We start from the raw sequence: 144,179 nt of genomic DNA, 5'->3' as shown, positions 1-144,179 counted from the left end.
TAACGGATCGTACAGCCACGTCTCGATCCCTGATGCAACATATGGGGACGTTTTCTAGACAAAAACCATCTGTACCAACAGCAGCATGGACTATGACCATGGCTTCGGTTACAGTTGATGCTGCATCACAGACAGGAGCGCCTGCGATGGTGTAATCTACGACTAGGACAGGTGCACGAATGGCAAAACGTCATTTTTTCGGATGAATCCAGGTTGTCTTTACAGCATCATGATGGTCGCATCCGTGTTTGGCGACATCGTGGTGAACGCACATTGGAAGCGTGTATTCGTCATCGCCATGCTGGCGTATCACCCGGCGTGATGGTATTATGGGGTGCGACTGGTTAAACGTCTCGGTCACCTCTTGTTCTCTTTTAAGGTACTTTGAACAGTGGACATTACACTTCTGATGTGTTACGGCTCGTGGCTCTACCCTTCATTCGATCTCTGCGAAAACGTACATTTCACCAGGATAATGCACGACCGCATGTTGCAGGTCCTGCACGGGCCTTTCTGAATACAGAAAATGTTCGACTGCTACGCTGGCCAGCACATTCTCCAGATCTCTCACCAATTGAAAACGTCTGGTCAATGGTGGCATAGCAAATGGCTCGTCGCAATACGCCAGTCACTACAATTGATGAATTGTGGTATGCTGTTGAACCTGCATGGTCAGTTGTACCTGTACACGCCATCCAAGCTCTGTTTGACTCAATGCCCAGGCGTATCAAGACCGTTATTATGGGCCGAGGTGGTTGGTTGTTCTGGTTACTGATTTCTTAGCATCTATGCATCCAAATTGCGTGAAAATGTAATCACATGTGAGTTCTAGTATAATATATTTGTCCAATGAATACCCGTTTAACATCTGCATTTCTTCTTGGTGCAGCAGTTTTAATGGCCAGTAGTGTATCTTATTCTAGTATCCTTCGAACCACCTTGCCTGTTTCGTGACAACAGATAAAGCTTTCATAAAACAACAGAGCGACCATTAATTAAATGTATTGATTTACCTTCTTAGAAATTTGAACCGATTTGCACGTGGCGCAAGAAAAATACACTATAATTCGTATGTACTACATTTTTAAGAGAGTTTTAAATTTTATCGTAATAAGCAATTTTTTATTAATTTTATTCACTTCAAGCCGTTTCCAGGCATTTAATTTACGTAAGAATGAATATACGTGATACATTTAGCTCGACGTTAAGCCATCGTATCTCGACAACGGATACAGACTATAGGATGAAATCCATACGAAGCAAGATTTTATCAAACAGTCAAGAGTTGTCTTAGGCAAGGTTCCGATACACCGGTAGACCAAGCATGAACCATTAGTCTTTCCCTGTTCGTAGTTATTTTAGAGCGACTGCTTTGCACCTCAAATCTGAACTAGGGCAACTCTTTCTGCACGTAACATCCGAACGGTGTTCATACAAGTGGTGTCATCCGCTGAGCGTTACTTTCAGTCCAATTGAAATGTATTGCAAAATGAAATAATTGATAAGAACAGTTTGCCTGTGCGGCAATTTCGGTTAATCGCTCAAACCTTGTTCAATAAACTGTGGCATAATACAGTAAGACTAACATACAAATGGCCTTTGGTTCGGGATGAACCAAAAACTTTCAACCCAATGTTGGTAGCTGAAATAGAAATCGTGCACCTGATTCCGCGATTCTGCACGCGACCTTTTCAGACATGTTTGTTACAGCATTTCCTCTCTGTAACGATTAATAGAAGTCACACGTTAATCATTGAGACACCATCAGTGACATGAAACATACTAATACATCTTGTGTGTGAAACTGTGTGATGCATTTTTATTCATCTATGCATAAACTACAGTATAAATTTAAACAATCAGTCATTGGACAATAATCATCCATAAATCCTTGACAGACGAAGAGTCTATTACTGTTGTGTGTGAAACCGCTTGAAGTAAAAGACGTATATGTATTTACGTTTTTCGCACCGAGTTCTGCTTCAGCTATTAAATGAAATTAATCTGTTCATTCGAGGAGACTGGAGAATAATCATAACGTTCTAAGCCCTTGTCACTGCGAGGAATAGTAGCAAAACTATTGCTATATTTGGATGTTTTTCGTGCCTGAGGCTCATTATGATCATCATGTTTGTCCGCCTCAGATCGTTTCGGTATGGAAGTTGCTATCTCCACCCAAAATTTCACCAAATCATTAATAACTTACGATGGAATTTCATTTTGTATTCCAGCCGGCTGTTCACTGAATTAAGACACAAGGGATTTCAATCAATGCCCACTTCAATCCAAAGTCTGTAATTTCCTTTTGTCCTATTTCTTCTTCGTAAACAAAGTGTGGTAATACTCCATTTGTTTACTTAAGATGTTCACCTGTCTATTAAGTGGTTACATCTGTGTACGACAGAGGAACTTTATATATAAAATCTTTAGGATCAGTACTCCACCTTGGGTCACGGTGAATACCAGAACATGCAGATGTCATCACAATCCTATTTCTATCATTCCATTGTACCAAAACTACCTTGTCGTCACTTCGAAAAGGCTGTAATGACTCTCAGATCATGCCAGTTACTGATGCCATGATTCAGTGCATCATAATTCGTAGGTCATCATTTACCACTTCTTGCTATTGATTTACATGTCTCACGTAAAAAATTCGTAAAAATAATGGTGACAGTTTTGCAAAGTACTTTTCAATATCACTAGGACATAAAAGATAAATGCATATTACCAGTAAATGGTGTACAGTAAAATGTTGAAATCTATGGAATGAATTAAGATGTATTTCATATCTGTATTGGAACTATTTGAAAAAAGGAAATGCCTTTCAACAATATCCTTCTTTTTCCATAACGGTCTTCGCTGTGTCATCCTTGATGTAAAAGGCTGGTCATTCTTTTCTTAGGACTATTTTGGTACTATGCAGTGCCTTAAATATACATCAAAACATTGGTTCGTTGGCGACTATTTTGGGCACGGCAGCAAACGTTTTACATTCATTATTGCTTTTGAGACAACCTTCTTCATCACTGTTTCCATCTGAAGATATTTATTTTATACAGCTCACTTGCGTTTATAATTCCTTAGCACAGAATTAATCGTCGCACGTCTGTGCGCGTGAATGATACAATCTAAAAAGATACTAACCGGTATGACTGTTATAGTTGTTATTTGGTCCAGTGTAAATATCGTAATTTCAATCGCTGACGTGGTTGTCTGTTGACCGAAATGCCATCTTGCGTGCAAAACACGATCATACGGACATCTAGTGACAGTTTGTATGACTATACCGTAAATTAGTCATAAGATGAGCAAATACCGACTTGTTGCTTAACTTCTGGACACCAGTGTATGTCATATGGAGAAACTGGCGAATGCAATGAATAGACCGAATAAAGAAAGTGGAAGAAAGATGTCTATGGAATATTACTGTCGAATAGTTACAACAAGCTTATAAGATAATGGTGAAAGGAATAATAACTGGCTACTACTTTAATAAGGGTGAGCAATGAAACTGCAATTTGTCGTTAAGGACAAGGTCAGGACTCTCTGAGTGGTGTTTATTGATGGTCAGAATTTCTAGCAATGTTAGTTTTTCCCTTCAGTTCCTTTACGGAGAACATCATATGAATGACACTCATTCAGAGCATGTTCAGCAAAGTTGGAATTTCTTTTTTCTATCTCCTACTCCTTTCACACTCATTCAGTCCAGTGACTATAGTCCTACCTGACTGACCTACATATAATTTGCAAGACAGATTACAGAAAATTCTATAAATTCCACTCTGTTCTAAGGTGGGATCTTATCTTTACTATTGAACAGAGGTGCACAGCAGTATTCCTAACGTAAAAAGCCGGTGCATATTTGCTGGCAAGAACCTGTGAAGTCCATTTGCTATCAACATGGTTTTGGGCTGTCTATGGTGGATGAGGGAAAGCTGTTATCCTCTGTCTTTTCCTCTTGCTGAATATATTGTCAATCAGTGTAGGAGTATGATCATTAATATACGACATTTCTTTAATTATTTTTAATTCATTTTCAAAATCGTGTTTTGTTTGTAGTACATATAGCTGGTGGTGCACCATGGAGTGGAATGCAGCATGTTTATGTGTTACGGGATAATGTAAACTGTTTGGTATTAGTATGTCTGTTCAGATTATTTTCCCAAATATTTTTAACGAATACTGTTGGTTATGGATGTCAATAGTGCCACCTAAAAAACTGACAGATATTCGTCTCCAATCCATTGTAATCTTGGTTTTACAGTGGTATGAATTAAAATGCTGAAAAAAATTTGTTTAATTGTCTGATGGTATCTGTCTAATGGCACACAACATCATCCACATAACTACTACCATATTCCATTTCAGACTTTAGGGGCACTTTTGTTGTTAGTAGCTTATTTTCTAATATTCCTGTTGCAGAGGCCCTGGAAATTTTAGCACAATGCCTACATAAAACTAGAACAAATTCAGTGGAGGCAGAAGATATCTGGATGGCAACTGAAACATGCTTAAAGCCCAACTATATCCAATTCAAACAGTCTCTGTACAGTCAATAAGGGAGTCCATACTCTTATTGTATGAAATGCTTGTGGATAATTTTGAGCACACATTTTTAGATAAAGATCCTCTAAGTTCTAAAATAGGATATTGGACTATATATGTGGTGATGTACTGTGCTACTAGACATATACAGTACCACCAGACAATAAAGCATTTTTTATCAACATGTGATTTCACACCTCAGTAAAATCCAGTTTACAATAGACTTGGGAAGAGACTCTACAATTTTTAGACCTCACCATTGACATCAGTAACCAGCAGTATTAGTTTAAAATACATTGGGAATGTAACCTCAACAGACACCGTAATACCAGCCAGTTACTAACATCCCATAACACATAAACATGAAGCCTTCCACTCCATGCTGCACTACCTCCTATCTATACCACAAACCAAACCATCCACTCCACCATCGAAGCCTTCCACTCCATGGTGCACTGCCTACTATCTGTACTACAAACCAAACTGTATTTTGAAAATGAATTTGAAATAATTAAGCAAAAGCATACAGTAATGATTGTAGTCATTCACTGATTGAAAATATTCTCAGCATAAAGAAGAGATATAGGATAAAAGGTCTCCTTTATCCACGTAATACAGCACGAAACTACACTGATAGCAAGTGGGCCCTGATGATATACCACATGTAGGCAGGACTTCACAGGTTCTTGCCAGGAAACTAAAGTCCAGGAAATATACACTAACTTTTTCCACTAAGAATGTTGTTGCCTACCTTCTGTTCAACATTAAAGATAAGATTCCACCTCTAAACCAGAGTGGAATTTATAGAATTTCCTGCACTCTGTGTGGAAAATTATATGTACGTCAATCAGGTAGAGTTGTAACCATTACACTGACTCGGCATGAAAGGAGATGGAGACTGATAAAGGAAGACTCCACCTTTGCTGTGATGATCTAAATGGATGCCGTTCGTGTGATGTTAAATGTGATGTTCTCCAAAAAGGTACTGAAGAGAAAAAGTAACATTATTTGAAATTCTGGTCGTTGATAAACACCAATAAAAGAATCCTGACATTGTCCTTATTAACACTCGGACGCCCAGACTTTGTCTGCCCCCTCGAATGCCCAGAGGGATCATTTTGACCGCCAGCATCTAAAAAAAATTCTGAACTATTACTTCTAAATTTTAAACATTTATTATATTGCAGTGTTTACAAGATTTGTAGCCACTTGAGACACAGAGTTGTGAATAAAAACAACAGACACAAATTATATCATTTGCTAACGTATAAACAAATTTCACTGAACCTGGTAACCCCCAAACAAGTGTAAGCAAGTGACTGGCTTTTCTTTGTTCTAAATTAATAAAAATTTAACTTTTCATGTCTACAGAAATTTCAGCTACTTCATTGTTATAAACAACTGACACTTCTGTATTCAGTTTGATTTGAAATAGTTTTATTACATTTACAGAATTCAAATAATTCATTTCGTCTTCATCTTCATCTTCGTTTTCATTCTTTTCATACTTGTCTGTGGTCATCTGAGGAAAGCCACTCTCTGCATACTCAGAGTGTAGTTCATCTGAAATCTGTTGAATAAAAGTCTTCTTTTGGTCTTCTTACCAGTAACAGCCCTAAATACTACATAAGCTTTTATTCCTACTAGATCAAGGATATTTGTAGAAGCTGTGCGCTGGCCATCATCTTGAGGAAGCCTTCAGTGAATACTTCCTCTCCATTTTGTCTGCTATGTCAACCCTAAATATTGTTATGTTCTAATAACATAGAGTTCCTGGAGTTTTTTCCTCAATTGCATTTATAGTAACTCTAGGATGAAGGGAAGACATTACTAGCCCATTTTTTGCGTTCTTTCCTTGATAGACTATCAAGGAAATATCATCATGTTTTAAAACTTTTAGGGAATACAGAGGACTCTTCAAGGACTTCAGAACTTGTGGTACTTCTCTTCTTGCTATATTTGCTATTCCTACAATGGAGGTTGACTTTTCATTCAATTTTTTGGCTAGTCTGAGTGAAATGAAGTACTTATCTGTTGTGACATTTCTGCCTTTGATCAGAAGTGGTTCCATAAGATACATCACTACATAATCTGAAACCCCATTCGTCTTGGGATCGTGCAATATCCTTATCAAGATAAGGGAAAAAATTGAGTATATACCTGCTTTCAAAATCTACAGCTAACGAGTATTTTTGCACATACTTGTCAGGCTTTGAAGCTGTGAATTGTGTGAATAGGCACCTAGTCTTACTTGGAAAGATAGCAGGCTTCCTACTTTATTTTGCAATAAAGACGTTAATAAAAAAAAGCCAAAGATAACGTTAATCAGAACACAGGGAGGAGTTGTAATCTAAATAACAATACATTTATTCATTCTTAACATCACAAGACAAAAAAAGGTTAAAAAAAAGGTCACACAAACATTTTCATTTGACCAACGTTTTCACTACTATGGGATCTATGGTGGACAAAGTGGTCAGCTGGTGACCTACACACTACACTAACCAGAACACTAAAATCACTTTATCTGACTTCATACACGTGAATCAGGGTTAGGCACAAACACTGCGCCACCACCAAGCATCTGTACTCTACTATTCCAAAAAGAAAAATATGATTCGATAGAACACAGTCCTAAGAAACATGTACTGGAGCCCTACGCCGTAGTAGCGGATACTTTACCCTTCTGCTGGTCAGAGCGCATACCACGATGCGTTTAGCGACGGAAGTCATTGACGGCAGCAATCTGATATTAGTGGTGCACGCCCGAAAAATTCAAGTAAGCGGTCTCGCGTTCGGCTAATTCGGAACACAGGTACTTCCCTATGAACCTCTGAAAGCCTTGTGGATTCCAGTGTGCAGGTGGACCCGTTTGCTGGTCTTCCAAAACAATCTGACTCCACCCCACGACCATGCGTGATGGAATATGTCAAATGTGTACACGGCTGACTCAATAAAAGTAAGTACACCCACACATCAGTAATTGTGTGTGTGTGAGTCTAGAAGCAGTACCTCTAACGGTTCAGAACGTGAGTGGCACAGGCTCTAAGTGGCACAGTAGTAAAGGACAAAAGGACAAATGTCTCACCTTTTAGATAGAGAGGTACAGTTATTTACTAGCAAAGTGCCAGTACAAGAGTGACCTCCTCTTTTTCTCGCAGCTTCACTCGCAGCTCGGTAGCAAAGCACATTTGAATCTTAGACTGATCCCACTTTATCGCAAGCCAATCAGGAGCTGGAGCGCCACATTCGAAGATGGGAGGCTGCATCTTGCTCTGCATACAGAGATTTCACCAATCAAAGCCTTTAAAGTTAATCAGGAGAAAAGTAAAAAACAGATTCAGCTTCACTGCCTCTTTCCATTGCGTTTATGCTGTGTCTTTTGCTAACAGTATGATCAGGACGGAACCACATCCTTCCATAAACATATTGTTATCTCCCGTGTAGCGTCCATTTAGAAGTTTCCAAAGAATGGCCATAAACTTGATAAAAGCCTCGTGCCTCCACAAATATGTTTTGTAACAGAGTCTGGACGTTTGGGCGCCAGTGACCTGTCCCACGGAAATTCTCAGAAAGCTCTCAGTTGTCTCATCAACTTCCTGCCTAATGAGAAACCATCGTCTGCTTTATTGCCGGTTTTGAACGCGCTGCCCTTTGCAGAGGCGACTTCTCGGAGCTAGTCACTCTATCTGGACGCTGCTGCCGACCGACCGGCGCAGTCCAACGTTTCTGCACAATGAGTTCGTAGAACTCGTCGGTCTGCAAATGTTCTCACCCTGGTTCCTCAGAAAAAACGCTCCCGTCGGTCCTTAGTCACCGTATGCTTTTACTGAAGTCGTTTCAATCGGCACCCGCGTCCTTTGTACGCACGTATAGCTTACAGCTATTCCTTCACTAGAGCACACAAGCAAGATCCTTAAGTACTGCCCAACATTTCATCATGCAATAGAAAGTCGGATCGTAATGAATATCGTCTTCCCTAAGAAAATTAAGCAGCAGGACACTGAATTAGAAGTGAGAGTGCCCTGCAATCTCTCAGGATCTGATTGTCTATTGTTATGGCACTTCCAGGTTTGGAACACATTGTACAGTTTTCTATGAATTTGTTCTAGACAGCAGAAACCAATGCACACTTATCATTCTGTGCTCATACAGAGTGTGTATACTTCTCATTGAACCTCAGGAATCTCATAATCTCACAGAATCTATTTTTACTCATGGTTTCCATACAAAATGTTAGGCCCCACGAATCTGACAATAAGATGTGATGGTCTGTGTTTCATGAACCACTCACTTCACGAGCACAGATATTTGCAATAAATGCTTCTAGTTCTTCCATGGTCATTGACCAGCTGTCATTTCCTAGTACTCGGTGTGCATCTGTTATAGTACTTTTCAAGATATGTTTGATTATATAAATGTCTATGAACAAGGGCCAAGCACCTGATACAAGCTCATCACTTACATTTCTTTTTGCATGATGTGTAGGTCCAGGAGATTCTTTGAAATTATTGTGATTAGGAAGATGCTCAGCTTGTGAATTATACACTGCTTCTATCCAGGCTGTTCAGTCAGAAACAGCTTCTTTATGTCTTCATCAGACAATAAAGAAGCAGTCACTTGTTCTACTCTCTGAGGAACACGATTATCTCCCCTTCTGCAACATGGTTCTTCTCTATTTACAGAGCATGAATAATAGAACAAATGTGAGAAAGCCACCAGAATATCTAAATTAAGTACACTAACATTATATGTAGATAATAATATGTTGATTATATTTTAGCAGCAATAATAATTATATACTTACCAGACTGTAAACTTCCAATATCTGTATCTGAAGAATGGGAATCATTATTATCAAGTGATACATCTTCTATCAACTTCTGCAGTAAAAACTCTTCTTCTGGATTGTTAGAAAAAAGTTAGCCACACTCTGCAAGAATCTCTTTGTGACATAAATACTGTGTCTGATTCATTTCAGTCTTCAGTTCACTATCACCTTCGTGAGACTAATTCTTACAAGGGAATGACGAACAATGGTGAACTGAGTCCATTGTTATCATTTCATACAGAAATAATATGAACGAAAGTAAATTAATACACTACAGAGTAAAGTAGCTGAAGCTTGAGAATGCGTGAGATAAACGCATGGCTTTACTATAAACAAAATTATAGCTTTTTTAAAGTGGTCAATATGACCACTCTGGCTGTAAAGATAAAATTTGAAAAAAGTGATACTCAATAAGGCGAAATGCACTCTTTTTAATATAATGAAAGTACATGCGAAGTAAATAAATGTCACGAAAGTAAACGTCGCTTGAATTATTCTTCAAAACAGTTAGAACTTAAAAACCGAAAAGGGTCATTTTGACCGCTCTGGGCGTTCGAGTGTTAAAGTTGCAGCCAGTTATTATTCCTCTCACCATTAGCTAATAAGCTTGTTGTAACTGTTTGACAGCCATATTCCATGGACATTTTTTTCCACTTCCATAATTTCATCAGTTCATTACATTCACCAGTTTTTCTATATAACGTAGTAGCCTGTGACATTACTCACTTGTAGCACATCGCTGTTTTATACCCTCACATAATTTTAGTATTCGATTTACTATAATGTAAGATTTTTCTTCAGTGTCTCTTTAGGTCTTAACGTCATGTTTTGTTTTGAATCGCTATAATGATAAAATGTGACATATCTATGTATAGCATTTTTTGTGCACCTGTAAATTCTGGTTGAAGTTGTGTGGACTATCTGTTCAACATTATATTTGGCCTAAGAGCTGAAAGCTGGTTCATAACGAACTAATAAATATTATTGCGGGCCTTACGTAAGTTGTATTCAAGTCATTAATATGTCTATGTTCCTCCAAGAGCCGATGGAATTTTCCACAGATGTTATATAAAAAAGCCTTTTTTTAACAGCATAAGGTTTCATGCAAAGGAGTTATGAACAGAAACAAATATATAAATTTACATGCACCAGGCTTACATTTATATTAATAATAGAAGGATACATTTATTGTCAGGTCATACTGAGCCAAGGACAACAGCAGGGTTAAGGAACACACACATTAAATTAGAAACGAAAATTACGAAGTATAGCAATGCAGTGTACAGAATCATGAGAAATAACTGAAAGAATTATGAAGAATTTATTGTGAATAGAAACACAATACTGGAAGTGTTGCTGTAGGTTGGTACTACAGATTAAAATTTAAAATGATGATACACATGCAAGAATGAATCTGGACACCGCAGTATTGAATTCAATAGTAGCAAAACGATTGAGATGGTGTTGGTACATACATCATTTGAACTAGGTCATATGGCCTAACAATACAATGGAACGAATTTCAACTAACTGAAGAAGAAGAAGAAGAAGAAGAAGAAGAAGAAGAAGAAGAAAGGGACAGCCGAAAACATAACGGGACACTGATGTCAGAAGAGATGTCAGCAATATAACTTGCTATGTCTCTAACCCAGAGTTGTGTTACAGTGATTTGACAAGCCTACAATGGTTTGAGGAGCATTATAGTGAACTGATAGATGTCTGAGCGACAAAATCCTCCTGATATAAATCCTATGTGTCAGCAGTATAACTATTTGAGTCTCAGAGCCATAACCATGCTACAGTTCTTTGAGGAACATAATGGTGAACTCACTGATGTCTCAGTGATAAATTCCACCTAATGTAAACCCTATAATACCCGTCTGGGATGCTACAGAGTGTCACCACAGCATATGCATATGAGCAGCCTGTCTTTAGTAGTAGGGCACTGGGGCTCCACGTGCAATTTTGACTGCAAATTAATATCGAAATTGATTGAACTGATAGATTAATTAGCTCCACCCACCACCCCCACCCCCACCCCCATGAATGACGTCATGTGTTTTCCCCCACCAGCAAGCGGGTCTCTTTCCCTTCCTGCTCACCATATCTCCCTGTCCCGCACCTACACTATGTGTGGAAATTTAGAATTTTGGTGGTACTTTCGAATTTCGTTGTACAATTCAATTGTCAATGCAGAGGATGCAACATTAATGGAAATTGTTTATAAAACGTGGACAGGTACTGTAACAGAAAAAAGTCTGAGGACGGAAAACTGGCGAGTTATGTACTGCAGAGGACATAATTAGCTTTTTGTAGGTCAGGGACACTGTTGTTTAACTTCCGACTGCATTGAATACTGGAATCACAAATTAACTGCTGGGTGCAAGTACAGCGAGAAAGCACTGCACTGGCTGCATCTGCCTAGCGCTAGTGATTGTGAGTGCATAGACTTGCTGTGGTGTGGACCCCACAAGCTGCGTGACAGCAGGACCCCTCCCACACTTCTCCCTCTCCCACTAGTGGTGTGTTTGACTCCATACCTTTCCCACGTCCTGCTCTGTGCAGCCCACCCTGTATCATGCTGAGTTTCCTTGCATGATCTTGGTGGCTGCATTTGTGATGGCTGCCATAGCTGCCCCACCTTGCATTATGTTACTGGACCTGTAAATTACCCCCACCTAGACTTCTCCCCTTCCGCTACTACATACCAACACAGGGTGTCTGGAGTGGCCGACCAGCAGTCGAAGAGAAACCAACAGATGACTGTAATGTGAGCTACCATTCCATACCTGCACATTGGTGGGCATCTAACATGACCAATAGATTTGTTTTTGAAGGTCCTTCAGCCAAATCCCAACGAACAACAACATATACTTTGGGGAATGCAGCTGTCTTTGGGAGTGTCATGATATCTGTTTGTCCAAAATGAACAAGGAGTGTTTTTCTAAAGATGGCAGATGCGTTCAATTTCCTGGCCACATGCATTCACTTTCCATCAAACAAAGGATGTTTCCAGAAGGTCACTCTATCTTTTTTTGTCCCAGAATTTTTTTCTCCTTCACAGCATCCGCCTTTGTTAAGCTTGCATCAGTCTGCTTGCAGAAAAATAAGGCAAATCATAACTACACTCCTGGAAATTGAAATAAGAACACCGTGAATTAATTGTCCCAGGAAGGGGAAACTTTATTGACACATTCCTGGGGTCAGATACATCATATGATCACACTGACAGAACCACAGGCACATAGACACAGGCAACAGAGCATGCACAATGTCGGCACTAGTACAGTGTATATCCACCTTTCGCAGCAATGCAGGCTGCTATTCTCCCATGGAGACGATCGTAGAGATGCTGGATGTAGTCCTGTGGAACGGCTTGCCATGCCATTTCCACCTGGAGCCTCAGTTAGACCAGCGTTCGTGCTGGACGTGCAGACCGCGTGAGACGACGCTTCATCCAGTCCCAAACATGCTCAATGGTGGACATATCCGGAGATCTTGCTGGCCAGGGTAGTTGACTTACACCTTCTAGAGCACGTTGGGTGGCACAGGATACATGAGGACGTGCATTGTCCTGTTCGAACAGCAAGTTCCCTTGCCGGTCTGGGAATGGTAGGACGATGGGTTCGATGACGGTTTGGATGTAATGTGCACTATTCAGTGTCCCCTCGACGATCACCAGAGGTGTACGGCCAGTGTAGGAGATCGCTCCCCACACCATGATGCCGGGTGTTGGCCCTGTGTGCCTCGGTCGTATGCAGTCCTGATTGTGGCGCTCACCTGCACGGCGCCAAACACGCATACGACCATCATTGGCACCAAGGCAGAAGCGGCTCTCAACGCTGAAGACGACACGACTCCATTCGTCCCTCCATTCACGCCTGTCGCGACACCACTGGAGGCGGGCTGCACGATGTTGGGGCGTGAGCGGAAGACGGCCAAACGGTGTGCGGGAACCGTAGCCTAGCTTCATGGAGACGGTTGCGAATGGTCCTCGCCGATACCCCAGGAGCAACAGTGTCCCTAATTTGCTGGGAAGTGGCGGTGCGGTCCCCTACGGCACTGCGTAGGATTCTACGGTCTTGGCGTGCATCCGTGCGTCGCTGCGGTCCGGCCCCAGGTCGACGGGCATGTGCACCTTCCGCCGACCACTGGCGACAACATCGATGTGCTGTGGAGACCTCACGCCCCACGTGTTGAGCAATTTGGCGGTACGTCCACACAGCCTCCCGCATGCCCACTATACGCCCTCGCTCAAAGTCCGTCAACTGCACATACGGTTCACGTCCGCGCTGTCGCGGCATGCTACCAGTGTTAAAGACTGCGATGGAGCTCCGTATGCCACGGCAAACTGGCTGACACTGACGGCGGCGGTGCACAAATGCTGCGCAGCTAGCGCCATTCGACGGCCAACACCGCGGTTCCTGGTGTGTCCGCTGTGCCGTGCGTGTGATCATTGCTTGTACAGCCCTCTCGCAGTGTCCGGAGCAAGTATGGTGGGTCTGACACACCGGTGTCAATGTGTTCTTTTTTCCATTTCCCGGAGTGTATCTGGTATGGCATTCGGAGTTTCTATTAGTAGTGTGCAAAATAGAGGATGGACTCTGCAGGTATATGAAGCCAAAAACTCACTGCAGTCACCATCAGTCTTTGACAATGTCTAGTTGTATCTGTGTGACTCTCATAAAATGAAACCTCCAGCCAGTAGCGACGCCAGCGGCACTGGTGATGGGACACGCTCAAATTTGGCAATTGCTATGTAAATGCTTATAAAAAATTGTAAGTTGAGATTGCGTCAGTTATAAAACTTTGTAGCAAAGTATACAAATTTTTCGAGCTTGTGGTAGATTTTCGTAATAAATGGCTATAAAAATTCTTTTCAATTTCTTGCTGTTACAGCATTCATTCCCAAAGTGGTAGGTGAATTAGAATGTCATCTGGAAGCTGAAAGTCGCCAGAAACATGAAGAGGTTGTGCTACAACCATGTAAGTACATCTCAAATTCTCTGTGGAATAGTTTTACATTTTTAGGAAACATCTCTAACAGTATTAAAGTTGTAACAAGTCTTTTTACATTTCTACTGTTGTTCTAGCATCAGAGCAGCAGGATCTGTAAGCTGAAAGTTGCCAGCTAGCCAATGAGGTTGTGCTACCATCATGTGAGTATATCTCCAAATTCTGCCTGGTAGTTTACATCTTCAGGAAACAGCTGTTGGTGTATCCAGATTGTAGCATGTGTTTATAAAAATGTTTTGTAGTTATATATAACCAGTATTTCGCTGCAAGTAAATTCAGCACAGATTTTTTGATGTTGTTTCTTATAATCAGTGCCTTGTTGTAGAGACTTCTGGCTAGGGTAAGATACTGGAAAGGGTGTATGAGACTTGTGGCTGTTGAAAACCAGCGCCATCTCGCCCTTTTGTATGAGGAGGAGGAAATATTTTATTCGGTGGAAGAATCAGGAGAGAGATCAAATGAAGTGCTCAATCCTGGGATCCAGAATGTAAAAGGTGATTATAATGCAACTGTCATCGTTATAGTAAATAACCATGAGTATTATTCTGGAATGCTGATGTACCTTATTGTTGTATTTGTTTACAGCATATAATTTTAATAATCTTGGGCATTGTACCTAGTTGTTTTCCTTGATTCATATGTAACAGAACTCACACCAACAATGCCACCACAGCAGCTTGCTATAGCACATGCTCCTAGAGTAGGGCAGGCACCAAACATGCACTTGAGCGATGTGCACTGCCATGCAAAGCTCTGCTCATGGATGCACAAGAGACAGTGGAAGCAGCTGTGACCACTGCAATGCCAGCCCCCACACCATCAGACACCCTCTGGTATCTGTGGGTGATTCGGTCAGAGCAATGATCTCACACACTCCTCAGCCTGGCGATGGTGAAGGCTCCAGCACGCAAAAGTATCAATGACCACCATTTCCACAGCCTTGGCGCTCGCAAAGGAGCTGACTGCCACCACCTCCTCCTAATCTGGCTCCAGCTGTTCCCCCTGGCCAGCACTGAAAGGTATATGTGCCTCAGATCATACCCCTCATCCCAGAAGGCACTCCCTCCCCAACGCCATTATCCACCAGGTGGATGCAGCCGACCCCATGTTTTACTGTTAACGATAATGAACCTATGGCTATTAGTAGTGCTCTGTCCCTTCCCCATTTTGAAGTACATGAAATTAGTGGCATCCTGAGCTCTCTAGGATACTCGTCAGTTGCTAGCACATTTGAGGGGCGTATCTCGTTCAATAGAATAGAGAATCTGGGTATCACAATTCAGTCAGGTTTATACAGGCATGCTTCCCAGTGAAAGAGACAGAACTCCTCATAGCCTTAGATAATCCGAGATATAATGCCATTAAATGCAACGCAGTACTCTTTTTGCCAGTTGTCTCACCCTCCCAAACAGCAGAGTGCTGCTGAACATAAAAACCTGTTCTAAATCTGCGGTGATAGTGGAATTACAACTCAGAGTACATCAATCGACTATCGTAAATCCACCATGGGTGCTATACTGGCCCAATTTTCCAGGATGGATGTAAGATGATCATTTAAAGCACTCAGCCAAATACCAAGCCTTGACATCCATATTCATGTATATGATCAGTTACATGGAGGGTCCTGTTACATCCATCTCGGTGAATATATTAAGAACAAGCAGTCTTGTCTTAACGTTTGAAATAAAAACGATAGCGCTTGTTTTGCATGGTCGACCCCCGCTTGTGAAAGAAAAATTAAACAGAATCCAGAGTGCATATCTCGAAACAGAATAACCCATAACATTCGTAGATTTTATAGCTTTGACGGTATAGAGTTCCCCATAAACATTCAATACACACGAAAATGTGAGGCACAAAGTCATGGAATGCTGGTCCATGTCTATGGCTTGACGAAGAAGAACAGCAATCCAGATGATACTGCAGTTGGACAACAGTGTTTTTCGAAATATGCAGGTGATCCTGATCTTCCTGCAAACATGCTACTCTTCTCTGAAGGCGATAATCAGCATTATATTTGGATCAAAGACGTGTCCCACCTCCTGAACTCCCAACTCAATAAATAAAGTGTAAAGAACACACTTGTTTCTTACGTCTAAATATCTTTTCGGGAGAAAAACGTTTCAAAAAGCTTATCAAGGACTGTGATTCCAAGGAACTGCTACGTGTTGTTGTGCCTACAGAAGGAAACCAGTCCATTAAATTCAAGAATGCTCACCACCAAAAACGCAGAATTCAAATGTCTCCTTGCCTCTATCACTCGCTGTAAAGAATGCTTTACCTCACACACCTCCTCCACGCAAAAACACAAACCGTATGTGGCATCGTAGCGAACTGCATGCTCATATGATTCAAGTCTTAACCACAATGAATCCTATGTTGGGTAAAATCCTGTGGTTTGGTTCCTCACTGAATTTGAAAAACTCTCATGCGATATTCATAGGGTTTACAGCACCAACATCCACATGACCGAATCGGAGGAGGATAAAAATTATACAATGATGTGATTAACCATCATATTTGTGGGCTGCAGTTAGATACAAAAGCTGGAATTCCTTCTGGAGATCTTTGTCAGCTACAGATAGGTTCTGTGGTGCAGCTCACAATGGATGGAACTTGAATTATACCAAGACACATACCCGTTTCGTTCCATAATTGAAATGGGTATGATACTCACTTCCCAGTTGAGCATTTGGTTAATTTCGGCTGGGAGAAAATTCTGGTCAGTGTTTGCCTGAAAGCTGTTAGAAATATATTTCAGTCTCCTAACAAACGACGCCCTAAAATTAGGCTCCTCCTCCTTGCCTCTTTACTTTTAAGGCCGGCATCACTCAAGAAACTCTTTGAGAATCTACCTAGAGAGGATATGCATTCCCTACTGAGTAAATGTTTCAGCTTGTGACTAGGCAATGAGTTTTCCCTTATGAGTATCAGGATAATAAGGCATAGCTCTACAAAACCAGGCTTCCTGACATTTATCAGTACTCTCACAGCTGATGCCTCTCACAGGTGATGCCATAAGTAGTGCAGATAATGAGCATGCTGTAAATGTCTGGCAGGAATTCAACACTCTCAGTTTGTGTGAATACGAAAGACTATACATGGACACTGACATGCGCTTGCCTGCAGATCTTTTTGAAAAGTTCTGCAGTGTATGCATGGCCACGTTAGAAATTAAAACGATAGCACTTGTTTTGCATAGTCGACCCTGGCTTGCGAAAGAAAAATTAAACAGAATCCGGAGGATATAATTCTCAAGAAAACGAAGTGTGGCCTTGAACTTTTGACTGATGCTGGTATGCTTTTTTTCTTGTGGAGGACATCGTTAATGTGTCCATGGACACGCCAAGGCAAATAACCCATGTCTGGGTATGGGATTCAATGCATCTCTTGATTCAGATTATATTCCATATTTGGATGTGAATAACTTATACTGGTACACCATGATGCAGCCACTGCCAGTTCGTGGGTTTCAGCGGGTGCCTGAAAACGAATTACATAGATTAGGAGGAAGAATAATGTGTGTGATGTAGGGTATGTGGTGGAGGCAGACCTCATATATCCTGTTAGTATCCATGAGATATGAAGAGACTTGCCCTTACGTCCAGCGCAGCAAGTTCCACAATCAAGCAGTATCACTAAAGCGATGACCACTGTTGGACACAAGCAAAGGTACATGATCCATTATGGTAATCTACAGTAGTATTTCAGCTTAGGGATGGAGCTAGGTAGAATCGTCTGGGCCGCATCCTTCAATCAGTCCCCAAGGTTGAAGCAGTGTATTGAATTAAATACCAAAAAGACGGCGAGCACGACTAGTGATTTCGAAAAAGGCTTTTATAAATTAATGAATAATTCCAATTTCTAAAAAGGCTTTTATAAATTAATGAATAATTCCAATTTCGTTAAATCCATGCATAACTTAAGAAATTAACTCGATATTTTAGTTAGGACTGAATGGGATGGGTGTTGGGCCATAAGAAAAGCCATTGCCAAACTGAAGTTTAAGTTGGTCTCTATTTCCAATAGAGTTAACGAAACTTAAATATTTTGGTACACGTATACCTGACGTCTCTAAACTCCACATGTACCGCTTCCACTATGGGTGGAACCAAAGTTATTTTATGTGAATACAGACAGCTTTATCTCTGGTGGGAAGAACTGTGATCCACATGAAGTAATTAGGTGTCATGGCATAAGAAGTCAGCCTCATTCTGCCAACGGCCTTGTCAAAGAGGGTGGAGGAGCGGATAGAGGTTCAGGGCACTCTCTTGTCCTAGGGGTGGGAAATTGCCCCTAAAGGCGGAAGAATCAGCAATGATCAAAGACATGAGGATGCAGAAGGCAATGGAAACCACTGCATTAAAGACACGCAACATGTTTCCACAGGACATGTGGCCTGTAGTTGAAGAAGTGTCATAATGATCTCTCCACTGGCAAAAGATTCCGGAATAGTCCCCTTTCGGATCTCCGAGAGGGGACTGCCAAGGGGGAGGTTACCATGAGAAAAAGATTGAATAATCAACGAAAGGATAAAGTTCTACGAGTCGGGGCGTGGGACGTCAGAAGCTTGAACGTAGTAGGGAAACTAGAAAATCTGAAAAGGGAAATTGAAAGGCTCAATCTAGATATAGTAGGGGTCAGTGAAGTGAAGTGGAAGTAAGACAAGGATTTCTGGTCAGATGAGTATTGGGTAATATCAACAGCAGCAGAAAATGGTATAACAGGTGTAGGATTCGTTATGAATAGGAAGGTAGGGCAGAGGGTGTGTTACTGTGAACAGTTCAGTGAGCGGGTTGTTCTAATCAGAATCGACAGGGGACCAACACCGACAACGATAGTTCTGGTATACATGCCGACGTCGCAAGCTAAAGATGAACAGATAGAGAAAGTGTATGAGGATACTGAAAGGGTAATGCAGTATGTAAAGGGGGACGAAAATCTAATAGTCATGGGCTACTAGAATGCAGTTGTAGGGGAAGGAGTAGAAGAAAAAGTTACAGAGAATATGGGCTTGGGGCAAGGAATGAAAGAAGAGAAAGACTAATTGAGTTCTGTAATAAGTTTCAGCTAGTAATAGCGAATACCTGTTCACGAATCACAAGAGGAGGAGGTATACTTGGAAAAGGATGGGAGATACGGGAAGATTTCAATTAGACTACACCATGGTCAGGCATAGATTCCGAAATCAGATACTGGATTGTAAGGCGTACCCAGGAGTAGATATAGACTCAGATCACAATATAGTAGTGATGAAGAGTTGGCTGAAGTTCAAGACATTAGTCAGGAAAAATCAATATGCTAAGAAGTGAGATACGGAAGTTCTAAGGAATGACGAGATACGTTTGAAGTTCTCTAAAGCTATAGATACAGCAATAAGGAATAGCGCAGTAGGCAGCACAGTTGAAGAGGAATGGACATCTCTAAAAAGGGCCATCACAGAAGTTTGGAAGGAAAACATAGGTACAAAGAAGGTAGCTGCGAAGGAACTATGTGTAACAGAAGAAATACTTCAGTTGATTGATGAAAGGAGGAAGTACAAACATGTTCCTGGAAAATAAGGAATACAGAAATATAAGTCGCTGAGGAATGAAATAAATAGGAAGTGCACGGAAACTAAGACGAAATGGCTGCAGGAAAAATGTGAAGGCATCGAAAAAGATATGATTGTTGGAAGGACAGACTCAGCATACAGGAAAGTCAAAACAACCTTTGGTGACATTAAAAGCAACGGTGGTAACATTAAAAGTGCAACGGAAATTCCACTGTTAAATGCAGAGGAGAGAGCAGATAGGTGGAAAGAGTACATTGAAAGCCTCTATGAGGGTGAAGATTTGTCTGATGTGATAGAAGAAGAAACAGGAGTCGATTTAGAAGAGATTGGGGATCCAGTATTAGAATCGGAATTTAAAAGAGCTTTGGAGGACTTAAGGTCATATAAGACAGAAGGGATAGATAACATTCCATCAGAATTTCTAAAATCATTAGGGGAAGTGGCAACAAAACGACTATTCACGTTGGTGTGTAGAATATATGAGTCTGGCGACATACCATCTGACTTTCGGAAAAGCATCATCCACACAATTCCGAAGACGGCAAGAGCTGACAAGTGCGAGAATTATCGCACAATCAGCTTAACAGCTCATGCATCGAAGCTGCTTACAAGAATAATATACAGAAAAATGGAAAAGAAAATTGAGTATGCACTAGGTGACGACCAGTTTGGCTTTAGGAAAAGTAAAGGCTAATAATGGAAGCAAGGCTAAAGAAAAATCAAGACACGTTTATAGGATTTGTCATTTACAATATGTACAACAACCAAGACGAAATAATAAAAGTGGACCATCAAGAACGAAGTGATCGTATTAAGAAGGGTGTAAGACAAGGCTGTAGCCTTTCGCCCCTACTCTTCAATCTGAACATCGAGGAAGCAATGATGGAAATAAAAGAAAGGTCCACGAGTGGAATTAAAATACACTCCTGGAAATGAAAAAAAGAACACATCGACACCGGTGTGTCAGACCCACCATACTTGCTCCGGACACTGCGAGAGGGCTGTACAAGCAATGATCACACGCACGGCACAGCGGACACACCAGTAACCGCGGTGTTGGCCGTCGGATGGCGCTAGCTGCGCAGCATTTGTGCACCGCCGCCGTCAGTGTCAGCCAGTTTGCCGTGGCATACGGAGCTCCATCGCAGTCTTTAACACTGGTAGCATGCCGCGACAGCGTGGACGTGAACCGTATGTGCAGTTGACGGACTTTGAGCGAGGGCGTATAGTGGGCATGCAGGAGGCCGGGTGGACGTACCGCCGAATTGCTCAACACGTGGGGCGTGAGGTCTCCACAGTACATCGATGTTGTCGCCAGTGGTCGGCGGAAGGTACACGTGCCCGTCGACCTGGGACCGGACCTCAGCGACGAAAGGATGCACGCCAAGACCGTAGGATCCTACGCAGTGCCGTAGGGGACCGCACCGCCACTTCCCAGCAAATTAGGGACACTGTTGCTCCTGGGGTATCGACGAGGACCATTCGCAACCGTCTCCATGAAGCTGGGCTACGGTCCTGCACACCGTTAGGAGGTCTTCCGCTCACGCCCCAACATCGTGCAGCCCGCCTCCAGTGGTGTCGCGACAGGCGTGAATGGAGGGACGAATGGAGACGTGTCGTCTTCAGCGATGAGAGCCGCTTCTGCCTTGGTGCCAATGATGGTCGTATGCGTGTTTGGCGCCGTGCAGGTGAGCGCCACAATCAGGACTGCATATGACCGAGGCACACAGGGCCAACACCCGGCATCATGGTGTGGGGAGCGATCTCCTACACTGGCCGTACACCTCTGGTGATCGTCGAGGGGACACTGAATAGAGCACGGCACACCCAAACCGTCGTCGAACCCATCGTTCTACCATTCCTAGATCGGCAAGGGAACTTGCTGTTCCAACAGAACAATGCACGTCCGCATGAATCCTGTGCCACCCAACGTGCTCTAGAAGGTGTAATTCAACTACCCTGGCCAGCAAGATATCCGGATCTGTCCACCATTGAGCATGTTTGGAACTGGATGAAGCGTCGTCTCACGCGGTCTGCACGTCCAGCACGAACGCTGGTCCAACTGAGGCGCCAGGTGGAAATGGCATGGCAAGCCGTTCCACAGGACTACATCCAGCATCTCTACGATCGTCTCCATGGGAGAATAGCAGCCTGCATTGCTGCGAAAGGTGGATATACACTGTACTAGTGCCGACATTGTGCAAGCTCTGTTGCGTGTGTCTATGTGCCTGTGGTTCTGTCAGTGTGATCATGTGATGTATCTGACCCCAGGAATGTGTCAATAAAGTTTCCCCTTCGTGGGACAATGAATTGACGGTGTTCTTATTTCAATTTCCAGGAGTGTACAAGGTGAAAGGATATTAATGATACAATTCGCTGATGACATTGCTATCCTGAGTGAAATTAAATGATCTGCTGAAGGGAATGAACAGACTAATGAGTACAAAGTATGGTTTGAGAGTAAATCGGAGAAACACAATGGTAATGAGAAGTAGTAGAAATGAGAACAGCGAGAAACTTAACATCAGGATTGATGGTCACGAAGTCAATAAAGTTAAGGAATTCTGCTACCTAGGCAGTAAAACAGCCAATGACGGCCGGAGCAAGGAGGACATCAAAAGCAGACTCGCTATGGCAAAAAAGTCATTTCTGGCTAAAAGAAGTCTACTAATATCAAATATCGGCCTTAATTTGAGGAAGAAATTTCTGAGGATGTACGTCTGGAGTACAGCATTGTATGGTAGTGAAACATGGACTGTGGGAAAACCGGAACACAAGAGAATCGAAGCATTTGAGAATGTTGAAAATTAGGTGGACTGATAAGGTAAGGAATGAGGAGGTTCTACGCAGAATCGGAAAGGAAAGGAATATGTGGAAGACACTGATAAGGAGAAGGGCAGGATAATAGGACATCCGCTAAGACATGAGGGAATGACTTCCATGGTACTAGAGGGAGTTGTAGAGGGCAAAAACTGTAGAGGAAGACAGGGATTGGAATACTTCAAGCAAATAATTGAGGACGTAGGTTGCAAGCGCTACTCTGAGATGAAGAGGTTAGCACATGAAAGGAATTCGTGGCGGGCCGCATCAAATCAGTCAGTAGAATGATCACAAAAAAAAAAAAATGTTCCTGGAAAAAAGACGGTTATTGGGCCATGCGGGATTAGCCGAGCGCTCTGAGGCGCAGCAGTGTGCGACTGGCCCCGGCTAAGGTTCGAGTCCTCCCTCGGGGATGAGTGTGTGTGTTTGTCCTTAGGATAATTTAGGGTAAGTAGTGTGTAAGCTTAGGGACTGATGACCTTAGCAGTTAAGTCCCATAAGATTTCAAACACATTTGAACGGTTATCGGCTTAACGGAAGATGAGGCGGAGGTTCTACCGATTGTGGAATTTGTGGGTCTAAAATCCAAAATGCATGCTTATCGTACAATAGATGGAGCCACCCAGAGATGGGCTAAGGATATGCGACGTTTGGCATCACTTGTCCTCATGGTGGAAGACTACTTGCAGTGCCTGTACAGTGGCGTTCGTGGTGATCTGCCGCAACCTCAGCATTTGGTACAGAAGAATAGTATTCGATCGTGAGGTGACAAGTTGTACGCTACGATGAGAACTAAAAGTCGGATTGTCAGCTCATGACAATAATATAGCCATTTGCGATGAGGGGATAGAAACTCTCCCTTATTCTCACTATTTACTCGAAGTGCAAGAGGGGATGGGGGATTCCGAAGGTGTGAATGAGAGGGTGAGTGAGTGACTGGGTGAATGAGTGAGAGCTTGTGCTGAATAGTATGGCTCATTTACCATAGTGTAAAGACTGTATGTTTGCGATATATTGTGTGCCTGCATGCGTGACTACTTAAGTGTCTATGTGTATGCTTCTGAGTACTTTGAGTGTAGACGCCTGTGTAAGTATGTAAGCAAGTGAGTAAACACTTCTGTTCATTTTTTTCTTAATAAGTATCATACTATGGGTGCATCGAAATATAATCTCCATTTTCTGGAAAAAATTACATAAATAGTTTAAAAACTGTTAAAAATTTATAATATATAGAAAGGATAGTTTAAAAATTGGACTAAAATCGTCGAAAAAGTTAAAAAATTGTAAATGAATGGAACTAATAGTTACTGTACTTCTTTCTTGTTCACTTCATGTGCATGTGTGATCGTGTGAGTGCATATGTAAATAGAATAGCTTTTAAGTTTCACATACGCTAGCTGTCCAAGTCATTCTAGTTGGGTATGAGTTCTACCCAGTTCATTTTACTGCAGTATTTTTGGGTGAACACTTTAAGGCAACTCACTTCACTGTATTATTAAATTATTTCAGCTGCTTCTGGTGGAATATTTTCAGAGCCTCCCAGTTCTACGTATAAATTAAGTTTCATCTCAGAAGAAGAGAGTTCCTAGTGCCACTCTGTAGCAATTCTGGACGTGTGGGGTGTCCTATTATTCCGCTGGAATTGCCCAAGTCCGTCGGAAGGCACAATGGACATGAATGGATGCAGGTGATAAGACAGGATGCTTACATACATGTCATCTGTCAGAGTCGTATATAGACATATCAGAGGTCCCATACCACCTCAGCTGTACATGCCCCATATCATTATACAGCTTCCATTAGCTTCAACAGACAACAGTTGACAAAAAATGGTTCAAATGGCTCTGAGCACTATGGGACTTAACTTCTGTGGTCATCAGTCCCCTAGAACTTAGAACTACTTAAAGCTAACTAACCTAAGGACATCACACAGATCCATGCCCGAAGCAGGATTCGAACCTGCGACCGTAGCGGTCGCGCGGTTCCAGACTGTAGCGTCCAGTTGACATGCAGGACCCATGGGTTCATAAGGTCGTCTCCATGACCGTACACGTCCATCCGCTTGATACAGGTTTAAACGAGACTCATCCGACCAGCAAACATGTTTCCAGTCATCAACAGTCCAATGTCAGTGTTGTTGGGCCCAGACTTGGCGTAAAGTTTTTGTCGTGCAGTCGACAAGGATAGATGAGTGGGCCTTCAGCTTCGATAGCCTATATCGATGATGTTTCATTGAATGGTTCGCACGCTGACACTTGTTGATGGCCTAGCACTGAAATCTACAGCAAAACGCGGGAAGACTGCGCTTGTGTCACGTTGAATCATTCTCTTGAGTCGTCGTTAGTCCCGTTCCTGCAGGATCTTTTTCCAGCCACAGCGATGTCGAAGATTTGATGTCTTACCGGACTCCTGATATTCACGGTACTCCCGTGAAATGGTCGTACGGGAAAATCACCACTTCATTGCTACCTCGAAGATGCTATGTCCCAACACTCGTGCGCTGACTATAACATGACATTTCAAACGCACTTAAATCTCGATAACCTGCCATTGTAGCCCTAGTAACCAATCTAACAACTGCGCCAGACACTTGTTGTCTTATATAGGCGTTGCAGACCGCAGTACCGTATTCTGCCTGTTTATATATCTCTGTAATTGAATAGGCATTCCTGTATCAGTTTCTTTGGCGCTTGAGTGTATATGTATGATTGCATCGGATTTCGTCTCTCGTGCTGAATGTTTAAGTTTCTGAGAACAGACGGCGCGTGATCGTGACCGCTTCCAAAAACATACGGCAAACATCTCTCAAATTCTATCACCTGTGCTTGAACGAAGACACAGACGTAGGATCGGTACAAAGCTACGTACAATCTGTGAAGGAGATAGATAAAAAGAAGGAGAAAAACACAGAATGTGGGGTTAAAAATTCATTTACTTTCATTAATCCAACTTAGAAGTAATTTTAAATTTTCATAAGCAGACACATCACTATTTTCACACATCTTCTTGAGCTGATCGATAGCAGGTCATTCGTAGGATTCCAGGTCTTGAATAGATGCAAACCGGAAGATTCACTGCGTCCATGTGATCTTCTCCTCGCCTTTGCGGTAGATGATGGTCTCAGGATGATCGAATATTCGAAGTGACTTCATCATACATTGCTGAGGTGTAGTCTACCACTGGGACAATGGCGTCCATGAAAGAAACATGTCAACCACTTTGCTCTCCATCGTGTTTTAGCACAATGTGCATTCTTGAAAGGCCTTGGTGATGTGTCCCCCGATTTCACACAGTGTGCACTCTTCGTACACTGTTGTAATGGATACAGTTCAAGCAGCACAGTAAATGTCCAGTGGAGAACTTCCCGGTTCACACTTGGCCCTCAACTGCAACTTGATTAGGCTTTGGCACAACACATTTCATCCCATTATATCTACGTAAATCGCACTTTAACACTTTTATTTGCATTCTCGGTCTCTATCACAACACATCAGTCTCTGTTTGCTGTTGCTTCTATACCAATACGTAAGCGCTTCGACTCACTAACGGTTAAATTACACGCTGATGTGAACAGCGGTGGTGCACAGAGCTTAACTGGTACTTTTAATCCACTAAGTCCTTACTTTGTCTATGTAGTATTAATGGAATATTCTGCAACGGCATGACAGTAAACATAGACATTAATCAAGGGGTACTTACGAGTACTCTTCCTCGGCTTCTTCACATTATGCTGCTGCTACGGCTGAGTAGCGCTGGTCGATCTCGTCTGGCGCTTCATGGTGACTGAGTGCAGAGGAGGCTGCAGAGCTGCTGGGCCCGCTTTATGTCCCCGATGTGTTCAGATGCTGCGTTCCTATTGGCCACTGCCGATTCCAAGCACCTCCGGTGGCAAAATTATGTTGGGGGAGGGGGGGGGGGGGATGTTCACCTTTGCTTTCCTTCCCGAAGGATTGGGGTTCGAGCCTCGGATATAGCATCGCCATTTTGAAATTCCTGTTAATCCCCGGGAAGGGGGGTGGGGGCGGAAGGAGTTCACCAAACCCTTTGGGCAAAAAATTTCCTGTTCAAATTCGAAACTAGGTGTGTCAACTGGCGAAAGTTAGTATAAAATTGTGCGCCTATTGAAAGAACGACCCATGATCTATACAACTTCCACCGTTATACCTTAGCAAAGCATCTTGCCGAGAACGTCAGGAAATTCTATTTTTCCTCAAAATCACATAAGCGGGCCGGGGGCCTGTATCCAGTCACTCGTCTACCAGTACGTTGTGGCAGTAGAAAATAGCAAAATAGAAACTTAAATTTAGCGTTTAAAAAAATCATTCTTGAAGGAGGATCGCACAGACGTACCATCGTTTGACCGTCGCACAGACTCCCGTATGAGGAACAAAGAAATACACATCATTGGCAAGGAGAATCAACTGAAAGAGTTGAGAACAAAACAAGTGGGCAGGTGTGGACGCAACCCCAGTTTCGTTTTACAGACATTGGTCCTCTTACTTAGCTTGCATTTATCGCAAATCTCTCGCCCGAAGCGAAGTCCCAAGCGACTATAAAGAAGGCATATGTGACTCCTCTATGCAAGGGTGACAGAACGGACGGCGCGAAGTTACAGACCCACATCTTTAACATCGGTATGCTAACCAGTTCTTGAACATACTCTTAGATCGAATATAATAATTTCCTTGAGATACAAAAGCTTCTGTCCACAAACCAGCACGGATTTAGAAAGCATTGCTTGTTCGAGGAACAGTTTACTCTTTCTCGCATGTCATCCAGGTAACCATGGATGAAGGCCAACGGGCCGATTCCATACTCCTAGATGTTGCGAAAGTATTTGAGACGGTGTTCCCCTTCAGATTGTTAACGTAGATCCGAGCGTAAGCAATACATTCCCAGAAGTGTGTGTCGCTCGAAGACTTTTTCAGTAATAGGACCCAGTAAGCTGTCCTCGACTACTTGTGTTTACCAGAGTTTGGTTATACCCAAGAGTGCCGCTGGGAAGTGAAAATGGACCGCTATTGTTCGCTAGACGAGTATACCGTCTGGTTATAACTAAGGTGCAGCTACTGACGGAGGACCATTGTGGCCATAATTATCGTATGGCAGCGAAACTTGGTGGACATGCTAATGCTTTAATGTAGAACCGACTTACGCCGGAAAACAAGAAAGTTACAGTTGTGGCCACCAGGCAAAGATATGACATGTACGCTGTCTTCTGAAAAGCCATAACGTGTGTGAACAGTGTAGCTATCGAGAAGGGAGACTGCACTATTTTATGTAAACGGCAGAAATTACAGTGCTCCATTGAGAAAGTATGGCCAACTGAAAGGTCTAAAGAGAGGCCCTATATTATTAATTGGCTCGGAGAAGATGAGAATGAAATTCGAAAACACGGATAAGTTTGGTGTGGCACCTGGAAGAGGAAGGCGTCATATCCCTTTGCAGAACTATAGACATATATCTCTAACGTCGATCAGTTGTAGAATTTTCGAACACGTATTAAGTTCTGGAGACTAGAAATCTACTCTGTAGGAATCAGCATGGGTTTCGATGAAGACGATCGTGTGAAACCCAGCTCGCTGCTATTCGTCCACGAGACTCAGAGGGTCCTAGACTCGGGTTCCAAGGTAGATGCCGTGTTTCTTGACTTCCGCAAGGCGTTTGATACAGTTCCCCACAGTCGTTTAATGAACAAAGTAAGAGCATATGGACTATCAGACCAATTGTGTGATTAGATTGAAGAGTTCCTAGCTAACAGAGAGCACCATCTCATTCTCAATGGAGAGAAGTCTTCCGAAGTAAGAGTGATTTCAGGTGTGCCGCAGAGGAGTGTGGTAGGACAGTTGCTATTCACAATGTATATAAATGACCTTGTGGATAACATCGGAAGTTCACTGAGGCTTTTTGCGGATGATGTAGTATCAGGAGAGGTTGTAACAATGGAATATTGTCCTGAATCGCTGGAAGATCTGCAACGAATTGACGCATGGTGCAGGGAATGGCATTTGAATCTCAATGTAGACAAGTGTAATGTGCTGCGAATACATAGAAAGAAAGATCCTTTAACATTTAGCTACAATATAGCCTGTCAGCAACTGGAAGCAGTTAATTCCATACATTATCTGAAATAGGCATTAGGAATGATTTAAAATGGAATGACTATATAAAGTTGATGGTCGGTAAAGCAGATGCCAGACTGAGATTCATTGGAAGAATCTTACGGAAATGCAGTCCGAAAACAAAGGAAGTAGGTTACAGTATAGTTGTTCGCCCACTGCTTGAACACTGATGACCGATGTGTGATCCGTACCAGATAGGGTTGATATAAGAGATAGAGAAGATCCAACGGAGAGCAGCGCGCTTTGTTACAGGATCATTTAGTAACCTCGAAAGCCTTACGCAGATGATGAACTCCAGTGGAAGACTCTGCAAGAGAGACGCTCAGTAGCTCGATACGGGCTTTTGTTGAAGTTTCGAGAACATACCTTCACCGAGGAGTCAAGCAGTATATTGCTCCCTCCTACGTGTATCTCGCGAAGAGACCATGAGGATAAAATCAGAGAGATCTGAGCCCACCGGGGCATACCGACAATCTTTCTTTCCACGAACAATACGAAACTGTAATAGAAGGGAGAAAAGATAGAGGTACTCAAGGTACTCTCCGCCACACATCGTCAGATGACTTGCGGAGTACGGATGTAGATGTAGATGTAGAAATTTACTGACGAAGTTGTCTGTTTGCGTAATTGACCACGCAGCACCTGTCCCATCTAGTACTAGTGCTCGTACGGTGTCACGAGAATTGTCCACCCACGGTCAGCCACAATACGGTGGGTTTTGTACTCTGTTTTACACTTGTACAGGTACCCTTACAACATCCAGACGGTTCAGCAACTGAAACCTCCAAATCGGTAGCAATATTCTGAATTCGCTCTTCGGTTTCTGGCACGGAGCGAAGTTGCTTATATGTGGCCGGACAATATTCTATGGAGTGAGGAGGGTATACGCACAACTGCCGAATTTGGGGTACTGTTAACCCCGATGTTGTGCACGAAGAGCCGTTGCACTCGGCGCATGTGGCTGTGTTGTGTGGATTCACAAACACGTTCATTCTCGGTCTGTTCTCCTTTGAAGAGAATACAGCCAGAGGGCCTGTCAGGCGTATCTGTTCGTTATCGAGACCGTCTTGTAGAGCATGTGATTCCTGCTTTGGAAGAACGCAATTTACTTGAAACCATTGTTTTGATTCCAAGATGGTGGCAAAACCTCATGTCGCTTGCCAAGCGAAAGATGTGCTTAATGCAGCCTTCCACGGACGTGTTACCTCCAGATGTTCTCCACACGTATAGCCTGTAAGATCACTTGATCTGCATCCATATGAAGGGTTTATTTCAATAGTGGTACAAGCCCATTTTTGCTCATTCTGAGATACAGAGTCCTAAAGTTAAATGAGCGCCAAAAAATATGCGGTTGATATACCAAAAATACTCAAGTGTATATACTTGAATACTTCTGGTAACTGCACTGCAGATTTTTCAGCGCTCATTTAACTTTAGGACTCCGTATCTCAGAATGAACAAAAATGGGCTTGTACCACTATTGAAATAAGCCCTTCAAATGACTTGTGGCTCTCGGTATATCTGAACAGAGACACGTTCTATCTCTGCCTAATAGGCAGACATGAACACGTTGCTCAGACACCAACTGCGATCATCTGTTGATCAAAATGTTTTACTGGTGCAGCACCTCGTCACTTGCGGTGATCGTATTCAACAAACTGTGTAAGCAGTGGTTAGTAATGAAATCAACATTATGGCATTCTCGCTTGTTTGACCTTTTCTGACCACATCACGTCCCTGATCTGTTACGTGTGGAAATATTTCTGTACGTCTTTCTAGTATTCACAGCGTCAGACTTGCAGCTGGTGGCCAAAATTGGAACTATTTTTCTTGAACCTTCATCTGTTACGCATTGACGAATTAGAATATCTACCACGTTTCGGTGCCATAAGATAATTACAACCCCTCTGAGTAGCTGCACATAATTATAACAGAGTGGAACATAAATCTGTGGACTGGGTGAGCAACACTCTGCTGCTGTCTGCAGATGACGCTGTACTATACGGGAACGTTTCGTCGGTTAGTGACTGTAGAAGGATATAGGATGAATTACACAGAATTTCTACGTGGTGTGATGAATGGCAGCTTTCTCTAAACATAAAACAAAATGTAAGTTAACGTACATGAGCAAGAAAACCAGTCCTCTAATATTTGAATACAGTATTAATGGTTTGCTGGTTGACACAGTCACGTCAATCAAATATCTGGGCGTTACGTTGCAAATCGATATGAAATGGAATGAACACTTAAGAGCGATAGTAAGGATGGTGTATGGTCGACATCGGTTTATTGGGAGAATTCTGGCAAAGCGTAACTCACCTATAAAGGAAACCGCGTGTACAGCATTCGTCCGACATATACTTCTGCCCATTGTTTCAGATCCTCAGCAGGTCGATTAATGCAAGATGTCGAAGAAGTTGAGAGCCGTCCTGCTAGATTTGTTACTGGTAAATTAGATTAAGAAGCGTGTGTTGCGGAGATGCCTTTTGAAACGAAATGGGAATCCCTTGAGGGAAACCGACGTTCTTCTCGCGAAATACTATTGATAAAATTTGGTGAATAGGTATTTGCACCTGACTAAAATGCGATTCTACTGCTGCCAACGTACATCTCGCGTAAGGGCCGCGAAAACAGCAGAAATTATTACTCGTATTGGAGGCATACAGATTCAATATTTCCCTCTCTCCATTTGTGAGTGGAACTGGAGAGGAAGTGTTTAGTAGTGGTATATGGTATCTCCAACTATACACTATAAGGTATCTTGCGTAATATGTATGTACATGTAGATGCAGGTGTATACCAGTGAGACACTTAATGCTCCATTCGTTACTGCCTGACACATAGCCTTCAGCCCTGTTGTGATGGGCGAGTGTAACTATGCAGAGCTACAGCTGCCGCGCCGGGAGAAATGGCCACAAGGCTGTTAGAAAATCAAACATCCACGTCAGTATATTCTAGGAAATGGCAGCTACAAAAGTAAATTCGCTGAAGGCAATATCAAACGCATCCATGTTCTGCCGATAATGAAAATACCGACACCCACACGTTTCTGTTTCCTTGCGGCATTGTAAACGGTAGGAATTTTTTCCTTTATTCAACATAGAGTGCAATCGCCGGAGTGTTTCGTCGGATAGTACACAGTAGTCAACGAGCCGAAAATATTCACTGTGCGCACCAGGAAGAGAAAATATGAGAACAAATTCAGGTGGTACTAACAGCAACCATTTGTACACTGTACATACGCGATGTTGGAAGTTGTCTCAGCAAAATCAGGCCACCAGTCAAAGAATAACACATTACTTTTGAGGAAAGTTATCTTCCTGAATGGCTCATAATGTGATTCACCGTTCTATTAATGGTACCATATCTATCATTTCTTCCGAATTGCGATACGCTCACCTTCTCGCCTTCGATTCATACATTTTTTTCTGATGGCATCGACTGTTCCTTCTGAGCCATCATTTTTATGTCTAGCTGTTGATAGGTATTAGAGAATGTAACTAAAATAAATCACAACGTGGCTTGCTGGTGTTAGCATATTTTCCGTTTTAATTCAAAGTAGTTTTGAGAACGCAATGTAGAAAAAAGTTCTCTATTAAGAAACCGCCACGCTCACAGTCTTAGTAGGTATCATACTCACATTAGATACTGTACAGATATATAGGGCAACTATTACAAACAAATGCATCAACAATAGTGAAATTAGTCAGAATACTAGTACATGTCCAGGTAAATATTCCGTGAGTTTCATTTCATCAATCTGTTTCCTGATATATATGGTAGAATTATACTACATTACGAAATTTGCTCTCTCCAAGGCGGGATATTCGAAGCACACCGGATAAGATCACGTGAAGACCTTGAAAAGATGCTTCACGGAGTTCTTGCCGCTTCAGATTTCTACGTCTCCAGCCGATTCAATCAGGTGATCCCATGGAGACGGCACGGAGTCACAGAATTTCCGTGTGCTAGCAGAGATTACGTCGATGTTTGTGACTAAAAAACATTCGTAGCGATTCTGATTTTGTTAGCTCGTGGATGATTCAGTTGATTTCTCTGTTGCCTATCAGCATCACGTTCCTGTTTCCATCCACCACTAATGGCATAAACACCGTCTGGGTTAAAGTTGCTATTACACAGATTTCAAGAGCTTCTCTGAAGTCAGTACCCAGATTTGTAGATTCATGGGATGATAGTTGTGTTTCATCTACTATGTTCAAGAATGTCTGTTCCCAAAATTACGTTCTCGCACTAACACCTTGTGAAACCAGATATACTTTGTAGGGAGCACATTGTGCTCAAGTTGGAGCGATCCAGATGCTTGTAAAACAATAAACTGGTAGCCAAGATCGCAGAAATTCTTTTTATTCCATGATTACCGGTTTGGGCGAAACTAAAGCCGCCATCATCGGATCTTAGGACACATACAAGTTACAACATCAAGACGAACAATAGTGATTTCCGAAGATCCGATGATGGCGGCTTTCGTTTCCCCGAAACCGGTAATCATGCAATAAAAAGAAATCCTGCTATCTTGGCTACCAGTGTACTATTTTAACACCAGATAGACATTCATAACGATTTCAGTCGGCGAGGATGAGTGTTTCCTCAGATATATCCAACTGAAGCCACTCATATGTGATTAAATCTCTTAGAGCTTAGGTGAATTAGTGGACCAGTTGTCACCGTATAGTCCCTCATTTTTTCCATTAATGTTTTGATAAGAAAATACATCCTCTTTATCTTTTTAATCTCTTCCTGTTGTGAAATGAAATAGTAAATATAGTTTATGAGAGACGCTGAAATGGTTTTGATGAAAATAAACTGACCTTCCATAGTGAGATGTTCACTCTGCAGCGGAGTGTGCGCTGATATGAAACTTCCTGGCAGATTAAAACTGTGTGCCCGACTGAGTTCGAGTCTCGGTCGGGCACACAGTTTTAATCTGCCAGGAAGTTTCAAACTGACCTTAATTATTAGATCCTCTACAATGTAACACACTCCTTATTCCTCATAAAAATTGGACTCATTGTAATAACTTGATAGTCTGTGCTGAGTCGTCTAAAATTGCTGAAAAGAACTTGACAACAATCCAGATAGGCCAAGTTCAAGAAAACCCGTAGAGTATCAATTGAAAATTGGTACAGTTGACGCCCAGTAAACACGGGTCACGAAGCTGCAATGTAAGCAAGGTAGAGACTTTAGCAGACTAGGGTCATAAGTGCCTTACAGCGGCCCGGCGGGAGGGGTATATCATCGGCTTGACATCAGTGACTAAAGTCATCTGAGCGTCCGCTACCACCTCTTACTGGCCACTGGAAAAGTCGTTGTTACGGAAGTAGGAGGGTATCGACCTTGCTTCCAGACGACCGACTTGGAATCGGTGCAGCTTCTTTCCCTGTCTCTGGGTCCGTGTTGGAAGTCAGCGGTGCAGGTGGTGGCAAGGGATCTCTGAGGGGGCAGGTCCGAAAGCTCCGACACTGGTATCCATCCTAGGATGTTCGTGAATGTGAGAACACAAACCTCTGTGAGCAGCGAGTAACGGCGGCGATGACTGAGATGGCATCAGCATGCTGTAGGCCACAAGAGGTCTCAAAGAGTCCTCATCGTTACCGCCAGGGTGCGGGTGAGTATTGGTGTAGCTCTGGGAAGTGAACAAATTCCCACAAAATTTCCCTTCCTCTCAACTTCTGCTATTTAGCTCCTCCCACACCACCCGTCAAGGTTAGCATCTGCATAAAACACCAATTTTTCCGAAATTGCTGCTGCAGATACAGTATGATGCTTCAGAACCATACGGCGAACACGATGGTTTTTCCTCTCGATAGTGCCACGATGCCGGTCTCCTTGCGACCATAGTTTTTCTTGACCACCGCCGCCAGCAATAATGTACACTAGTTACATTTCTGCCAAGTCTTTCTGCAATATAGCGGATGGAACATACAGATTTTCGAGCCGTACTACACCACCTCGCTCGAACTCAGCGACCTGTTGATAACAGCATCTTCGTCATCTTAAAGGCATTCCTCAGCAACATCTGCTCCTTATGTCCAATTTCAAGGGTAACAAACGCTCCTAACCATTACAGCACGCATTTAAGGCAAACCTAATTTACATCCTCGTAGTGCCGCTATTGCTGCAACTCTTATGTGATTGACGGGAAATCTGAATAGGCGTCATCTTTCGGAAGTAGAATCACGCCTACCAACTTTTGTTTATTTCGCACAACTCACGCTGTGTGTTGTAATTTTTCCCGTCAGTATACCACTTGTTATCAGACAGTATACATACGTTCATGCTGCGCGAGGTAACGCCGGCGAAATTCGAGTGCACTAATACTTATCCACAGAGCAACTGGCTGAATCACGATTTTTCTGTTATAGTATATACGCAAATGTATCACGAGCCACTGTTAACTAAGTTTATATACAGGTGTATCAGAGTGACTGTTCCTAATTTCCTGATATCGTAGGCGATACGAACATATAATAGGAAATTCACAGTAAGTAAGGTGGCACAGCTATGTGACAAACATATCGTCACGGTAGAACTTAAGAACGTGCAAAGTGGACTGTAGTAAGATAAACATATAGCATACACAACTTATCGGTCATTTTACGCATAAGCTCAGAGTAGTAACTCGCTATGAAAGTCTTTTTAAGACTGCATGCAACAAAAGTTGTATTTTTTGCCCCTAATACAGATGTCACTTAGCGAACCGGGTAGCAGCACCTAAGATTAACGCCTGCAACTGCTCCAGTACCTGTCATCCAGTGGTCATACGGCAGTTGTAATCTAAGGGGAAAGCTGCAGCAGTAGAAGGAAACAAGCGAAGGAAATCATGAACGGCGTAGATATCAAGAGAACGTAAAGAGGTAGATCAACTGCCAACATTCCAGATTTTCCAACAGAATTGCTTCTTCTCTATGTAGATTTCGGTGCGCAGCTGCTAACAGATGTTTTGCACGCAGTCAGTACTTTCCATGTCGACGCAAAGAGTACGATCAAAAGAAACAGATTTATCAACGCTGCTTAGACGAACCATAGCGCACTACAAGGCTCCATGAGTATAGAACTGTTATGATGTCCTAGCAAATAGTGCTTCAGCTTTTTAGAAGAATACAATGAGAGAAATTTGTTGAGAGGCAACTTGATGTAGCATGTGGAGTAGACTGTATAAGGTAATGACTGAAAAGTTTCTGGAGCTTACTGCCATGTCGACAGTTCATAGAATGGATAAACAGTAACTATTTTGTGAGAGGTGTCAGTTGAATACCTGCCAATTACCCTAATTACAGATGATAACACCAAAAATATAATTTGGTGACAGCTTTGATGAGGAAGAAGTTGCTAACAAGTTTCCACGCTCAAAACTGAAAAAGTATCAGGTCCACATGGCGTGTTTCCTGAGGTCGTGCAGATGATTTGATTACGGATAGTGATATTGGACTGCAGAAGTATTTGCTGCGTGAATGTAAAGTCTCTCTCCGGCCAGCGCTTAGAAAAGCAAAGTCAGCGGCATGAGCAACTTCTGCATTGGATCGTTAAATAAGTAAGAGAGCCTATGCTGCAAATAGCGTCGCCTGAGCGCCATGTCTGAATCGCCAATGAAGAAGTGTGACCTCATCGTGAAGGGGGCATAGCATTATACTTCCAAGCATGCATGGCGGAGTAACAACAAGTACATCATATGAAAGACCGACTTTCAGCAGGCTAATACTGCAGAAAGTAACAAGCTGAAAACGTGAAACGTAAACCTGGGATTTCGCAGATTTTAAAATCAAAACTAATAAAAGTGTAAAATGCTAATGATCTCTCCTTACCGCCCCTGGGATGGCAGTCAGGTCTCACTGCCACACTAAATGCTTCTTCATCGAGCATCCCTAGGAGCTACATCCCACCAGTCCTTACACGTTGGTGTCAGTGTTGGCTGTCACCTCAGAACTTCAGTGATAGTGGGAACAAATCTGTAGCGTCAGCAATCGTCACCTGTCTTGATTGCAAAAAATGGTTCAAATGGCTCTGAGCACTATGGGACTTAACTTCTGAGGTCATCAGTCCCCTAGAACTAAGAACTACTTAAACCTAACTAATCTAATGACATCACACACAGCGCGCTTCCAGACTGTAGCGCCTAGAACCGCTCGGCCACCTCGGCCGGCTCCGGATTGCAGCCTGAAGTAATACAGCATGGTGAGTGAACATTTTTATGTCGTCCTTCATTTTGTGTTCGTTTGGTTGTAGCAATGTCGAGTCATAGGAACATTCATAGCAGTTTAAAATGTCATTTCTTAAACCACAGCAGCTACCACATTGGTTGTGATTTCCTCTAAACTGCAGGGAAACCTACTTAACGCCAGTGAGATGTAATTTCTGTAATTTGTCAGGGCACAATTTGTCAAGGGGTAAGGCAATAACAACTACCTGTGTCAGTTTTAGACGGTTTGGTCATTTGGCTTAGAACCTTTTGAGTCCCGTTGGGCTATGAAAAAACGTAAAGACTAATATAGTTTGTTTTTGTATGTAGTGTGAATGCGTTTTTACAGCATTTGTAGGGTGCACATAGAGCCAGACACTGTGCATTTACTAAGAGTGTGCCTGTAACCAAGTTATTGGCAGTTAATTCACACTAACAAGGGTTTAGTGAGGAGTTAAATAGACAAGTGGAAGTAATTCTAGCCGTTCAGCAGCAAATGCAATAGGGATCTAGAGAACCAAATTCAATGTTGAGTGAACTCCTCTTCCTTTGGATCCAGTACCACACAACTTGACTTCGCCTTTTTCTGGGAAAATGACAGAGGAGGATGTAACTGTTTATTAACGATGTTGAAACAACCTCTATACTGAGTAATTGGAGAGACGAGAAGTGTATACATATGACTAATTTACGGTTAGTGGATGAAGCTAATTCATACGTAGTGTATCATGGAATACTTAGTACGGCAGAGATGTTCGAGCAGTTTGTTGTTGGCCTGCGCCAGCACTGCTTTAAACAGAATACTACGAAGTTCTTCAGAGACAAACTCGGTAGCCTGGTACAGAACCACAATGAATCACTGGAACCTTCTCGGATATAATATGAAAGATTAATATGCAAACATAGGAGCTGACATGGAGTGCAGTGGCTGACACTGTCATCTTTGGTGAAGATGGAAATAGGGATGTCAATGTATTTTTATGGAGTATCCGTACTGAGGAGCCAGGATGGAGAATTTGTCTGATCCGTCCATAGCTATTAGGAGCATCACGCAGTATGAGGAAATAGATATTTGCAACAAAAGGGCTTACTTAGTGTCCATCGGGTTTTCGCTTTAGAAATAAAATGTGACTTATGTGGACGTAAGGGTCATCTGCAGTAGCATTTTCGTCAGCAAGACTGCTGAGATTGCTAGAAAGATGCCCATAAATCACGGGAGTATAGGAATGAGAAACAGGGAAATAAGAATCGGCAGTAACGTTCATTGAAAGCAAACCATAATGTATCATCCATCGGAAAGAATTCCCATAGGACATAACACTGTACAGACGTGGCCAAGCGTTGCTACTACGATTCATGGATTTGTTTATTACAAATATGGCATTACCAGCAACGCCTTTTACGAAACTTCCTGTACTAACAAGTGTTAATACTGAAAGAGAGACATGCCATGTACCAAGGCATCTCTAGCCATTAAAGGATGGATTCATAGATCAGTGAAAAGCGGAGGAAAGACAGTGATAGCCCATGGGATGTGGCGATAGTCATTGTCCTGCTGAAACCACTAGATGGCACCAAAAATACAGGTCCTGTTTTGATTACCGTTACACGAACACAAAAAATGTCACGTGTCAGTGATAGTAGAATAAGATTTTCACTCTTCAGCCGAGTGTGCGCTGATATGAAACTTCCTGGCAGATTAAAACTGTGTGCCCGACCGAGACTCGAACTCGGAACCTTTGCCTTTCGCGGACAAGTGCTCTACCATCTGAGCTACCGAAACACGAGTCTCGCCCCGTACTCACAGCTTTCAGGAGTGCTAGTTCTGCAATGTTCGCAGGAGAGCTTCTGTGAAGTTTGGAAGGTAGGAGACGAGGTACTGGCTGAAGTAAAGCTGGCCGTGAGTCGTGCTTCGGTAGCTCAGATGGCAGAGCACTTGCCTGCGGAAGGCAAAGGTTCCGAGTTCGAGTCTCGGTGTAGCACACAGTTTTAATCAGTGATAGTGTTTAGCATTAGGAATAGGAAACAAGAAATATGAATCTTATGGTCAGGTCAACGAGCTTTCAAATAATAAAACCACTACAGTGTTTAGTTGTCAATGTAAAAATGTGTGTCAAGTGATTGTTACAGAAGAAGCCTGAGAAATCATTGTGGGAGAATTTGCAGAAAAAGTGTGCTCTGTTTCGTGGTAGAGAGATATCCTGGGCGAATGTCAAATTTTTGCTGTCTCTCCCTGGGCAGCGCCGAGTCAAGCCAGGAGTCGACACTGCAAATACGTGACATAGAGGCGACACCACTGCTACGCATGTTCGATAGAGGAATCTGAAACGCAAATGCAGTAGTATGACCTCCATGTGAAGGGATCACAACGTAAGTCACCCACGGTGGAGTAACAACTCGTAAATCAAAATGACTTTGAACACTCTGATACTGCAGAGAGTAACGAGTTGAAAGCCTCAAATCTAAAGTTGGGACCAGCGGCAAGGGATAACGCCATTTCCTCAGGCAAACAACTACAAATATTCTTGTTACCGAGCCCTCCTTCTGTTCAGTTCCATTGAGCCAGGTTGAATGCAGACCATGTGATGCACTCACTACCATTCACCAGATGACTACTACCTACGAGACAGTAGCCAGCCCATTCTGCTGGACTCTGGACTTAAGTGTTGTGGTTACCTTCCTCTCGTCCACTGATGAGATCACTCGCCGTTTTTCTACCAGCTGCTCGCTGGGGGCAAACGGGCAGTGTTTGACGCATTGTTGAACTGTTGGGAGAGGCATGTTAGCTGCTGCTACCCTCCGCCCCCCCCCCCCCCCCTACGCCCAGAACTTTCGTCTGGAGGGGAGGGGGGTCATCAGCGTCGACAGTCTTCCCCTACTGGACAGGCGATGATGTAACTAACTCCTGCACTCCTGCACAACCACTGCCGCCCTGTAAACAGCTGCGTTCTTACTGGGGTACTACTTTTCATGAGCACGAGATCACCCTAGTAAACTGTTCATAGTGCTATTGAGCGTCACTGCCGATGGTTAACCAGCTGGGCCAGCTTCCTTACTCAGGCCCAATCCTGCTGTGCTGGCTGCCATGACTATGCTGAAGCCGTCGAGACTGAAGAGGTAGACCCGTCAGCACGTACCTAGCTCGCTTGCTGCTTCTATTGCTCTCCCGCCGCCACCACCGTAGAGATCAGGAATTGCTGTCTCATTAGCGCCCTGGGGTGCTTGACAGGCCCTCAGCGAGGCACTCCAGCCTTCATTATCCTTCGTAGTCTCACATCCCACCAACGCCTAAAGTGCATTATTTGACGTATTGCTGAATGAGAATTTAGGAATAAGTAGGACGTGCCGATTTCAAATACAGCATGGGAATTAGTGATTAAAAATGGAAAGGATAGAAACCCAGCATTACATACTGTTACAGATCTATTTGATTACTAAGTAATTTGGTCTAGACAGAGTCGTGTCCGCTTTCTAACCTGCTCAAGGGAACTGAATTTGGACTCAGATATGGGAAGTACATAGATAACCTGGGCAAGGGAGCTCTGCAGATTGCTGAATATTTAACACTATAATATGCTGTTGCGCTCATGATTGACACTGCAGCCGCCTTCGACATTCTTTGGTCTCCAAATGTCTATACAAGAATTTTTCCTATTAGTGTAGAACATGTACGATCTATTGGGTTGTGGCACTGAGAAAGGTTATTAAAATGATTACCACGGGTTGTCTCCAAAGCTCCAAGGTTGGTCATGGTTCTGCGATCATAGTATTAAACCGTTCCCACATCTATTAGACGTATCAGACACTGATGAAGGTGTTACTGCGTCTGAATTGCCTGATCGTTTCGATGCAGCGGTGGTGTATTTATAGTAACCTGTCTATAGCCATCAATTAAACTGCTTGTATTTTTTCTCACCAGAAATACTTCCATGAGTCTTGATCGAATCTCTATAAACCGCTGCATTGTTTGTAGGTATCTGGGCAGCCTCCTAGATAAGAAAAGAAACACTCTGGAACATGTAACGGGCGGTATACGGAACTCGGTCCAAAATATGGTTAATAATGCCCCTGCTGACTCTGACGACTGTGAATTACCGTTGAATGTCCTGCGCTCATGTTACGAAGCTTTGTTGGACACTATTGTGGGTTTCTCTGCCATTGTCTAAGAGTTACCACCTTCGAGTGGAACAGCGCTGTAACAAATACAGCGGAATGTAGTCCTGATGTTCATCAGTGCCCTTCGGACTGAACCTGGCCTTACTGATTATTCTGGGGTACGTCCATTGCATATCGTGACGTATTACGTTGTACCGATTTTGGCAAGAAGAATACGATTTACTGTGCGAGATCAGAGGAGTTATATTTCTTGTAAAAGACGTGGGCGAGACTGGATATTAGACGAACGGATGTCAGACTGAGACACTAGAACCACTGTAATCCAGGTGTACTGCATATTGCGAAGTATTTTAAACAGGGTCAGTATGCGCGATATTGCCTCTACTTGAGGTATGGTGCAATTGTTAACTAGTCTTGGTCCACATCCCAAAAATTTACATCCAGTGGTACGTAGGAACGCACCAGTCTCTGAAATAGTACACAAAATTTTCTTTTTCTGCTGCCCCCGCTTCCAGATAGGTATTGAACGCAGACAGTTACATGGCAATTTGCTAACAGTTGTAAAAGACCATAATTTATGGACTACAGTCAATTTGACAGAGCATCGAATATCTAAAAAAACCTTCAAACCTTTCACGTGGACGCTATAAAAGTAAAAATGACTTCAACAAATACGAAGAGGAGAGTATAACACCAAGAAGGAGTGTAACATCCGTAACAAATAATGGTAGAGAAGACTAAATTATAACTGGAAGATAGTATAAAACAAAAAATTAAAAATGCGTTGGCTTATATGGGTATGCATAAATCTTAGGGAAGCCACGGCACACCTGTAACACCGCTAAAATAAAGAATGGTGTAATATCAATAGACCTATATCTACTTATAATTGGTCGCTATAGCCAAAGCTCCTCCAGTGTAGCCAGTAAGAGTCGTAGTAACATAGTCTGAAAATTATTCACTTAAAACTTAAATTAAATCCCATTTAATTTATATTATTATGTTTTATTATATTTTTCATCATATTGTTTTATTTCTACACCAGACTTTTCTAAGTATCTTTGCTGGTGTATGCGTTGGACACATATATTACAGACACGTCCCCACCTCTACGTGTACACCTTCTACTCCCAAATCCCATCCATATTTTCCTCTCCCTCCCTTTTGTGCTTATACTTCTCCTCCCATCTTCCTTTTCCAGCTGCCCACTATCAGACTGCACCTGCCACCTGCCTCCAGTATCTCCCTCTTCTACTCTCTCTGTCCATCTCCTCTTCATCCCAACCATCTCCTACTACCCATCTCTCCCCCAGATTGTCGTCTCCCCACCAATCTCTCTGCCTATATTATGCGACCGCCATCCACCTCTCTCCAAAACTCATCGTCCTTCACACTCTCACTGTTGGTCTTCTCCTCCCCCTCTATCTGTCTATTTGATCCTACTATCTCTGTACCTTTCATCTTCGCCTCTTTCTGTCCATCCTCTTCTCACACTCTCTCTTGTCCATCTACTCTGTCCCTCTCATTCTCTTTCACACTCTCTCCACCAATCTCCTCCTCCCCTCTGCCACTGACAATCTCCTTCTATCTCATTTCTCTGTTCACATAATGCCACTCCTCTCTCACTACGCCTCTAGTTCCCACCCTCTCTCTGCACAGAGATGCCCATCAAAATGTGTAGCCCACACAAAATAAATCTGTAAAGTAGTACAATTATTCCCACAACCCAATGTCGTGCAGGACAGCAGACACGTCAGAGGCTTTAAAATCATTTTGTGCCCCTAAAATGTATGCTGTCCTACAAGCCACATTAACAGACAAGTCAATACTATACCAACATATCTTGCCGATTGTGTAGGATAGCTTACAAGTCGAGGCTGGAAAACAATTTGTTGCTTTAGGCTGCCCCACAAAGGAGGTCGATAAGGCACGCCGATAATATCCCAACGCAAAACACTCATCACTAAGGACCGCTTACATGGCAGGGGCTAATAAATAGGGTTTTACCAGTGTCCCTGTTCGTATGGGAGCTGGGAGGTTCTAACTCCCTCTATGCTGATACTCATGAAGTGTGTTGTTTGTTGGCCAAAGTAGGGATTTTGGAGGTGATACTGTGGATGTATATAGACAATTCTGTTTTATATTTGATGTTTCAGTATAAATGTTTGCCTCTGTAACTTACAAACTAACATGTGACGGAAAAAAATATGGCAGTAGGGCACAGAAGAGATGTTACACTCTCTGCTGATCTAAAAAAATGATTCAAAGGGCTCTGAGCACTATGGGACTTAACGTCTGAGGTCATCAGTCCCCTAGAGCTTAGGACTACTTAAACCTAACTAACCTAATGACATCACACACAACCATGCCCGAGGCAAGATTCGAACCTGCGACCGTAGCGGTCGCGCGGTTCCAAACGGAATCGCTTAGAACCGCTTGGCCACACCGGCTATGAACATAATTTGTTTTGTTATTTCCCAGAGAGTCACGACAAAGGGGTACAATTTTGTAAATGGAACAGCAGTTGTTTCTATCATGCACTAGAATCAGTTAAGAGACCTGTGTACAAATCAATTTGCATTACATTACTTTCACATTTAGTTTGGGAGCTACAACCCCTTAAAGTTTCGGGGGTGAATACACACGCAGTACATAACGCAACGCGCCTTCTATACGTGTTGCCGACGATATGTAACGTCCCCAATGTCAGGGAATGACAAGCTTCCGCGATGCGCTCTTAAGACTACCGACTGTCACCGTACGTGGACATATATACGCGACAGTTCGAACCACACAAACAAATGGGGTTCAGCGTGCCACGGTCACTGGCGCCGGATGATGAAAGCATACACGTCCGACGAGTACGTTAACACATTGCTTGTCCTCGACGAATGCCTAGAAGATGCCACTGAAGCAGCCATGGCGTATCCCGTGAGATATATTATGTGAAGGGCTCCGGCAGTCATTACACTCTTACGCGTTGAAGAACGACTTTGGGAATCAGGCAGGTTGGGAAGGAGCAGCAGTAATAGACCAAGATCTGCAAGAAATGAGAGGATGTAGGTGTTTGTTTTAGCCTTCAATACACCATGATCCCCATGTCAGCGTACGAGACGTCGGTGCACTCGATGGTATCAGCCTTAGGTCTGTGTGGCGTATAGTATATGGTCACTACCTGTTACTGACCAACGAGGTGCATGGAAACGATTTCAACTGGAGAGTTACTTTCTTGAATAGGACGTGTGTAATTTCACTTTGAACTCCTTGAAAAGTGTTATGTTCTCTGATGAGTCCCCGTTTACAAATAACGGTGCAGTGAACCATCATAACAGACATTACTAGGCCACAGACAATCCTCGGTGAGTACGACCTGTCGAACATCAACATCGGTGATCTGTTAATGTATGGGGCTGAAATCATCAGTCCACACTACTTCTCATGTACACGTTCAGGTGAGATGTATCGGGCTTTCACATTCGTCAGTCCTTCAACATAAAGTCTAGACGTCAGAGACCATATGTGGATGCAGCAGGTTGGTCACATAGCCCGTTCTGCGCATGCTATTGTGGAAGAACTGAGCCACAGATTCCATCGAAGATGGCTGATGCCCTGTGGTCCTCATGAATAGACTGCATGGTCTCCTTAGTTCACACCAGTAGATTTCTTTTTCCAGGGGAATTGTGTTTGTGTTACTGAGGCCACAGGTGACCTAAAACGGGGCATCGAGGAAGCATGTAGCTCCTTGATATCGGCGAAGTTGCATCTCGTCTGCAAGTCCTTTATAAGGCACATTGCGAACATGCACACAGTAGAACACCTCACTCAAACAACATTCTGCCACAATAACATCCATCACCACACAATCACGTATTATGTACAGCGTGTGGTATCTGTCCCTGAAAATTTGAAGGGTAGTAGCTTCCAAACTAAACGTGTTAAGAATGTGTTTCAAACTGATTTGTACAGAGCTGGCTTTAATGATTCCAGTGCGTGATAGAAACTCCTGATTCAGAATTTCGTGTTAGCGCCCAAGTACTGTCTCCAGATTTGAACGCAACGACCTGCGTTACTGTGCACGCCGTTCCTTACCGCTTCCCAGTGGATTCCTAGTGCCACTTTGCCTTACAGTATAATAAGTTATCGTGCTGAAGTTTGTTGATTTTATTCCTTTCCTGTTTGCTTATGTTTACGTATTATTATTATTATTATGACTGAAGTTTTGAGCTGATTCCGAGCCTGGGACTGATATACGTCTTGAAATTCAAGTCTCACTGCATTCCATTTTCGTGAGTGATTAATTACTACTGGCCAGCAATAAGAGCTTTCTGGCTCAGCCCAAAGGAAGCTCTGTAGCCAATCTATCGCCAGTATAGGGTGTATATAAAGTCAGGGACACTTTCAATTATTTATTATACAAGAACAAAACATTGTACAGATGTCATACATATTGCGTTTTGAAGAGAAACTCTGAATTATTTTTTTTTAACACATTCGATATTTGAACCATGAGTGACCCGGCAGAAGTTAAAATTCTTGCCATACACATCCCAGCATGGCATCGTCGGCTGTGGCAGTCGCTTCCTGTAGTCACGTTGTAGATCTGTAATGTGTCCCCACAGAAAAAAGTCACACGGAGTGAGGTCTGGTGATCACGGAGGCCATTTCATGAAACAGCTGTCCCATTCTGCAGCACGGCCGGTCCATCGATGTGATAGTTCCGTGTTCAGGTACCCACAAATTTCACGATGAAAATGGGGTGGAGCCTGCAGAAAGATGAACGGAAAGTCCGATTGCATCAGCCATTGCTGCAATACGTCCAAGTAGGAATATCAAGTCGAACTCCTTCACATAGAAAGCTCGCTCCGCATTTGAGCTCTCCATGTCTGCGACTATCGCTGACTATCGCCAAATTGCCAAACTACGCTGTGGCGGTATACACGAAAGAAAACTTTCACGATTTCTCTTCAAAATGATATACGTATGATGTCTGTACAGTGTTTGGTTCTTGTGCAATAAATAATTGAATGTGTTCCTGGACTTTATTTACACCCCGTATTTATCCACGCGAGCTGAGATGTGTTCCGCTTACCTAGACATGGATTTGCTTCTGTTCCGCAACAAGGCCGTAATGTTTCAGTTTCATTAACGGTTGGCGTTCGAACTTATTACGGTCTACAGGGACCAAATGAACGGGGCACTTTACAACCTACTAAATTTGTGTCCTTGGTCTGAGAGGTTTTGCTATCAGAAATTAAGTTGTGTGCATTGCTGCCAGTTTATTTATATTAATAATAATAATAATAATTATTATTATTATTATTATTATTATTATTATTATTACTATTATTATTATTTTATTACTGTTACTGTTATTCCTGATGATGTACCGACTTCGGCCAATTTATTTATTATTATTATTCCTGATGATGTACCGAGAGTGGTGTCTTGTAATGTTTCTATGTTTGGTATACAAATCTTGCAGTTGTCATATCAGTCTCCTGATATAATTTCGTTGGATATTACGGTGCTACCTGACGCAACTTCCTTTATCTGTGCCCCTGCTTTCAAAAAAAATCTAATGGCTCTGAGTACTATTGGACTTAACATCTAAGGTCATCAGTCCCCTAGAACTTAGAACTACTTAAATCTAACTAAGCTAAGGACATCACACACATCCAAGCCTGAGGCAGGATTCGAACCTGCGAACGTAGCAGTCTCGCTGTTTCTGGCTGAAGCGTATTGAACCGCGCGGCCACTGCGGCCGGCTGATTTCAACTTGTCTAATTGTTAACTATATTGTGTATCTGCATATAGTCACGTATGTTTCCTACACATGTTGTAGAAGCCCAGTGCCAGAATTCTGAACCGTTCGATTTGTTAACTGTCCTGAGGATGGGCCACTGGCGGCAGGCACTGGGGATCAATTGGCTTCTGTTTTAAATAGATTTCAGTAAAGAACTCTAGTATTCATGTTGTTAATTCCCAAGTCTTAATGTTTGTAAGTAATTTTTTTTACTCCCTAGTGAACGTATTGAATCTCAGGTCTTGATAGTTTTCAGTGATGCTAATCTTAGCAAACCAGTTTGATGCTCTAATAAGCAATGCACAGGCTTAAAGTGTTTAGTGAAATGAACTGGCTTAAACAGCTGAATGAAATTACTTTCACCTTTTTAGTACTGGCAATTCGTTAAATTTTATTAATCTTGCCAAACCAGTCTCATGTTTTAATCAAAAATTATTTTTTTATGAAATGGCTTAAACAGTTAAGTTAAATTACTTCCACATATCATTAATGGCAAAACGTCAAAAGTTCTCCAACGTGTATAACGTTTTATTGAACAATGAAATGTTTCTTTGTAATTTAAATTTAAATATTTTACTTAAATTATTACTGAGTGTTGTGTGTTGTCCTTAGGTTAGTTAGGTTTAAGTAGTTCTAAGTTCTAGGGGACTGATGACCATGGATGTTAAGTCCCATAGTGCTTAGAGGCATTTGAACCATTTGAACTTAAATTATTTTCAGATTTCAATACTGGCAAACTTTTATCTAGCCTATTCAACCAAACAGATCGATTTGCGTTTCATTACATTTCTTTGCATGTAAATAAATGTTGTTCTAAATCTTTGAATTGTGTGCGAGATGTTCAGTTCCATCTTTTCCCAGTCCTTCCACTTGACAGCAAACGGTCGTGGGATATATCGTAATCTTTTCGATTTTAGTGACAACGATTGTCTAACCTGAGTACACTGTTATCAGTTTATTCTGCCTCTCTGCCACCTTTACCATATTTCGCACTGTCTCCCTCGCTCACTGTTTGTGTTACATTTGTAGTTTAAAACTAAAAATAAATAAAAGCCGGAGAAAGACTGAATGTACTGCTCGTCTACCCGTGTCCGACAAACGTAATATTCAGTTTTCAAAAGTAAGACAACTTCTCTCTGATTCTGCTCCAGGAGAGACAATATTTGCTATTGTCCCGCTCTCGTCATTGCCGTTCGGGCAAACAATGGAACAAAAACGCGCAAAATACGCCTGTGGCTCCAGGTCGTTGGAGATTCGAGGCAGTTGGTCTTAACGAATCCACTTGCTGCAGGATATTGTTTGCACAGCTTGTACAAGGACACGAATGAAATGTGAAATCCGGGAAACGATACCACTAGTATCTCACTGAATGAAAGGACACATGCAGAGTTTATCTCCTGCAGCACGACGGAGCAATTCTGGAAGAGAAAAGGGTATGCGTCCAGCCTCCATTGCAACTTTTAATAATTTCATAAGGCTACATTTCTTCCTGTTACCAAAGACAATGACCTAATAACCAAAGTTTTTCTGTTAATGTTTCTCGTTGTCACTGTAGCCGCCAGCGAAAATTCCTTGTTTTTGCTTTGCACCCTTTTTATTAGCCAAAGACAAATATTATTTCCCTCTCCAGGAAAGAACAAAATTTGCTGCAGCTACCGGAAGACAAAAGGAGTAAGGTTGATAGGTCACTTTCGCAGAACGAAGCTCTTTCAGGCTTTAATTTGTACAACTGGTTTATTACCCCTCCAAAATTGTTATTTCAAAGATTAATAAAATTGATGATGACCTTCTAGGTGCAAAACAACCTTAGTGCTGTCTGCAACAATAGATATTGACTGGAAGCCTTTGGCTTTTTCTTGTTAATCGATGTCACAAAAGCAGTGATAAATTCTAATTTTTGATTGCGTGTGGCATCGTGTGTGAACTTCTCTTTTTGCTTCTGACCAACATTAATCACTGTAACATACTGCTGCCTCTAACGTTGGCGAACCTACACTTGAGATCTAGTACGAGTTTCAGAGGAACGTCTGCTATTGTTGTTTCATCATGCAATACGTCCAAGTCGTTTCCACACTTCTAAGGCAGACATGTTTACGGTACGTTTATAGTCATTAAAACTATCTCTTTAAGCACCACATTCTGTAACGCCTGTTGATTCGGCATCATTTCCATGACTTGTAACGCAGGTAACCTCGGCATTGAGCGTCCATAAGCTCCATAGCTTGTACTATCCCTCATAAAATATTTTCATTGAGAATCCATTTAAATGGGTTGAAAAAATTATTACTGGTTGGAGCTTATTGGTGCTGAAATGTTTGACATAATATAAAATCACAGAATCGCCTCCTTAGCTGTGCAGTGAGCGCATCCAGTTCTACAGGGTTCAGCCCAGTATATGGAGTAGGAATACCGCTGGCTTCCATTCGTCTAGGAATGGATAAATACAGATACTGTATGGTTTTCAAGGGAATCTTGTGCTATTATTTCTCCAAAATAAATAATGACAAATTCATGTAACGATGATAGAGATGGATGGATCCCGCATCCTTCTCTGCTCAGCAGGCCACGAAGGCTGAATAATTTGAGATCTGGGAGATCTTGTGACCATGGTGGCCAAGGGGCATGTGACAGCTCACCCTCGTGTTCACGAAGCCACACGGGCGATGCGATCTGTATGATAAGAGACCCTGATGGAATACAGCAGCGTCATTGGCAACAAACATTTTACCATAGGGTAAAACTGCTCCATCCAAATGGTCACATAATCTTTGGCAGTAATGTGACTGTGCAAAATAACAATGGTGTTCATGAAATGCCACGATATGGCTTCCCAAACCACGCTTTGGTTGTAAACTCAGTCAGAAATTGGAAACAATGTTAAACACAACTCACCTAACCGAATTACTTTCTTTCGATGGTTCATAGTCCAAGTTTCGTCGAAACATCTTTTCGTCTCAGGGGCACTTCCATCAGTGCTGCAAGATTTTGGAATTGTGTCTCGGAATACAGTTCCATGAGTATGGATCTCCTTTCATGTTGTCTTGGTGCTTACAGGGTGCGCGAGTGCAAGTTTCAGTTCTGCGCTGACTTTTGCAGCTGTCGTCCTCTTACTTCTCGTCACAATTGTCGTCAATCACCGTCTGTCACGATCACTCAAGACTGACCAAACATTTCGGCTATCTTGGTCACATAATCATCCGCCATACAATCACTTTGACCACGTTCCAATCCACTTATCTCCGACATGAAGCACTTGCAGCTACACAGAACACTTCCGAACCCGACTGGAACTTGCAAAGTACTGAGGACTTTTCACAACTGATTGGAACGAGCTACGGATTAGCGTACAGACTGTGCCACGTGGTTTCAAAATCCTTAAGCGTTGGTTCACGCTGGTTCTGCCACTGACGCCGGCGTGTTCGTAGTAAACATAACAATCCCCACAGAGAGTGACGAATGCAAATTTTGCAGTACATTAAAATTTTTGATAATGCCCTAAAATGACGAAACTTTCCAGGAAACTATTTTGTCTTCACCAATCAAGCACGTTTTTCTTTCAAAATACTGCCCACCATTACTACACAAGATACGCCATGATGTGATAAGAACAGTATTTGATCGAAAACAGCAGGTCATCTAATGTACTATCAACGACACGTAGATGGATGGCACACAGATAACATTTTGGGGGTTCTGTATAAAATTAATTATGTATACAGACATTTCATCCATTCCCGGAATCGAAGAGCTCGATTATTTTGCCTGTTATCGACACTGGCCCTGAGAAGATATCGATCACAGGTTGTCCAAGACTTTCGAGGATATTTTACTTTCAAGTACAAAGTCCGATAAGGAACAACAACAAAAAATATTTCTTTTGTGATACTCCTACAATTACAGAATAACAGTTTTCTGACTTTTTTCCCTTTACTTCTACTGTGAAACCTTTCTTCTTAGCAAACTTCATGATCCAGCGTAAACGGGGAAATATCATATACGTTTTAATAAGTGGGTTTTCGAGTGTCAAAATATGTGACATGGTCGTATCTTTTGATTGCATTGACTTACAACCTTAGCGTTTTTACAACACCAAAGGATTATAGACATGTGACACAAATTTCTATTTGATATATGTACCCGTTCCTGAGTATAAGGGTTCTTGACAAACGGACGGACTGATAGATAGGTAACACATGCCAAAATAAATTTTTCTTGTGATATAATTACAAATCAATCACGTTCATATTTTTCCATTGCAGTGTAAAATCTTGCTTACTGCCATATTTTATGATTTTGTGTCACCGGTAAGTACACTGAAGTTTTTGTTGACTGAGTTCGCGAGTATCAGAATAGGTGATATAAGTGGCCATTTCGTTTCATTGTACTGACATAGAAACTTCACGTTTTCGCATCGCCAATAGACCGTAGGCCTTATATGCGACATAAATTGAGGCTTTCTCTGGAACAACAACTTAACTGAAATATATCGAAATCGAGATACAGAGCAGCAGATATTTGAAATCGCGTTTTCATTTATTTCATCCCTCGTACATGGACGAAATTTCGTCAAATAGAAACGACGCATTGTTGTTTCAGAATAAATAACGCGATAGTGTACTTTGTACGACTTACATACTGATTTGAGCTTATAATTCAGTACCACACTTAAGTTATTGTTCCATAGATCACTGTGCAACACGGACAAGAAAATGACATTTTCCGTATTCGACTATTAAACAGTCGTTAAATCTAAAAGTAGCGTACTCACACCGTAAAGCAACAAAACATATTTTTATTCGATAGACATAATTAATTTTAAAAGCAGTATTACACTGTAAAGGTGTTCCTGAAGGCATTACACCTACTAAAGAACAAAAAACATAAAAATCCTCTTTAATAACCTATTATAAACATAGACATCCGTAAAGTGAAATAAATGCATTTATTCAATTACATACATGTATAGGAGACAACACCGTCTTCAACAATGATCTGCAACAGTCTATGCGTGGTTACTACCGACCATGTTTCTGTTTCGAATCCTGATCAGTCATTGTATATTGCAGATGCATAACTGTCGACAATATTCTTCACAATTTGAGCATTGTCGTCTCGAAGGAACTTGACTTGTGCGAAGATATCTTTCTTCTTTGTATGCGTAATCCGAGGGCGAGACATCTTCGCCATCGACATGTATGTCTTCGCATTGGCAATGTATTTGCTCGTTTCTTTATTTGATAAGGACAGAATGTTCCTGCATAAGTAGACGAAAATTAAAATGTGTTTCCGTAGTAATACAAAATGACGTATTCCAGATAGTGTCTTTCTTTTGGGTTTTGTGACGTAGCATGGTGGTGAAGTTGATGCCCAGTACTAAATGATCGGGGAGCTCGTCCGGTCCCAGGTGAGTCCGGCGCTGCACAGCAAAGACACGCTACACGTAATCGTGCAGTCCATCACGGACTCTGTGACGGCCGCTGTCATGGACAAACTGAAAGAGTCTGTCGGGCGCAACATATAACATTTCAGCTCCTCAACACCAAATTAAAACGTTCCACTTAAATTTGTTTGCACTTATAGCGATCCCAGCTTCCTCAACCAAATTAAAACGTTGCATTAGGAGGTGTCTGCTTCATGCAAAAGGTCTTGAGTTCATATTGACGACAACAAGTAATTCTTCATTAAAGGCGTTTATTTACTGACAGACAGACTCAACAACCGACTCTCCGAGCTAACCGCACTGCATATCCCACTGGCCACTCACAACTCCCAGGTGTATTAATATCTTTCCAAACAATGAGAGTCTTTGACAATGTTTTGTTTACAATACGATGGCGATTCACGACTTAAAACTAAATTAGACATTACAGAATTTTAGTACAGATTAAAGTAAGTAAAAGGATCAGTACATATAAATTCTTACAAGCATAATTTCCAAATAGATTTTATAACATTTTTCTACCAGCTTCTGGATAACCTTCACCAGATTTGTACCGATGTTTCCAGAAATATCTTGACATTTGATTCTGGATATTTCTTGAGCGATTTAGAACAACTATTTATATGTAAAATGATTTAAATCGTGTTTCAAAACGTAAATAAATCTTTTTAGTAATATTTCTTCATACAAATCGTCTTTCGAAAATAGGTTATGAAACACTTTTCACAAGTATTCGTATTTTTGCGATCATAATATAGAATTTCTCCATAGAAAGTTCCAGAAGTGTGCATTAAACGTTTATTTACAGACTTTCTCTTTAGCTGGTGAGTTTTTAAAAGTATCTTGTCCATTTAGCTCAAAACTGATAATTTATACAATTAATCAGAGCTACAGCAAACAGTGAGTCTTTCTTTTACAAAATGAAATATAATTACAAAATTGAATGAAAATAGGTTACTAACACTAATATATATTTACATTAATTCTATTTTTGTTCTTTCTGTGCCAAATGTCCTAATATTGACACAGTACAATATTTAAACATCACCAAAGTTTCCCTTTACATTTTGCATATCTGTATCGACATCCACTAAAAGTCTACAGTATCCCAATATGTCCTGTAATGTTACACAACCCCCCATCAGCACTTCCACGTGAAACACGGAAGGGTTGATATCCTTACATTACAAAACAGAAAAGTTTTACACATATCTTTGGTGTCTTCTTTCTTGAAGACCGGTGATGTTCTTTCTTGAAGGTCGGTGGTCTTCTTCCTTAAAGGTCGGTATACCTCAATTCCACACACTGTATTTCAGTCTCATCTTCACAGTCCGTATGGTTTCCATATACACTGCAGGCTATCACCGGCTGCAATAGCACAGTCCGCTATGAATATACAGTGGTCAAACCCAGTTAAACATTAGCAAAAGCATTTAATAGTCGGTGGACCGGTTTTTAAGGACACAGAAATTTGAATTATCTAAAGTCTAATTATTCAAGAAAATTTACTCTAAATAATTTCTTAAAGCTAAGAGAGGATAGACTGACAGATGGAGAAAATTGATTATACAAGATCACAGAATAAGTGTAAGATGCAATGCCAGAATACGAAAATGAAATATGACAATTGCATAGCTAGGGGACCTAGTGCTCGCCAAACACTTAGCACACAAAGAATGTATGCTCCTCTGAGGAATCAGATAAATACAACATAACAAAGTATACAAAAACATCCTGGTAAGATTACATATAAAAGTCTATAAACATCTATTATCTAAAATACCTTTTTACCTTTTTATATACAATTTCAGTTCGGTCACGTTTCGTAGGCCAAACAGTCTGCCTGAATTTGGGTAGACTAGACGGTAAGCATTCAGATGCGGATTGTCCTGAATCTTGAAAGACCCAATGTATATGTAAAAAAACTTTTTTAATTCACCACTGATGGCTTTAGACTTCTCTTGTGTTTGAACATGGACCAAGTCTTCAATTTTAAATTGAGTGGGCTTCAATCTTTTGTCATGTCTACATTTCCTCTTATCACCTTGAGATTTCATGGTCTTTCTCACTATTTCCTCTCTCTCTTGAGTACTTAATGGTTTGCAGACTGGAAAATCAATGAAATCACTAATTGGATGTGGTGGTTTGCTATTATACTGTATTTCATAAGGCGAAAACCCTCTTGAGGAATGCTGTAGGCTGTTCACAACATCTTCGAATTTCTCAACATAGTCAATCCAACTAGCATGATCAGTATTGCAGTAGGTTCTAAAGAATCGCCCAATTTCCCTCATGTATCTCTCCGAAGGGTTTCCTGACGGATGATAAGCTGAAATAAGAATGTGACTTATATTTTCATCTTCAACAAAAGCTTTCCATACTCCAGAAGTAAATTGAGTCCCATCGTCTGATAAGATTTTCTGAGGTTTTCCAACCCTGCCAAAATAGTCTCCTCTGATTTTTGAAATAATGCTCTTACTGTTTGCCTTGCGAAGAGGGTATAACTTAATGAATTTTGAAAAAACATCAACCATAACAAAAATGTAGCAATAGCCTCCTCTGGCCTTCGGTAATGGTCCATGTAAGTCGACAGCGACTAACTCATGTTGTTCTTTTGATAAGATGTTTTGCATCAATCCTCGACAAGTTTGGTTGGATACTTTTACTCTTTGGCACCTGTCACAACCCGTCAAAATTTTTCTAACCCTCCTGGCTATGTTGTTAAAGTACACATTTTCTTGGATTTTCTGGATACACTTTTGAATCCCACAATGACCAAAACTTTCATGAAGGTACTTGATGAGTACATTGATGTACTGTTCAGGCCAACATAATTTCCATATATCGCTGTCTACACTGTTTCTATTGAATAGAATCCCCTTGTAGATTTTATAATAATCTCCCACTTTTTCATGTCCCTTTTTCCCTGAATAACTTTTGACCAGTTTACAGTTCTCATTGTGGTTCTGATTCCGTTGGATGTCATTACAAATGTCTCTGATTTCTTGTTCATTGTCTACCCCTCTTAAATACATAATTTTGAATTCTTTTTCACATTCCCCACTGTCATCTTCAAAGTCACCCACCACAGGTAGTCTAGATAAAGCATCAGCAACTACATTATCGGGTCCTCTAAGATATTTTATTGAGTAATTAAATTGTTGTAACAAGAGTGCCCACCTGGCAATCCTTCCATGATGCAACCTACATTTTTGAATATATATTAATGCCTTATGGTCTGTGTAGACAACTACCTGGTTTCCCAATAAATAATTTCTGAATTTAGAAAATGCCCAGTAAATGGCCAAAAGCTCTTTCTCGGTAACAGTGTATTGCCTCTCATGTTTTTTCAAGGTTCGACTAGCAAAAGCAATAGACCTGTGTTCTATTTTCCCATTTATATTTACTTCTTGGAAAAGGTGAGCACCTAGGCCATAATCACTACTATCTGCCATAATGCAAAAAGGTAAACTTAAATTAGGACGGTACAAAATTTGACTGTTACATAACTGTGTTTTTATTTCTTCAAAAGCAGCTTCACATTCCTGATCCCAAACCCACATTGCGTTTTTCTTCAGCAATCTGTTAAGACTTGGAGCATTTAGAGATTGGGTACTAATGAACTTTCTGTAGTAACCGCACATCCCGAAAAATGACTTTAGTTGTTTCTCGGTTTTTGGAATTGGGAATTTTGCAATTGCCTCGAGTTTTTTAGGATCTGGCAAAATACCTTCCTCAGAAATACTGTGCCCCAGAAACTTCAATTTTTTCATACCAAACTTACATTTAGATAATTTAAGTGACATTCTCCCTTTCCTTAATCTATTGCAAACCTCTCTCAAAGTATTAACATGTTCTTCCCAAGTTTCTCCAGTGATAAAAATGTCATCTACATACACAGTTAATTTTGATAAAAGATCTTTTCCCAAAACAAAGTCAGGTGCTCTAATGAATTCGGCTACTCAGACATTCAGCCCAAATGGGACCACACAATACTGGTAACATCTTCCCCCACACAAAAAGGCAGTATACTTTCTGGAATCCTTTTCTAATTCTACTTGGTGAAATCCTGATGTGAGATCTAAACTGGTCATGTATTTCATTCTTTCAAATTTATGAAGTAATTCGTCTATATTCTCGGGATGATCGGTCTCTCTTTCCAGAAACTTATTTAGATGTCTTGAATGTAGTACAAGCCTGACACTGCCATCACGTTTTGCAACCACTACCAAAGGATTATTGTATTGGCTCTTACTTCTCTCAATGATGCCCCACTCTTCAATCTTTTGAAGTTCCTTTTCTACATCTTTTCTCTTTGCAGTGGGTACACTATAAGGTTTTATAAAGAATGGCTCTTGTGGTTTTAATCTGAGTTTACATTGATAATTCTTTACTCTGCCAGGTCTATCATCAAAAACATCACAGTAATTCCACAATAATCTTTCTAACTCTACCTTCTGTTCTTGCTTCAAATTATCTGATTCTTGTAATTTTTCTTGAACTATATCCCCATATTCTCCATCATCATAATCCTCAGTAATTTCCTCTACACAATAACCACTGTCTTTGGAAAATGTAACATCCCTAATTTCAATTCCCTTATCAGCACAGTTTTGAACCGACATGTCAGTACTGGAACATACTCTCGTCTTAGGATCAATAAAGGCAAACAAACTCTTTTCCCAATCAAATGCTGCATTAGCTTTTAATATCCAGTCCATACCCAACAGTACATTCTCATTTAGGTCACTTATTACAAGACATCCTTGAGTAAACTGTACATCATTTATACTGAAGGACAACAACACCTGTCTATTAACAATTTTGCTCAGTTTGCCAGTAATGCCTCTAATTTTTATTCCAACAATTGGTAATTCAACAAAGTCAGGATCATGCTTAATTATATCTCTTAATTGGCTTGAAATGGCACTAATTGGACTCCCTGTGTCAATCAAACAATACCCTTCCCAACCTGCAGCTTTAATTTTTATGTATGGACTAACAATAGTGGTGTTTTCCCTTTCTTCCTGTCTTCATACAAAAGATCTTCTGCTATCTCATCATACCTCTGTTCCATATTTAGGTTTTCTTTATTAGGCAATACTTTCTTCAAACTTCTAGGTCTACTGGAATTTACTGGAATGTCTGGATTACTATTTACCTCACACACATCCTGACTAGTACCCGGTTTTATGATTTCATTAGGCTTAAAAGCAGAAACTGGTTCACAAATTTCCCATAATTTGATCTTAACATCATTGTCATCACTGTAATCTTTAAATTTGTCCCAAACAGATTTCAAAATAATCTCAGATGCATCAGCACAATCAACCCCCCTGTCTCATGATGTATTACTAAGCTGAACTGGCACAATCTGATTCTCATGTGGAATGTAGTTAGAGTTCCTGGCACAACTATTCTCAACACTATTGCTTATAACATCCTCCTTAACTTCAACATAAACTATTCCATCCAATTCACCATCAAAATCTTCTAGTGCATAAGCACCATTAGCCTTAACATCAACATTATCATCATCATTGCCTGAGCTTACACTACAAGCACTACTAGCTATCACCAACATTACTCACAACACCATCTTCACCAACCACATTCACATGAATATCAGACTTTCCAGAAACTTCAGTACGAACATCATTATACAACTTACATCTAAAACATCACCACACATAAGTTTGTACAATCCAAAATTATCAAAGTTATCCTTACTTTTCATTTCAGCATTAGGTGCTTCTTCTTGATTATATAATTTGCAATTATATCATCTTCTAAGCCTACTTCATCAAAGGTAGCCTGGTTCCTATTACAGTTGTTTCTAGTATTTTCTCTGATGACATTCCAAAATTTCCTGTCAAATTTAATTTTTTCATTACCTCTATCTGCAGATAGATCATAAGCATACTGTCTATACTGGTTAGGTCTCTGATTATAGTGCTGTCTGTTCCGGGTGAAATTAGCCTGATTTTGAAAATTCCTTGCCCCAAACTGACAGACTCCCAGTGGAGCATTTAGTCGTTTAAAGGCCTATGTCTGTCGTTTCCCTGCCTCGGGTTACCTTCTCTCATGTCATTACCCCAGGACCTGTTTCGATTTTCCCATTCTCTGTTTGAATTAAAGTGCTGATCATTCCTACCAAAATTTCTTCTGTCATTGCTATTATAATTATCCCTGTTGTTGTTAAAGTTTCTTCGTTCACTATTATTGTTATTATTTCCACGGTTCGGTTCCCACCCTCTGTGTGATGAACCTACAAAGACGTTAAATCTGTTGTTTTGTTCAAAGGCTCTATCAAGTTTGTCCACATATTTCAAGAATTGTTCTATGGACTCATCTGGACCATATACTAAACCCCATTGTACTCTTTTGGAAGTCTCCGTTTTAGTGCATCAATTTGAGTTAGCTCATCAAATGGCTTATCCAGATGCACTAATTTTTGCAACTGTTTCTCACAAAAGGCTTTCATTGACCCATCAAATTCTTTGTAACTAGGACCATTCAAGAAGTCACTTTTGATTCGAGCTTGCTCAGTTTCAGACCAAAATTTGGTTAGAAAACATTTTTCGAAATCTTTGAAGGACATTTCCGCGGAACAATTCTGATTGGCCCACGAAAGCGCCTCACCATCAAGTAATTTCTTTACAAATTTTATCTTAACACTATCTGTCATTATGGACGTGAACTGCTCCTTGCAGAATTGCATGAAGTCTTTTGGGTGTATATTTTTGTCACCGGGATAAGTTTTAATGGGAAAATTTCCCCATACCCCATTACAACTATTACTAAAACCTTTTTGCAACATAGTTTCTTGTATTTATACAAATTTTCTGTCTACAGTTTTTTCGACATTACCTACTCTACTACAGATTTCTGTGACCTTTTTGTCAGAATCAGATTTGAAAGAATCAATTTCGCTTTCAAAAAATCGTTTTGTCTGGTCAAATTCATTTCTCAATTGAGAATTTTCCTCATTTACAAAATCAACAACTTTTTAAGTTTTGACTGGTTATTTGAAATTTCGTTACTTAAATCAGTTTCAAGGACAGAAATTTTGCTCTCAACCGTGTCCACACGACAACTAAGTTCTTTTTGGTTTGACTCAAAAGTAATTCGCCATTCTTCGAGAACCTGATTAGTGTGAGCAATCTGTTCGGTATTTGAATTTATTTCTGATTTTAAATCACACACAGCCTTCGAAATCGACCTGTCCATCTGTTGTTGTGTCTGTTCAATTTGTTGACGTAATTCGGCACGAGAATCGTCCATCTTCGAGTTTGTGTTATCCAACTTCGAGTTTAACTCTGAAAACATTTGTTTTAACATTTCCAACATTCCTACACTGTCAGAAGCACTTTCCCTAATAGGTGTACTCGCTACACCGCTGTCAATACTGAAATCTGCGTCTTTTTCCATTATTTTAGGAAGCAGGTACTTATCTTAGTGTCCGTCGGCGGTCGTTGGTGTCCGTGTTTTGCGAAATTTCTTCAATTCCAGGATGGTTTCGCTCGGTTGATTCACTCCTCTTCTTGTGACCCCAGAATCGACGTATTTACTTCTGAAGAATGACTGGTCCGTCGTATATCCTCTTCTTGTGGTCCCAAAACAGACGTATTTTCTTCTTGTGATCCCAGAAGAGACGTATTTTATTTTGAAGAATCACTGGGTGGTCGTCATATCCTCTGCTTCCTCCACCAAATTATAACATCCCAGCTCCTCCACCAAATTATAACATTTCAGCTCCTCAACACCAAATTAAAACGTTCCACTTAAATTTGTTTGCACTTATAGCGATCCCAGCTTCCTCAACCAAATTAAAACGTTGCATTAGGAGGTGTCTGCTTCGTGCAAAAGGTCTTGAGTTCATATTGACGACAACAAGTAATTCTTCATTAAAGGCGTTTATTTACTGACAGACAGACTCAACAACCGACTCTCCGAGCTAACCGCACTGCATATCCGCACTGGCCACTCACAACTCCCAGGTGTATTAATATCTTTCCAAACAATGAGAGTCTTTGACAATGTTTTGTTTACAATACGATGGCGATTCACGACTTAAAACTAAATTAGACATTACAGAATTTTAGTACAGATTAAAGTAAGTAAAAGGATCAGTACATATAAATTCTTACAAGCATAATTTCCAAATAGATTTTATAACATTTTTCTACCAGCTTCTGGATAACCTTCACCAGATTTGTACCGATGTTTCCAGAAATATCTTGACATTTGATTCTGGATATTTCTTGAGCGATTTAGAACAACTATTTATATGTAAAGTGATTTAAATCGTGTTTCAAAACGTAAATAAATCTTTTTAGTAATATTTCTTCATACAAATCGTCTTTCGAAAATAGGTTATGAAACACTTTTCACAAGTATTCGTATTTTTGCGATCATAATATAGAATTTCTCCATAGAAAGTTCCAGAAGTGTGCATTAAACGTTTATTTACAGACTTTCTCTTTAGCTGGTGAGTTTTTAAAAGTATCTTGTCCATTTAGCTCAAAACTGATAATTTATACAATTAATCAGAGCTACAGCAAACAGTGAGTCTTTCTTTTACAAAATGAAATATAATTACAAAATTGAATGAAAATAGGTTACTAACACTAATATATATTTACATTAATTCTATTTTTGTTCTTTCTGTGCAAAATGTCCTAATATTGACACAGTACAATATTTAAACATCACCAAAGTTTCCCTTTACATTTTGCATATCTGTATCGACATCCCCTAAAAGTCTACAGTATCGAATACTTCAGTATGTCCCAATATGTCCTGTAATGTTACAAACAGCACCGAAATCCAGTCTCTTAGATAGTCCCTGGCCGCACAAGAGAAAAAAGCCGCCGACCTAGAGGCTACACTGTCTGCTGCCACCGATGAAATTGAGCAGTATCAGCGAAGGAACAGCTTGCGCTTGTTCGGGGTAGCTGAAAACGATCGCGAAAACACCGACGACCTGGCCATTAGCCTCGTGCGTGAGAAACTTGGCGTGCAGATCAACATGGCCGATATTGACAGAAGCCACCGTGTTGGCCGCAGGATACCAGGTGCCATGAAACCCAGGCCCATAATAATTAAATTTGTGTCTTACCGGAAAACAGCTGAAGTGTTTGCTCAGAAAAGAAAACTCGCCAAGAGTGGGGTTACCCTGAGAGAAGATCTGACGCGCGAAAGACTAAAAGTTTTGAACGCTGCGATCAAACAGTTCGGCCTTCAAAATGTATGGACCCAGGATGGCAGGATCGTAGTCAAGACGGAAGGAGGGAGGAAAACGGTGACGAACATGTTCGAACTGAAAGACTGAGCGAAATCTCGCGAGACACAGAGTCTCATATTGTAATCTGTCTAATATAAGTTAATTTTTATTCTTTCTTTTCATTTTTTTAGCTTAAATATTGCTTTGTTATTTCTATAAGTACCATAACCTGTATGTTTATACTGTTTACACTATCAACTATATCATAGCTAATGTATTATGAAATTATTCGTTTCTCTACATAACTATTTTTTTATCTCTAATTACTTTTTCTCGTGTAATTTTTGTTATTATTTGTATTATCAACTTTTCGTTTCTCCACTTTTTCTCGTGTAATTTTTGTTATTATTTGTATTATCAACTTTTCGTTTCTCCACATAACTATTTTCATCTTTAATTGTTTTTCTCATGTAATTTTGTTAATTATTACATAAGGTAGTCTCACTTTCATGCTTAATTACCAACCCACCATCATACTTTAGTTGTAATCCTCATAAGTGAAATTAATATCGCACTCTACAGTTACGTGCAGATTATTCCCTTTTTGTTTAGCGAAATTCCTTCCCCGGCCAGGCCACGGCTACTTCCAGAAGCGTTGCAGACCTCGCTGACCTTGGCCGCATTTCCCGTTGCCTCCCCGGGGACCCACCCCCTCCCCCCTCTCGGCCGCTCGCACTGCACAGAACTGGGAGGACACTCCCTCACCCCCCTCCTTCACACGCCTTCCGCATTCCTCTTGCCAGACCCTCTTGTCACCGCCAACCACGACCCGCAAACATCGGTCGGCAGCCTCCTCGGGCAATAAACACCCGAACGCACCATGTTGCATATTGCACATGCAAATGTCCACTCTCAGCCAGCTCACTTCGACGAGTTCAAATATATATTTCAAACTGCTGATATATACGTAATACTTTTGTCAGAGACTTGGCTCAAACCAAGTATTCCTACAACTTCCATAAACCTAGATGGCTATATCTTTCTCAGGCACGACAGATAAAACAGACGAGGGGGCGGAGTAGGGGCGTACATACGCTCTGATTTGTCACCTACAGTACTACACACATCCGACAACAATGTAGATAAACAAGTGGAATATATGTTCATAGAGATCAAATCGCTTAACAGAAAGTGCTTAATATGTGTCCTTTACAAACCTCCTAAAGTAGGTGGGTTCGCCTGCTTCGAAACTGCCCTCTCTAGTCTCGAATCGTCATATGAACATGTAATTATAGCAGGTGACACTAACATTAATTTTCTGTGCAGTAGTCCTTCCACTGGGAAATTTAAGAGGATGCTTTCCTCCTCAAATATGACGCTACTTCTGCTGGCACCTACTCATCACACGACTACCAGTCACACTTTCATTGATATATTCGCAACGAAATTTCCGAACAGAATAATCCGCACCTCTTAAATATCTGCGCCGGGCATGTCTGCCCATGACATCATTTCCATGACGTATTCACTAGAATGTCCTAGAAAGAAACAAAAACTGTCTACATACCGAGACCTCAAACGCATAAATTTGCCTGAACTCGAAACTGAGGCACAAGGAATAGTTTGGGGGATGACCTCTACTCCCCTCATGGACATAAACGACAAACTCCAGGATTTCACTAACAAAATTACTCGACTCTATGACAAATATGCTCCAATAAAGACCAGAAAAGTAAAAAGGCAACCTGCACCCTGGCTGACTGATGAACTAAAACAGCTCATGAATCTCAGAGATGCTGCACATCGAGCATACAAGATACACCCTACACCTGAAAATTATGCTGTATACAAGCAGAAACGAAACAAAGTCAGTCAAGCGGTGAGAAACGCTAAGCTCAGACATGCCCGTACATTAGCTGACAATAGATGTAGACCAGCTATCCTGTGGAAAAATCTTCGTAGTCTCGGTTTAGGCAAAATAAAAGTTGCAGAAAATCACATGGTCCCAGCTGAAGAACTATACCGATTCTTCACGTTACCTACAACCAAAATTGTACAGCAAAAAAAAATAGAGAATCATTGATTACTTCATGGGGTTGAACGACTGTAGCAAAGAAAAATTCTATCTACAGCACGTCACTTGCAGTACTGTCAAGAAAGCCATAATGCGGATTAGATCAGCATCTACTGGACATGATGGTATCACTATCCAGATGGTAAAACTTATTATTGACCAACTACTGCCCTCTATAACAGACATTTTCAACGATTCATTAATCACGTTTTCCCAGAGGCCTGGAAACTGGGACTAATTAAGCGACTGCCTAAAAAGGACATAGCCACAGCACCCTCTGACTACCGCCCCATCTGCCTTCTTCCTGCACTATCAAAGGCCTTAGAATATATAGTTCATGACCAGCTCACCAACTACCTCACTACTAACAACCTACTAGACGAATACCAATCAGGTTTCCGTAACATCGAAGCACAACATATGCTCTGATAAAGGTGACACATGACTTGAAACTTGTCATGGACAGACAAGAAGCGACTATCATTTGCTTCTTAGATTTCAGCAAAGCATTTGATACTGTCGACTTCGACATCTTACTGGCCAAACTTAGCGGTCTAAATTTCTCACCAAGTGCAGTGCAATGGTTTCGCTCATACATGACGTCTCGTCAGCAACGCGTCCTATCTGGGAATATAAAATCACAATGGCGGCAGGTAGTGTCAGGCGTTCCCCAAGGCTCAGTATTAGGTCCTATACTCTTCTCTCTGTGTGTCAACGATGTGTCATCGGTTCTGACCTATTGCAAATACCATATGTATGCTGATGACCTTCAGTTGTATCTAAGTGCGAAACCAAGAAATCTCAAGAAAGCTATTGAAAATTTCAATACTGACCTCGATGCACTGTCAAAATGGGCACAGGACATAGGTCTAAAACTAAACCCATCTAAAACACAAGCGGTACCTGTTGGTCACTCTAAGCTCATTAGCCCAAAACATCGGGAAGCCTTACCACCTCTTATCCTAAATGGAACAAATATTAACTTCTCTCCCTCAGCAAAGAGTTTGGGAGTAATAATAGATGAAAATCTAAATTGGACATAGCACGTAACTGCAGTGTGCAAAAAAGCATCAGCATCCCTTCATGTCCTACAAAAATATAAAAAACTCTTCCCTTTCGATCTGAAAAAGAAATTAGTACAAACGCTTATACTCCCAATCATTGACTACAGCGATATTATCCTACAAAGCCTCTCTCAGGAAAATTCCCGACGTCTAGAACTGGTCATGAATGCCTGCGCCCGATATATCTGTGACGTTCGACTTTTTGATCACATTTCACCAGCATATGCAAAATTGTCCTGGCTGCGTGCAGACAAACGCAGAGATTTCCGTACACTCTGTCTCATCTACTGCCTTATAAATGTAAACTGTCCCTCATATCTCTCCTCGTCCCTAACGCTCATGTCGGAACAACATGACAGAAACACACGTTCCCATTATAATAAAATCCTCTCTGTTCCACTGCATCGCTCAGTCACCTTCTCCAAGTCCTTTACAGTAGCGGGAACTCGACTCTGGAATAACCTCCCTCGTTATGTTAGAGAACTTAAAAACATGTCCAGCTTCAAAAAACAGTTAATGACGTATCTACTTAAGCAACAATAATGCCTTCCTCTGTACATGAATGCACTTCACCTCATTACTTCCCTCTTTCCCTCTCCTTAAATCCCCATTCCCCAAAACACGCTAAACTAGTAAACATCTACTTTACACACCAAGATATTATGTACATTGGCACAAACCTTCGTTACTATTGCCAATCCTTCTCATGTTTGTCATTATTATTTGATTTTTTTTACTGTTATTATTATTGCTTATTATTGCTTTTATCATAATCTGTATGTATAGCACCTGCTGTAAAAATACTGCCAGCATTTAATTTATTAAGTCTTAGTCATGTTTATCATTACATTTTATTATTGCTTTTATCATAATCTGTATGTATAGCACCTGTTGTAAAAATACTGCCGCATTTACTTAATTAGGTCTTAGTCACTACTCTTTATTCATATTGTCACTAGAGTAAGCTAACATTCTCATTTAAACTATTGTCATGATGTAACTCTGATGTGTGAAATGCTGCATGTGTGGAACACTGGTCCGATGTAAGAGAGGGCCTGATGGCCCTAATCTGATCAGGTTAAATAAATAAATAAATAAAATAAATAAATAATGTCCACTCCTTTTACCACCTCAAAGGGTACTGGATTCTTTCTGCAGCTCTGAAGTACTGAAACATATTGGCGTACATTCTCAATGTTTTTCAATATTCCCAATGTTGCGTACTCCCCACAGCACGCCCTTTTTTACTTTATATGCAGTTTATATGGCATAATATTTTAATTAATTTTATATCGCTTTTTGTTGCGAGCACGACAGATAAAATACGAGTTTCACTATTAGTTTCTGCAGTTGAAAATATTTTAACTTCATGGACGTTGACCTATTGTGTGGGGATACGCACAGCACTGAAAGATTTGCTGCTGTGGACGCACGATCTTTAATTTGCAAACTACTTCTATATAACATTGATCTGGCTTGTTAGATATGGAACATTGTACCATTACTGTAACTAAGAGAAAAAAATGCTCTTCGCTACTTTCATCTCTTGAACGCACTGAAAATTACTTCTATTACCTCTACGTAAGTTACAGTATTTTATGTTCACTAAGCGTAAAAGCTGCAGTGGAATTTTTTAAAAATATATGAAGACTATTAACTGCCACGACTAATATAAGACCATGAAACTAAAGAAAATTTAATTTCATTTTTATGTTATCAGCAAGAATAGGTTTTGCACAGCAGCCTTCGATCACACACAAGGAAAATTTTTATCACTTATGAATTATTTACGTAACTGATAACATAATAGCAGCTGCCCATGTCCACCTGTAAATGACATAATAAAATCCACAATTTCAGTCTGAAGTCTCCAAGAAGCAGAAGGAGATAATTTTAATGTACCGTTACCTGTCCGCTACATTGCGGGAAAACTGCTTTCATTCAGTTTGGTTTGAATTTGCCGCAGCAGCGGCTCCCGCGATCGCTGCACGGCTCTGCGTCATGAAAAATATCTAAAATGCTCCAAACTGCTAAGAATGTGGAATGAAATCTTGGTCAAGCTAGGAATAAATTACTACAGGTAATAATTGTAAGAATTTCTATATTCATAAAATCAACATAATTGAATGTACACACCTTTTACAAATATCAACCTCCAATGGCGTCTTTCTCGATCAAAGGACAAACGAAGGCTACCTACGCATTCAAGCGGGCGTCACAGGCTCTCACAACTTTAACGGCTACAGGAAGACAGATACAGCAATCTTTAAACCTCCAATATTTATAGGCAATTTAATAAACACCTTAGTAATTATTTTTCATTATCTGCTTTGATACATACATTCGCCGACTACAGACGTTATTTGTGAAATGTAGATACATAAATATTACACAAACATAAAAATGAAAAATTGTTATTTTCTTTGATACATAATCTATAACCATTCATACAGTAATGAAATAATAATAATAATAATACAGATAAACGTTTATTTTCATCATTTTTAATATATTATAACGATCCTGTAAATGTCTCGCCAGGAGACGTTACACTTACCATTTTTTCATATAGGCCGAAGCTGCATTGACTGCATGAGTGTCTCCGAACTGTAATTAAGAGTTGCATGGCTACGTTGTTTGATTCTGTTGTCATTCGTTTACAGTAAATATTTACATCCCATGTGATGTTGGCACATGTAAATTCCGCGGTACAGGTTTCCCGTCTCTAAAAAATACGTTTTAGTTCAGTGCATAAGCAGATATGATACGAGTGGGTCCGCAGCACGTAGTCGTCCGGTAGCGTTCTCGCTTCCCGCGCCTGGGTTCCCGGGTTCGATTCCCGGCGGGGCCAGGGATTTTCTCTGCCTCGTGATGACTGGGTGTTGTGTGATGTCCTTAGGTTAGTTAGGTTTAAGTAGTTCTAAGTTCTAGGGGACTGACGACCATAGATGTTAAGTCCCATAGTGCTCAGAGCCATTTGAACCATTGATACGAGTGGCATGGAAGTTGTCCACCGCCGACTGAGGCGGTCGACGGAAAAAGCACTTGGAGCATCACGGCCATGAAATGTTTCTAGAGGGCGTTGCGTTTGTCGGAGAGCAACAATAATTTGCGGGTACAAAGACTAGCTCGTACAGATGCAAGTATTGCAGGAAACGCAAAAATGACTTATTGGACGTGAAGTTGTTTTTCCAGGGAATGCCTCAATTTCAACTTGATATGTTCACCTGTTTCTGATGAAAGGTCTTTTGACCAGTTAGACAGGCAGACACGCATACAGACGAACAACCATGTGATCCTGTAAGATTTCCGTTTTTATCGGAACAAGTACACATATCAAGTTGAAACTTTTTGTGCGTACTTAAGTCTATTATCCTTTGGTGTTGGAAAAATGTTACTCTTCTAAGTCAATGAAATCAAAAGATACAGTAATTCATATCACATATTTTCAAACTAGCTAAGTCACTCGGAATCCTAAAGACGAACACTCTCGATGCTGACGGTCTGCTACACTAAATATGAGACAGTGCCCTACCTGACCTACCTCTTAAATGAATGTGATTATTCAAGCAGGATGCCGACCATTTGGAATGAGGCTGAGGTGACTATTATTAATAAACGTGGCAACCGAGAGCTCACAGTCATTATATCATTACCTTTAGTTTCCTGCTAGAAACACTGGACAAAATATAGAATACTCTTACGCCTTAGGCTACTGGCGTACAGAGAGCTGACTAGTGATAGTCGTACACAGTATGGTTTCAGGAAGGGAAATTCGTTTGGTATAACCGTAAATCAGGCGACTGCAATCGTTGGTAATAGTAATGAGGAACACGCTGTTGCTGTCTTGATTGACTCTGCATGAGCTTTTAAATATCTTTGGTCGCCATCTCTGTTACCGATGTTTAGAGATTTGAAGCAAGCCAAATGTTTGTGTCACTCCTTCGGATACTGCCGTCACGAAGAGTAGTGACATGGACATTGCTTGATACGACTGTTAAACGAGACAACAAAATTATGCTCTCACTAGTGGGATGTGGTACAGAGAGTGCATTATTTATTGAAGGCGGATCTCATGTAAACGAAGACGTGTTTGATGTTCAATCTCGCCCCATACCTTCCCCCTCTCCTCCCCCACCTCCCCCTTCTCCTCTCCCACCTCCGCCTTTCTCTAGGCTCACTGGGTGATACAACGATGGTACTAAATTCAAATAAGCGTGATCACAGCCTGCAAGGTCACCACATCTCCACACCGCTCACATGTGCTCCTAACTTATATCTGTGAAAGCGTAATTTGAGACTCTAATGTAAACAAACTTTGCCTAATGCTCTTATCAGCTATATTGTCCCAGGTGTTTACCTGCCTCAGCACATACTTTCGATATTTCACTGTTCACGGTGAAATTTGACTTTATTACACATATACCAGTACGTAGACCTTGACATGGTTTATACGCTATTTCGAAAAATTACTGATTTTATTTCTGTCTGGATGATCTGAAAATGGGTAGAAGTTACTCGAAATTAGTCATCAGTTACAGAAAAAGGAATTTGTTGTTACTATATGAAAAGGAATTTATTGTTTCATGGACGCCATTGCTGCTGTGGGTGATGGAGCTGGGGGCTTCGGTTTGTTATTTAAGCCGTAGATGCTGCTAGTGTCATCAACTAGTCAGACTCGAAGCAACAGATGTAATTTTCACAACACGTACAATGGAGTGCGTGATACAGCAGTCACAATGGCGTTACTATGTAGCATTAGGGGGTGCGGTGCTCTTCGATGTGTGCACACATGATCCATAGTGTGGTGTTTGTTTGAACAATGATGTTGCAGTTACACCTACCCCATTCCAAAAGTGGTGGTAATTGTTTGAACATTAAATACGGGTATAACTAGAGGAGGTAACGTAGTCCGGTTTGAGCATAACTTCAGTATGGTGGCTATATAAAAAAATATGCTTTACCGCTAGAGGACGGGTAGTTGCTTCTTGTAGAATAGTGGCTGCATCTAGGTAGCTAAAAGCATTGGCAATTCTATCTCTACATGGATATTTTCTTAATCATTGTGATTCTAATGCAGAATATCAAACTGATGGACGCCTTACTAATAAACTATAAGGTAAGGGTTCCAAAAACAAATGAAAAAAATTTCTAGGTGTATTATTCTATTTCTTTTCAGAAAAGAAACCTTACAAAAAAGATGCAGTCATTAGAGCTTAGGAAATTAGGGGAGGTTAATAACGACTTTACTTTAGGATAAACCTCTTCAATTACATCACTCACTGAGCCGCAATGACTGCTCCTACTTATAAAATTGTAACTCACGTCAAATGACAGAAAGCAGTACGGGAAATGAAACAGCTTTTATTATTTTTTGTTGTCTGTGTACATAAACTGCCAGTCACAATACTAAAAAAAACTGTGACTCTTTTTTCCTAAATTACTCCTAGTGCATTATTTATATCTTCGTATGCAGCCAGTTTTTACTTTTATCGTATTCAAATCAATATGTGCAGCAATATGCTTGACCGCTCTGTCTGTAAATTCTGCTTCTATGGATTTAACACTGATAGGGGCCGTAGTAGCCTACTTTGGTACTGCATGTATACAAGAATTTACACATTGTTCTAAGTCATTCATATGCCCTCTATGTTCATGCAGCTAGCTTACAAAGTCGTAGAATAATACACTCACATATAGCCACCAGTGACTCAGCCAGTCTGTATCAATCAATCATGTCATTTTAAAACACTTGGTTCATGTAAATAAATGCAAGAGTCCGCAGATTTTATGTGAATGTCACCAGGGAGTATAAGGCAGGACGTATTCAGTCATCATTTGTTTGTTGATGATGTTCTGTCATCCTACATAGACAGTCTCAATCAAACTATGTAAACTCTAGTTCAGTACCACAACAAAAATTCTCAATTTCAATTATGAAGTCGAAGTCACTATATTTCACCAAACCTAAATGCATGCATATTGATCCGTTGGCACTTACATGATGATATTGCTGAAGAGCACTATTCTGTAACCACTCTACTGCAGTTCAGTGGCTTGAGGTGGTAGTGGAAACTCGAACGGTTGGGTGTCGTACTCCGTTATATTGGCGATGTGTTGCTGCAGCTCCTACTGCCACAGTGTAGACGCCAGAAACTGGAATATCTTAATGTCCTGGTCCGATAAAGCAGGTAGGCTGTTGATAGACCACTGCAGTGGTGGTGATGTGGACAAATGCAGTTCAAAACCTGGAGACAGTTCCTCCACTGGATCATCATGTTTCCACTGCACTGTGGAACAAATAATAGCAAAAGTAAATGCACATATACACACACAACGATGATATACTTACATTCGAATGTAACAGTCAGTTTCTTCTTCTTCTTCTTATCCTTTTTAGAGGAAAATGACTGATTTTTGCTATTGCTAACGCTGCTGGTACTTCATGCTAATCGAACAACGTACAGAGCATGAATGATGAGTCCTTCTCACAACTGCTACCATGGCCCAGATGAGTGATGGACAGATGTAATGAAGGAGGTCAAATCCTCCCAACTGGACAACATTCCACCTTCCTTCGTTTTCAACTAATAGGAAAAGAGAAGTGGAGAGAGTAGGGATGGCAGAAGGAAGATGGCAGCTTAAAATCGGTCAGATGGATAAACATCAACTATAAAAGTACTGGTGCACAGTTTATTAAAATTAAAGACATAAATTGCGCTTGCATAAAGTTAACTCAATAGCACATCTGCATAATTTGTTTATGTAAGGTACGAGGCCAAATGTAATCATGGTTTACATAAGAACAATGGGCCCATTCATGTAGAACTCTCTCAGCTTCACCAGGACCCTGAGGTAACTTTATAAGGCCCTGTATTGTGAGCTTTTGTTACTAAACCACTGCTGCAAATGAAAGACGATAGTATAATGGACACATTTGATAACCAAATCCTCCGACAGAACAAAAGTATCATGCAGTAGTGTGAAGAAAACGAATTGAGTATTTTTGCAAATAAGGTTATCTACACGCTGATACTGAGAAAGCAATGAAACACGAGGAAATCTTGCTTCAGAATAGACGCTGTTCTGATTAGTGGTGAAGTGGCGATGTACTTCGATGAATGTGTTATATGAAACGTCCACATTTCACAACCGTATAAAAAATGCTTTAGTCTAAATGGAAAACGCCTAGTGTTGTAAAATAAATTTTAGGATATTTTTGTATCCCGTACGTCTTTATTATGACGCCGAACTGACCTGCATAGTCATTTTAGGTGCGTTTGTATGAGCCTTTAAACTGCAGAAACTGTGACTTGTTCTATTCCTTCGAAGATTACAGGGCACTGTCCTTGGAAGGATTAATGAAGCCTGCTAGCTAATACTGACCATAAATAGATAAAAATTGATGACTGATGATTGCTAATGAATCTGGTACACTACCAATATAAGAAGAAGTGTACAACCTTTGGCGACCCTAATTCCTTCAAATGGATTTATTCACATGTAGACGGCAAATTACTGATCCAGATGAACACTACAGGGGGCTACAAAAGTACCTTCAGAGATGGTGAGTGCGCCTTGCTCGGTGATTGTGACAGTATTGCTTCACTACAGACCCGATACCAGATGGACAGTGGGAGGAAATGATGACTAGCGGCAATAAATCTCACGGAAAGCGTGATGTTCCTTATCTGTCTTACCCAATAAGTTACTAAATAGTAAGAACGATTCTGGCTTAGTGCGAACTCCAGCAGAGGAGAGAAACTGGAAGACTGGGGCTTAATTTACCGGAATATTTCGAGGATAGGTACGGAAATTGACCGTGTCATTTCAAAGGAACCAACCTGACATTTCCTTGGAGAGATTAGATGGCCTCACAGGAACCTAAATGAGGATGGCCGGACGAGGATTGGTACTGTCGTTTTTCCGAATGATATCCATTGTGTCACCTCTTTCAGTAGTAGTAATAATAATTGTTTATTAATGAAGAAAACTATGTTATTAAAGTACTGCGGTTTGTGGTAAACATAATAATAACTGTCAAACACACCATGAAGTAGATTGTGTGGTGCAGGTCATGTGTAACAACAGCAAGTATAAATTTTAAAAAATTAGAAAAGAAATAGTAAAAAGTTTTGTGAAATGAAGGCAAAACGTTTGCTGAAACTAAATAAATAGATTACGGAAACGTTGGACACGCCTTAGAATGATGCTAAAAACCGTGTACAGCAAATAAGCTAAATCAAATATTTTTCTAAACTACTTTATTTCTTGCTTTCAGACAAAGCACTTCATAAATAATTTGACCTTCTTTGCAACAGTATGTTTTTCCTTGACACAGCAAAGACATGAAATCCTATTACGTGTAGCTTGACATCAGAGTCAGAACGTAGTGAGTTTATACACAGTTCAGCAATGAATTTCGAAATTAAATTAAATTTAGGTGAACATCAGTTCAGAAATCATTTCTTATGCAGACAGTCTTACTTCCACAGTGCAGTGTTACATTTGTGTGTGCGTTACTTAATGTTTAGAATTTGATTTACTCAGTTTTGCACGTAAATTTATAAGAGAGTTGTACAGATACATTTTGGTCATTTATTCTTTCAAAATTCGTTATGCAGTTTTAAGTAGAATTTTTATTCAGTTAATTCTTAGTACTGAAGCCCTTGATGACGTATTTTGACGTCACGCATTGTAACACTGTTCACCGAACTGCGTAATACAGAATTTTACAGTACAGCTTATTTAGTTTAGTTTTAGATCTTCAAAATAATTTGGCTGAACCTAACTGCTACACTGTTATAAGGTCTCAGACACTTTGCGATTCGTTTTGTCAGACAGCAGTTTCGTAATTACATCACTTGCACTGTTCATTATTACAAGACACAGACACACTCAGAGTTAAAGATTAGGAACCAAACACAGTTCATTTTAGTTTACAACAGCAACAATAACGAACCCAAAAACAAATTCCATGTGTGGGTGCTCGTTGACAGCTGTCCATCTTTATCTTCCATGTTCCTCGGTTCTGAGGCAACGCCATGGCCAGTGGACCATGGTCCAGAGACTACCGCGACATAATTGCCCTCACGCTGAGCGTCTGTTGTGATAAATTGAATTGCATATATATATATATATATATATATATATATATATATATATATATATATATATATATATATATATTATCAGTCTACTGACTGGTTTGATGCGGCCCGCCACGAATTCCTTTCCTGTGCTAACCTCTTCATCTCAGAGTAGCACTTGCAACCTACGTCCTCAATTATTTGCTTGACGTATTCCAATCTCTGTCTTCCTCTACAGTTTTTGCCCTCTACAGCTCCCTCTAGTACCATGGAAGTCATTCCCTCATGTCTTAGCAGATGTCCTATCATCCTGTCCCTTCTCCTTATCAGTGTTTTCCACATATTCCTTTCCTCTCCGATTCTGCGTAGAACCTCCTCATTCCTTACCTTGTCAGTCCACCTACTTTTCGACATTCGTCTATAGCACCACATCTCAAATGCTTTGATTCTCTTCTGTTCCGGTTACCCCACAGTCCATGTTTCACTACCATACAATGCTGTACTCCAGACGTACATCCTCAGAAATTTCTTCCTCAAAGTAAGGCCAGTATTTGATATTAGTAGACTTCTCTTGACCAGAAATTCCTTTTTTGCCATAGCGAGTCTGCTTTTGATGTCCTCCTTGCTCCGTCCATCATTGGTTATTTTACTGCCTAGGTAGCTGAATTCCTTAACTTCATTGATTTCGTGACCATCAATCCTGATGTTAACTTTCTCGCTGTTCTCATTTCTACTACTTCTCATTACCTTCGTCTTTTTCCGATTTACTCTCAAACCATACTGTGTACTCATTAGACTGTTCATTCCGTTCTTCTTCACTTTCACTCAGGATAACAATGTCATGAGCGAATCGTATCATTGATATCTTTTCACCTTCTATTTTAATTCCACTCCTGAACCTTTCTTTTATTTCCATCATTGCTTCCTCGGTGTACAGATTGAAGGGTAGGGGTGAAAGGCTACAGCCTTGTCTTACACCCTTCTTAATACGAGCACTTCGTTCTTGATCGTCCACTCTAATTATTCCCTCTTGGTTGTTGTACATATTGTGTATGACCCGTCTCTCCCTATAGCTTACCCCTACTTTTTTCAGAATCTCGAACAGCTTGCACCATTTTATATTGTCGAACGCTTTTTCCAGATCGACAAATCCTATGAACGTGTCTTGATTTTTCTTTACCCTTGCTTCCATTACATATAAATCACTTCACATACTCCCATAAGTAAAAATTCTCTAAATATTTATTTATAAAAATTCTTTATATTGGTCATTATGCACATTTAAATACACTTATACTGCAGTATTATTTGCTTTACTAAATGTACGTCCCCCTCTTACAAGTAAAACTTCGACTATCCTCCACTACTAAAATAAAAATAAAAAAAAACAAAAAACAGTACATAAAAAAATGAATGTGAAAAAATTTCTTCGTTTCTCTGCGCCTTCATAGTTGTTCGATCGGTATTTCATTTTTGCTTTGCTGTTAAGTAAATATTAAATTGGCGGCATCGTGGGGTGTATGTCGTTATGTTCCTGTACAGGTGGTGTCAGCATAATATTTCGAAACTGATTTCAGACAAGAAAAATTTGTCGTGTGCCCAAAGATTCAAGTATCGGATCACAAAAAAGTGCATTTTGAATGGAATGAAAGAAGTGTGTGTCACAAGGTGACAACAGACTTTGGAATTAACGGGCTGATGTGACTCAACGTCTAAAAGCTGAGTTTGCAGTCGGTTGACAAGATTCGAGAACGCTAAGTGAGAACGCTTTGTGCCAAATATCAACGAAAATCGAAAACGACTTCGGAGGCATCGATGAGTCCTCCTCTCACTTACGATGGATCATTAATGTCTGACTGTTTCTTTGACTGTCTCCTATAACTTAACAGACTGGTAAGGTAAGAAATTAAGAAGGTATCCTCAAAATCTCCAATTGACAGCACTAACAAGACGAAGGGACAGGATGGTAGGACATCCGTTAGTGCATTAGGGACTCACTTCCATCGTTCTAGAGGGATCTGCCGGGGTTAAAATCTGCAGAGGAAAATAGTGATTGGAATGCGTCCAACAAATAATTGAGGGATTAGGTTGCAAGTGGCACTCTGATACTGAGAGACGTTGCCACAGCAGAGGAGCTCATGGAGGGATAAGTCAAAAAAATCAAAAGACTAATGACTAAAAAAAAGGAAAGAAGAAAAACTCGATACTGCTTAACCACTGCTCCCATTCTTTGTATAGGTTGACCAAATTTACGATCATTTAAGCCGGAAAGAACCGGGGCGGCGGCTGTTGTGTAACATGGGCGCTACTAGGATGTTCTCACATTGTTTCATGCTGCGACACTTCAGTAATGGGCTTTTCGTGTACAGCAGTAGCTTTTATATGGAGTTTTCTCGTGAAAACCACTTGAAATCGCTTCAAGTTTTGTCTGCATATCTTAGTCGTGCAGAGGGCTGTAATCCAACAAACAAACCCTCTTCTTTGTAAGTGAACGACTGTTCGCTGTTCGGGTGTCCCTTGGCATCTGAGGCTCGACAATGGTTCTTTGATGCCAGTCTCCATCCTTCATAAAGTGAAACAAATTAAACTGTACCTGTAGGCCTGTGGGAAAGTTTGTGTCTCTCTTTCCCCTCCCTCGTCTCTGTCTGTGGCCCGAATGGGGCGTCATAAGTGCCGTCCTCTCACCGTGAACGCTTGGACGCGACGTATTGGATTTTTGTACATTTTGCATCAGCTCTATAACGGAGGCGCAGACAAACGAAGAAATTTTTTCACATTCATTTTTTGATGTACTTTTTTTTTTTTTTTTTTTTTTTTTTAGTAGTGGAGGATAGTATCTGGTCTTGACGCTCTCCTGAGAGCACGTCAATGGAATACTTTCTGTGTTACTTCACAGCACCAACGAACTCATATGACGAGAAGTCAATAATCCTGTGGCCATGATGTGGTCCTTCAAATTTGGTCTTATATCTGTGTACGTTTTCATACATACAAACGAGAACGATATTGTGCATTTAATCTCAGTGTTATGCATTTTCGGAATTTCAAAAAGCTTTATAAGCTTATTGTTTGCCCTTTATTGTGCTGTTTATGCCTTACACTGAGGTATCAGTTCGAAGATTGCATACATGTTAGAAGCCGTTATAATACAACATAAACTACGTCAGCGTTTTAAAGCCGTAGTAATATAAGTAACTGTTTTCTCCTCTAGAGAAGCGGAGGCTTTTAGTGTATGTAATAAAATAAATACTACCATTTTATTTGTTAGAACAATCCACTACAGTTATTTTGAGAATGAATAAATTGTGTTGTACTATTCTGAGAAACAGCACCCAAAGTGTCAATTCTCGAAATGTTAATGACGGACCACTTCGACTTAAAACTGTCCTTAGGTTCACCTTGCACCACACGCGCATCATTATGTACATCATCCGGGAGTCGAAAGGCTTAAAAAGCAGTAATATCGAAAAACATCAGTTTCAGCACCTACTGATTGCCTTTAAAACAAGTGTGTCGTTAAATTTGCACATCTAGAATCGATTACGAGACGCCCGGGATGTTAACGTGTGGGCAAGAGACATTTTATTCATTCTTAAGCTCACTCGAGGAATAAAAATAATTGCTAGCTAAAACAAATTAGATGTTAAAAGCACCATTTTATCACCTCAACAACCACCGCCACCACAACAACAACAACCAAACAAGAACTCTCCACTCAACATAAGGTGCCGTGCCAGCGAAGGCAGGTTTCTAACGAGAATGTCATGGGATGGACACTGGCTCATGGGAGTCTGCTTTGTACGGGTACCTTCCCGCCAGACTGTTATCTGCGGTACCATTTGTACGCCTCCTGATGGTCTGCTGACCTATAAAACACAGTGGAACAACGGTGTTTAGTGAGAGCAGCTACAGACTTGCATTGCCAAACTTACTGTGCTGTTATATCCATTGATTGTGCATGTACGGATAGAAAATTCAGTATATGTTGGTCATGCTGAAGTGGTTGTTTAAATTCTTCGTGAAACAGTGAGAGCAATGATACCGGAATCAGAGATAACACAAAAAACAACTGCCTGGTGGCACAGCACTGAGGTGCTGAAGCGCTCTTTCGCAGAAACCACACAATTGGCATCAGACGCGTAGAATGTCTCGAAGAGGGAAGCGGCAAGACGAGGACGACAGCAGTCGTAGCACGCTGTGCGAAGCCAATGAAAAGTGGTAATGCAGAGCAGCGAGCGAATCGGTAGCTGAAGCACTTGGAGAAAATTGAGGCGTTGAGATCAAAAACGGGCTATGTCACTCCGTTGATGTTCTGAGATATATTGAAAAAACTGTGTAATTCTGAATAGCGTTATTCCCAAACCTTATAGTTAGTCCCACAGACTCGTGAGGTAGAATGCAATGTTATACCAACAATCTGTAATCATGGGATGAAGGCAACTAATAGAAAATGGTAATAGAAAATGACTGACATATCCCCTTTATGATTTAAACAACAGTTATTGTACTAAAATATTGTGTAACGAAAAAAATACCACATCTACAAGCAAAATATTATTTTTAATAATTTCAACATGGTCATACGCATGTAACATGGGAGAGTTAATTCCACATGTTTTACTTATGAAACGAACCTTTTTATATTGACAGAGATGTATGTTCATAAATATGTCACTCTTGATCACTGTCCCTAACTTCACTTCCAGATTCATTGGCGTCCTCTCCACGAGTCAGTTTACTAATATCGCATTGCTTTAGAAGGCTATCAAAATACTCACGAAACTGCAAAGGGATAACGTCAATCATGCGTGCAGTATCCTTCAGTTTCTCAGGTTTCAGTGTAATGACGTCCATATATGCTCTCGACACATTATAGATATGAGGGACTGTCCCAGCCCTAAACAGATGAAAATCGTACTTCACCATTCCATTGCTATTGAGTGAAACACAGGTGCATTTTGAATGGTCAGTGTACTCAAATAGTTTGTAATAACAGCACATTTTTCTCCTTTTACAGTCACATACTTCTTAAAGAATAAATCTAGGTGTTTCTAATAGTCAAGAAATGCGTCTTGTGTGCATACTTCAATATGCATGCGTTTCCTTGCTTTCTGTAGTACTGTGAACCATTGGTGGGGAGTATACACTGTGTCCTGTTTCCTTCTCCGTAATTCTAGACTTGTAAAGTCCCTATCACAGGCATTCTAGAAATGCCCACAGGTTGGGAACATGTGGAAAACGTTGGGAAATCTACAACTATGAACTAAAGTGTGCCAAAATTGAACCATTGTGCGATTCCTATTCTGTCCCGTACAGGCATCTGAAAATCCATACAACGTTTTTACACTAAAGGCCACATGTTTAGTTATGAAATCCTTAAGGAGAGAAACCACTGCATTAGGACCCCTCTTAACGGTTACTTCATGAAACATATAAATGAAACCTTTTTTATCAGAAAATCTATGAATACCAAATATAAACATCCATGGCTGTCGCAAATAGAACATATATATCAGTTACCGGTATGTGTGAAACAGGCACGTTGTGCATGAAATCGAATGTGATCATTTCTGATTTTCCCACCTCTCCTCCTTGTACAAGTTTTTCACGACGTGCCATGTTATCATAGAACTGACGTACCTGGAGCTTATAGAGTTTCAACTCATTTTGCGCTGCAGTCTTGATAGCAGGTTTGTTCTGTCCTTCAATTTTACATGTAAGCCTTTCACATTCACCACAGACACCCACTCGAGGACGACCAAAGCCATAGTTGTAATGATTCTAGGAATAAACATAAAAATAACGATATCGTACCTTTGGTTTGAACATCCCTGGGTCAGTAGTGTTACTTTGAGACCTATAAATTATGCACATTTCGGGGTCGTATTTTTCAAGAAACATTTCTCACATGGTTTTCGCAGATAAAGAACTTGAGAGGTATCTCTTCTTCCTACCACAACGTCCATAATGTGCTACCCTTACTGGAAGCGACTCAGTGAATTTCGCTATCATGACATTGGTATTATCTGGAACGGAATAATGGTTTTGGTTTCTACCACGACTATCATGTGCGAAGTCACTCCTCCTTGACTTAAAGGGCACAGTCTCTCCACTCGGCTTTTTATTGCGCCATGGAGTGCAATAAAAGCCTTCTAGCATACCATAGCTTCCTTGAAGCCAACTTTAACCTGAAGATACAAGTGAATTAGTATGTTGTTGTTGTGGCCTTACCGAGAATAAGGTAATGTCAATAGTCACAGGATTCTTCTCATCAGTATCGACAGCAAAGCAACACCAACAAAAATAGTTCAGGTAAACATGCCGTCGTCGCAAGCAGAAGGTGAAGATACAGAGTAAGTATACGAGCATGCTGAACTTGTAATTCAGTACTTAAACGAAGAGGCAAACCTAATAGTCGCGGGGGATTGGAGTTTGCTTGTAGGTGAAGGGTTAGGCGACGATATGTGGTTTGTAGTATGAACGACAGAGCAGCAGTACCAATTAAATTCTGCTGTTAATGTCAGATGCTAATAGTGTACACTCTGTTCAAGTATCTTAAGGAGAGGTCCAGGAGGTACAGGAAGATTTCAGTTACATTACATCATAGTTAGACAGAGACACCGAAATCAGATATTACATTGTTGCGCATATTCAGAGGAAGATTTAGACTCAGATCACAATTTAGTAATTATGAAGAATAAGCTGAAGTCTAAGAGAATAGTCTGGAAGGATCAATGTGCAAAGAAATGTGTTACCGAAGCACTAAGTAATGAAGAGATACGCTTGAAGATATCTGAGACTATGGATACTGTCATAATGTAGAGCTCAATAGGGAGTTCAGTCGAAGAGTAATGGACATCTATAAAAAGGGCAGTTATGGAAGTTGGAGAGGAAAACGCACGTACAAGGAAGGTAACTACGAAAAAACAATGCTCAACAGAAGAAATACGTCAGTTCACCGAAGAAAGTAGAAAGTACAATAGCGTTCAGGGAAACTGAGGGACGCAGAAACACAAGACAGTTAGGAAATAAATAAACAGGGAATGTTGAGAAGAAAACGCGAAATGGGCACAAGAAAAATGTAAAATAATCGAAAAAGAAATGATTGTTGGAATGTCAACTTACAGAAAACTCAAAAAAACATTGGGTGAATTTAAAAGCAATGGTGGTAACGTTCAGAGTACAGTGGTAATTCCACTGTTAAATGCAGAGGTGAGAGCGGGCAGATGGGAAGAGACATTGGTCCTCGTATGAGGGTAAGAGTTATCTGATGCGATAGAAGAAGAGACAGGAGTAGATTTAGAAGAGATAGGGATCCAGTATTAGAATTTGAAAGAGCTTTGTAAGACTTAAGATCAAATAATGCAGAAGGGATAGAAAATATTCCATCGGACTTTCTAAAATCATTGGGGGAAGTGGCAATAAAACGATTATTAACGTTGATGTGTAGAATGTTTCAGGCTGGCAGTATACCGTCAGACTTTCAAATAAACATCATCCACATAATGCCCAAGGTAGCAGTCATCGCAAAGTCATCTTAACAGCTAATGGATCCAAAAAGTTGCTGTAAAGTATAATACACAGAAGTATGGGAAAGGAAATAGAGCATCTGTTAGGAAACGATCATCTTCGCTTTAGGGAAGGTAAAGGCACCAGAAGGACACTTCTCAAGTTGCAGTTCATAAAGGAAGCAAGGCTGAAGAGAAATCAAGACACGTTCATAAGTTCTGTCGACCCGGAAAATGCGTTCTATAATGTAAAATCGTGCGAGATGTTAGAAATCCTGAGAAAAGTAGGGGTAAGAATAGGGAAAGACGGATAATATACAATATGTGCAACAACCATGAGACAACAATGAGAGTGGAAGAACAAGAACAAACTGCACGCATTAAAAAGGGTATAAGACCGAGACGTAATCTTCCGGCCATCCTGTTCAATCAATACATTGTAAAAGCAGTGATGGAAATAAAAGAGAGGTTCAAGTGTGGCATTAAAATTCAAGGCGAAATGATATAAGTGTGACGATTCGTTGATAACATTGCTGTTCTCAGTGCAATTCAAGAAGAGCTACTGGACCTGTTGAATGGAGCGAACAGTTTAATGAGTACAGAATATGGACTGAGAGTAATTCTAAATCGGATGAAAGTAATGCCATTGAGAAAAGTGGGAAATCTACTATCATAACTGGTGATCGTGAGGTAGATGAAGTAATGGAATTCTGCTACCTATGGAGCAAAGTAACCCATGACGGCACATGCGCCAGTCCAACCCCCCCCCCTCCCCCCCTCTGACTCCCATTTCGTCGTTCAACCAGCAACGTATGTGGGTTCATATGGCGTTTGTTTGTGTCGCACGGTGTACGATCTCCCCTTTCTAACACAATGACGAAACAAACTTTCAGAACGTCCCTCGTAAATGCGAAAGTATATGATCTCATTTTACAGCTTTTTGTAACGCGTACATTAGAAAAACAGTTCGATGCCGATTGCATCAGCATGAGAAATAAACCAGTCATAATCAGCATCTGTGAGGCAATGGTTTGGTAAAGTTAATAAAACGGATTTCCCTTCCCTCAATACAGACTTTAATCCAGTGGAACATTTTTGGGATGAGTTAGAACGTCAACTTCGCTCCAGATCCCAATTTCGTTACCTTCTCTGGTTTCAGTTCTTATGGAAGAATGGTCTCCCATTCTTAGACAGACATTCAGAAACGTTGTTTAAAGTGTCTCCAGCAGATATGAAGTCACCAGCATACAATTGTTCATTTCGGGATTTTTAGAGTATATTCCAGTCTCGGTCTTCCCTACAGTTTTTACACTCCATAGCCCAGTCAAGTTCCAAGGCACTTGCTCCTTCATGTCTTAACACATCATCCTGTCAATGTTTCCACATGTTTCTTTCCTCGCCGATTCTGCCAAGAGGCTCCTCACTTATTATCTTAACATTTCACATAATTTTACAATCCTGCTATAATATGTGTGGTCCACAGAAAATTTTTCGGTGCCAGGGACGATATTTTGAAATTGATATAATTTTTGTACAAATGAGTGGGTGAGTTTCGAGACTACATTTTATAGGTGACACAAACGATGTATATTAGTGAACTAATTGTTGTCCACTCAATATTTTTCATACATATATTATTCTAAAGCCTAAACATAAGCATTATTTTATGATATTCTTCAAAGCGCACATTTTTATAGTGTTATAATTGTTAGGGATGTGACCATTTTTTAAGACAGTGATCTGAAATCATATCTTTCTACGACTAAATCTGACATGCAGCCAACAAAATAATCAAAAGTTGGAAAATGAAGCAGTAAACACCGTATTTCAGAAACCAGGAAAGGGTCAGTGACCCCTGCTCCATTGCAATAATACCCCCCCCCCCCCTCTTCATTTGCTGACATCTATCCTGTAGCACCATATGTCAAAAAGCGTTTCAATTCTTTCCTTTTCGATATTTCTCACAGCCCATGATTCACTTTCGTACAATGCTGTGCTTCAGTCGAAGGTAACAGAATTTCCTCACTTCGTCAGCTTCGTGTTACACATTCTACGTTACGTTCCTATCCGGTTTTCTCTTTTGTACTCCTCAATATTTTCACCTTTCTTTGGTTCAGTCTCAGACCATAGTAGGTCATCAGCAGATCATTCAGTATAACAGATAAACCGATTCTTCTTCACATGAGCTGGGGACAGCAATGTCAACAGTGAATATTATCATTGATATCCTTACACTCTGAACAGCAAACCTGGACCTTTCTTTTGTTTTCGTTCTTGTTTCTTGTATGTATAGATTGTACAACAGGAGCTAAACATTGCATGTGTATCTTGTACCTTTTCTACTCTGACTACCTTTTTTTTTTGTTTTCCACTCTTACTTTTCGTTCTTTGATTCTGTACACTTACTATTACCCCTCCTTACCTATATCGTACACATATATTCCTTATCATTTAGAACATTTAGCATGTTGTATTGTCCCGCGGTCTTTCTAGGTCGACAAGTCATGTGAGAGTTTCTTGATTTTTCTTATATGTTGCGTTGTTACCATTATCAAGCAAAGCGTCAAAATTGCCTTTCTGATGCCTTTGCCTTTTCTAAATACTAACTGATCGGCATGTAACTGATAATCAGTCTTCTTGTTGTAAGTTTATCCAGAACGACCTATCACTCTACAGCAGCGTTTATACTGCTGTCAATCTTCCTGGCCAACCGAAACTAACCAATCCATTTTTAATAAATTCTCATATATATATATATATATATATATATATATATATATATATATATATATATATATATCCTGTGAATGAAGTAACAGTAGAATTACAACATATTTCAAGGATGCATTCAAGCATCAAAGTCGATGATATAAAATGAGTTCTAGCTTGAGTTTCTCGATATCCAGTCATCTCTCCTCCAAACCATCCTTCTCTCAGAAAATTAGAACCACTGAAAGCCTGATTTAAAATCCATTACATAGCCTTTACAATTAGGATTTAAGTACACAAAACAAAATAAGTTCAAGATGCAAGTTCATAAACAAATCACACATTTGGTTTTTTGAAGACACAGCTACTCTTAGAGGAATTAAGAATCGTTTTCATTGTACACACATGTGTCGACTTGAAAGGCTCATATGTTTGTGTTCAAACCTCTGTCACTCTGAGAGCTAATGATGTGCAAGCCCCGAAATTACAGTGATATGCCAAAAGAAAATCATAATGGCCATAAAAGTATTATTAACACTGTCTGACCCGTAAAAATGCATCAAAAGTAATTATGTAGCACATACTTTCACTAAATTTGGCGCAGCAGATAATATGTACGAAAACAGATGAAAGCAATAGGTGACATTAATCTGTGCTGGCGATCCTCAGTGCAACGGGGCTGTTTCCCCAAGTATGTAGTAATCCATTCACAACAAACGCAACAACCACTAATCTGAATATGAGCCATTCTATGGCAATTCTCGCACGTAAAATGAGTATGATTAGTTGATGCAGTGTTGCTACACTTAATAGCTTATATTCACCAGCAGTAACCCACTTCTATGTACCTTATTTCATGGGTGAAAATGAATAACTACCACGCAGAGATAATGCGTCAAAATCTGTCCTCGGATTACAAGCACATAACAGAACAACTTTCTCTTTGGTTGCTCCTCGTCTAACGTTAGGTTGACCACAAGATGGTGTGTTCACTGTATTTAAGCACAACATAAAGAAAGGAAATAATCTGTCTAGAAACTATTGTGCAACTCGTGCTATTGATAACGAATATATTGCTCTTGAAGAAAAAAAATTAAAACGGACACAAATGACAAGCTTTCTATGCACATCCAGTCTCACAATACAAAATTAATCGTCAGAAACACAGTCCGATATATCTATCAAACTGACCTCCTCTTTCTCATCATACATAACATGGAGGAAGTGAATATAAAGTAGAACGAACCGAAATTAGAGATCAAGCAGTAATCACAATCTCAATACTTGATATATTCGTACAGTTTCTCAGCCTATAACTACGGGCATTAATATGCATGAATACAAACAAGTGCACGGAAGAATACAACGTCACGATCTAACTCATCGCAAACGGTACCACAGGATTCATTCGAATAAAATGACTTGGAATTGTTTTATCGGTAATTTTGTGCATTCTCCAAATTATTCAGCATCGCACTCTACATCAGGTGAAAGTAAATACATCAGAATTGCATGCTCCAACAATTTCAGCTCCAAATCCTAAGGTGCCTTAAAAAAGGTGCAAGACAGTTAATGCAACTAGCACCGCAGTGTAAAAATGATCGGTTGACTTACCTAGAACAAGGAAGACTCATGGTAACTATCGCCGAGGCACGTGACTCAAAGAGGGGCAACGGCTCACCGAGTACAGGTTTTCAAAAAAATGGCTCTGTGCACTATGGGACTTTACATCTATGGTCACCAGTCCCCTAGTACTTAGAACTACTTAAACTTAACTAACCTAAGGGCAACACACAACACCCAGCCATCACGAGGGAGAGAAAATGCCTGACCCCGCCGGGAATCGAACCCGGGAACACGGGCGCGGGAAGCGAGGACGCTACCGCAAGACGACGAGATGCGGGCAAGGTTTTCGATGCAGTGGTTACGCATAGTGTCCACAGACGTATTCGATTTTATGCAGGTGGCGGATTTAGTATCTCAAATGTAGTTGTTAAACAAACATTAAAAGAGCAATCAGTCTGAAGGCGGGACAATGAAAGAGCCTTTAACGACACCTTTCGAACATAATGAAATGTCAGTGAAGGGCTCATAGAAAAAAGAAAAACTAAAACAGCAACACACCAAATCAGAACAAGCTATTGCAATCCGAATCCTTGGAGCTAAGGACATAGCAAGTTTTAAGGAAAGTCTTAAGATTGGAAAAATTAAGCTGCCACGTACTTTCCAAAAAACACAAATTGTAAGAATACCAGCGAAGGTTACCTAAATAAATCTGTTTGAGCAATAGTGCTTGTGCTGTTTCCTCTGAGTAAACAGTCAGCAGAATAATGCACAGAGCAAAAAATAAAAACTTATTTTATTTTGTTTTACAGTGTATACTCTTCCAAACACGCATCCAGGTTTGAACGAACAGACATTATTTATGATTGACATTTACAGTAAATATTACGAAAATTATATGCTGATTGCTGCAAGCACTCCGACAGCGGGTGTATTGGATAGAGGCGTATCAACTATTTGTGACTCACGAAAATCTATACTGGACGAGGACTCTGACCTGAATTTCCAGCACATCTCGAGCGATCACCATAACGACTTCGCCTAACTGTACACGCACTCCCGACATCCCCAACCTCCATATGCCACGCCAGCTACATCCCATAATGCTCGCACCCTTACTTAGATTCCAGAAAGAGGGAGAATGAAACTATGAGGTCGTTGTTTGTTCCATCGAGGCTGGTAATACTTATTTAACATCAGTTTTTATTTAACATAACTATTTATTTTATTTAGTAACTTATATAACGTCACTACCTTTTCTGGGTTCGACTCTTCGTGGAGGATATACTGGCTTTCCACCACGGACATTATGACGCCTAATGGTCTCACCCCATGTTGTTGTTGTTGTGATCTTCAGTCCTGAGACTGGTTTTATGCAGCTCTCCATGCAACTCTATCCTGTGCAAGCTGTCTCATCTCCCGTACTGCTGCCTACATCCTTCTGAATCTGCTTAGTCTATTCATCGGTTGGTGTCCCTCTACGAATTTTACCCTCCACGCTGCCCCCGAAAACTAAATTGGTGATCCCTTGGTGCCTCAGAAAATGTCCTACCAACCGACCCCTTCTTCTAGTCAAGTTGTGCCACAAACTCCTCTTCTCCCTAATTCTATTCAATACCTCCTCATTAGTTATGTGATCTACCCATCTAATCTTCAGCATTCTTCTGCACCACCACTTTCCAAAAGCTTCTATTCTCTTCTTACCCAAACTATTTATCGTCCACGTTACACTTCCACTCGTGGCTACACTCCATACAAATACTTTCAGAAACGACTTCCTGACACTTAAATCTATACTCGATGTTAACAAATTTCTCTTCTTCAGAATCGCTTTTCTTCCCATTACCGGTCTACTTTTTAAATCCCCTCTACTTTGACTATCATCAGTTATTTTGCTCCCCAAATAGCAAAACCCGTTTGCTACTTTAAGTGCCTCATTTCGTAATCTAATTCCCTCAGCATCACCCGAATTAATTTGACTACACTCCATTATCCTCGTTTTGCTTTTGTTGATGTTCATCTTATACCCCCTTTCAAGACACTGTCCATTCCGATCAACTGCCCTTCCAAGTCCTTTGCTGTCTCTGACAGAAGTACAATGTCATCGGCTAACCTTAAAGTTTTTATTTCTTCTCCATGGATTTTAACGCCTACTCCGAATTTTTCTTTTGTTTCCTATACTAATTGCTAAATATACAGATTGAATAACATCGGGGAGAGCCAACAACCCTGTCTCACTCCCTTCCCAACCACTGCTTCCCTTTCATGTCCCTCGAGTCTTATAACTGCCATCTGGTTTCTGTACAACTTGTAAATAGCCTTTGGCTCCCTGTATTTTACACCTGCCTCCTTCAGAATCCCCCCATGAGCCATGGACCTTGTCGTTGGTGGGGAGGCTTGCGTGTCTCAGTTTTACAGATAGCCGTACCGTAGGTGCAACGACAATGGAGGGGTATCTGTTGAGAGGCCGGACAAACGTGTGGTTCCTGAAGAGGGGCAGCAGCCTTTTCAGTAGTTGCAGGGGCAACAGTCTGGATGATTGACTGATCTGGCCTAGTAACAATAACCGAAACGCCGTTGCTATGCTGGCACTGTGAACGGCTGAAAGCAAGGGGAAACTACAGCCGTAATTTTTCCCGAGGACCTGCACCTTTACTGTATGATTCAATGATGATGGCATCCTCTTGGATAAAATATACCGGAAGGAAAAATAGTCCCCCCTTCGGATCTCCAGGCGGGGACTACTCAAGGGGATGTCGTTATCAGGAGAAAGAAAACTGGCGTTCTATGGATCCGAGCGTGGAATGTCAGATCCCTTAATCGGGCATGTAGGTTAGAAAATTGAAAAAGGGAAATGGATAGGTTAAAGTTAGATATAATGGGAATTAGTGAAGTTTGGTGGCAGGAGGAACAAGACTTCTGGTCAGGTGACTACAGGGTTATAAACACAAAATCAAAGAGTCGTTATGCAGGAGTAGGTTTAATAATGAATAGGAAAATAGGAATGCGGGTAAGCTACAACAAACAGCATAGTGAACGTATTATTGTGGCCAAGATAGTGAAACGTACCCTTAGAAAATTTGTACATGACTGTGCTTAAACTGACACACAATATTTTTAGCGCAACGCAATCTGACTTTCAAAAATCCCTACAAAGGAATGGCCCTGACTAACATTAACCTATACGTTTCACAAATCGCTTACCTCACAAAAATCTTTGTTACTGGAACTACTGCAAAACAGCGAGCGCCACTACTGCCAGCTAAATAAAAATTCAAACTAAAGAAGGCATTAACTACTGATAGGGATTAGTTACCAAATGAAATATTTTAATAGAGAACAAACAATGTATTTACCGTAATATCATCAAAAGTTATAATATATATAGCAGTTCATGACATCCAGTCTTACAAATTTCAAAACTCCCCTATTTCTCTCCCCACATCCACCACAGCTGGCGGCTCCCCTCCAACTGCGCAACGCTACGCGCTGTTATCATCCAGCTGCCCAACACTACATTGGCGAGTATTACAACAATGCCAACCAGCCACTGACTGCACACAGCAGAGCCAGTGATTTACATACAGAGCACCACGTGGCGTTACCAATAAAAAAACTTAAACAGCCTAGTTACAATAGATACTAAGCTCACACCTACTACAGTAGTACAAGCTTATATGCCAACTAGCTCTGCAGATATAAAGAAATTGAAGAAATGTATGTTGAAATAAAAGAAATTATTCAGATAGTGAATGGTGACGAAAACTTAATAGTCATGGGTGAATGGAATTCGGTAGTAGGAAAAGGGAGAGAAGGAAACGTAGTAGGTGAATATAGGGTAAGAAATGAAAGAGCAAGCCGCGTGGTAGAAATTTGCACAGAGCACAACTTAATCATAGCTAACACTTGGTTCAAGAATCATAAGAGAAGGCTGTAAACATGGAAGAAGTCTGGAGACACAGACAGGCTTCAGGTAGATTATATAATGGTAAGACAAAAATTTAGGAACCAGGTTTTAAATTGTAAGACATTTCCAGTGGCAGATGTGGACTCTGACTACCATCTAGTCCTTATGTCCAGTAGATTAAAACTGAAGACCTGCAAAAAGGTGGGAATTTAAGGAGATGGGACCTGCGTCAACTAAAAGAACCAGAGGTTGTATAGAGATTCAGGGAGAGCATAAGGGAGCAACTGACAGGAATGGGGGAAAGAAGTACAGTAGAAGAACAATGGGTAACTTTGAGGGATGAAGTAGTGAAGGCAGCAGAGATTTAAGTAGGTGAAAAGACGAGCCTAGTAGAAATCCTTGGGTAACAGAAGAATTATTGAATTTAATTGACGAAAGGAGGAAATATAAAAATGCAGTAAATGAAGCAGGCAAAAAAGGAACACAGACATCGCAAAAATGAGATCGACTGGAAGTGCAAAATGGCTAAGCAGGGATGGCTAGAGGTCAACTGTAAGGATATAGAGGCTTATGTCACTGGGGGTAAGATAGATACTGCCTACAGGAAAATTAAAAAGAACTTTCGAGATAAGAGAACCACTTGCATGAACATCAAGAGGGCAGATGGAAACCCAGTTCTAAGCAAAGAAGGGAAAGCAGAAAGGTGGAGGGAGTATATAGAGGGTCTCTACAAGGGCGATGTACTTAAGGACAGTACTATAGAAATGGAAGAGGATGTAGATGAAGATGAAATGGGAGATACGATACTGCATGAAGAGTCTGACAGAGCACTGAAAGACCTGAGTCGAGACCAGGCCCCCGGAGTAGACAACATTCCGTTAGAACTACTGACTGCCTTGGCACAGGCAGTCCTGACAAAACTCTACCATCTGGTGTGCAAGATGTATGAAACAGGCGAAATACCCTCAGACTTCAAGAAGAATATAATAATTCCAATCCCAAAGAAAGCAGTTGTTGACAGATGTGATAATTACCGAACTATCAGTTTAATAAGTCACAGCTGCAAAATACTAACGCGAATTCCTTACAGACGAATGGAAAAACTAGTAGAAGCCGACCTCGGGGAAGATCAGTTTGGATTCCGTAGAAATGTTGGAACACTTGAGGCAATACTGACCCTACGGATTATCTTAGAAGCTAGATTAAGAAAGGGCAAACCTACGTTTCTAGCATTTGTAGACTTAGAGAAAGCTTTTGACAATGTTGAATGGAATACTCTCTTTCAAATTCTGAAGGTGGCAGGGGTAAAATACAGGGAGCGAAAGGCTGTTTACAATTTGTACAGAAACCAGATGGCAGTTATAAAAGTCGAGCGCCATGAAAGGGAAGAAGTGGTTGGGAAGGGAGTGAGACGGGGTTGTAGTCTCTCCCCGATGTTATTTAATCTATATATTGAGCAAGCAGTGATGGAAACAAAAGAAAAATTCGGAGCAGGTTGTAAGGTGTCAGGCAAATCCAGCACCTTCCATGAAAACCCTGACATGATAAGCAAATCCAGTAGCATGTCATATAGCTCCGAATAAATCGTGACATTAAAGTAACCAAAGTAATACGAGTAATGAGTGAGCAAATGGAATACCACTGACTAACACAAGAATGCCTTAATGCATGTCAACAAATAGTGAGACATTGTAGCAGAGCCAGTGGCATAATTAAGTTATGAATTTTAATATTGTTAGAATTAATTTTTGTCTCCAATGCAAGCGCGCAGGTTGCCGATGCATTGTTGACAAGTTGGTTCTGACCCAACAAGTAAGTGAATGGTTTGTCAAGTCGTGTGAACAAAACGTTTATGAAACGCGTGAGATCGTATGAGCGCATGTTGACGCGAAGTAGGGCGCGTGAATTGCTTTTAAAACAGAAAATAAGGGATTCAGAGAGATTAGCAATGGCAGATCGAGACCTTGACCGAATTCAGGTAGAAACCCAGCATGAAAATGGACAGAGAATAGAGGACACTACAACAGACGATGCATTATCGCGAGAAATAGGACATATAAAGCACCATAACGAGGATAATGTACGCCAAGGCACAGAAATCCTAGGTCAGCATACGACAGAGGGGCAGGAAAGTAGTGAGATAGTCGATGAGGATTCTAACTTGCGTCTTGAATACATAGAACCCACAGTACAAGTAATCAGAGCTCCCTCACCACAGAGTACAAGAAATGCGAGCAGAAACGTGTCACAGCACAGTTCAATGCAATCGGTTGCGAACCAACACTTGGGCGAATACACAGAGCATAGGACGTCAGAAGAAAACGCAATAGGACCCACCAATCTGGCAGAATTATTACAACAAATTATGGAAACCATGACAAGGCAACACAAAGAAATGGTGAACCAAATTCAAATTCAGAATGCAGAAACCACGATACAAACGCGTGAGATTAAAGAACAAAACAAAAAAATTCAGTGACACCTAAGTCATATTGAAAACGAGGCAAAAGAATCTCGAGAAGTGATAGGACACTTAATAACAGGTCACAATCAATTGAGAACAGACATTGACAAGGTACAAGTGGACGTACAAACATTGCGTAATGACATTCAGGGCGAGATCAAAACATTACGTAACAACGTCCAGGGAGAAGTCAAGAAACTAAAGAAAGAGATAAACGTAATTACTAGACAAGCAGCAGGTACAGCGCGTGAAATTGTTGAAAACAGTGTGTTACACAAACGTATCACAAAAGCAGCGCTGAAAATATATGATAACCGCATAGTCTAAATAGAAGCGCAGACGAAGCGACAATTTCAGAAATTGCGAACAGAGTTGTTGCAAACCATTGAAGAGCGTAGTGAACAGGATCGAAGAAGCTCAGAGTCTGCAACCACATCCTTATCTGTAACAGCACCGGAAAAACAAGCAATTAACGAAGATACTACGCATTTGCGATTCCAATCTCAGGCGGAAAGTAACATACGTGCAATCAGACAGCCTGGATAGCAACAAACAACATTCGAAATTATTGATGAACAAACGTCATCACAAACACATGCGAAAACAATAATGTATTTTCAAGACAGTTTGGATCGTGCAATGAAGCGTCAAAGTTAGCCAGACAAGATACCCAAAATACGTGACAATGGAAAGCCAGATCGCGAAGAGTACAGTGCAATGCATTCTGCTACACGTTCACAACCGATGGAAGAAAATTATTGCGTACCACTCCAACGATAATACGCAAGGGTAGGTGAAAGTTACAGTGGACAATATCAAATGAATCTACCACAACCGGAAAGAACGACGGGAGAAATGATCAGAAACAAAAGTGGCGAAGAATCGCGAATTTCATATGGAACTATGACGAAGTACGACAACGATCATTTCCTCACAGTCAGAAAATTTCAACACTTTCGAGAAGGAAACTCATTACATCCACGAACATTTATTGATCAATTCCGAGTAGGATTACCAGAACACTGGACGATAGCACACAAATTAGACTTTATATGTGCACACATGTCAGAAACAATCGCAGAAACCATGCAGAATGTTGCACCGACATGCCGATCGTACGAAGATTTCAGAGAGAAGTTTCTCACACGATATTGGTCCAGTGAATCACAGAACAGAGTGAAGTACGAATTATTACAGAACCCATATTTTGAAAATTCAGGAGAGAAGAGTCCCATGAAATTTTTCGAAGTAATGGCAAACAAAAATCAATGCTTAGATGTACCATACAGTGACGGAGAGTTGATTAAATTATGCGCGATGAAGCTACCATTGAAATACCAGCAATCATTAGTAGGTCGCGGAGGCAATGACGTCGAAGGTATTCTAGGGGAAATAGAGTTCATATTTTCGGAAGATGACACAAGAAAAAGACGAAGCGCACGTGAAAACGAAAGCAAAAAGAGCAGTGGAATCCACAAGACACAGTACGAAGAAACTATAATTACGAACCACGTGATAACTTCGCACCAAAAAACGACAATAGATTTCAACAAAGAACCGGTTATGGATTTAGAAGAGATTATGGCAATAACTATAATTCACCCAGGAACGGCAACAACTATTACAGAGGGAATAACGACAACCAGAACGGGTACACGAGAACCAATAGACCGACAAATTATCAACAAAGAAACCACTATCAACAAGCTGAACAAGAAAAGCGAATACAGATAGAAGACGTGGAGGTAAGACCACCAAACCCCAATAAACGTTTTAATTGACAGCTAAGCGCCCATGCCAAAGAGAATGACGCAACGACCCAGGACAATTGCAGCACCTTGAACAGAGAAGTAAAAATCTTATCACGAGAAGAGAAGAAGGAAGAAACAAATCCGCAGGGACCAGATGAAAACGAAGACAAGAAAATAACAATATCGTGTTAGGACGAAATTAATTGGGAGAATACTGACGAGGAAGATGAATTACCAGAGGCATGTACAATGAATGTATGAGGAAAGGAAAGGACGAAGTAATGAGTATTGCAGAGCTATTTGAGATGGAAACCAGGGAAAACGAATTCAATGAGGATAATGTGCAGCCGACAGAAGTTGAAAATAAGTTACAAGTGGGCACACAACCCAACGTATATAATGAAGGAAGTTATGAAGTGATAATTAGAGCATTTAGATGAGATTATGTGGAAGTAGCGACGAAGAAGAAGATAGACGAGGATGAGAAAAAAGTAGAGGATGTAGAAGAAAGCGTAAATGAAAGAAGAAATAGAGAAGAAGAAATAAAAAAGAGAGAAGTAGCAGTCTAAGCTTATCCTACAGAAAGTTCGAATTCACAACCGAAATTCCTAAAAAGACTCATGTATGATTCAGTGGAGGATTCGTTGAAGTAAGAGGAAGAAGAACAGAACCAACCCTTTCAAATTGTGAAGGCCATGGTAAAGGATATCCCAGTCAATATTGTAATTGATAGCAGTAGTGAACTGATTGCGATCTCAGAAAATTTATTCATGCAGTGTAATGCCAATGAGGATTTGACAGTTCTGAAAACACATAAGATTAAAGTAAGAGGTCCTATTAAAAACAATGCTCCAGAAGTTACGAGACAAACAAGGTTAACTCTTTCGTGCCAAGGTCAAAAGATCGAAGCCAACTTCGTGATTATACCTAAACTAACTGTAGATTTGATTATAGGTGCAGATTTTTTAAATGAGAGACGAGCGATAGTAGATATGGGGAAAGGTAGCGTAACATTCGGGAATGTCACACTTCTCTTTGAGCAAAAGGAAAAATTAGAAGAAATACCAGTAATAAACAAACAATTAAGAATGACGCAAGATAAAAAGGATGAAGAATTAGAATGGTATACACAAAAGAAGGAATCGCCTGAACTCATGTTAGAAGTCCATAAAGAAATCGACGAAAAATTGCAAGAAGTTCAAGGTATTTTAGAACAAAGTAAAAGAGAATTGGAGAGTATTTTATGAGATAAAGCAGAGGTATTTTTACCTAAGGCTGGGAGTATTAAACACTTTCATTTCAAGTTTGAAGATTAATTTTATTACTGGTAATTAATCAGCACAATATTTCAAGATTATGTTGAAGATAAGATCGTCAGGAGAAAAAAGAATGAAGAGAGTGGAAGGTGGAAAAGAGAAAGTAGTTTCAATAATAACAGCAATAGTACCATAGATTAAGGTGAAGGGATAAAGTGTAGATAGTCTAACAGCATGAAATACTAAAAGGCTATACACCACGACACTACACAAAAATAAAAAACGAATTTGAGGAGTCTTGAGTAGACATAGACTCCAAATATCTTAGAATTGTAACATGGAAAGGGCGCCGAAATTTGTAAAGCTTTTTAAAAAAGAGGCACAAAACAATGTAGGTACTAGACATATGTCAGATGATTATAAGTTAAACATTTTGTGTAAGAACCATTGTAAAACTCCAGCAAGGAATAGATGGAACGACCCACAAGTTGCAACGTGAGAAGTATCAAGAAAGAAAAGGATGTAATTAGCAAGACACGAGGACAGCGATACCAACAGAAGGCCCTTGTAGCTGAAATGGGCTGCTGTATATCTTACAATCGAAACCATAGAGTGCCGGAGCCCTGCAGCGACGGGACGCCGAACGACGAGCCTCCGAATGTCAGTAGTGACTGGTGCATGGACAGACAAGCAGACACCCAACTTTCGCCGCTCGTAAACCCCGGGGCGCCCCCGACTCAGCGGAGCGAGCAAAAAACGGCCCTACGAGAAGACCGCTTGGGCAAGCCACTACTGGCAAAAAAATTTGTGTAAAAGTCATACTACTGCTATTAAACAACACGCTGATGCAAGAAACTGAAGTAAAAATGACGCGCCTAAACAATTTATCAAACTGTTACTCTGAGGATAACGTCAAAGCGACTAGTTATCAATAAATATTTCCATATCCTGACCCGAGAAGAACCAAGAAGCAAGTAAGAAGCAGAGAAAAAGCAGGAAGAACAGAAGTTGAAGATTCACAAGATTGAGACCAAGAAAGGAGATGGGTGAAGAATAGACGACATACCTTCCCAAATCCCTATCCAATGTAAACTAGTCGTCTGCGAAGTATTACAACGAAAAACGACCGCTTTCAGCGACACATAACGATGACTTTCACGCATACAAAGCCAGTAAACCACGAGATTCTGCACTCACAGCTCCATTCCATTATGGGACCTCCGCAACAGCAACACACACTTGCCAAGCCAACAAGGAATGACGTGACGAACGAAGCTGTACATAAAATACTTGCACACATCCATCTCGCTCAAGTCCATCACCTTCATGCAAAAGCATTCACCAACCTCATGCTTAAACATTCGTAGGTTTGTGTGAATGTGTGAAATCATATCATGAGATGTAGGAATTGTGCAAAAGAAACGTGTGAATAACTAAATAAGTTAAGCACACCAGACAGCTAATAAACTACAAAATAACAGTCATTGACTATGGACTTAAGTAAAAAATAGACTATTGATAAAAATGAGTCATTAGTTCTGAAATGGACAGTATGTAAAGAAACAATACGACACTTACTTTCTGCTCATAAAAATAAAAGAAACACTATATATTACTTATTTTCTCCATATAACAACAAAAGAATAAAAAATCATCTTGTTGGATGTTTACCCTTCCTTTTTAACATTTGTACCATTTATTAGGATAATATCTCAATACTTGTGTATGTATATTTCTTTGTCCAAGCAATTCTTGGAAATAATTCTTATTTGTTATTGTAACTATGTTGAAATGTGTTTCTAGAAACAAAAACATTTTTACTAACACATGATATTTAGAAAATGTGTTAGGAATAGATTTTACTTAATTACTACATTTATAAAAACAATATTTCTAAGAAAATCGATGTGAAAGACTCCTCACTTTCGATAACAAACTTCTTAAAAAACAATCTTCACACTTAAATAAAGAAAGAAAATAATTAAAAATTAATAAGAGTCTAAAAATACTCTTCTCTTGTCATTTTTAATTAAAATGTGGAAGAATATAAAAATAGAAATTAGTAATACAAACTAGCACTGAACAGAATAACGTCACTGAACAGTAGGCAACAAAATTGAGATAAATTAGAAAATTTTGGACTGATTTAGACAACGTTTCAATCATTGCCTAAATTCTGTGCAAAAATTAAGTTTGAAGGGTGGTGATATGCAAGGTGTCAGGCAAATCCAACACCTTCCATGTAAACCCTGATATGATAAGCAAATCCAGTAGTATGTCACATAGCTCCGAATAAATCGTGACATTAAATTAACCAAAGTGATACGAGTAATGAATGAGCAAATGGAATACCACTGACTAACACAAGAATGCCTAAATGCATGTTGTACTTTCCCACTGTGAGACAGACGCAGTTTGGAGAAGAGAAACGAGAACAGAAGCCGAGAGTACAACCGTGTTAAGCTAGAAGGCCCCACGATAAGGGACGGACTGGACACCCAGGTCGCCAGCCTACCGCTAAGACTACCACGCGCACGTTTTAGCGTGAGACTTTTTCATGTCTTTGTTACGTCAAGGACCACCCCACAGCCCATGTTAAAAGCTAGAGCCCTCCAGAAAAACAGTATAGATCCAACGATAACAGAAAAAGGGCCACTACCACCCGCAAGTTTTAGCGTGAGACTTTTTCGCGTCTCTGTTACATTAGGACCACCCCCCAGCCCATGTTAAAAGATAGAGCCCTCCAGAAGAACAGTATAGATCTTACAATAACGCTAAAAGGACCGCACCAGCTGCAGGTTTTAGCGTGAGACTTTTTCGCGCCTCTGTTACATTGCAAACTTTAAAAACATTGCCCCACCACGAAAAGTATAAAGTTTCTCATTGGATTGACAGAATTTTTGTAGGCGGAGCTTAAGGTTAACATTGAGACCCTAATTGGTCAGATGAAAACACAGCCAGATAGTTGTTTTTTAAACCAACTTCGGTAAATTGTAGTAAGGACGAGTTAGAGGAGAGTTAGTTCCGAATCGGCGAGCTGGATGGCTACTGCGCTGGCGCCGCCGCCCTGTAGCTGCCTAACCAACGACAAGGTAATGAACGCACGCTATGCCGCATTTTTTAGCGCATAAGGCTTCACTCAGAACAGCAGAAGTCTCATCTATTATACCTTCCTTTTGCGTAATACTAGAGTCGATAGTCAATTAAAGCTCATGGTGTTTGCATTTGCCACTTGAAGTAAAAATCTCAAACGCGATGATATTTCTGCTATATAGTTATTGAGAAGCCACATCAGCCACTGTAATTTACGAAAAGGTAGATAAGCTATTAACGATAATTGAGGGTCACTGTAGACAGCTTTGATAGTTTTTCTCTTTTGTGAAACTTAATTTAAACCTATATTATAGATGTGATATGGCATAGGTCATCATTCGATCCATTGTAGAACTTGGAAACCCACTCAGGGAATATTCGTTCACATTTTTGTTGAACGCAGTTGGCTTTTACCATCCTGTATTGAAACACTTCCTTTTATCAATACAGCAATTTATAAACAATGTTTTGTGAGTAGAATAAAATTTCCAATGGTACACTTAACTGCTTTTTCGACGTTATTTTACCAGCTAACGAAAAATAGGAAAGCCTTGAACCCCTTCCACTAAATTTAGTAAGTATTAAGATTCTTTTTCAGGGAGTGCAGTGGAACTGACGCTGTCATGTGTGGTCTGGCGTCTCCTTACCAGCAACAGGTCACAGGTTCAAACTAGTCAATTCCCTAAAAAACTCGCTCAGAGCGTCGTTGCGTGAAAGTGGTAGGGAGACACGATATAGAACAATCAGACATCCCCATGAATGTTTAAAATGTATTAAAATCCTGGGAGAAGAAAGAAAATCTTTGAGATTCGCCGATGACATTGTAATTCTGTCAGAGACAGCAAAGGACTTGGAAGAACAGTTGAACGGAATGGATAGTGTCTTGAAAGGAGGATATAAGATGAACATTAACAAAAGCAAAACGAGGATAATGGAATGTAGTCGAGTTACATCGAGTGATGCTGAGAAAATTAGACTAGGAAATGAGACACTTAAAGTAATAAAGGAGTTTTGCTATTTGTGGAGCAAAATAACTGATGATGGTCGAAGTAGGGAGGATATAAAATATAGACTGGCAATGACAAGGAAAGCGTTTCCGAAGAAGAAAAATTTGTTAACATCGAGTATAGATTTAAGTGTCAGGAAGTCGTTTCTGGAAGTATTTGCATGAAGTGTAGCCATATATGGAAGTGAAACATGCACAATAAATAGTTTGGACTAGAAGAGAATAGAAGCTTTCGAAATGTGGTGCTACAGAAGAATGCTGAAGATTAGATGGGTAGATCACATAACTAATGAGCAAGTGTTGAATAGGATTGGGGAGAAGAGAACTTTGTGGCACAACTTGACCAAAAGAGGGGATCGGTTGGTAGGACATGTTCTGAGGCATCAAGGGATCACCAATTTAGTGTTGGAGGGCAGTGTGGAGGGTAAAAGCCGTGGAGGGAGACCAAGAGATGACTACACTGAGCAGATTCAGAAGGATGTAGGTTGCTGTAGGTACTGGGAGATGAAGAGGATTGCGCAGGATAGAGTAGCATGGAGAGCTGCATCAAACCAGTCTCAGGACTGAAGCCCACAACAACAACAACTTTCAGAATTTGAAAGAGAGTATTCCAGTCAAAATTGTCAAAAGCTTTCTCTAAGTCTACAAATGCTAGAAACATAGCTTTGCATTTTCTTAATCTAGCTTCTAAAATAAGTCTTAGAGTCAGTATTGCCTCGAGTGTTCCCATGTTTCAACTTAATCCAAACTGATCTTCCCTGAGGTCGGATTCTACCAGTTTTTCCATTCGTCTGTTAAGAATTCGCCTTAGTATTTTGCAGCCGTGACTTATTAAACTGATAGTTCGGTAATTTTCACATCTTTCAATATCTGCTTTCTTTGGAACACGGTTTATTATGTTCTTCTTGAAGTCTGAGGGTATTTCGCATGTCTCATACATTTTGTTCACCAGATGGTAGAGTTTTGTCAGGACTGGCTCTCCAATTGCTGCCAGTAGTTCTAATGGAAAGTTGTCTATTCCCAGGCCCTTGTTTCGACTTGATCTTTCAGTGCTCTGTCAAACTGTCACGCAGTATCATATCTCCCAATTCTACTTCATCTACATCGTCTCCCATTTCCATAATATTGTCCTCAAGTGCATCGCCCTTGTTTAGACCCTCTATATACTCCTTCCACCTTTCTGCTTTCTCTTCTAGGTTTCCTTCTGAGCTCTTGATATTCATACAAGTGGTTCTCCTTTCTCCAAAGGTCTCTTTAATTTTCCTGTAGGCAGTATCTATCTAACCCCTGGTGAGATAAGCCTCTACATCCTTACATTTGTGCTCTAGTCATCCCTGCTTAGCCGTTTGCACTTCCTCTCGGTCTCATTTTTGAGACATTTGTATTCTGTTTTGCCTATTTCACTTACTGCATTTTAATAATTTCTCCTTTCGTCAGTTAAATTCAATATTTCTTCTGTTATCCAAGGATGTCTAATAGCCCTCGTCTTGTTACCTACTTGATCCTAAGCCGCCTTCACTACTTCATCACTCAAAGCTACCCGTTCTTCTACTGCTGTATTTCTTTCCCCCGTTATTGTCAATTGTTCCCTTATGCTCTCCTTGAAACTCCTTACAACATCTAATTTAGTCTGATTATCCAGGTTCCATCTCCTTAAATTCCCACCTTTTTGCAGATTCTTCAGTTTTAATCTACAGTTCATAACCAATAGGTTGTGGTCAGGGTCCACATCTGCCCCTGGAAATGTCTTATAATTTAAAACCTGGTTCCTAAATCCCTGTCGTACCATTATATAAACTATCTGAAACTTCTAGTATCTTCAGGGTTCTTCCATGTATACAACCTTCCTTTATGATTCTTGAACCAAGTGTTAGCTATGATTAAGTTGTGCTCTGTGCAAAAAATTCTACTAGACCTCTTCCTCTTTCATTTCTTCCCCCCAATCCATATTCACCTACTACGTTTCACTCTCTTCCTTTTCCTACTATCGAATTCCAGTCACTCATGAGTATTAAATTTTCGTGTCTCCTCACTGTCTCAATAAATTCTTTTAGCTCATCGTACATTGCTTCAATTTCTTCGTCAATCTGCAGTGGTGGTTGGTATATAAACTTGTACGACTGTAGTGGGCGTGGGCTTCGTATCTATCTTGGCCCCAATAATGCGTTCACTATGCTGTTTGTAGTAGGTTACCCGCACTCCTATTTCTTTATTCATTATTAAACCTACTCCTGCATTACCTCTATTTGATTTTGTATTTATAACCCTGTATTCACCTGACCAAAGGTCTTGTTCCTCCTGCCACCGAATTTCTCTAATTTCCACTATATCTAACTTTAAGCTATCCATTTCCTTTTTTTAAATTTTCTAACGTACCTGCCCGATTAAGGGATCCGACATTACACGCTCCGATCCGTAGAGTGCCAGTTTTCTTTCTCCTGATAACGACGTCCTCTTGAGTAGTCCCCTCCCGGATATCTGAATGGCGGACTATTTTACCTCCGGAATATTTTACTCAAGAGGACGCCATCATCATTTAACCATACAGTAAAGCTGCATGTCCTCGGGAAAAATTACGGCTGTAGTTTCCCCCTTGCTTTCAGCCCTTCACAGTACCAGCACAGCAATGCAGTTATTGTTAGTGTTACAAGGCCAGGAAAGTCAATCGTCCAGACTGTTGCCCCTGCAACTACTGAAGAGGGTGCTGCCCCTCTTCAGGAACAACACGTTTGTCTGGCCTCTCAACAGATACGGTACGGCCATCTCTATCGCTGAGGCACGCAAGTCTCTCCACCAACGGGAAGGTTCATGGTGGGGGCAGCCCATATTAATGCCCTAAAAATTTATTTGGGGAGACATGCGATTTGCAGGAGTAGACAATGTAAAATAAAATAGGTATCGCAAGCAAGAAGGACTAAACGATCATCTTGTAGTCTCAGTCTTCCTATTTTGGGAAACTACGTAACGTGGCGAGTATTATGGGATGCAGTGTTAGATATGGAGGTTTGGATCGGTCCGGGGAGCATGCCCAAAGTAGCTAAGACGACCGTCCGTGAGAGGCGGCATATGCGGATTCATGTCGCGGTCTGGAAAAGACTGTCATGTGTCACTAATAGCTAGTGATCGATATCTAACATAGGCGATCTCAGAGTCTTCCCAATCAGCCAGTAACTTTCAGTAAAAATATAACTTGCACAATTTTAAACAAAATGTCAGTGTGATGCCAAGAGGATGCATACGTAGAATTAAAGAGCTCTTATTGGAAAGTTTGAAGCACACCGTCCCATCAAACGTATCCAGAGACATTTTAGTGGACATTGTTTATGGGTATGTCCATTATTCGCCTTTGTGTTGGATTTAACTCCGATGCAAATACTTTCAGCAAGATGTCAGAACGTCCTTGGAGGAATGGCAGCTCATTCTCCCTGAAGAATGGATATCATAGATGGTACTGACGTTGGCAGCTTGGGTTCTGGTGTGGACGTTGTAACTTACCCCAGAGGTGTTCAACTGGAATCACGTGTGGCCTCTGGATCGACTAGTCCATTTCATTAATGTTATTGTCTGCAGATCGATGTCTTACAGATGATGTTCGTGAGAGGTTGGACTGTCATGATGAAGTAATCATCATCTACGAATCGTTCGCCTACTGTAAGCAGAACACACTGTTGTACAACATATTCACACACTTCAGCATTTAACGGTTTTAAGTGCTATAAGGGGACCACACAATAATTCAGAGAAAGATATTCATCGCATGGCACTACATGATCCATACTTCACTGTTGGCACTACACGTGATTGCAGGTTACATCCTCCAGGCATTTGCGAAACGAAACACTTCCAACGGATTTACGCAGCGTATAGCATGATTTAGCAATTCGAATCAATCGTTTCCCTCCATCCAGTGTCCAGCGGCGTCACTTTTTGCAGTTTACACCATTTCAAGCGACACTTCTGGCTATAAAAATGTGTCGATTTTGCGGAGCTGCTTGACCCTTGCATCCCATCATTTTGAGCTCCCGACACACAGTAATCGCTTTGCTGCACTGCTGGTAGCACGTTGGTGATCATGAATGATTTCTTCCGCTGATTTTATAGGATTTTTTACAACCAATGTCCGCTATGCTGGACGGTCCCTGTGCGTGTTAGTTGAAGACGTCTTCCTGGTCCAGGTTTAGCTATGCTTCTTCCTGCGTGTTTCCATTTCACAGTCGCCTCACTAGCATTCGACTTTTGCTGCTTTACATAGTTTGAAATGTCCCTGATGAACATCTTTCGACGTCAGTGACGAGAAGAACGCGGCAAGTCCCATAGCCTTTGAGCCGTGCGTGGCTCGTGTTACCGCCATCATGTATTTTACACTCTGTTTTTAACGTACTTCCACATCACTACGTTTATTTAAATTACTACTGTCACTGAGTTTCAGATTTGCCCAACCGTGATCTGTGCTACCAGCGCGTATCGATATATCCCCTCTCATAGTATCTTTGCTTGACTGCTATTACTTCCAGGTCGTTGTACGTCGTAGTTGTTCTTAATTTTTTTAATAAATGGCACTGAGCATGATGGGACTTAACTTCTAAGGTCATCAGTCCCCTAGACCTTAGAGCTATTTAAACCTAACCAACCTAAAGACAGCACACACATCCATGGCCGAGGCAGGATCCGAACCTGCTACCGTAGCGGTCGCGCGGTTCCATACTGTAGCGCCTAGAACCACTCGGCCACTCTGGCCGGCCGTCGTAGTTGAGTTCTGGTTGCGAGTTCGGGTCGGCCAGTCAGTTGGAACGAGTGTGGAGAGCAGTCCAGACCTGCCAGTCTGGGAGTTGTAATGCGGCACTAGTGCAGTCGGGTGGAGCAGCAGTGAGGTCTGCTTCGACATGGCTCGCCCGACCATTGCCACAACGCATCACTTGAGCCGGGCCACGTCTTAGTGGATCGTCTGTCGGTCGTCCTACCGGACGACGCGTTTTGGCTCGCCGATCGATCATGAGTAGACTCTGTGTGTGTGTGTGTGTGTGTGTGCGTGTGTGTGTGTGTGTGGGTGTGTGTGTGTGTGTGTGTGCGTGCGTGTGTGCATCGACTCCCGATTTGTCTTCGTGCGTGCTTAGTTGCTGTTGTATCGGTCAGGTCTTCGTGCAAGTGTTTGTCTTGTTGTGTGTGTAGTCGACGTTAGTTCCACTGGCAATTATTTTAAATGTTGTCGGAGTACTGCTTCTGAGAGGTCGGTCTTCTCTTCGGGAGACGTGTAAATGGTTCTGTGAGCGCTTCTGGGCACCTTTAGTTACCATCTTGTGGAACTTGGTCCTTTCCTGATGCAGGGATGTCATTTAGCCAGTGGGCGTGTTTCCTCTGCATGGTTGGATCCCTGCCAGTATTTCGGCTGTCTTGTGTCTGAAAGTAAGTGGGAGACACACTAGCAGGGCAGTCGCGACGGAGTAGCAATCGCAGACGGACCAGCTGGGAGTCGGTCGGTTGCTGCGGACCATGAAGGATATATCCGCGCGGCGCAGTTGGCTGGGTGCACTGCCGGTCTCTGCGCGGTGTCGGAGCGTGTGTGGAGCTGTCCGGTCGCTACGAGCTTCCTGGTTCACCCACCCAGGCCGTCAAAGTTGAGCTTGGTATCAACTACCCAAGCCACGGCCATTCATATTGTGTGGTTCGATACATATTTCGTTGTGGATAATCACATTCCTAACTTTGTGTTTGAGTTCTCATGTACCGATTGGTGGCAAGCAAGTCGTTTTGTCGGTCGCTCCGTGACCGTCCCTTGGTTGGGTCCGTTGGATCAAGTCTAGATGGGCTCACCACTTGTGTCACCCAAGTGAACGAGGGCAGACCGACCCCCTTGAGGCTTCTGAGTACTGTTGTCTTTACTGTCTTTCTCACCGGTGTTTAATTGTCTGTTTATAATCTATTACACCTAATAAAAATGTTTTCTTAGTTTTACTATGTTTTGTGTAAAAAAAGTTTGAATTCCGGCAAGTGGATATTTTTTCAAAGTATATTGCCGTTGTGTTGTCTTTCTTTTAGTCTGGTTTCAGCTACTTAAACCTTAACGCTTACGGTTATATTGTTTTTTAAATTTTGGAAAATTTATTGTGGGCCTTCAGCCGTTTGTATTGCACCTAGCATAAGTTTTTTCTGTCTACTTTTGCCTTAGGCTTTTTATAATTTAATTATTTTATTGGCCATTTTAACTGCATTTTTATCTTGTTAATTTTTAAGATTTCTTGTTTGGAAGTCTTCAGCAGTGAAAGAATTGTATTTTAAATCTCATAGCTTTAAACGTTCGGCTATGTACCTCTTTGGCCACAAATGTGTAATTAGATTATAATAAATTACAACTTCAAGGTGAAACTGACCCCAACCGTACTTGGCCCTTTCCACAATCCGAGTCACCCGATCTGCCCAGCGGGTTTAGCGGGAGTCTCAGCCCTAATTCCCAGAATTTCCCCTCAGTGGCAAGGGAATAAGAAATAAGAGAACCCGGTCTTGACCTATCCTTAGATACTCGACAATTGATGTGAAAACGACGGTAAGGTTTCCGATACAATTTAGATGCCTTTTAGTGAACGACAATGACAAGTGAGATGGCAGCACAGAGGCTAGCATCGTGGACTCTAAATGTTGAGCTTTGTTTTCGAAATCATGTTAATTGTTTTATTTATTTTATTATATATATTTTATCAGTTATCTATCCATATCCGTGGAAGGCGACAACACAAATATTTGTTATCAGCTTAGAGGCCACAAGATGGTTGCAGAAATCGCTAAATGACAACTGTGTTTCACAACAAACCTAAATGATATTTTCAGGTGTTACAATCTTTTTAAATTCTCATATTCATAAGTTTAGTTCTTACATCAGTTGGTACGCTCTTATGTTTTATTCTTGTGCTTACTCTCCCGGAAAATTTGGTGCATTCCCTTTGATGATACCGATAGTAGAACTATTCGAAACACAAAAATTACGAACATCGAGAGCATTGTGAAATGGCAGATTTGCCCCAGTAACATTTCTTCGTATGAATCACACTTGAGAAAAAAAAAGAGAAACATGGTTGAAATGGCTCTAAGCACTATGGACCTTACATTTAAGGTCATCAGTCCCCTAGACTTAGAACTACTTAAACACAACTAACCAAAGGACATCACACACATCCACGCCCGAGGCAGGATTCGAACCTGGTACTGTAGCAGCAGCGCGGTTCCGGACTGAAGCGCCTACAGACGCTCGGCCACAGCGGCTGGCTCCTCGAGAGAAAAAACGTTGTTAACACCGCTGAAGATTTCACGGGTTGCCAATAATTTCGCGGCAAGCCACGCATAGTGAATCTCTTTACCGAAAACAGGATTTGCAGCTGATTATGAATCATGATACAAGACAGGAATTGCACCGAAAATAATTTCAAAAAGTTTTCTCATCCATCAGACATACAAGTAGTATACGACTAAGGACCACGGTATTTCATTATATACTGGAAAACTTTCATTCTGTAATCTTGTACGGTCATAGGGAGATAAATGTAAAATGTTTCGTTCAGGGCGCGCAAAAACCGTGACGCTAGCCACTGTGCCACTGCTTTGGCTCAACTACTCACTCGCCTTCACATAAAGCAGTGGCGGATACATATTGGAAATCAGGTTGTGGCATTCCCTGTAGTTTCCTCGTGAGCTCTCCTGAGAGACCCATGATGCTATTACTGCTTCACTACCGCCTCTCGTGGTCTCTAATGGTCAGTTTCGCATTAAGTAAGAGTGTAAGGATATTTTTGATCAGATAGTGCATGAGAGTTTCCTTGGGGAGTACTGTGTACGGGGAGCCCAGTACAAGGCGCAGTCACTGTCTGTGCAGTCTGTCCTGGGCAGCGCAGTCTGGCTCGTGCTATATCCATTCGAAGCCGCTACCTGCGCTTTTTCAGCCGGCAGCCTTCTACGAACTCATTCGATGTCGCGCCCTATTCAACACCATCCCGTCAGATAGTAGTGTCGTTAACAAAGGTGGCTGTAGCAGCGGGCTCCACCGCTGATCCCCGCGCCCTCTGGGCTAGGCGACAAAGCTGCTCAGCCTTGGTGCCAGCTGCGAACGATGTCGGACGAAAGATTGTCAAATGTTTTGTATGTGAGGCTCGCTTGGACAGGTGATTACCGTATGGCGTCAGTCGAAAGAACTGGTTTGCCCAACACGTGCCTACTTCGCCACAGAAGCAGTTCTCGGTGGTATGCTTCTTCAGGTTGACAACGTGAAAGGAAGGTCTACTGCAGTTTTTAATCCTAACAAGAAAACTGTTGTGAATATTGATAAGGAAATATTTGAGAAAGAGGAGACAGGAAAAAACTGCACACCCTGGCGAAAATTGTTGGATAGACAAACGTATTGCCAACATACACTGACGGGAAAAAAGTTACTGACTGTAGAGTAATGAAATTTCGGGAATACATGTATCTAGGAAGCATATTTGAGTGATTTACATTGCAATGTCACAGGTTAAGGTAAGCTCGGTTTAGGCCATTGCAAATGTGAAACGCTGGTACTTTAATAAACCGCTGTAAACGCCAGAATTTCGAATGCAAACGTTCAAACATGAATGTTTTGGGCAATACAGGTGCCGGATGTCAGTTTCTGTGACCGAGTTCCATGCCTGTTGCACTTGGTGAGTCAGTACAGGGACGGTTAATGCTGTTTGTGGATGATACTTCAATTGTAATCCGATGCTGTCCTCTATGTGCTCCAATGGGATCTGTTGGTCGATCAGGCCAAGGAAATATATCGAGCGTGTTGGGTTGCAACAGCGATATGAGGACGAGCGTTATCCTTTTGAGAACACTGCCTGATGTTCTGTTCATGAATGGCAGCATCACAATTCGAATCACCAGATTCCTTTTGAGAACACTGCCTGATGTTCTGTTCATGAATGGCAGCATCACAATTCGAATCACCAGATTCCTTTTGAGAACACTGCCTGATGTTCTGTTCATGAATGGCAGCATCACAATTCGAATCACCAGATTCCTTTTGAGAACACTGCCTGATGTTCTGTTCATGAATGGCAGCATCACAATTCGAATCACCAGATTCACGTACAGTTTTGCAGTCAAGATGCATGGGACAGCCACGAGCGTGCTCCTGGAGTCATATGAAATTGCACCCCAAGCCTTTACTTCAGGAGTTGCTCCAGTGTGTCTAGCATGCAGACATATTGTTTCAAGGTCCTCAACTGGCCTCCTACTTACCAACACGGGCCGTCACCCGCAGCGAGGCAGCATCAGCTCGTATCAGAAAACAGAACATATCTCCACCCTGTCCTCCAATGACGTCTCGCCTTACACCACTGTATTCGCAAATCGGGATTGCTTTGGGTCACTGGAAAACACTCTAAAGGGCGTCTGCCTCAGTGCTGTCCTTGAAGTAACCAATTTGTAACACGTCGTTGTGTCCGTGAGGTGCTAAATACTAAACAAATAGCTGCTGCAGATGCAGTACGATGCGCCAGAGTCATACGCCGAACACGACGGTCTTCCGTTTCTCCAGTGCCACGTGGCCGTCCAGAGCCCGGTCCTTACGACCGTTTATTCCAGTGGCCACCGCACCCAGCAGTCTTATATAGTGCTTACATTCCCGCCATGTCTTTCCGCAGTATAGCAGAAGGAATCTTCGGCTTCTCGTAGACCTATTACACGTAATCGTTCAAACTCTGTGAGGTACTGAGTATAGCGTCTTTGGTCACCCTATAGACATTCTTGACTGACATCAACTCACCACCCACAATCTCGAAGGTAACTAACACTCACCACCGTTACAGTGTTCATTTAAAGCAAACATGGTTTGCATCCTCATAATGGCTAGGATTACCAACTTTCGTTTATATTGTAGGACTACTTCGTGATATTGGGATCTTTTTTCCCGTCAATGTCTCCTGAGGGTGCAGTATGTTGTCATGTTCGTGATTCCTATCGCAGAAAGAAACATCCGACACTCGGCAAATTATTACTCAACCATAAGAAAGAAAGCCATTTTCTAGGCGTCGCATATCGCAATTTACGGTTCTGTTCAACATGAGTTTTCATTATCGACCGTTCTGTGGCCGCAGGCTGTCCTGTGGATGAAGATATAACTAGAGAGCAGGAAGAATTTCGCAACAGACATCTCATTTACCTCTCTCTGATACGGACTGCGTTCCTCATAATCAGTGTTCTTGCAGTTATAAACGCATTATTACGGGTGTGAGAGCCGACCAACTGTGCAATCTTTGTTATTATGTGCTGAATTGTATTTTTTTTTCTAAATTCCCATTTCCCCATTAGCATTTTTGACAAGTTTTCTCTTTATAGTAATATCTGGAAAAAACTCGCAGAAACCGTCCAGGTATCTGAGAGACGCCTCTGACTCTCGTATTTCCTACATTTCTTCTTTACATCTCTAATTTAAAAAAAAACCTAGATTGTCTTTCCTCTATGCGCTTAAAAATTGTAAAATACCACACGAGGTAAAGAATATAAAAAGTCATGCTTAATATTAACTTTCGCATGTTGCAGAGAAGGAAGCATGTTCTCCTACATGCCGAAAGCGAAAAAGAGTGACAGCTTGATTTCCAGCTTACGTTTCTATGTCCCGACTGACAAAGAAAAAGGAAGTGAGGTGAGAACTGATATAACCACGTTCTATAATAAAATAAAATGTTGTAACGGTATTGTAAATGACATGTGTTCAGCCTCTAGTATCTTGCGAAAGAGAATAGATGGTTAATAGTAATATTTTATGCAACACTGGACGTCGCAACAGTGAGTTATATATGTCGGAAGTGAGAAAGATATAATGAGATGTCAATATTACCCTCTAGCTCTATGGAAGCAGTTGGCCCAAGACCACTTGGAAAGGAGAATTTGAAATTCAGGTTTTTTCTATCTCTGCCATCTACAGTTGGTGAAATTCTGCAGAGTGATTACTAAAAGAGCGATATCTACACAATGGAAAGCAACGAAAGTGCTACAAATGCGGGGAAAAGCAGAAGACTACACCGTAAGGAAAAGAACAGTCGAGTGACACGTGTCATTCTTGCTTATTTCTCTCTCTCTCTCTCTCTCTCTCTCTCTCCCTTTCACGGCACTTCAGTACGAAAAGCGAGTGTGAGGACAAAACTATTCATTCAGAGATGATGCACCATCTTTCTGATGATGAAAATCGCTTGTTATTATCATTGTCAAAGATCAAAACTTCTTCTGGACTCGAAAACTATGTAATAACTATTCATCTTTTCTCAAGTGATATTTATTTTACTATGACTTTTTAAAAGAAAATATTAGTTGTGCAGTGTGACCACACTGTTCATCGTATGATTTCATTCCGTCCAAGACTACGTTCGTTAACGATTTGGTTTTTATTTAAGGAGGAGCTACATGCGCGACTGAAGAGATGCTCCACTACTAATGTTATTAGACAGGCATCGCCAATAACCGCTTTCTAAGGCGGATTTTTGTGGGAGAATATCGAAAAAGATAAACGTGGGTCAGTTCAGGCGATTTGTTTGTCATAATGAAAGCAAACGGACGACCGGTTGGCTCTTGACACGCAAGCGGAAGGGGCATTATGCGTCACATTTAACTCAGATATCTCATGCTAGATGTCTCTGACAGAGGACAGAGGTTTGCAGATAAAATACAGTTTATCCACAAAATTTCATTCACGTATCATAATCTAAATTCAATAACGAAAAAGTTTCTTAGCGGTTGGGAATTGGTAACGTCATCAACTCAATGCATTTTCCTTATCATTTCGTACATCACCTTAAAAAGTTCTTGCTGTAAATGAAACTAGTAAGGAAACATATCGCATCTCTTCCAGAAAACACTGATGCTAGTTTCATGTTTCCACATCGAGCAGCCCTTCGTGGTGTCTGTGGTAGGCCTCTTATTAATTTCAAAATTCTCACACATTTCTAGAAATGATTGTCTCATCATTGTACTCAATCGTGTGGGGGTATAACTCAGAGGCTTTAATAAATACTACAATCTCCAATGAAATACTACATTGTCGGCTGTCAAATTGTTCTCGGAAAGTTACACAATTTCCTTGTCGTGGTGACGTCTCGATGTTTTGCATTCTTGGGGGATACGAGTATTTAGAAAACATTGCCGAAGAAGAGTACCCGACGTCTTCTCCTTCTCTTCCTGATTCAACCGTTAAAGAGTTAACAGAAAGACGTAGTTGGAACACCTAGCAGTTAGAAGTGATGGAATAATAGTAAAGCACTTGTCTAGAAACCGAAAGGGCAAGGGATCGAATCCTAGATGGTTCACGGAAATTTTCAGTTTGCCTTTATCTGCGTCCATCTCTCAATGATGCGAGGAGTCTCCAAGAATGACAGGTCCTTCGGATTCCATCTCGAACTGTAGGTCCCCGTTCCCTGGGCTGATAACTGGGGAAGAGAGGGATATGCAAGTCGCCGGAATGAAGTCCAATCGGATGATTTACATCCGGCCGTCGACCGCCACGAAACTGTAATCATTAGACCTAGCACGTTATAAACAGAGATGCGTTATAATTGCCCAACACTCGATGCCAGTTCCCACAGGAACAGCTCTTTCGCCAAACGCACATATTAATCTCAACAGTAAGCGTGTATTTTACCCGTCAAGGCCTGCATAGATATCATTCAGTTCTACATGGTAGAATAATTGGAGCACGGGCACGTTATGGCGCACGTGACGTCACATATCCTCCATCTGTAGGGCAAATAATAAATTTAAAAAGATACACATTTCTTTTTCGAAAGAACAAAATGATGAAACACGAAGGTCGGAAAGGAGTTGAGAACTTTCTGAACTATTTGGATGTTAAACCATATGGGGTGCAACCTTGTGTGACATCAAGCTACAGACTAGTTTACAATACGGATACGAAGATCGTTTGATTGATTCCTAGGCTGTTAAAAGCTGTTCTACCGACAAACTGAGAAGTATGTTTCACTGGCAAGTAACATAGCTCGATGAAATTTGGACCACACATGGAAAGAATGCTGCACTGTAGTACATAAGGTAAGTTAAATAAACACGCAATGAGGCAAAGATGATTCAAATAAGAATGACACCTTTGTTCAAATACATTAATTGCGCTGAGGTGACCAAAATTGTATGATACTCCCCAATATGGTGTCCAATTTCCTTTTGTCGGGCGTATTGCAGCAGCTCGAAGTACATCGACTCAACAAGTCATTGAAAGTCCACTGCAAAAATATTGAGCCATGTTATCCCAACAGTTAGTCATAACTGTAAAAGTTTTGCTGGAGCAGAAGTTTGTGCGCGAACTGATCTCTCAACGTAAATACCTGTAAACCAGCGAAACGGCGCCTTGTCATCCACAAGAATTCCAACGTTGTTTGGAATCATGAGGTCCACGGATGGCGGTAATTGGTCCTCATAGCTGACCCTCACCATTTTCGGTCGGTGACCGGTTCAGTCGGACCAGATGTCCCACACCATTATCAAACCACCGCCAGCTTGCGCAGGGTCTTGTTGACAACTTCGGTCCATGGCTTTGTGGGGTCTGGGCCTCACTCAGACCCTACCACCATCTATTACTATCTGCAACTGGGACAAACTGACGGGTCGCGGTTTTACAGTCGTCTAGGGTCCAATCGATATGGTCATGAGACCAGGAGAGGCGCTGCCGGTGACGTCGTGCTGTTAGGAAGGGCTCTCGCGTCGATCGTTTGTTGGTACAGCACATAACGCCAAATTTCGACGCCCTGTCCTGACGGACACGTCTGCCGGGCGTCTCACATCGGTTTCTGCTGTTATTTGACGTAGTGTTGTTTGTCTATTACCACTGACAACTTAAAGAAAACTCTGCTGCTTTCCTTTGTTAAATAAAGGCCGTCAGACTTTGCGTTGTCTGTAGTGAGAGGTAATGCCTGAATGATGGTATTCTCGGCATGCTCTTGACACTGTGAATCTCGGAATACAGAATTCCCAAGCTATTTCCGAAATGGAATGTCCCACGCGTTTACATCGAACTACCACTCCGTGTCAAAACTCCTTTAGTTCTCATGAGACAACTGACTACAAATAATAGTTCCGCCAATGCATTATGCTTCTTTATACCTATGTACGCGATACTATCGCCATCTATGTACGTCTAGCTATCCCATGGCTTTGTCACCTGAATATACACTGATTTTACCGCGATTTATGACGGTCCCCAGGACAATGCAAAAGGCAGGACATGGTTCTTATTAAGGTATGTGATCACTACGGACGGGAGTGTATGCTCTGCAACGTGTTCCCATGCTCGGCACAACTTCTTGTGACATACAGGTGGACAACTGGTGGATGGTCGTTCGTGTACGAGGATGTCCTGCAATGCCCAATATTCCTGCCCAATGCATACCACTGGTGCGAGACGAGATTTTTTGGGAGAACTGGCAGGTTAGTCCATTTGCCGAATATCCTCCAGTTCCAATACCCTGTGAACGTCATCTGCCAGTGTGTGTAGTGGCGACAGCAAAATTCTGAGGCGGTGGTGTTATGGTGTGGTCGTGTTTTTCATAGAGGGGGCTTGCACCCCTTGTTGTTTTGCGTGGCACTATCACAACACGGGCCGACATTGATGTTTTAAGCACATTCTTGCTTCCCAATGTTGAAGAGTAATTTAGGGATGCGGTTGCATCTTTCGACACGATCGAGCACCTGTTCATAATACGTGGCCTGAGGCGGAATGTCTACATGATAATATCACCCCTGTAATGGACTGGCTTGCACTGAGTCCTGACCTGAATCCTATAGAACACCTTCTGGATGTTTTGGGACGCTGCCGTCGTGCCAGGCCTCACCGACAGACAGTAATACCTATTCTCAGTGCACCACTCTGCGAAGAATGTGCTGCCATTCCCCAAGAAACATTAAAGCACCTGACTCAACGTATGCCTACGAGAGTGGAAGCTGTCATCAAGGCTAAGGGTGGGCCAACACCATATTGAATTCCAGCATTGCTGAAGGAGGTTTCCACGAACCTGTAAGTCATTTTCAGCCAAGTGTCCGGATACTTTTGTAGATAAAGATAATCCTCCCCATACCTGAGCCTCCCCTCTTCCCTGTCCGCGATCTGTTTAATTCGCATTTCATAAAGAATATTTGGTGATTCTTTCTTCTAGATTCGAAAACGATTTGTGTTACTCTCATCTCTATTAGACATGACTGGCTTGTTACAGTCCCGACATGTAACCCCATCACTCTGTCTTCCCTTTCCAACAGCTCTCAGATGAACCACGTAACTAATTGATATACTAAAGTTCATATAATAATCATTCTCATATTTTTCATTTTCCTTGTAGCTGTTTGTTCCTATTATGTAGCTATTTTTGCGAGTACTACTTTCTTCAGCAGTTTGTCGATTTATATTATTTGTACCCTTTTAACTTCACAAATATTTAAGTATGTCTTAATGTCCTATTTAGGTCGTGCTTGTACTTTCACGGTCATTGTATGTCACTTGTCAAATGTTCCTGAAAAGCCTGGTGGTGTTGCGGGTACATGACGCGGTAAAAAATATAAGCGGAGCAGACATTGACGGGGGATCACCCTAGTGAAGATATGGGCTGCAATTGGCGAAATACATTGGGATAAACAACTTTGACGAAGATCAGATTACACAGCTCTGCGACATAAAAATTGTTTCAAATTTATTGAGAGATCTTTATAGTGTTTTCAACGCAGATTTCGGGAAAAATAGTGAAAAAATTCCATCACTTACAGTTACTTCACAAACTGCTTGTCTAGTTGTAGCTTTTTTGGATATTTAAGCACTCTAGTGAGTTTGGTTTCTAGGCTCTACATAAGCTGTTATTTAGCCGTTTTTATGCTAGATATACGTAAAATAAAGAGTAATTACGAAAAACCAGCACTGCCTGTCTGTGACGCTGCCCCTTCCCCTGCCATCACCAAGCAGTGAGCTTCTTCTTCTGCCCTCCAGTTCACAGTACCTCTTTACTCTGTGCTGTGCACGTGTTGTTGTTACTAGAGCTTGAAAGTATTGACTGTTTTCTTGTGTTGTGTAGTTGTTTTACTGTTAACAGACAACGGCTACCAGAGGATGTATAAACTCGCCAGTTTGCATCTGCTACATTTGTGGTAACTATACCAATAGAAAACAACAAAAAACATTTCCGATTTTGTTGAAACAATACATTTCGTCTATTTTGCTATAAAGTTAGGCGATCAAGATAAGCCCCACAAAAAGTTTCTTCAGTTCGTGTTGAAGAACTGAGGCAATGGTTTCAATGTAAAAAGCAGTCCTTACGTTTTGGAATGCCAATGGTTTTGAGGGAGCCCAAAAATCATAGTGATAACTGCTATTTTTGTTCTTGCAACGTACAAGGTTTCAATTTGGAAAACCAAAAGGATATTTCTTACCCTAACATTCAATCAACCATTCGCACTGTGCCTTGTGGACCTGGAGTACCCTCTCGTCCAGATTCTTTGGATGATATAGATGATCACGAGCCCTTGGCTCATCAAGGTAATAGTGAAGAAGACAGAAATTGCCAAGATCCTGGCACAACCGATCCCATTCCGTTCTCACAATCGGAACAGAACGAATTAGTTAGAGACCTAAGCCTTAATAAAGAATCGGCAGAGGTTATAAGATCTAGATTGAAAGATAAACATATGTTGGCTCCAGGTACATTCTTTTCTTGGTATCGATCGCGGGAAAAGGAATTTGCATCTTTCTTCTTTCAAGATGGTGATCTGATGTTTTGCAGTGATGCCCCTGAACTTAGGACACGTTTCAAAATATAATATGCTCGTGATGAGTGGAGACGTATTATTGATTCTTCAAAATGAAGCATTAAACCGGTACTTCTACACAATGGTAATAAGTATGCTTCTATTCCAGTTGGACACTCAGTTTACTTAAAAGAATGTTACGAAAACGTTGAACTGGTTTTAAGCAAATTCTGCCATTCAGATCACAAATGGACACTATGTGGTGATTTAAAAGTGATTTCAATGCTGCTTGGTCAAAAAAGTGGCTATACAAAGTTCCCTTGCTTTCTCTGTGAATGGGACAGTAGAGACAGAAGGCAACACTACATAAAAAAAGCTTGGCCCTTGAGAAAAGCCCTACAGGTAAGGGTTAAAAATGTTGATAAGAAAAGCCTTGTGGATCCCAAAAAGGAGTTACCTCTACCACTTCACATTAAGTTGGGGCTGATGAAACTATTTGTTAAGGCATTGCCAGAAGAAGGGGAGTGCTTCAGATATCTTTGTGGACAGTTTCCTGGTTTATCTCAGGCAAAGCTAAAGGAAGTAATCTTTGTCGGACCAGACACTAGAAAACTAATGACAGATGCCAACTTTGTGGACAGATTGGAAACAAAAGAAAAAGCTGCATGGATATATTTTAAATTAGTTGTTACTGGTTTCCTACAAAACAAAAGAGATCCAAACTACAAGAAAATCGTCGCAGACATGCTTGGCAACTTTAAGTATCTGGGCTATAACATGAGCATTAACCATCACTTTCTCAACTCACATCTTCAGTACATCCCTGCAAACCTTGCTGACGTAAGTGAAGAACAGGGCAAAAGATTCCACCAAGACATCAAAGAAATGGAAAGAAGATATCAAGAAAGATGGAACGTCAACATGATAGCGGACTACTGCTGGATGATAAAAAGAGATGATCCTCAACGAGTCTACAGCCAGAAAAGCACTAAAAGAAGTTTCGACTGAAAGCGAAAGCGTTATTATAAGGACTTATGAGCTTAAAGAGAAATGGAGGTGTGCTGGAAATGTAGCTTAGAACATGATTTATAAATAAAATAAAATTTTATAACTTTGGAAAAAATGGGATAGATTGCTTAGTTTTTGTTGTTATACCCAAAAATACTCCCTTTTTTGTGAGAAAACCTGACGTGCTACGAAAAAAAATGGATTGCATCTTTTTAAATCAGCGCTGAAATGTACATGAAAGTCAGTGATCAAATTTCAAACAACTTTAAAAAAAATATTTTTTTGCAAACCTGTGTTATTATTACGCAGAGCCTCTGAACGAGTATCTCGAACACGGGGAAGATGGTCGAATGTTCACGTGCTACTGCGATGAGGATCTACTTCGAGGACAGTGAAACTACCATTAGGCGTTAAGTGGTTGGAGGCCCACGATGCTTCACGGAACGTTGGTTTCGGGACTTGCACTGTACAGTACGATGGATGGTGGTCTTTGGCATATCTGCCAAACGAGCACAATGCCGGTGCACGCACAAGTGTTTAGGAGAGCACCGTTAATCGTACACAGTCCACCATAAGAAGCTCCGCAGCAGACCACCCTTACGCTTTCACATGTTGACCCAACGACATCGTGAATTACTATTGCAGTGGGCACAGGACTAGGATTATTCGACCGTCGACTTGTTGGGGGAATCACATTTTTGTTACACTAAGTCGATGGTCGTCTCCACAAACGGCGTCGTCGAGGTCAACATCGGATCTAAACCTGCAACCCGTCTCGGATGTAGGCTGGTGGAAACAGTACTGTGTTGTTCGAGACATTATACAGCATTTGCATGGGGCCTGTGGCAGTAATCAAAGACAAGGTGACAACTGATGACCATCTGCATCCCTTCGTGCTTGCTGTCTTCCCCGACTGCGATGTCATCTTTCATCAGCATAACTGTCCGTGTCTCGGAGCCAGAATCGAGCTACAGTAGTTTGAGGAGCTTCCAACTAACGCCGATGTCCCGGAGACCAAATAAGCCTGATGTAAAGGCTATGAAACGCACTTGGGTCGCCATGGGGAGCCAATACCGCGAACGCAAATGAGCGACCTTATTTACGCGAATTACATGACTTGCGTGTAGACATCTAATTCCACAAACCTCCACAACTCTACCAACAGACTGTTGCATCCCTTTGTTCCAAAGATGGACAAACAAGCTATTAAGTAGGTGGTCATACTGCTTTGGTTCTTCTGCTTCAGTTTTTACAACGTGTGATCTGTTAAATTTATTTCACCTACTTTTTTGTGTTCTTAACCCTATATGATGATGGTCTACATCTACATTTATACTCCGCAAGCCACCCAACGGTGTGTGGCGGAGTGCACATTACGTGCCAATGTCAGTACATCCATCTTCTGTTCCAGTCGCGTATGGTTCGCGGGAAGAACGACTGTCTGAAAGCCTCCATACGCGCTCGAATGTCTCTAATTTTACATTCGTGACCTCCTCGGGAGGTATAAATAGGGGGAAGCCATATATTCGATACCTCATCCAGAAACGCAACCTCTCGAAACCTGGACAGCAAGGTACACCGCGGTGCAGAGCACCTGTCTTGCAGAGTCTGCCTCTTGAGTTTGCTAAACATCTCCATAACGCTATCACGGTTACCAAATAACCCTGTGACGAAACGCGCCGCTCTTCTTTGTATCATCTCTATCTCCTCCGTCAACCCGATCTGGTACGGATCCCACACTGATGAGCAATATTCAAGTATAGGTCGAACCAGTGTTTTGTAAGCCACCTCCTTTGTTGATGGACTACATTTTCTAAGGACTCTCCCAATGAATCTCAACCTGGTACCCGCCTTACCAACAATTAATTTTATATGATTATTCCACTTCAAATCGTTCCAGACGCATACTCCCAGATATTTTACAGAAGTAACTGTTACCAGTGTTGGTTCCGCTATCATATAATCATAAAATAAAGGATCCTTCTTTCTATGTATTCGCAATACATTACATTTATCTATGTTAAGGGTCAGTTGCCACTCCCTGCACCAAGTGCCTATCCGCTGCAGATCTTCCTACATTTCGCTACAGTTTTCTAATGCTGCAACGTCTCTGTATACTACAGCATCATCCGCGAAAAGCCGCATGGAACTTCACACACTATCTACTAGGTCATTTATATATATATTCTGAAAAGCAACGGTCCCATAACACTCCCCTGTGGCACGCCAGAGGTTACTTTAACGTCTGTAGACGTCCCTCCATTGATAACAACATGCTGTGTTCTGTTTGCTAAAAACTCTTCAATCCAGCCACACAGCTGGTCTGATATTCCGTAGGCTCTTACGTTGTTTATCAGGCGACTGCGGAACTGTATCGAACGCCTTCCGGAAGTCAAGGAAAATAGTATCTACCTGGGAGCCTGTATCTAATATTTTCTGGGCCTCATGAACAAATAAAGCGAGTAGGGTCTCACACGATCACTGTTTCCGGAATCCATGTTGATTCCTACAGAGTAGATTCTGGGTTTCGAAAAACGACATGATACTCGAGCAAAAAACATGTTCTAAAATTATACAACACATCGACGTCAGAGATATAGGTCTACAGTTTAGCGCATCTGCCCGACGACCCTTCTTGAAGACTGGGACTACCTGTGTTCTTTTCCAATAATTTGGAACCTTCCGTTCCTCTAGAGACTTGCGGTACACGGCTGTTAGAAGGGGTGCAAGTTCTTTCGCGTACTCTGTGCAGAAACGAATTGGTATCCAGTCAGGTCCAATGGACTTTCCTCTGTTGAGTGCTTCCAGTTGCTTTTCTATTCCTTGGACACTTATTTCGATGTCATCAGGCTCTCTGTTACATAGGACCATGGTTTCAACATACAGTACCTTTTCTGTATCATTATTACCTAATAAATAACAATATTGCTCTGACAAGTACTATTAAAATGATTAAAGTGTCTGAATTGGCAGTGTGGGGAAAAATGCTAACTGAGAATTATACTTGTAGTGCTGCAGCTGCCGCCACTGACAGTCATAATAGTGACAATTAAAATACTGACGATAGTAAAGAGAATAACAAGAATAACAATAGTGGTAAATGTAAGAAGAATTTGTAGGTATAGAAATAGGTATTTTCTAATGTAGCGAGTTCTGGGGGAGATTTAAGGAGACTGCATCGGCTAAAGATATGGGCAATGAGGAAGATTAGGGTACAAAGAGGGATAACAAAGGTACGAAATAAGTACAGCGACATTGATGATCCGTATTGTTACTTTAGTAGGTATGTCATTAACTGTCTTTTTAAGCTGGGGATGTTATTCATTTCTCTAACATAATGAGGGAGGTTATTACGGAGTCGGCTACCTGCTAGCGAGAAGAACTTTGAGAAATTGGCTGAATGATTGAGTGTAACGGACAGGATTTCGCTCTAATGGGAACACATGCTTCTGCCATATGTTTAGACAATAACATTAACGTGGAGAAGAAATGTGATCAAACAGTCGAATATCACAAATAGGGCGAACACAGGCATTATAACAGGTTCCAAGCGCCGTGAAGTTTCCTGGAAAGGCTTTGCAGGATAACATCGTTGTAAGCAATAATTTGAGGTATATGCGTTCCTTCAAGGTTCTTATTCAGGTCAAGAGGGAAGAGATGAATCATGGACCTTCCCGTTGGTAGGGAGGCTTGAGTGCCTCAGCGATACAGACAGCCGAACCGTAGGTGCAACCACAACAGAGGAGTATCTGTTGAGAGGCCAGACAAACGTGCGGTTCCAGAAGAGGGGCAGCAGTCTTTTCAGTAGTTGACTCATCTGGCCTTGTAACATTATTCAAAACGGCCTCACTGCGCCGGCACGTCGAACGACTGAAAACAAGGGGAAAGTACAGCCGTAATTTTTCCCGAGGAGTATACAGCTTTTATGTATGTTATAAGATGAACATCGACAACTCAAAACGACCATAATGGAATGTAGTCGAATTAAGTCGGGTGATGCTGCGAGAATTAGATTAGGAAGTGAGACACTTAAAGTAGTTGATAATTTTTGCTATTTGGGGAGCAAAATAACTGATGATGGTCGAAGTAGAGAGATGTAAAATGTCCACTGACAATGGAAAGGAAAGCGTGTCAGAAGAGGAGAAATTTTCTAGGATCGAGTATAGATTCAAGTGACACGAAATCTCTTCTGAAAGATTTGTATGGCGTGTAGACATGTGTGGGAGTGAAAGATGGACGGTAAATAGTTTAGACAAGAAGAGAAGAGATGCTTTCGAAATGTGGTGCTACAGAAGATTGCTGAAGATTAGATGGGTAGATCATGTAACTAATTAGGAGATGCTGAATAGAATTGGAGAGAAGAGAAGTTTGTGGCCCAACTTCACTAGAAGAAGGGATCGGTAGGTAGGGCATGTTATGAGGCATCAAGGGATCACCAATTTAGTATTGAAGGGCAGCGTGGAGGGTAAAAATCGTACAGGGAGACCCAGAGGTGATTACACGAAGCAGATTCAGGAGGATGTAGGTTGCAGTAGTTACTGGGAGATGAAGAAGCCTGCACAGGATAGAATAGCATGGAGAGCTGCATCAAACCAGGCTCTGGACTGAAGACCAGAATAACAACAACAGGACGTGCAGAAAACCTAACGCCTTCTTGCACAGTGCAGTTATGCGCTCAGTCCGATTTAGATTGTCGTCTATTACAACTTCTTTCATGACTAACAGAGCAGTGATATAATAAGACATTCTCAGTATTTTGGAGTATCTATGTGATTCTATCATCCGTGGTCTTAATTATCTACACTCACCTGGATAATCGTGAGCTTGCTGAAGTTTAAACCTGAGGTTAACCCTCACGTAAGCCTTGCGGTGTTAAATCTCGGAATAAGTTTCGTAATGAAAAATATTTGCAACTTCAGTACTGAAAACTGACTGTAAAAGTTCATACAAGCTACTTAGAATTATTTTCCAAACACTGAAATATTCTTTAGTGCGCGTAATGGCAGACTCAGCGCCACCGAAACAGTCGACGCCAGATGGGCAATCGACAGCAATGTTGTTATTATCTTTAAATAAATTTCATGCGGAGGAATAATTATTTTTAATGGAAATACAGGATAATTGCAATTAGTAATATATTGTAACTTTAAAATTCATGCAATTTTACAGACAGCGAGTTATACATAAATCGATCCACAGGCGAGAGAGAACAAACAAGCGAAAAACACAGAAAAAACAGGTGGAGCAACATGGATCTTGTGTATATATATATAACACTTCATGTTCCATGCTTTCTTGGGACATATTGAAAGATCGTATTCCTTTTCTTTGAAATTAACCAAAAATATTTACAATATTTGACACTGAATATTATCTGACTCGACAAAATGACTCGTAATATTACAGGCATTATTTTCTCTGTTTACATTACATTCATATCAGTTGAGTAAATCGAGTCATACATTAGGTAGTGTGACGGTACACCACATAAGTATTGACATTTTTATCGGTTGTAAACAGTGAACAATATTGTTAAGGGTGAACCAAAAAAATTTGTATTTTATGTATTTGTATTTTATGAACATAATTAGCATAAAAGATACAGTTAATCTTCTTGAAACAACTGATATGCAGTGATAATTTAAAAGTAGCATTTTTATTTAAAACATGTCTACGAAAATAAAAAAGGTTCGTAAAGAGATGCGATTGTACGGCAGAGGAGGAAGGACGTACTTTATGGTACTCACACTGTTTTGTTTCGCGATACGGAAGGCAGTCATTGACCGACAACACATATTCAGTATTTTGCTAAAATAAACTAATTATTGTTGTCACAAAATGAATTTCTTTCTAATAGTTGTCACCTCAAATGGTCGCAGCGGCTAATTAGTTTTAATAAGCCTTTTTTCGGGAAGCTCATCTTTCGATGCAGCCTCTGATCGGCCATTACGCACAGAAGTATAAATTTATTTTTCAAAGTGTTATCAGTAACAGAAAATGCGAGAGATTTCGTTGTAAGAACCTTTCTAAAATGCAACTGATAATTAATTTACGTTAAAGCTCTTTTTTAAAAAAAATTATACAGATTCCATGAGCTCAGTAAGTTCTATCTTGGCCGCTCGAAGGCAACAATCGAAATTCTATCGAGCCTTGCTTTGCAATCAATAAATAGAAATTAACAGAATTACATTCAATGCATTTAACCGCAACTATATTTTATATAAACTAAGATATGACCTTGGAGCTCAATAGAATGAAATTACAATCAAATGAACACCCTTAGCTGCTTACAGGCGTTGACATTCGTCAACGGGGACGAATGAAAATGTGTGCCCGACCTGGACTCGAACACGGGATCTCCTGCGTACATGGCAGACGCTCTATCCATCTTTTTTTATCCCATTTTGTACGTTTTTGTTCGTTGTATCTGCTCTGGGTGGACGTCGAAAGACACCCATTTCAGTTCGTTGTTGATCCATTAACTCAGTTTTTTTTATTACAGAGGGCAGCTAGCCCTCTGACCAAACACGCTGAGTTACCGCGCCGGCTTGAAGTTCAAATGTGTGAGAAATCTTATGCGACTTAACCTCTAAGGTCATCAGTCCCTAAGCTTAGACACAACTTAACCTAAATTATCCTAAGGACAAACACACACACCCATGCCCGAGGGAGGTCTCGAACCTCCGCCGGGACCAGCCGCACAGTCCGAGACTGCAGCGCTTTAGACCGCTCGGCTAATTCCGCTCCGCGTCAATCTGAGCCACCAAGGACACAGAGAACAGCGCGACTGCAGAGATTTATCTCTGGCACGCCTCCCGGGAAACAGACGTTCTCAGCGTATTGTCCCGCACTACATTCGAAGTGCCCCCGCCCATTATACTCATTACTCGCGGCGCGTTGCCGATTCCCGTAAGAGTTCGGGCATTGTTTCTGTATTCTCAAAGAAGAAGAAGATGATCAAGTGGGCGGTGAGCCTTAACTATATTTATACTAAGATGGTATCTGTTCTTTTGGACATGTCCAGAACAGATACCATCGGTGACCATCCAGCTCGTTAGAATGAAATTACAGTGAAATGAACACCATTAGCTGCTTACAGGCGTTGACATACGTCAACGGCGACAGATGACGGGGTGGCCGAGCGGTTCTAGGCGCTACAGTCCGGAACCGCACGACCGCTACGGCCGTAGGTTCGAATCCTACCTCAGGCATGGATGTGTGTGATGTCCCTAGGTTAGTTAGGTTTAAGTAGTTCTAAGATCTAGGGGACAGATGACGTTAGAAGCTAAGTCCAAAAGAACAGATACCATCTAGGTATATATATATATATATATATATATATATATATATATAGTTATGGCTCACCGCCCACTTGACCATCTTCTTACGGGAATCGGCAATGCGCCGCGAATAATGAGTATAATGTGAGTATAATGGGCGGGGGCACTACGAATGTTGTGCGGGACAATACTTTGAGAATGTGGGTTTCGCGGGAGGCGTGCCACAGATAAATGACTGCAGTCGCGCTATCCTGTGTCCTCGGTGGCTCAGATGCCGGCACGGTAGCTCAGCATGTTCGGTCAGAGAGCCGGTTGGCTTCTGTAATAAAAATACTGAGTGGAAGGATCAACCACCGAACTTGAACAGGATGTCTTGCGATGTACGCAACGACCAAGCACAAAGATCAATAATGAACAAAATGAAAAAAAAAAGCAAGAGATCCCGGGTTCGAGTCCCGGTCGGGGCACACATTTTCATCTGTCCCCGTTGACGTATGTCAACACCTGTAAGCAAGCTAAGGATGTTCATTTCATTGTAAATTAACTATTTTTCAGTCACCACGTTCAGAATCTAAAGCAGGTACATGAATACACCGGCCCTTGAAGACGCCGTCTCATATTTACTTATGCACGTAAGTAAAAGTGATAGAAAGAATCACGCACTAACAAAAGGAAAATTCATGCTGATAAATTAAAACGTATATAATTTCTTTGATATATAAAGTAACAAATACCAACGTAACAATAGTCTTCCTGATGACGCCACAAGTTTTACATCTGTTCATTACAGTTATATGTCGAACCGTTAAGAAATATTAGGTCTGTTTTGAATGTAGGTGGAGCATGAGACATTACTTCGCGTCCGTTGTACCCCTGAGGAGTTTCCTCTGGGTTAGCCGTAATGGGAGGCGCAGCCTCTGACGACGCCGGACCGCGCCGCGTGGGGAGGGAATGCAGGTCAGTACCCAGACCCGGTATCGATCGCTGCCCATCCACGCGGCGAGGCGGAGCGGGGAGCTCGGTAGACTAGACTCGACTTGGCTTACCTTCCGCGGTTTGCGATGCAGGAGGCGTCGCGGACCGAGTTAGTCGGCCGCCCGTGTTCCGGCGATCCGCGGCGCACCGGGGGCTTAGCGCGCAACTTGCCGAGACAAACCGCTGCGGTCTACGGCTTACCGGGGACCGCCGAGTGCACCGCCCCGACAACTCCTCCGCCGTGGAGCAGAAGGCGGCCCCACCGGTGCGATAACTGAGAGCCTGCGGTGGGTCATTAGCGGCGAAATTATGCCGACCCGGCTGCGGTATCCGTTACCTCCGGCCAAGAAACCCCAATTCGGCGGTCTCTGCCCAGTCCGTTATTCACCGTCTTACTATCGACTCTCCATCCCGTAATGAGCGAAAGTGTGGTTCTGCTTTTATTATTTCGGTCTTTTCTGTGTCCTACACTCCCCCAGTTTGTTTGTACTGTTGCAAAAATGTGGAGAAGGATAGTGAGTGGCCCTTGTCCCCAAAAACTCAAAGGAAGCAAGAAAAATAGCTCTAAAATTATTTTTCAATTTTAAAACAATATTGTAGTGCTACGGTTGGTTGAGCCTGCAGCCGTGTCACAGTGGTAACCACAGGGTACCGTCAGGTCATCGAAGATAAGTGCTGTCAGACTGGGCTTGCACTTCGATGGGTGAGCGTCTAGGTTTGCGGAGCGCTGTTGACAACCTAGGTGCACTCAGCCCTTGTGAGGACAGTTGAAGAGCTACTTGACTGCGTCTCCGAACACATAACCGACAACAGCTCAGATAAAGATGTGCTGACCCTCCACATCCGCATCCAGTGAGGCCTATCGGCTGAGGGCGAAACGGTAGTCAGCCGGTACCTATGGTGCTGCCGGCCTTAGTGGCCGAGCGGTTCTAGGCGCTTAAGTCTGGAACCGCGCGACCGCTACGGTAGCAGGTTCGAATCCTGCCTCCGCCATTGATGTGTGTGATGTCCTTTGGTTAGTTAGGCTTAAGTAGTTCTAAGTTCTAGGGGACTGATGACCTCAGAAGTTAAGTCCCATAGTGCTCAGGGTCATTTGAACCATTTGAATCTATGGTGCTTCCAAGGCCTGTTCAGACGGATTCAGTACTTTTGACTAAATAATAACTTGATTACTTTCAAATGAGGTACCGAAATTATTTTTCAATTTTTATACAGCGAGTAATGAAAATGATCAGTGGTATACTCTCGGTGATTATGAAGGTAATGACAGACTCTTTTAACACGCTTCATGGTCCAATAAAATTTCACGAACAAAATCTTTTTTTTAACCTTTGTTACAATACAACTATTATTAATGTAAGATGCTCGCATTAATTATCCAAAATGTGTACAAGAAAAAGTTATTTTCGAGCAACAATGTAACAATAAAATTTTCATACATATTTTGTGTATTCGTGTAACAAGAAACTTGACCAATGTTATTATGAACATGATAGTTGTCTGTAATAATGTGATTAAAATAATATAATTAAAAATAAATTATCAGTAAAATACGTAAGAAGCTGTTTTTGTTTACAATGAAGTCAATACTTACGTGTTATATCTGTGAACGTGTTTGTCCTATGAAGGGAAGTCATTAGCCGGAACCGGAGAGCCGGCCAGGATGGCCGAGCGGTTGTAGGCGCTACAGTCTGGAACCGCGCGACCGCTACGGTCGCATGTTGGAATCCTACCTCGGGCATGGATGTGTGTGATGTCCTTAGGTTTCTTAGGGTTAAGTAGTTCCAAGTTCTAGGGGACTGATGACCTCAGAAGTTAAGTCACATAGTGCTCAGAGGCATTTGAACCATTTTTTCGAACCGGACGTATTTTGGAATTGGTTGTCTGGTGAGCATATTGAAGTGTTGCATTTTACTTTAAACGAGACCATTTATGCCGTTCCATAACAATAATAACAATGTAAGATCGCAATAACTCAGGCGGCTGCTCCACCACCTTTCATATGAAGCGGGGCTCCAGTGGGCGCCGCGCAACCCCATGTCGACAGATGACAGTAGCCAAAAACGTTGTGTGGATTAGGTATTATTATTAGGTTCGTGTTGAAGCGCTATTTTTGTGCGTACAGTCTTTCCCTTCCTATCCTTGAGCGTAGTCAACGTTGCTTGGAAAGCAGACTACTTTTCGTGGCAGAGAAGCTCTACAGAGTAATACCAACTTAGTTTCTTCCACTCTGGGAGGTAGTGACCACAGATAGTCGGTTGACTGGGAAAAGTTTGGAGATAGAGAGGATAGCAACGACAGTTTTTTGGCGCATTCATCCCCTCCACCGAAGCACAGCAGAAACGTTAGCCGCCCGCCAGTTCGGCAGACGGGGGCACAGTGTGAGAAGACAGGTAAGGGAGCAGACGTACCTTCAGTACGTCCATCTCAAAATTCTGGAGTAAGGTATTTGAAAAATATATTAACCCGTTCTGTTACCAGCACGTCGTTGCATAGGGAAAGACTTCATGTCTGCTATCTGCGTAATTTATTAATATTTGCCTTAAAGTGTGTAAGAGAGGACTCTGTTCATTGTTCCTCGCCACGATGTAGCCAGTGCTGAAGTTTAAGCCTCTTACATTCCCCTATTACATTAACTGCAAGCCCTTTTAGCGTGTGAAATGACTAGATTTGCGAAGGATAAGATCTCGGTTCTGGCTACTGAATTTCGTGACGGTTTGTTCTTTGTGACCCATGAGACTCCACGTGGAGCACGTGCACAGTGCCGCTCTTAAAGCCACTGTTACCCACGGCCGATAAAATTATACACCGAACGGCCCTTTTCACACACGCGGCAGGTAGATTTTGCTAACAGGACACCTGGTGATTTGTTTAGCAGGGACCACGTGGTCATCGGAACAATAGGCGAGTACAGGAAGCTAGGCTTCGACAGATGGAAGAAGTTCAAAAAGTGAAACGTTGTCTCGTGCGCAAAAGGTGACCTCGTGTCCGTTAAAGATCTGAATGCGAGTGGTGAAACTCTGCCCGCTCCCCAGCACTCTCTATCTTATGACATTCCTGTCTTATTGTATTCGATTTCTCATTTCGTGTAGTTCATTGCGTGCACAGTATACTAACGAATTACGGGTTATGGCAAGTTGACGAAACCCAGTCCCAACCACTCCCTCACGTGTCCATGCATTGTGCGCTCATATTGATTGTACGTAAATGAAAGTTTGGTCTAAATCGGCGTGAAAGTTTGGTCTAATTTTTTGGTGGTGGTAAGTTTGTATGGGACCAAACTGCTGAGGTCATCGGTCCCTAGTCTTACACACTACTTAAACAAAATTACGCTAAGAACAGCACACACACGCATGCCCGAAGGAGGACTCATACCTCCGGCGGGAGGAGCCGCACAACCCGTGGCATGGCGCCTCAAACCGCGCAGTCACTCCGCGCGTGTGCTTGCTACATCTAATGCCGTACTTGGATAGTGAAATACGAACTAGATGCCTCAGATACGTAAGAATGAACGGCTAAGCTGGCTCTCCCCTCACCCTCTGTGTTCCTGCTGCGTCATGGTTCAAATAGCTATGAGCACTATGAGACTTAACTTCTGAGGTCATCAGTCCCGTAGAACTTAGAACTCCTTAAACCTAACAAACCTAAGGACATCGCACACATTCATGCCCGAGGCAGCATTCGAACCTGCGATCGTAGCGGTCGCGCGGTTCCAGACTGTAGCGCCTACAACTGCTCGGCCAGCCCGCCCGGCCTGCCGCCTCATGTTCTTCACCAGTGCGATGTGTGAAATGGGAATGCATTCAGTGAAAGACACAGGGGCACACAACATATGCACAGTAGGTAACGAAGTAATTGGTCAGGCAGAAGTAATACATTCTGAAATTGATAGTTTTCTTTTTTGTGGATGTTCCAGTTTTAAAGACCCGATGCTACCTCTTTCCGCTCTTAATACTAATAAGAACCACCACGGCTTAGCTTGTATTGCCTAAACAAAGACAAACATTCCAACAACACAGGCCTCATGGTTAGGAATCCGACGCAAAGCAGTCCATAGCATTGGATGGAAAGTGTGGCCTCTCATGCGCTTGGAAGCCGACAGTAATAGAACAGAGAACATTGATAAACCCAGGGACGGGCACCCTACGAATCCTGAGTAGGTAGTCCCATAGCAACCATCCGAAGGAGACAGATAATCAAGCAAGTCGCGGTATTTAACCTTTGGAGACTGGGCGGTTAGAAGAATATCGGTCCATTATCTAAAGCGTAACAAGCACGAATGCAGTAGATGTACATTCAAGAGTGATAAATACTAAAAGATGACCAGGCTTCAAGTTCTATTTTTCATAATTAGTTCTTTGGTACATTCCAAATTTTAAAGTAAAGATTATAAATATTGTTACTCTCCTGACGATAAATATTGTAACTCTCCTCACAAGAAAAATGTGCGAGGTGGGTTACTGAGGAATTTCTTCCTTCTGAGCTTCCAAAATTTCTTGTTCACTCAAAACATGTGAACTATTTGTAGAAGAATATCAACGAACATCGAAACTTAATGAGTACAAATATGAAATTACGTCAATGTGAAAATGGTTCAAATGGCTCTGAGCACTATGGGACTTAACATCTGAGGTCATCAGTTCCCTAGAGCTTAGAACTATTTAAACCTAACTAACCTAAGGACATCACAAACATCCATGCCCGAGGCAGGATCCGAACGTGCGACCGTAGCGGTCGCGCGGTTCCAGACTGTAGCGCCTAGAACCGCTCGGCCCACCGTCCGGCATCTATTATCCTGCAGTTTATAAAGAACATACAAAGTCTTTTGGTAAATGGCGATTGCTAATCAAAAGTGTCTCATCAATTCACGTTAGCAGTTTAGTACTGTGACTAAAATTTCTGCTTATAATTAAAAGGCGTAAGCCTTATACATTTAACTTAGAGTATTCGTAACATTACTTTTAGGTCATTGTTAAGTGTTGCAAGAGCTTAAGACCTTATTCTCGGAGCTCTTGACTTAATTGTCGTAATGTGCATGCTATTTCCTAACAGCCTTTCCTTGTGAGCCGTGGCGTTGTAAGTGACGCTGCGCTTGCCAGCGTGTACGTACTCGTGTGTTTCGGCCTCTGCATGTATCTGGACGTCGTCTACTGTGTCCATTGGCACTCGCTGGAGTTTTGATTCCAGCTGCAGCTGCTAAACAAGTTAAGTTTTCCGGATACTCTTTTTTGATGGTTGGTATTAACTAACTGCCTTTTAGAGCTTTCCCCGTCTTGTAATTTAACGTAACGAACCTAAGAATCTATTTTCGGTACTGGAGTTTACGAACATTTACTGTAATTCAGTTTCTGAACGTTAAAATTTCATGTGTAGTTCTGTTCTCTTGATAGCTTGGCCTAACTTGGTTGCCCACTTCTTGTAACTCATTGGAATATTACCAGACTTAAAGTCGTAAATTTTCCATCCTTTTCAGAGGAATGATTTTTGTTCTTGCTATTTGTGTAATTTAAATTAGGAAGCGTCACTTAATTCCACTCTTATTCGGATGTGGGTTTTATTTTAAGGGCCTTATGGTAGTTTAAACATTTGGATTACCTTAACTTTTAGTCTATTGCCTTTCAACAGTGGCCCCAGTAAGGCTGGCTTAGGCCTACTTATTGTCATAAACAGGAGTTATTTCAATTATCATGTTCATTCTAAATTTGCTTGTGTAACTGAAGCTTGTTTTTTAAACTGATATTTCAAAAAATGATTCAAATGTCTCTGAGCACTATGGGACTTAACTTTTGAGGTCATCAGTCCCCTAGAACATAGAACTACTTAAACCTAACTAACCTAAGAACATCACACATATCCGTGCCCGAGGCAGGATTCCAACCTGCGACGGCAGCGGTCGCGCGGTTCCAGAGTGTAGCGCCTAGAACCGCTCGGCCACCATGGCCGGCTAAACCGATATTTCTCTGGACTTAAAGGCTGCTTATGTAAGAGAAACTTGTTGTTCGTTATTATACATCAGGTGCAAGAGAAGATTGTGGTTTTCATTACCATTGCGGTTGTTGGCATATTTTGAAATATTGTAATTTCTCAGCCAGGATTCGCCATACTACGTCTCCTATCCCTTGTTCATCCTAGGTTTCCTTGTTTCACCATCAAGGTAAAATCGCTGGAAGTGCAACCTAGCTTTTTCTCTCTGCAAACGCCCACTAACGTATTTCAGAGGATGATATCCAAATTCCCTTGATCAGGTAATTGTTCATTAGACTGTTCTGCAATTGCAGATCTCGATTCGCTTTGCCAGTGACCATTTTCGCTTCACTGTTGGTTCTTTTCTTATGTAGGTTGTAGAGGTCTAGAAGACTTGAAAGCTCACAAGTTGGATGCTCAAGATAAGAACCTTCTTCAGAGGAATTTGCAGCTGTAGAACCATTTTACCCTGGGCTAGCGGCCCATCCTCAGGTAGTGATTCAAGCCCCAGGAGGTTTGTGGGGCACGCCTTCTGCTGTCAAAAGAAGCATGAAATTCCGCGCAGAAGCCCTTTTAGCCAGGTAAGAGATGTCTAGGCAGTTGTGGCTTCTCTGAAGGCGTGTGAATGTGATTTACGATACTCAAAGTAACGTCCAGTTTAAACTTTCAAAATGTTGCCCACTTACTGGGCCATTCTGTACTGTTCGGGAGAACCCTCATTTTCTCTGCTATGTGCAGGCTTTTTCATTTGTTAGTTCAGAATCATGTCATGGAGCGGATGGAGTTTCCTGGTTCTGGCTGCCTGCCTCTGAGCGACTGGCTGAAGGGTGACGAGGCAGAAAACAGTAGGAGTTTATTTAACCATGTTACGTGTTTTTCATTCTTCAGAATGCGGAATCTCTGTGCTCATTAGCGGCGAGTTCCAGCTCTGGCAGCACGATAGTTTCATGCGGGAATAGGAAAAATAACTTCTGTTGTAAACACTTTGTATAAGGTTTTCGTGCAAGAATGACTTTATTTTAAAGTTTTTCAGAGTAACATCTTCTGCTCACGTTCTTGTGAACTATAAACACTTCGGTTAGGACAGGAGGGATGACTGATGAAACGAGCTTTGCTGCCACTGGAAGTACTACGAACACGAGAAGGGCTGAAATCACATCTTCCACTGCCATTGCCAGCCTATTCATTTACGTTCTACCTGACTAGTAAAGATGGTACACCGTCGCGGCCATCGAAGCAGTTTCGAAACGAATCTTAACTCGCTCCCTTCAGAAGCTGCATACCCTATCTTAAAGTCTAGCATCCTCAGTGAGGATTTTGTGGTGTCTTTTCTATCTTTTCATGTGCTGTGTACACCTAATTAACAGCTTTGCAGTCGCTGCAAGTGTCCACAAATTATTAACGTAACTGCGTTTTGGCCACCCACCTGAAGATTGTACTTTGAGTAGTATTCCCTCGACCGATTCTTTACGGTCCTTTTGAAGGTGTCAGTAGGTAGATATCATGTTCACATTCAATAAGTCTCTACGTTACAATAGCAGCTAGCTTCCACTGATAGATGTATGATTTCTCCTCACATTAACATCCCTGTGTAAGTGGCATCCCATTTGTTTCTAATTTAATGGAGCCTCCTTTACTAATATTCATTTAAATAAGACACTTTCTATTGCGCGACATTTTTGTTTCAGTTAATTTGCATGACCATTTGCGGTGGTTCCTCATTCTGTTGGGTACCAGAATTTAGTTCTGAGTATCCTGGGGGTATGCTCCGACGACAACCGGCACCCCCATAAGATTTTGTTGTCCAGGATTAATTTACAAAACCCCGCGATCTTTTGATTCTCGTAGTCAGAATTTCTTTTAGTTAATTTTAACCGGAACAGTAGCTCAGACAGCCGCACGTTATTAGCCGAGCGGTCTGAGACGCTGCAGTCATGGACTGTGCGGCTGGTCCTGGCGGAGGTTCGAGTCCTCCCTCGGGCATGGGTGTGTGTGTGTTTGTCCTTAGGATAATTTAGGTTAAGTATTGTGTGAACTTAGGGATTGATAACCTTAGCAGTTAAGTCCCATAAGATGTCACACATACACAGTAGCTCAGACACCCAATAATATGTGAAATTAAACACACACGCTTTTACTAATTGCTGCCTTTTCCTACGCCAGTCGTAAGATTTTCGCAAGATCTATGTTCGGTACAGTGCTTCACAATTGCGAGCGGTTAAAATTTTCTTACAAATTTCTGGAACAAGGTTTCTCATTACGTGAAAGTATGTGTTTATGGGTTGTTTTATGAGAAAATCCGCACGTTTTCCAATTATGGCACATTTTAGTAGACATCGTTTTCATAGAATTTCGTGCATTGCTTGTATAGGGATATTTTTTTAATTTTTTAATTTGTTATGGAGATTGTCACTAAGCCAAGTGAGTAGAACATGACGACTTCGCAGGCAATGGATCTTTCCGTAGTTGCTACACCCGAAAACATGACGCGAATTGTTACCGATCGTACCTCAAATTCATCTTCACTGGCAATCACTAACATGCTGTCATCATTAGTTGCAAGGATGGAAGAGTGAGACAAAAAGGATGAGCGTGCCAGAAAGTTGAAAGAATGGTTCAAATGGTCAAACGAAAGGGCAAAAAAGCGTTATAGGTCTAGATCAATGAAATTTGATCAGGCTGTTCTCAGGGAATCCACATTTCTAGAAGTAATTTCAGATGTAGCGGAATAAAACAAGAAGATAACGACAGTAAAAGGGGAAAGACACAAGTAGAAGTTGAGGTAATGGTTGATCAGCAAGAACCGAACCAAATTAAAGAGCATTCTGAAGTGTAGACGAATAAAGATGTTAAAGAAAAGATTGTTTCCGTACCCGATATATAAAGCGCCGGTTAACCTCGAACCGGGAAATGTCATTCAACTCAAAAGTAGTAGTGAATCAGATTTAACAGTGTTGTCGTGTTAAAAGCGGAAGAGGAGAATAATTTTACAGAAATAAATAACGAAGTAGACGAGATTCGGCATGCTGCAGATTTGAACCAGTAGGTCGTGTTAAGAGCGTATCAACAGTGAAATCGGCCATTGGAATACAGTAGGCTACATTTGGAATTAAGTTAGGTATACATATAGGAATTCTTAAACTGAGAATGTTACGAGTCTCAGACTGTAACTGCAAGCCGATGAGACGAAACAGGCTGCGTGTCCACATTTTCCGTTGCACAAAATGCAAACGCTAGAATTTTCTTTGCAAATTAATAAGTTGTAGTTACAGTAAGTTTAAAAATTAAGAAGAATTTGTGCGCTGGAAGTATGAGAGGGGGAAGCAGGGAGATGGAAATTTGAACGCTGGATGCGCCATAGAAGAAGTGGGATCTGAAAAATTCCTGTACGAACACGTACATGAATGCAGAAGATAAGGATCTGTTTGACATGATGAGACGCCACCAAAGTTCGACTGCATTTCATGCACTATACTCGCAGTAGAAGAGATCAAGATAAGTGAATAGTTAAGTGTACACTGAAAATATTGTTTGTGGTGATGATGAGCGGCCATGAAATAACCGCAGGGAGCGATATGGAGATGTGATGGGGACAGTTTTTGTACGATGAAGTGTTACTGAAGAAATTTTCCTATGTGTACTGTGTGACATATCGAGTCAGGAAAATTATCCACGACGAAGCTGTGACAGTTTAGACTAGCAGTAGGTGGAAATAAAAAATTAGACGAAAGTTTTCGCACCTCAAAAAATATGTTCATTTTTATAGAGGCGCGCGAAGGTAGAGCAACAGAGAAATAACGACGTGGACAAATTTCCGGCGGGACTAAAGACATTGTAACAGTATTGAGAGATTCCCGGTCATAAGTGCATTGTACGAGACGTTGGATTTCTTTGCCCGATAGGGGCCTAGTGTTCATTGGAGTTTACAGCCAGTAGCGGGATGCGATCAGCGATTACACTAGTCAACAAATTTAAGTTTTATTCTCTGCATCTGGTTTCTTAATGGATGGATTTATAGAACTTTGGGGTGCTGAGTTTACTGACAAAATCAGTTTTCCTCTATTACGTCACAATTGCTAAGTACATCAGAACTAAAAACAATAATGATGAATATCATAGAATTAAAACAAACAGAGTTTGACACTATTTAACTATATATGAACGTTACAGCAATAGAAGGTCTAGATTATATAACAACATTCTTTCAACGTCAGTCTTCTTCAACATTCTAAAGATGTGACTATGTCTATCTTCTTTTGTTTCCAGTTTCTCCGTTTCTTTATCGGACCTGCCATCTAGTGACAATTTGTAGTTCTTCTAGCACTCCTGCACAAAAATAAATAAACGCAAAATAACAGTAAATATCGTACTGCAGAATATAACCAGTAAAAGCCCTTAAAAACTCAAAAACCTTATATGCCAGAACTTTCTGAAAGGTAGTTTCGGATTCTACACTCAGAAATACGTACAAACTGATACATCACATCCAGATGCAAACTGGCTGTTGAGTATTGTTATAACCCATGGCCACAAGGCACCGAAGGTCTGTTGTTGGACGCGGTAAAGCAACGAACTTTTCTACGCGACTGATTGTAGAAGACTAGTTTTGTAACGCACCACGACAATACGAAGTAAATATGTCGAAGGAACGAGAGAGTGTGTGATGTGTATTATTTGAATATACTGTTTGCAGGGTATGTGACGATCGTCTAATGGGAGTTTATGCCACAATGCTCAAAAGATTTGTATTACAGCAACAAAAACACCCATGTTCGCAAAGCATTAACTAAGATAAAAATATAAATAATACGGAATCCATTATAGATATGACAAGGAAGCATTTATTTCACTTATAATTTTAATGAATGCAGTCAGTAAAACTTAAACTTTGTGATAAAATTACACGTATATTACGCTCTTGATTGCTGTATGTTTCAGGACTGTACTACGGGAAAAATTTTTAATTACGAGGGAGTATTTTAAACTGGAAATAAATGGAAAAGGCAGATAAAATGTAACATGATTAACCAGCTAGAAACTCAGGTCGTATAATCGCTTAGGTTACGACTACAGTAGCTGATCGCGGGGCGTCCCTATAATTATAGAACTACAGGGTGATTATAGTTAAAGTCAAACTTTCAATCCGCTGTAGAAATAACACCACTGGTCAAAATGACGTAAAATCGCAACGGAATATTGTCGGAGAAGGAGGAAAACGTATGACAGAAGAGAAACAAATAGTTACAAAATGTAGCAATATATGGCGCTGTAAGCATTATAATTCAACAGTGGTCGACTACAAAAGACAAATGAATCATACACCAATGCCTAACGTGTACATTTGACGTACTACACAGTGTGCATGGGTGAACAAGTATGATACTGTTAGTTACGTAATCCCGTTCACCACAGAAAGGTCATTACACATGGTATAGGAAAAACCGGTTTTTAATTGTCCTAAGTTCATAAAAGAAGGTTGTATACATGGAAGAATCCTGGAGATACTAAAAGGTATCACAGAGATTATATAATGGTAAGACAGAGATTTAGGAGTCAGGTCTTAAATTGTAAGACATTTCAGGGGCAGATGTGGACTCTGGCCACAATCTATTGGTTATGACCCGGAATTTAAGGAGATGGGACCTGGATGAACTGAAAGAACCAGAGGTTGTACAGAGATTCAGGGAGAGTATAAGGGAACAATTGACAGGAATGGGGGAAAGAAATACAGTAGAAGATGAATGGGTAGCTCTGAGGGATGAAGTTGTGAAGGCATCAGAGGATCAAGTAGGTAAAAAGACGAGGGCTAGTAGAAATCACTGGGTAACAGAAGAAATATTGAATTTAATTGATGAAAGAAGAAAATATAAAAATTCAGTAAATGAAGCAGGCAAGAAGGAATACAAACGTCTCAAAAATGAGATCGACAGGAAGTGCAATATGGCTAAGCAGGGATGGCTAGAGGACAAATGTAAGGTTGTAGAGGCTTATCTCACTAGGGCTAAGATAGATACAGCCTACAGGATAACTAAAGAGACCTTTGGAGATAAGAGAGCCACTTGTATCAATATCAAGAGCTCAGATGGAAACCCGGTTCTAGGCAAAGAGGGAAAAGCAGAAAAGTGGAAGGAGTATATAGTGGGTCTATACAAGGGCGATGTACTTGAATGCAATAATATGGAAATGGAAGAGGATGTAGATGACGATGAAATGGGAGATACTGCGTAACGATTTTGACAGAGCACTGAAAGACCTGAGTCGAAACAAGGCCACGGGAGTAGCCAACATTCCATTAGAACTACTGACGACCTTGGGAGAGCCAGTCGTGACAAAACTCTTCCATCTGGTGAACAAGATGTACGAGACAGGCGAAATACCCTCAGACTTCAAGAAGAATATAATAATTCCAATCCCAAAGAAAGCAGATCTCGGGGAAGATCAGTTTGGATTCCGTAGAAATGTTGGAACAGGTGAGGCAATACTGACCTTACGATTTATCTTAGAAGAAAGATTAAGGAAAGACAAACCTACGTTTCTAGCATTTGTAGACTTAGAGAAAGATTTTGACAGTGTTGACTGGAATAGTCTCTTTCAAATTCTAAAGGTGGCAGGGGTAAAATACAGGGAGCGAAAGGCTATTTACAATTTGTACAGAAACCAGATGGCAGTTATAAGAGTCGAGGGTCATGAAAGGGAAGCAGTTGTTGGGAAGGGAGTGAGACAGTGTTGTAGCCTCTCCCGATGTTATTCAATCTGTATATTGAGCAAGCAGTACAGGAAGAAAAGAATAATTCGGTGTAGGTATTAAAATCCAGGGAGAAAAATAAAATCTTTGAGGTTCGCCGATGACATTGTAATTCTGTCAGCAAAGGACTTGGAAGGGCAGTTAAATGGAATGGACAGTGTCTTGAAAGGAGGATATAAGATGAACATCAACAAAATCAAAACAAGGATAAAGGAATGGAGTCGAATTAAGTCGGGTGATGGTGAGGGAATTAGATTAGAAAATGAGACATTTAAAGTAGTAAAGGAGTTTTGCTATTTGGGGAGCAAGATAACTGATGATGGTCGAAGTAGAGAGGACGTAAAATGTAGACTGGCAATGGCAAGGAAACCGTTTCTGAACAAGAGAAATTTGTTAACATCGAGTATAGATTTAAGTGTCAGGAAGTCGTTTCTGAAAGTATTTGTATGGGGTGTAGCCATGTACAGAAGTGAAATATGGACAATAAATAGTTTGGACAAGAAGAGAATAGAAGCTTTCGAAATGTGGTGCTACAGAAGAATGTTGAAGATTAGGTGGGTAGATCACGTAACTAATGAGGAAGTATTGAATGGGATTGGGGAGAAGAGAAGTTTGTGGCACAACTTGACTAGAAGAGGGGATCGGCTGGTAGGACATGTCCTGAGGCATCAAGGGATCACAAATTTAGCCTTGGAGGCCAGCGAGGAGGTTAAAAATCGTAGAGGGAGACCAAGAGATGAATACACTAAGCAGATTCAGAAGGATGTAGGTTGCAGTAGGTACTGGGAGATGAAGGAGCTTGCACAGGATAGCATGGAGAGCTGCATCAAACAAGTCTCAGGACTGAAGACCACAACAACAACAAGTTCAATAACTGCATAAAAGGCATGATTCCAAATGAAATCGAATTATTAATTTCGATGTGACTGGCACAAAACATTTTCAATATGCCGTCCACAGTTTTCTGCAAGAAGTTGAAATCGAGAAACAGCATGTTCCACAACTGATCGATGTGTCACGTTTAGAATGCGGTGCGCAGTGCATCCTTCAGTGCTTAATTTTCAACCGGAACACTGAACACGACGTCTCTCAGATAGTGCCACAGCGAGACGTCACACGGATTTATATCAGGTGATTAGGGACGGCGAGGCTGTAGGGAAATGGCGGTTGATAAATCTAGCATTTCCGAAATGGTGCTTCAGCAGCTACTTAATTGGATTCGCAATGTGCAGAAGTGCGCCATCTTGCATGAAAATGATTCGATCCACACATCCACGCTGTACGGTGTGGCCGAGCGGTTCTAGGCGCTTCAGTCTGGAACCGCGCGACCGCTGCGGTCACAGGATCGAATACTTTCTCGGGCATGGATGTGTGTGATGTCCTTAGGTTAGTTAGGTTTAAGTAATTCTAAGGTCTAGGAGACTGATGACCTCAGATGTTGAGTCCCATAGAGCTCAGAGCCATTGTGAATCACACATCCACTTCGTTGGATAGCTAGAATTACGTGGTTTCTTACCAGTGACGTTACAGGTAACAGGATCGGAAGCACCTGTCTCTTCGAAAGATATGGCCCTATGATAAATGATGCCGTAAACACGAACGACACAGTGACCTTTTCATGGTGAAGTGTTACTGGTTGATTTGCGTGTCGATTTAACGTTGCCCATATTCCAAAATTTTGTGTATTGCCATATCCTGTCAGATGGAAGTGGGCTTCGTCTGTCCACAAACTATTCCACGGCAATCATTATCACATCCATGCGGGCAAGAAATGCTAAAGCAAAGGTGCCTCTTGCTGGCAAGTCAACAGGAAGCAACACGTGCACATTGGTAATTTTGAATGGATAGCAAAGAAGTATGTTTCGTAGGATTTTACGCCCCATGCTCATGGGTATGTCCTGTTGAGTGTGCTTAAGATAGGTAAATAAACTAATGAAATCAATGTGAAGTGAAATAGAAATTAGAAAATATATGAAAAACTTAGTTTAGTTTAGAAGAGTTACACACTGGCAAACTGCGGGCAGAGTAGCAGTGGCAACAGCCAGCGCTTGCAAGTCAGCACGTTCAGGAGAATCCATCGCCCACCCCACATAAGTGGAAGCTGTCAATTCAGCCATCAGGGCATCGCCGAACCGGCTCACGTATTTCTCAATTGTCACATGTGATCAAAGGTCCTCGCCTACATTCCAAGAGCCAATGGCCGATGTAAAGAAGATTCTTCGAGAAGCTTTTCAACGTGACAGAAGAGGCAACGGCTGTAAAGTCGTTCACCTCCAGTGAACTGAAATAAATAAGTACGCGAGACACAGTGGGCCCAACCATAGTTTTCAGTTCAGTTTCGGTTCGTGTCCAGTTCCAGTACAGTTGAGTCGGTGCTGGAGACCGTCATGCAGGAAGAGACTACATCGTACACAGAAGCACCAAGTCCGCCGCTGTAATGGAATGACAGGCAGCAGCCTCGCCGCCAGAAGACAGAAGTTAGAAGGTATTTGAAAACTGATTTTTACGTACCCGGGTGACTCGTGAGGACGGGAAGGAGACAGCCTCACTTCAGTAGTCACCTGTGAGCTGATGATGAAGATCTGGTAACCAAAGACTGGCAAGCTGGAGTCCGTTGTTCGAGTCCGAGACATTGGCCCTCCCCCGCCGCGACGCTCCGCTGGCCGACGCACAACACTGTCACACGCGGCCGCCTAGAGAAGAGAGTCACTGGGACGCAACATCCAAGGTATTACTATCTGATTCACGACTTCGTTCTCAATAGTTAAAGGGGCCACCGTACGATGCGCGTCTCCAGTCAACTGCGCGAAACGGCGACGAGATACACACCGCCAGGCGTAATCAGACGACGCCGCTCACGTAGCAGAAGGCTTCGCAAATGACACGGCTGCTGCTCTCCCAGCTAGAACAATCCAGTAAGGAAACCATTGTACAAACCTTTCAATAAAAGTTATGTAAAATTCTGTTTCATTCAACCTCATACCCGAGCCAAGGAAGAACCCACCCTGCCCACATATTGTTAAGAGAGAAAAAGTAATTTATTTATTGTTTTTCACTCTGCCATAATGCTTTAGAATCAAATGCCCTTTGCAGTTATGCCCATCCTGGCAATTGACTAGCATCAAAAGATGTTACTCAGTTACAGTCCAACGTTCGAGCAGCTCTCTGTGCACTACACAATTACACACTACCACTCATCTCCTGCACTGCTGTGGCCACTGCTTAGTCTGACGCCGAATCAATTCGTATCCTCTCTCTAACAGGTTGCACACCAAAAGACTCTGTCTTTTCGAATTTCTCAAGCATTTACTCCAGATCCACGACAGTCACCGGACCAACGCCTTTTTTCAAACCTTTCAGTGTCTCGAACGTCTGCATAGCGACACTGCACAGTCATCATTCTTGTAATACAGCTTTACAAGCAGATTGCGATCCTCCATTGAGACAGTCATGGACATGGTCGCAGACGCAAAAGGAGGAAAAGCTTTTTCTTTCTTTTTGAAACTTCAGGGCAGATTAAAAGTGTGTGCCGGACCGAAATTCATACTTGGGGCCTTTGCCCCGTCCTCACGGCTTCACTTCTGCCAGTACCTCGTCTCCTACCTTTCAAACTTAGCAGAAGATCTCCTACAAACCTTGCACAACTAGAACTCCTTGAAGAAAGGATATTGCGGAGACATGACTTAGCCACAACCTGGGAGACGTTTCCAGAGTGAGATTTTCACTCTGCAGCTGAATGTGCCCCCCCACCCCTCCCCACAGAGGGGTGGCGGGCTGGCAGCGTAATACGCCGCTCTGCAGCCTACAAATCAGGTTAAAAATACACAATGAGAAGACACAGCAATAAAAGTGGTGAGAAAACGGTGAATGTTTAAAACTCGTAAATGGAGAAAAAGTTGTGAATAAAACATAAAAAACAAAGAGATCAGTGTGAAATGTCCCGTTAGAAAAATGATACGTGGATGTTCTTAAACTGACACAATATTTTTGGCGCAACGCAATCTGACTTTCAAAAATTCCCTACAAAAGAATGGCCCTGACTAACATTAACCTATACGTTTCACAAATCACTTACCTCACAAAAAATCTTCGTTGCTCGAACTGCTCCAATACAGCAAGCGCCACTACTGCCAGCGAAATACAAGATTCAAACTACTGAAGGCACTAACTACTGATAGGCATAGTTAGCAAATGAAAGATTTTGATAGAGAACAAACAATGTATTTATCTTGATAGTGTTAAAAAGTCATAATATATATAGCAGTTCATGACATCCATTCTTACAAATGTACTGTTTCTGATGGACACACGTCCAGATCATCTGCTCTCAAAAATCCGCCATCTCACTTCCCCACATCCACCACTGCTGGCGGCTCACCTCCAACTGCGCAACGCTACGTGCTGTTAACATCCAGCTGCCCAACACTACAATAGCAAACAACAATGCAAATCAGCCACAGACTGCACACAGCACAGCCAGTTATTTTCATACAGAGCAATACATGGCGTTACCAATATATAAACCTAAACAGCCTACTTACATAGTTATATCTAAACATGACAAAGCTCAAGCAGAAAAAATATTACAGTACAAATTGCCATGTTTAATACCTATGTTACATCTTAACACTAAAGTGATGCATCACAAAAACTTACTCTGCAAGAAAGTTACCAAGTCGTTAAAAAAATTATTTATACAAATCTTGTGAGGGAAATGTCTATTTGTGTTCCCTTTTTTTATGAAAGTAGATCATAGAATTATTCTTCACTGGGTCTGTAGACAGAAAATAGTGATATTAGTACATCTATTAAATTTTGTTATAACCAATGCTGCAGTACAACTAGAAACTAGATATTAACCAAAATGAGCAATCTCTCAACTAGAAAGACAATAGATGTAAAATGTTTCTCATCATTTCATTAGGCATTTTAGTAAATATCATAAATTAAGAGCTCCACAGTGTAATCATATGTTTTCATGTTTGAGCGTGTCGTATTTGCGATGCTTTCTGCAAAGAAATGTCATAAGCGAGGATAATGGCCTCTTTCTTTTCTCCATCTTGGCCTTTGAAAGGCTCACACTAATGGCTTTTTTTCCAGGCGACTGTCGCACACCTGGGTGGTTACAGTGCATTACGTCAAGGTGAGCTAACTTTCTTACCCAAATATTTACGACAGCAGTGACAGTCTCATATAACAAAAGTTCACAGATTGAGAATTTGCGTTACAAATGTGTAGAAACAAAAGCCTATAAATATAACAGTTTCCAAAAAATTTTCGCTGGCATTGTGATACATTCACGCATTTACACACATTTCATAACTCTTTAAGTACGATTCTTGGTTTCCAACAACCTTTTTCACGAATCAGAGTCCGTAACCACTACTCATTATTCCTTACCTTATTACACAGATACATATTCATCGACACTTCTTCAATATTTCATCATAATAAATACGTAACATAATCGAATTCCTCATATAGCATCAGCTTATTGATCATAAACATACCTCAACAGCATAATACACATTGTCATGGTAATAATAACACCATAAAAACTCAGCCAAATCTCTAAATCGTCATAGCTTCCTCCAATAATTTGAAACCCTAAAAAAAATCTCGGCTCATTTCAATAGTGTCATCGACCTCCAACGTACTTTAAAAGTCATGATCCCAAACCAAATACATCATTCAAAGCTCTCATGATATCACAATGGTTCCAAAAAAATATGAACGGTTCACAAAGTACAGACAAAATACAGTTTCATAAGTGTGAACTTATCCAGCTGTGTAATTGCGTGTACATGTGTCACTGACATAGTAAAAAAAATTTTTTGTTTCTCTGTTAAATAATCAGATAGCTGTGTAATTCTGTGTTAGAAAAGTATGGTACCGATGTGTAAAGTTGTATAAGAAAATACCATATTAGCTAGGGCTCCTTATGCTTGCCAAACACATAGTACACAAAGTAAGTGTGTACCCTCCTGAGGATTAATGTACTTATCCCCTCAAGTGTTCCAGATGACAGCAATGGAATGAAATGTATCACGGAATACTTTCTTTGTAGTTCAAAAATCTTTAAAAATAAATATTTTAAGTACAAAATTAATCGCTCAAATGCGTGTTCTGTAGTGCTAAATTGTGCGGTATGTTGCAACATAATCTCTGTCATTACTTAAGGTTAAAAAATGTGCCAAGCGTCGTAATTACCGTAGTCCGTAAGCAAAGTTGTGTGGAAGTCAATGTACTTACCTCGTAATAAACAAAAGCGAAATGCTATGAGTATAGATATCGTAGTTATTACGTACAGTACCGTGATCAA

Source organism: Schistocerca gregaria, chromosome 6 (genome assembly GCF_023897955.1).
Source record: "Schistocerca gregaria isolate iqSchGreg1 chromosome 6, iqSchGreg1.2, whole genome shotgun sequence".
NCBI lineage: Eukaryota > Metazoa > Arthropoda > Insecta > Orthoptera > Acrididae > Schistocerca > Schistocerca gregaria.
Note: the sequence above shows the minus strand (reverse complement) of the source record.